The sequence below is a fragment of the Schistocerca serialis genome, chromosome 4, assembly GCF_023864345.2.
Source record: "Schistocerca serialis cubense isolate TAMUIC-IGC-003099 chromosome 4, iqSchSeri2.2, whole genome shotgun sequence".
Taxonomy (NCBI): domain Eukaryota; kingdom Metazoa; phylum Arthropoda; class Insecta; order Orthoptera; family Acrididae; genus Schistocerca; species Schistocerca serialis.
In genome coordinates this window covers 433500005-433621900 of record NC_064641.1, presented here as the reverse complement: position 1 = coordinate 433621900, position 121896 = coordinate 433500005, and the positions used below count along the sequence as shown (strand labels likewise).

The following is a 121896-nucleotide window of genomic DNA, read 5'->3' as shown; positions in this document are numbered from 1 at the left end:
AATTCTAACACACAACGAAAATTTCGATGATGAGTACATCCCAAGCATACGTAATAATACACCGCCAATTGTACGAGTACTTCCGCTGATTCTTTGATTTAGTGGTTTTGTCAAGACTTCTTCCTAATTGTTCCCGCTAGGATCTTCGACTATAATTGTTCCGACACACGACCAAACGGTTTCACCCACCGTTAACAGTTCGCCAGAAAGATTTTTTATCCATGTCACTTGGTATCACAAGGTGTCGGGAAACGGCTGCAGTGGTACGTTCTCGCGCCAGAAGTCCATGCGCTCGCCAAGCCTGTCGTGTGCGAGCGAGAAGTTGGCCTGCATCAGCAGGTAGCTGCGGCTGCTCAGGTCGTACGGCTCCCACACCACAGGGTCCGCCTCAGGGGTGGGGTTCCTATTCAGACACACAATAGATGCACGATAGCACATCCTCAGAAGTAAACGCAAATAAGACAAAAAATAATGTCCTCATAACATATTCAAGAGTGATTACATTAAGGTATATCTCTAATATGTTTAATCCAAAGATATTGAGCAGTATAATTATATACTATCCCATGCATAATCAAATTATGAGATATGACTTTGTATATTCATGTTTTTAAACAGGAAACACAAACTGAGCTCGCGTCAAGAGATGTGGGTGTTGCAATTCATATGTTAAGGTAAGAAAAGATATCTAAGCTCTGTAGCACACCGTAGAGCAGTGTCCAGTAACTGGAAGAAATCTCAGGTCGTAACCATTCCGAGCTGCACATTCGTTTGACGATTGTATGAACTGTTTATTGGCTCATTAAGACTTTTGACCAATTGTTAGCTATCGCACTGATCTTGCATAGGACTATTTGTAGACAGCGTTAGTGGAAAACTTACTCCCGAGATATACATATCACTGCAGTAACTTCCATACCTGTACACCTATGTGACACGTGTCCTCTCAGTCTGCTACTGTGACTCTTTAGCATGACTTTCTAATATACTTTGATGAGAATCGATCGTAAAATTAATATTAAACAATTCGTGATAAACACCAAGTTTTCTGCCTTGTGTTGATAAAATGTCTCAATGTCCATCTCTAGTCCGTACAGAATACATGAGCACACAAGTATTCACCATTTAAGTTGGGTTAGCCACTGCCGCTTAAGATTTCCTATGTACGTCATAAATAAAAGTATGCTGTTCCGTATTGAAAAACATTAATCCAGCAGCAAATAATTCTCGCAGTATTCGCGACAACGTTTCTGAGCTTCTACTCATACTTGTTCATTCCGTGAACTGATTCCGCGAATTGTCTACTTGCCCTAGTTGTAGGCGACAAAACTGCACCTCACTGCCTAGCCGAAAGGGCATCCCCGTGCCACCTATGATCTTGAGCCAGCAAAGATGGTAAGGTAAAATTCGATAGATCGTACGGGTATATACTCTTATACAGCATGCAAGATTGGTAGCAGAGGTGATCCGGAAAGCTTATGTCCGTTCTCATTTAGATCTACCTCTTACATAATCCTGGAACACATTCAGAGCTCAGACATAATGAGGTATATCAAACTCAATATATCAAACCAAATATCTGGCATTTAAAACACAATACCAGGATGTATAATACAACACGCAGATGCGGTGCCGCCTTCTTTTGTATTTTTACTCTGTCATAATTTTTGTATAAATTGATGCACAGGTGTTACTTCTAGTAATTATATCTTACAAATGTTTTACGTACATTTATAAAGTTCTTAGTGGCAGCGTGTATCCTGTTTACGATCTCTCATTCTTACCAGCAGCGGCGTGGCAGTGCCATCTAATGAGGTCATTCTGTATTAGGCGTCAGTACTAGCACACGACGCTGTGGTGCATTATGCTAACTACTTAAGCGCCATCTTATTCTATTATTTGCTCCTGTGAAGGTGTACACAGTATGCGGGTTTGGAGTCACTCACGTCCATCTAGAAAGGTAAGGCCTTATCAGAAGGCTTCAGCAATATGTTTACATTCTGAGTGTTCTGTCATTGATCAATTCTCTTATCCGTTTCTAAGATCTGTCTAAAAGATCGTCCTAAGAAATACCAAATTAAGGTATTTGCTCTTTCCGTATTTGATCTGTTTATACATGCTTTTAGGTTATCCAAGTCTGCACGACGAGACCGCGATCTTTAAATAGATGTATTTGTTCTCTGTTTTCTATGTATATAAGCCTGAAGATGTATAAATAGGGAGAAACTCGTAGCTGATAAATACAGGAAACTAAAATTGCAACGAAGACTGTTTTCAACTAATACTATTAAACACTGATTTACCAATTCATGCCACAGATGGATTGGAAGAATTTCTTTTGTCTCTGTAAGGTAAAAATACGATTTCTCCCATTCGAAACAAAAAAGAAAACTCAGAAAGTAATGAGGTACAATCAGACAGGATCAATATTACAACAGAAATTAGGTAAACATTTAAAGACGAAATTGATACCAGTAAACGAGTCAAATGAAACAAGGTACTGGAGCAACAGAGAAAAGACTAGTATTGACCAACTATAAAAGAGCGCACATGAAGAAACACTAGAACAAACAGCCCAAAAATGGAGGAAACGCAGATGTTAAAGAAACACTAGAACAACTCAGCCAACAAAGAAAATAAACATAAAATATAATCCCGCAAATCAAAATGCATATGAAAAATTACATCGAAAATTATACAATAAATTTGTATCAGTCTTTTAAGCACGTACATAAGGGGAGTTAACTACGAAGGATTTCTTTCAAAGAAGAAGAAGGGAAGGTAGGATTAAATAACAAGTGGTTGCGTGAAATGTTAGCTAATTTTCGACAAGTTCTTGTAAACTCTCCAGCTACAACAATTTAACTGAAACATCCTTCAACACCAAAAAAGCATGAGGAAGATTTTCCACCAACAGGGATAAAAACTCATTAAGCCATAAGAACACTCAAAGACAACAAATCACGCCGAGCGTAGTGGCCGCGCTGTTTGAGGCGTCATGTCACAATCGGCGCGGCCCCTCCCCCGTGGTTCAACTCCTCCCTCGGACATGGGTGTGTGTGTTGTTGTTAGCATAAGTTCGTTTAAGTTAGTTTACACAGTGTTTAAGTCTAGGGACCGATGACTAAAGCAGTTTGGTCCCCTAGGAATTTGCACACATTTGAACATTTTGAACAACAAAGCACGTGGAAAACTTCTTACAGCAGAATGACTGAAGTAGTCTGAAACAAGATTATAAATGTACTACACTTGTTTTTGAGAACAATTGCAAAATCAGAAAAAATGCCAGAAACTTGGAAAATAGCAGTGCTCCACCCGTTACTTAAAAAGGGAGACAGCCAAATTTCACCAGTTACAAAACTATGTCAGCTCTGCCAGTAATGTACAAAATACTATCAAAGAGATGAGATGAGCGTATGGTGTCGTTGGCCGGGAGGCCCCGTCCAGGGAAGTTCGGCAGCCAAGTGCAAGTCTTATTTCAGTCGACGCCACATTGGGTGACTTGCGAGCAGGTGATGAGGATGAAATGATGATGAGGACAACACAACACACAGTCTCCGAGCGGAGAAAATCTCCAACCCGGCCACGGGTCGAACATGGCCCGCTGCACAGAAGGCGAGCACGTTTCCAACCAGCCAAGCAGGCGGACAATATTACCAAAAATTACCCTGGACAGGAACTTAATACAAACAAGTGGGAGAAGATCAGGGTAATTTTAGAGACAAAGATGTAGCACAGGACAGCGTTTTTATTTAAAAGCAAACCTATAACAGTGTCATCTTTACTGAATTCTCGAAAATATTGGTTCAGTATACAGAGAATCAGTAAATTAAACCATTAGAAAATTTGGTGTTAAAGCAAAGTTAACGAACTAATACGTGAAACTCTAAGAAATACGACACTTAAAGTTAAATCTATGGGATAAGTATCTCAATCACTGGAACACAATTTAGTGATAGACAGTGGATGGCTTAACACCTTTAACATTCAACAGCGTTTTAGAAAAGCAAGGAGATCTGTAAAACATTGTACATAACGATCTGCAATTTGGGGCTAAAACTCACTGAAACTCAGCCAATAATTCTGGGAAGGAAAAAAATGTAATTAAAGTATACTACCTAGTTTTTGCAGACGATTTTGCTACACTTTCAGTTAATCTTCTTGAAAAAACGGCTAATAGAACTGGTCTCAAAATATCAGTGGGAACGATTCATAACACGCATAAAAAATCTAGGAAAGAACACGCACAGAGAAACAAGTAAAATAAAGCGATCTAGTTGATTTACGTATCTGGGAGGAATATTACAGTAGAACTGACTGGGAAAATTGTCAGTAGGGATGACAGTTAATAAAATGGAAAAAGCGTAAGGTCAGAAAAAAGATATCTCCAACAAGAAAGGCTTATTCAGAAAAAGAAAAGTAAAACACTGCACCTCTTCGGTATGACCAGAGTGTTTGTAATCGGGCTACCCCAGAAGGAATGGTCAATATCCAACTTTTTGGCAGGAACCTTCATTCGAAGCGAAAGAGTGTAGTAGACATGGACTCTGGAATACATAACTTAAAAATTATGAGCTCTTGTTCAGTTTGAAGAGGTGTGTTTCACAGTAGCGAAGGCGAACAAGTTCTCATAGCCCTGGATTTATGCACTCAAGAGACCATGTTTACTGGACACTTTTTCTTGTTTTGCTCTGTAATACAACCTCTCAAAACGTGGAAAGCAAAGAGCTTGCAGTAGGAGACATTTCTTTGTCAGTATCGAAGGTGAAGAAGTACCGATAGCTTTCAAGACATGTGTTTTAGAGCCAAAGTTTACTAGAATTTTTTGCTTCACATGATCGTTCCTGTCATATCCCTGAATATTGACCATTCATCATTGGACACCTCATAGATCGACAGTAGCACAGATAATGAAAGCACTGAAGAAAAACAATAAAGGCTCGGAAACAGCAGAAAGAAATTTTTAAAAATGAAGTACTGATTTTAAAAGACATTCAAGCCATTAGAAGTAAGCAGTAAGAGAACATGGGGACAACACGAAGGAGTACTGGAAAAACAGAAAACAGGGAAGACGACGAAATGAAGTTGTTACGTGATCCTAATTGGTCAGTAGGAAGATGTAAAAAAGTTCGTGTCCGAATGCTGCATTGAATGGTGACCAGACCTCTATCTACTTATGGAGACAAATTCTGAAAGCCAGAGATAATCTTGCCATAATCTGCAAGGTAGCAGTTCCTCAATGTGTAGCACCATCACTCTATAACTCCTTACCCAGGCTGTGCAACGAAGTTACTGTTACAGTAACATTAATTACTTGGTATTGATGCTTTTGCAAGTAGTAACTAACGACAGTATGTAGTTAATCTAGCAGAAAGGAATAATTTAATTATTGATTATGTGTTGCTGATTAACCGCATTTATAGTACCATCTAATCCCATTACTCAATATTGTAAGTCTCTGGTCGTCTCACACCAACTGACAGCTACTTGTGACGGTCTCACTGACACACCATTAACAGCTTTCATTTTCTAATTTACTTCTTCAATTAATTTTATAAATATTATGTAATTCGAAGTTACTAAACCTTTTTTTGCATTCTCTCTAGTTTTTAATAACCTGGCAGTACACATTACTTTCCTATATTTGTGCATTTACAGGGAATTATTTCTTAGGACGAGTCTTTACATGCTTTTTACAGAGTGTAACTACTTCACATGGCGGTTCTTCTCCTGTAATTTCTAAATTTTCAAGTTTGTCGTCCTCATAACTGTTCTGTGGCATTACCGTGGTTTTCCTATGCTCTTTGCCACTAGTTACCTGTTTAAAAATGCTTCTGTAATCTGTCGTTTTGCAACCAGAAGTATTTCCTTAATAACAGAGAAATTTTTGGGTATGTGATATAATAATGTCTTCGTAAAATTAGAATCGTTGTTATTTTTCATGGAGTAAAATACAAAATCATAAACTGGAGTGACTTCCTTCTAGTTTTAATACATGTTGCGTTTCTAAACTGTAAGGTATGTATTCAGGGGGACGTACAACTCGTTGAAAGTGTCAAAGATATAATTATCTTTAAATAATTATTCAACAAACCCGTATGTGACTGCATCTGTGAATGTGTTTTGTGCACTCCTCCATTTTGCCAGTAATGAAACATTTATTTGACTCAGCAATCAAGTGTAACAGAATAATGCCGTTTGTGCAATGGCATTAAGATGGTACTGAAAAATCTACTTTTGGCACTGAAGTTTACATAATGAAATTATATCTTGACTTGAATAATGCCAGTTGTGGAATGGTACAAAACATTTATTTGAAATAACTTTGCTCTGCTAACTTCAGTTATACCAAAATCGATTTCAAACAATGAACTGCACACATATATTGCTTAGAGGCCTCATTTTCTTTACGTTCTTTGTTTGGTGGGTAACTTAACTTTACTACTCATTTTCATATTCGATACAAGCAAAGCATGTGGATTATGATTGGTCCTGTTAGATTTAAACACAATGTTGATCTCAATATATATATATTGTTAAAATTTTAAGTTGTACACAAACCTACCATTTCCAACATTTTTGAAGCACTAATCACTCTTTCAAAAAATTTTACAAAATGCTTACTGCGTCAAACCTTGCACATACAAATCCTAACTCTGAACGTTATCTAACAAAAACCATTTTGAATTTAATATATAGCTTCTCCCATTAACCTGCTAAAATTTGCTCAGTGTAAGCTGCGCATTGCGAATCATACCTTAAAGCTGTGACCACACGTCGACTTCCTCCGGACACCTGGCTGCGACTCCTCTGTTTTCTACTGCACGCATTCGGCTCCCTTAACCATCAAAGATCCTCCTACACAAAGATATTATAATCATTCCACCTTTCGATTGGCAACTATCGACTTTATTTTCTGGATCTACCCTGACCAGACCTTAGCACATACGTTTCAACGTGAATGGCGTTTGTAAATATCTTTTGTTCCAAACTATTTGGTACAGTAACAAGTACCCTGCCAAGCAGCTGACGGAATAGCGTTACAATAAAGGACTTCTTTTTTACATTGTGCCACTTCTGAAGCTTTTGCTTTCCAAGCAATGTTCCCGACTTTTCTGTCCTCCATCTTTATTTTATTACTGCCAACGTGATTTTTGGGTACGAAGTTCCAGGTATCAAGTGAGTGCAAGCTGGGATGATGTTAATTTCTTGTCTAACATACAATCATCGTATTCCATCGGTGAAATGAGTCGATATGGGGGACAAATTCACAGCTCTGAACCATAGACTTGCTGCGTTCAGACTGGTGATGTTATTAAACTCAAATTCAGTTGCATCCTCCAATTCCGCCAGTATGTTATTGCTAGTGACTTAATTGTTGAAAAAAGTGCACTCTAATTACGCGATTTTAGTTTTGAGATTCCCAGTTTTAATCAACAAAAACACTTACCCATATTTTGCAAAGTTCGTCCAAACACGCAGTGTATTCCTGCGCACTTTGTCTTCTTCTGATTCAGGATCAAAGTTATAGTCTTTATCTTTTCTCATGAAAAGAAGAGCTAACTCTGCTCCGTGTGAAACTCCTGAAAAGAAGAAAAGAAAAATGACACAGAAAAGGTACGGTTATGTTCACATTGAAACTAGTGTATTGGATATGGCAGTATTCTGACATAGAATGAAAGAAACAAACATTAGACTTTCAAATTTTTCTCTCTCTTTCCACAGGAACAAATTAAAAATTTGTCCCCCATTATCTTACAAAAATGTTCAGGGGGTTACCATTGTTACAAGGAAACCCTTCGGCGTCATTCCTACCTCGCTGGAATTTGCTAATGAAGAAGCAGTCTCTACCTTGGGATGGATCACAAACAGACCATCCACAGCTTCGGTACTGAAAAACCTATCCCGCATCTTTTGTCTTTTTAAAAGTATTTTTCTTACAGAAGAGTTCTAATTGTGGGATTTCAGATAATTTTACTTAACGAGTAGAGTAATGACATACTCTGAGACAGAATTTAATGTACTTGCTTTAACCGAACTATTTTTAAGCTAAAGTAGAAGAAAATACGGTGGCCCCTATTCCACGTGGTATAAACAGGTGTTTTACCACTCTATGGAGAGGCTAGATTTCACTTGGGGAAACTAAAGAGGGTCCATTAATTACGTCATATACGAAAATACACCGACGAGAATGGACAGTGTAACACCGTGAAAATTTTATCTGTGTCGAACACTATCTTACTGAAATTCACGCATTTCGAAGTCTGTGGGACATGTTGATTAAAATTTGATCTTTGCACACGCTTATTTGCTTTTTTTCTATTTTTGGTACTGAAAAAAGCAATTTCTATCGATGGGGAAGAATGTGGGTACGTTATGGCTATTCTGTGTCTAACGTGCTTCCATTTTTATGTGAAAATAGCAATAGTGCTTGTACAGAGGACGGGATATGAAGCTTGTCGTCATGTTTCGGACTTCGAGAAGGATCAGTTCATTGCCATAAGTAACATGAAATGTATTATGCCAAAATGTACACGGCGTTCCTCACGATAAAGGGAAACAGATGTCACCCAACACTGTTCACCAATTATTGTTGTAGATGGAGGAACGGAAACTCCACCCTTCATCTACTGCAGTTTTGTACAACAGCTCGAAGTTAGTGGCATCCTGCTATGCTGAAACTCCGCGCCGACAAAGAATACAGAACGAACCAGCAGTTGACCGCTAAAAGAACGATCGTCGATCCCTATGTATTAATATTTGTATTAAGGATTAAAGATCCTCGAAGCCAAGTTCGCAAATAAATTTTACTTCGGTTACTTAGCTTCACACAGAGCCGTCTTCAGGCCTCGAGTATAGAACTGCACACAAGAATGTAGCAATGTACAACTGCTTACAGGAAACTAGATTACAGATCCTAAATAAAAAATTGTACATAAAATTTTAGCAGAGTTCAAAAATAAATACGAAATTGTAATTACCGGAAACATACTATAAAAATTACTATAGTAGTGCAATTGCTGTAATGGCATAACATATTCTTGGAATATTTTTATAAATGATACCATTTATATAGAATGTATACGTAAATTAGCTTTATATCGTTTGTAACCAGTCAAGTAGAACGGAGGTCTTAAAACTGAAAAATGTACTTTAAGTTAAGGAGGAAAACTTATTGACATAAATCAAAACAACCCATTAGAATGAATATGCATGTAAAAGGTATCGTGTTACCAAAGGCGTCAAGTCGTTAAAACTTAGTAACTGACACATTTTATTTAATATTCGTGTTATCTAATAACAGCTATCATCATAGGTACCTTATAACGAAGTGTTGTTGTTGTGGTCTTCAGTCCTGAGACTGGTTTGATGCAGCTCTCCATGCTACTCTATCCTGTACAAGCTTCTTCATCTCCCAGTACCTACTGCAACCTACATCCTTCTGAATCTGCTTAGTGTATTCATCTCTTGTCTCCCTCTACGATTTTTACCATCCACGCTGCCCTCCAATACTAAATTGGTGATCCCTTGATGCCTCAGAACATGTCCTACCAACCGATCACTTCTTCCAGTCAAGTTGTGCCACAAACTTCTCCCCAATCCTATTCAATACTTCCTCATTAGTTATGTGATCTACCCATCTAATATTCAGCATTCTTCTGTAGCATCACATTTAGAAAGCTTCTATTCTCCTCTTATCCAAACTATTTATCGTCCATGTTTCACTTCCATACATGGCTACACTCCATACAAATACTTTCAGAAACGACTTCCTGACACTTAAATCTATACTCGATGTTAACAAATTACTCTTCTTCTGAAATGCTTCCCTTTCCATTGCCAGTCTACATTTTATATCCTCTCTACTTCGACCATCATCAGTTATTTTGCTCCCCAAACAGCAAAACTCCTTTACTACTTTAAGTGTCTCATTTCCTAATCTAATTCCCTCAGCATCACTCAACTTAATTCGACTACATTCCATTATCCTCGTTGTGCTTTTGTTCATGTTCATCTTATATTCTCCCTTAAAGACATTCTCCATTCCGTTCAACTGCTCTTCCAAGTCCTTCGCTGTCTCTGACAGAATTACAATGTCATCGGCGAACCTCAAAGTTTTTATTTCTTCTCCAAGGATTTTAATATCTACTCCGAATTTTTCATTTGTTTCCTTCATTGCTTGCTCAATATACAGATTGAATAACATCGGGCAGAGGCTACATCCCTGTCTCACTCCCTTCCCAACCACTGCTTCACTTTCATACCCGTTGACTCTTATAACTGCCATCTGGTTTCTGTACAAATTGTAAATAGCCTTTCGCTCCCTGTATTTTACCCCTGCCACCTTCAGAATTTGAAAGAGAGTATTCCAGTCAACATTGTCAAAAGCTTTCTCCAAGTATACAAATGCTAGAAACGTGGGTTTGCCCTTCCTTAATCTAACTTCCAAGATAAGTCGTAGGTTCAGTATTGCCTCACGTGTTTCAACATTTCTATGGAATCCAAACTGATCTTCCCCGAGGTCGGCATCTACTAGTTTTTCCATTCGTCTGTAAAGAATTCGTGTTAGTATTTTGCAGCTGTGACTTATTAAGCTGATAGTTCGGTAATTTTGACATCTGTCAACACCTGCTTTCTTTGGGATTGGAATTATTATATTCTTCTTGAAGTCTGAGAGTATTTCGCCTGTTTCATACATCTTGCTCACCAGATGGTAGAGTTTTGTCAGGACTGGCTCTCCCAAGGCCGTCAGTAGTTCCAATGGAATGTTGTCTACTCCGGGGGCCTTGTTTCGACTCAGGTCTTTCAGTGCTCTGTCAAACTCTTCACGCAGTATCGTATCTCCCATTTCACCTTCATCTACATCCTCTTCCATTTCCATAATATTATCCTCAAGTACATCGCCCTTGTATAGACCCTCTATATACTCCTTCCACCTTTCTGCTTTCCCTTCTTTGCTCAGAACTGGGTTTCCTTCTGAGCTCTTGATGTTTATGCAAGTGGTTCTCTAATCTCCAAAGGTCTCTTTAATAATCCTGTAGGCAGTATCTATCTTACCCCTAGCGAGACAAGCCTCTACATCTTTACATTTGTCCTCTAGCCATCCCTGCTTAGCCATTTTGCACTTCCTGTCGATCTCATTTTTGAGACGTTTGTATTCCTTTTTGCCTGCTTCATTTACTGCATTATTATATTTTCTCCTTTCATCAATTAAATTCAATATTTCTTCTGTTACCCAAGGATTTCTACTAGCCCTCGTCTTTTTACCTACTTGATCCTCTGCTGCCTTCACTACTTCATCCCTCAAAGCTATCCATTCTTCTTCTACTGCATTTCTTTCCCCAATTCCTGTCAATTGTTTTCTTATGCTCTCCCTGAAACTCTGTACATCTGGTTCTTTCAGTTTATCTAGGTCCTACCTCCCTAAATTCCCACCTTTTTGCAGTTTCTTCAGTTTTAATCTACAGTTCATAACCAATAGATTGTGGTCAGAGTCCACATCTGCCCCCGGAAATGTCTTACAATTTAAAACCTGGTTCCTAAATCTGTGTCTTACCATTATATAATCTATCTGAAACCTGTCAGTATCTCCAGGCTTCTTCCATGTATACAGCCTTCTATTATGATTCTTGAACCAAGTGTTAGCTATGATTAAGTTGTGCTTCTGCAAAATTCTACCAAGCGGCTTCCTCTTTCATTTCTTAGCCCCAATCCTACTACGTTTCCTTCTCTCCCTTTTCCTACTACCGAATTCTAGTCACCCATGACTATTAAATTTTCGTCACCCTTCACTATCTGAATAATTTCTTTTATTTCATCATACATTTCTACAATTTCTTCGTCATCTGCAGAGCTAGTTGGCATATAAACTTGTACTACTGTAGTAGGTGTGGGCTTCGTATCTATCTTGGCCACAATAATGCGTTCACTATGCTGTTTGTAGTAGCTTACCCGCATTCCTATTTTCCTATTCATTATTAAACCTACTCCTGCATTACCCCTATTTGATTTTGTGTTTATAACCGTGTAGTCACCTGACCAGAAGTCTTGTTCCTCCTGCCACCGAACTTCACTAATTCCCACTAAATCTAATTTGAACCTATCTATCTCCATTTTTAAATTTTCTAACCTACCTGCCCGATTAAGGGATCTGGCATTCCAAGCTCCGATCCGTAGAACTCCAGTTTTCTTTCTCCTGATAATGACATACTCTTGAGTAGTCCCCACCCGGAGATCCGAATGAGGGACTATTTTATCTCCGGAATATTTTACCCAAGAGGACGCTATCATCATTTAATCATACAGTAAAGCTGCATGCCCTTGGGAAAAATTACGGCTGTAGTTTCCCCTTGCTTTCATCCGTTTGCAGTACCAGCACAGCCTGGCCGTTTTGGTTATTGTTACAAGGCCAGATCAGTCAATCATACAGACTGTTGCCCTTGCAACTACTGAAAAGGCTGCTGCCCCTCTTCAGGAACCACACCTTTGTCTGGCCTCTTAACAGATACCCCTCCGTTGTGGTTGCACCAACGGTACAGCTATCTGTATTGCTGAGGCACGCAAGCTTCCCCACCAATGGCAAGGTCCATGGTTCATGGGGGGAAGTGTATGAGGGAAGTATTGCTGTCACTAGTCAATACAACGATCAGGAAACACAGCATTTCAAATAGACAATGTGTAAGTGTTACGGCGTAAAGTCAGCACCGGCACGCCAGTCGGTAACCACAGGGAAAAGACGGCTGTGAGAAGAAGTCAGCCAACAGCCAATCATACGCTAACTGACCTCCCTTCCAGAACACAGCGGCACAGCAACGGCACCTAGGTGAAGAGGACATAAGCGCCGTGCCCGACTGGTGATGTCCCACTTAAGTAGGAGCGTCAACGATTGGCAATAGCAGCTTCAAGATTAGCCACTTGACTAGCAGCTTCAGTGCTAGGCAAATCGATAGCAGTGCCAATGACAGACACTTCGTTAGCTAGCTCTACGTATCACAGACTTGTATTTGTCTATTCTGAAGAAGAGAAATTATTTTGTTTGACGCCGTTTGCTTGCAACACATTGCTCAAAGTTAAGTATTGTAATTTTCCTATTTTAATAAAACTCATTAACAAAAGTTGTTTGATTGTTTGTCTAACGAAGCGAGTTGGCAGGATTCCTAGCCACAACAGTAAGCAAGTATGGCCACTACTGATCTGAAACGAAATTGACGACCACTACGTTCGATAAGTTACTTGAGGCGACGATAGCTAGACAGCACTGGCAGACAACTACATAACTTACGTAAAATCAAATAGTCTAACAGAATAGTGTAACATAATAGTCTAACAAAATTTAAAATAAATAGGGGCATAAATCTATTTACAACTGAGTGAATGACAACTTAATTCGATCTTTACGAATGCTAGTTGCTTTCAGGGATTTTTATTTCGTACTCTTTATATGTTTGTGGATGTTCAGAAATGTAAATAAGAGTAACAGTAATATAATTATTCTACGATTTATTATTCAATAACTCCCAATAACTCAGGTCTCGCTTCTTCACAACCAGCCATCTAAGAACCATTTTCTATAGTTTTTTTCAAATATGTATATATTACATACAATATGGAGAGACAGGGATATAGTATCATACTTTGTCTTAACCAGACATGTGAGCATATCATTTCCTGTGTTATACTCCTTTTAATCTAGGTTTCAGAAAACATTACCATATAGAATTACATGACTACAACGACTCATTATTGAGAACTACATTCTGCATAACATACATAACACATAATTACGTACTCTACTTGTTTTTGCTTTTAAGACCGATAGTGTGAACCTTCTGGTCGAGAGTGCTGTTGTAGGGAAGCAGCCTACACACGCCTTATAAAATTCACATCAGTCTTTCCATTGTGTGCCAGCCTAGTCCGCTGTAACTAGTTCTGACGTCATAAATATTGCACAATACTTTAAAATGAAGTAAATAACCTGAAACGTTTCTAACATATCAGAAGTAATACAAAATCAATATGTGTTGGATATCAGTTCAATAACTTTAATCATTTTCGAAATTTGGATGTTTTCTCTAAAAATCATTGGCGCAATAGAAAAGAGCTAGAAACTTAAAAATTTATATTTAGATTCCTTTTGCGTAATAATCTAGTACAAACAGTATTCTGGATCTCACAAATTAAAATTTTAGTTGAAATTCATGATTTTCTGGTTTTTGTCTTAGAAATTAATGAAACAAGATAAATTAAGTAGGCGAATAAATAAAGCTAGGATGTTTAAATTTAAGTAGAAGGGAGATCCGCTATAATCATAAAAATATGAGAAGTTTCAACAGAATAACTATAAAACTATAGCTATAGCGTATCTCAAAAGAGCAAGTTCAGAGCTCGTCTACTGCGTGTAGTGTAATTAAATTAATTCTCTCGCCCAAAATATTTGACTTAGCCACGTCAGACTTTTATTATGATTACTTACTTGTGTGCTGATTGCACAATTAAATTGAAAGCTTCATTGGCCATCAGCAAAGGAAGCAATGATTTATTCGATAACTTTAAGTGGTGCATTACTAACCCAGCGGCTAGTCGGGAGAGCAGATTTGATCAGGCATTCCCTTAGCCATCCGCACCGCGGCTTTATATGTAAGAACGCTGCGCGAGAAAAATGAAAGGTCTCAGTTCTCTCCTGATGCTGATTAGCGCACCACCTGTGCTGGGAGTCGCGTCGCATCAGTATCGCTGATATAAACAGCCTCGGATGCAGTAATAAGTTACTCAGGATACGCGTAACCATGAAATCATTTTCGAGTGAAGTGTTAATTTTGGGATGACGTTAATGATCTATCTTTAGTTTGCGTATGTCGTATTTTCACATGCCGCTGCAGGACAGACATTCTACCATTATTGAGCGTGGCATTTGATGAACATTACGATCAAATTATGGCGAGCATACCCTTAAACATTTAATTTGAACAGTTATAGTTGCATCAGTGCATTAGACTCTGAACTGCTTTGGTAGGTGGATTGTGTGGATTCTTTTTGGTCTGTGACTTTAAGAATATAGTGAACATTTTAGAGAGAATGGTTTTTGATTATGAATCCCAGACAATATCCTAATTCCTCAGAGCTATAAGGTGTAGCTGTAAATGTATTTCTCAGATGAAGTGGGCACTAGGAATTCTAATTACAGGCCTCACGTTTTGCTAATCACATTCTGGTTGCCAATATTGTAGTTAGAGAGCCAGTGTTGAGAACAGCAAACAACAGCATTAAATAAATAATAGGAATATTATCAATTATTCAACCTGCCGCCCCACATATGGTGCTTTGGCTGGGAAAGAAACTGTGTAAAAGTGAAAGTGATTTTTAAATATTCGGATTCGGGAGCGAAATGTGACATCCAACTCAGCAATGGAACAGTGATAGACAGTGTTACGTGTGCATGTGGACGATGCAATTGGGTTAACAATGCATCTGGATTGACGGAGCTGACGCTGAGTCTAGCTGCACTGCTGGCATTGCGAGAAGCCAGTTTCGCCTCACCGCAGTCGTCCACTGGAGCAAACGGAGCTGCGCCTGCAGTTGCGGGCCATGCGAATGTTAGCGTTGCACGAAGTAAAGTAAGAAAGTGCATTAAAGAGGGTGATTAAGAACTTGAGACGTGAGCAGAATGCAGATGACCAGCTGAAATTAGTGAAGAGCTATTTAGGAAATGCGAATATCCTAAGGTTTTGCAATACTATTGTCTGCATAAAGGTATTCTGTTTAGATGGAAAAATGTAGGAGTTTCAGAGTGGAAGCTGTGCTTTCCCTCACAACATGTAGACTTACTAATCGACTAATTACACCTGAGGTATGGGCACTACGGTGCAAAGAAGTGCATTGCCGAATTAAAAGAGAAGGTTGTATTTGACAACATGTACCACCGTGTTGTCAAGCGTCTAGCATCTTGTGTAGTGTGCCAGAAAGTCCGTGCTGCTAACACCAGAATACAAGGGGATATGCTTTCAGTAGAGCCAACTGAAACCCTAGAATTACTGGCTTGTGATTTGTTTGCCCCTCTTCCTGCTTCCAGAGGTGGGTAAACCCATGTTTTTGTTGTTGTGGATAGATTTAGTAAATATGTTAAGCTATACCCAATTAGAAGAGCAAATGCAAAAACGTTGGTAGAAAAGTTGGAAAAAGATTTCTTCGTGAACGTTGGCGTTCCGAAGAATTTGCTGTCAGACAATGGGCCTCAATTTACTTCTGATATATTTAAAGAATGTCTGGATAAAGCCGGAGTGAAACATCTGAAATTATCTGCGTATTTCCCCCAAGGAAATACGAGTGAACGTATTATGAGAGAATTGAATAGGCTTTTCTGGACTTATTGTGCTCGGAAACACTCAAGTTGGGCAGAGCACATGAAGTATTTTGAGAATGTAATTAACAACTTAAGGCATGATGCAACTGGTTTTGCGCCTTGCGAATTGATGTTTGGCCAAGAACCGCACAATGTGATTGCAGATATTGTAGAATTCCGTATTCTAACGCAAATATCCACAGACGAGAAGTTAAGGGCTAGGGCAAATATAAGGAAAAGAACATTAGAAAGAAAGAAGCGTCATGACGCAAAAGCTATACCCACCAGTTTTGAAATAGGTGAGTTAGTCCTTGTCAAAACCAAGGAAAAATCAAAGAAAATAAATGCAGAAACAAAGAAATTCATGTTCGTATACCAAGGACCTTTCAGGATCATAGGAAAACCACATACCAATGCATATAGGCTTGAGTACCCTAAGAGTAAAAAGCTATTCGGTCTCAGGAACGTGATCGACCTAAAGACGTTCATGGGTAGTGAATGAATTCTGTAGGGAGGAGGTTGTTCTGTAACCTCTACACAGTATGGTAACTGTGCAGTCCCAGCTGTGTGAGATCTTGTTTCCTTTTCAGGTCTCACTCATTCTTCATGTTTCCTATCCACCAAAATTTCGGCTCTTACTCTCAAATACTATGACTATCAAGGCAGCATTAAGCTAATGAATTCTGTAGGGAGGAGGTTGTTCTGTAACCTCTACACAGTGTGGCAGCTGTGCAGTCTCAGCTGGGTGAGATCTCCTTTCCCTTTTCAGGTCTCACTCTGTCTTCATCTTTCCTATCCACCAAAATTTCGACTCCTTCTTTGCAATACAAAAAATTTTCCGTCATGGCTAGCAAGCCATGAGTTCTGTAACCATTCTATGCACCGATTAGTGAAGAAAATACCTAATGTGACAAACCTAACAGTGACATAAACAACAGAGAAGTATGATGTAATTAAGATACAAATGTATTTGAGTGACAAGTAAGTATACAACCCTGGTAATATGGTAAGTACAAAGTGTTGTTTTATTGGAAATGTTCCCACAATAATATTAAAAAAGATATACAAGTTCGTTTATAAGCAGGATCTGAAGTGGCAATGAGACCTAGTGTATGCATTAGAGCTAACTAATAAATAGTAAGAGAGAGTGCTTAGTGTTATGAAAAATAGACAGGTAAGTTGTGAAATGAACTCACCTTGTGTAGCAAAGAATAGCAGTGTAATAGAACTGAGTAGAATTTGTGGTTGAGACGTGAAGGACACGTCCCTGAAGTATTTATAAGGTTGGAGCTGGCCATTATTTTGGTGTTGGGTGTGCGGTGACACACCTAAGTGTATTGAGGTTATGAGCTGGAGGCGTGAATGCGACCATAGGTACCCTTATGTTAGATGAGACAGAGCAGCTCATGGTGTCCTATAGGTTTAAGGAATTTAGCATTACGCTCGTCCATAATTACTTAATGCACTTTAGTGGTAGGTCGAGAGAGATTACCTGTGGTTTCAGCGTCCGATCGAGTGGAAATGGATTGCCACGTGAGCAAACTGATCAGCTGCAATACACTATAGATATGAAATAAATGTGCTATCCTATGGTTTAAATTTTAATGGAGTGAGTATTACTTAACTTCATACACTAGCAAACTAAGTAAGTACATAAATGCAGATGTGGAACTGACACAGCAGCAGAAGACCAATAATTGGATTTAGTAGTCAACTAAACGTAGTGTGTTTTGAACACTCAGAACTGTACTATTACCACAAGTTACTCACATGTACAAAGAGGCTGAGAAGACAACTGCTAATCAAATATACTCATACTATCTCTAAGAATAAGGTAATCGAAGATGAGTCAGCTAAGTAAATAAAATACAAATGTATCAAGAAATTACCGAGCATAGGTTCAGTGTTCTGGCCTAGAAATAATAAATTGAGATTAAATAGCATTCATGATTGTATGCTTTGAACATAAATTTTCTCTAGTATGTGACTAACGGCGTTATGAGCAATTTTTTTACCGATTTTATGACAGTTAAGTAACCATGAGAGTAAAATTGAAAAAGTTCTGTTAACTTTGTTCCAGTAACATACTGAAAGATAAAATGTATATATCCCCATTTCATTGTGACACAACCTTAGATATTAAGTGAACAGAGTCTGAGGCATTCTTTTTGTTTGTTCTACAGGACAAACTAGAAAATGGCAGCCTGGTAGCTGCATGAAAGTGTGGAGTGACTTGGACACAACTCAAAGTGACCTCTCCCCTTTCCCCATGTAATTTAGAGTGAACGTGAAGGACGCACACCATAGCAACTTCCCCTCCTCTACCCTTGTGAATGGAAGTGTAGAACGCCAGCCAAAGTGGCTATAACCACGTGTCTAAAAATGAAATTGTCATGATTTATGAAATTTTCTTTCAGCTTTAGAAAAGACTGCTAAGATATAATTATCTATTTATGTATCATGAATAACTGTGTTATTTTCTTTGAATTTGTGTATGTAAAAAAGTATTTACAGACAATTTAATGAATTTAAGATTCTCATAATTTTACATATTTTTATGTGTTTGTCTGTCTAAGGTAATATGTACGCCAAAGTGTTTCATTGATTTTTGCTTAAATTTTGAGTGATAATGTTGCTTAAGAGGCAGTGAACATCCCAGCAATTTAAATAAGTGAATTAGGTAATAATTTTTCTTTTAATATTTCAATATGTTTACATTTCAATTCTAATTTTTCATAGGGAGTTAAGCTGTACTCTTGCTTCCCTTTTTGTAATTACTTTTTTTTCCTTTACATTCAAAAAAATTTAGTAGAGGGTGATTTAGGAAAGCAGCCTACTCACGCCTTATAAAATTCACATCAGTCTTTCCATTGTGTGCCAGCCTAGTCCGCTGTAACTAGTGCTGACGTCATAAATATTGGGCAATACTTTAAAATGAAGTACACAACCTGAAACGTTTCTAGCATGTCAGGAGTAATACTAAATCAATATGTGTTGGATATCAGTTCAATAACTTTAACCATTTTCGAAATTTGGATGTTTTTATGTAAAAATCATTGGTGCAACAGAAAAGAGCTAGAAACTTAAAAATTTACATTTAGATTCCTTTTGCATAATAATTTAGTAGAAACAGTATTATGGATCTCACAAATTAAAATTTTAGTTGAAATTCATGATTTTCTGGTTTTCGTCTTAGAAATTAATGAAACAAGATAAATTAGGTAGGCGAATAAATAAAACTAGGATCTTTAAATTTAAGTAGAATGGAAATCCGCTATAATCATAAAAATGTGACAAGTTTCAACAGAATAACTATAAAACTATAGCTATAGCATATCTCCAAAGAGCAAGTTCAGAGCTCGTCTACTGCGTTTAGTGTAATTAAATTAATTCTCTCGCCCAAAATATTTGACTTAGCGACGTCAGAATTTTATTATGATTGCTAACTTGTGCGCTGATTGCAGAATTAAATTGAAAGCTTCATTGGTCATCAGCAAAGGAAGCAATGATTTATTCAATAACTTTAAGTTGTGCATTACTAGCCCAGCAGCTAGTCGGGAGAGCAGATTTGATCAGGCATTCCCTTAGCCATCCGCACCGCGGCTTTATATGTAAGAACGCTGCGTGAGAAAAACGAAAGGCCCCAGTTCTTTCCTGACGCTGATTAGCGCACCACCTGTGCCGGGGAGTCGCGTCGCGTCGGTGTCGTTGATATAAACAGCCTCGGACGCAGTAATAAGTTACTCAGGATACGCGTAACCATGAAATCATTTTCGAGTGAAGTGTTAATTCTGGGATGATGTTAATGATCTATCTTTAGTTTGTGTATGTCGTATTTTCACGTGCCCCCGCAGGACAGACATTCTACCATTATTTAGCGTGGCGTTTGAAGAACATTATCATCAAATTATGGCGAGCATTCACTTAAACATTTAATTTGGACAGTTATAGTTGCATCAGTGCATTAGGCTCTGAACTGCTCTGGTAGTTGGATTGTGTGGATTCTTTTTGGTCTGTGAGTTTCAGAATGTATTGAACATTTTAGAGAGAATGGTTTTTGATTATGAATCCCAGACAATCTCCTAATTCCTCAGAGCTATAAGCTGTAGCTATAAACGTATTTCTCAGATGAAGTGGGCACTAGGAATTCCAATTACAGGCTGACGATTTGCTAATCACTTTCTGGTTGCTAATATTGTAGTTAGAGAGCCAGTGTTGAGATCAGCAAACAACAGCATTAAATAAATGATAGGAACATTAACAATTATTCCACCCGCCGCCCCACTCTGTGATGCTGATTGCAGAAAAGTACATTGCAGTGGCTGGACGTAGGGTAATACGAAATCTACTAGCCCTGGGCTCAGTGTGGTGCAAACTTGTGAAGCGGACAACTAACCATGCCACCTGAGCAAGTTTGAAAGAAGTCAGACTGTGGTGTTCAGAATGGAGGAGTGGTCCTTTTGGAGAACTGTCATGCAAGTTGGAAGAGTTGCATCAGTGGTGCAACTATGCTAGTACCAGTGGTCACGTGAACATTCTCATACCCACAGGTGAAGTTCTGGACGTCCACGCAGCACAGACGGCAGTTGCAACATACATAAGACAGCTTTTGAGCCCACACATGTCAATACTTATCATTGCAAACTGGATATTAGCAGTGGGGCTACAGGCACGCACACCTGTAGCCTGTCTCACATTCACGCCGCAGCATCGACATGCATGGTTCGACTGGTGCCGTCAGAGGACAACTTATAAAATGGAATGGCGTGCCGTAGTCTTCATAAGTGAAAGTAGATTCAGTCTGCACGCGTATACCACAGACCACCTGAGCCCTGTCAAAGACACACAGTCCCCATCTCAGGTCTTATGGTCTGGGGTACCATAAGCTAAAACTCTCGCCAGCTTTAGAGTTTCTGGAGGGGATGCTAACCAGCATTCGGTATGTGCAGAAGTTGTTAGAAGGTTTGTAAGACGTTGTGGTCTCCTGACCTTCATTGCTTACGTAATCCGCCCTCACAATCATATTCCACACATCAAGACTCTTTATTCGAGCCCAAACTCGATAAGATAAAGTCAGTGTTGTATGAATTCATGTAATCGATATGTAATTAACAAATAAGATCACCGTGGTTGAAATACTCGAGGCTGGCATACACACATACATTCCAGACACGACAGTCACAGTAGCTTTTAGTTCGGGAGAGAGACCGCACAACGGGACGCCGGTTCCTTCAGAGGACGACCCAGCCTATGTTGGCTGGTGACCGCCTGTGTAGCAGACAGCGTGGGCCCGAGTGAAAGGGAGGAACAATCCCATGTTCAGTTTAAAAGCAAATTCCGCTACATTGTGTTGGAGCGGCCAGCCTACGCATTCTTTACACATAGCACGCAGTTTCAGAGGTTTTCACAGGGAGACAGCAAACGCCAAACGCCAATGCTACAGGGTTCCGGATTGGTCGCCTTAAACGAAACGTCATTCTCCCGTTTTAGAAGAGCAATGCTGATTGGTAGACGATATTTCTGACGCCTTGAGCTGAAGGAATAATGGAAGAGACCGAAAGATATACCCCTTCACGTCTGGCGTGGAGAGGCGCCGTTCCGTTGTCGCTCTTGGAGTGAGGAACAAGTCTCTCCTCAGTACTTTACTGGGAGAGCACCTCTGTCGAGAGCGAATCGAAGTGCTACTCTATATTGAGTCGTTGCAATTAAGTGTTGTTCACTGTGTTGGCCAACACACTTATTGTGCGGTGTGAATGGACAGAGTTATAGTTAAACGTCTGAAAGCAAATTTTTGAGTGGCATCGCGGCAGACTGGTTATCTGACCAGTGTACCACGCCAATAGTTAGACCAGGGGTGAATAGGAATCCTTGACTTCATCAAGGCATAGGGAGAGTGATTGGCGAAGGTCAATCCAGATAGAACGAGAGTTATCTTATTTGTCAGCAGCGAGTGGCGCAGACAACAGTCATAGCAGCTTATGGTATTGTGCGCTACAGCTATTGCGAGCTCCATATTTCCTCCACAACAGTACACTTCACTGCATTTCACACACGACAGCCTCAACCATGCCTAGCAACATTCTAAAGGATAATTATTCAAGTTGAGTAGGCGCGCCTCTCAGCCACTCTGCCAAGTCAACAACCATCTTAAACTTTGTACAGAAATTTGATTAGCAAATCCTATCCTTGAGAGGTAACTTCACATTCAGAAAAGAACCAGGATATAACTTTTTCAATTCATAAGTAAAAGTGCTATTGTGATTTCTCAGACTTTTTGCAAAATAAATAATAACTTTCGTTAGTTTCATGTTTTTCTTACACTAATTAGCACTACTCCAGTACCCAAGTATCCCACTAGTTACGTAAGAAATTTTGTGAATTTTTGTGTCATTTCCTTATAGCGGACGAGTCCAGAAGATATTTATTGCGGAAAGTTTTTCAGGGCTCTCTCTTTAGAACGTTAGGAGCGTCTGTCTGACTTCTGTAGTAGTGTGGGGATGGAAATTGCATCTTGCAGGAGCCACAGGGTAAAGGGTACATCTCAGATTAATCCATTGCGCAGAATAACAGATTAACCCCACACCTCAGAGGTTTTTCTATTGTTCTTGCAACAGGTGTTGTTTCCACAGAATAATGCTCTCCCATTGACGGTTCTCGAAACACAATGTGCTCTGAAAGACGTGCTGACGCTTTCCAATGCGCTGAAGCTTCCCTAGACAGCAAGATTCACCAGACCTGTCGCCAGTCGAGAACGTGTGGAATAAGGTGAGACTCATGAGTCTGTCCTTCGAATAACTCTTGCAGAACTACGTGAACAGGTCGCGTAGGTGTGACATAACGCATTCCAGGACAGTGTTCGTTATCTGTGCTATTATCTGGAGTCAGCGCCTGCATTTCCATCCTTGTTTCAGCACGAATCGATACCCAGTACCTCATAACCGCTTGTGCTATTGATACTATTGATGTTATTGAAGCTATTGATGTGGTAATTTCTTATACTCCATACGCACTGTTGCAACAATAAATATTGAACTATATCAAATTCCGTATATATATCCTTTTTAATAATTGACTAATCTCTTATTTCTTACTACCGCCATTATGATGAAAATCGTTTACCGTTAGTTAGACCTCAGTTATGGTATATAATGTTGTATGTAAACGATCTTTCTTGTGCTTCAGTTTGTTATGAAGATTTGTAGTTTACTTTCTTAAAAATAGTGAGATATCGGCTAAGGCCGACAAACCTTTGTAAATTTCCAGTTTGATAGAATTTTACGTGAAAATTGGATCCCTTCGCTTATATTTCAGTAGGCTCTTATTGTCATGTCATGTTTTTACCCGTTAAAGCCCTGTTCGTTCAGTTATAAGATGAACTTTACTGATGTTAATTATTTACTTATAAATACGTTTACTTTCTGTATTTCCTTTAAGTTTGATTAGAATGTTAATATTTTACATACGTTACATAGTCGACTGCTAGCGACATCTATCGATCGTGGCCTCAGGCACCTTATCAATCTTAGTGGCCGTCAGCCCTTCACTGCAGTACTGGCCACACATGTTTACGCAATGTGTATTTAAAATATTGTGTTTCTTGGTCGTTGTAATGGTCATCGACTGCAATACTATTCTCATACACCACACTGTAAAAAGATACCTGTGATGATCACTGTTGTGAGACAACGCAAATACTGGGAAGCTGTGTCACTCAACGCCTTTCGTAAGACGATACCATTTACATACATATTCATTCTAGTGGATCGTTTTCATTTATGTAAATATGGTTTCTCTGACCCACTATCATTTCCTCATGGTAATGTCCGTTTTTCAGTCATAGCACCTTCGTTCTACTTGACTGGCTACAAACGATGTAAAGCTATTTTACCTATATGTTCTGTATGGATATCGTCATTTCTAAAAAAAATATTTTAACTGTGTGTTAAGCCGTTGGGGCAGTTGCACTAATAAAGGATGTTTTATCGAATGTAACCTGTAATTACTTTTTGTATACTTTAGAACTTTTCTACGATTTTATGTACAGATTTGTATTTTGCATCTGTAATTTTGATTCCTGTAAGCTGTTGTACGTTGCCATATTCTAAAGTGTAATTATATATCCTACATCTGAAGATATTTAACTGAAACTAGTAAACACAGTAAATTTTTTTTTGCGATAAAGACTTGTACGATTTTCAGTTCTTAAAAATTACTACAGATAGCTTGTTCACAGCGTTGCAGTGTCAGTGAACATGAATTAATTGTTAATGAATACATCTTCTTCTGTTTTTATGTCGAATTTTAATGGATTCTGAGTTTTATTATGGTTTAGATCTTGGCGTTGTCGACTTGGTCCCTTCTTTCAGTCAGGTTGTATCGCAATTTCCTCTTCTCCTGAATTCTATTCAGTACCTCCTCATTACTTACGTGATCTACCCATCTAATCTTCATCATTCTTCTGTAGCACAACATTTCGAAGGCTTCAATTCTCTTCTTGTCTAAACTATTTACCGTCCACGTTTCACTTTATACTCGATGTAAGCAAATTTCTCTTCTTCAGAAACGCTTTACTTGCCATAGCCAGTCTACATTTTATCCTCTCTACTTCGACTATCATCAGTTAATTTGCTTCCAAAATAGCAAAACTCATGTACTAATTTAACTGTCTCGTTTCGAAATCTAATTCCGTCAGCATCATCCGACTAAATTCTTTCATTATACTCGTTTTGCTTTTGTTGATGTTCATCTTATATCCTCCTGTCAAGACACTGTCCATTCAGATCAATTGCTCTTCCAAGTCCTTTGCTGTCTCTGACAGAATTACAACGTCATCTGCGAACCTCAAACTTTTTAATTCTTCTCCATAGATTTTAATACCTACTCCGAATTTTTCTTTTGTTTCCTTTACTGCTTGCTCAATATACAGACTGAATAACATCGGGGATAGGCCACAACCCTGTCGCACTCCCTCCTCAACCACTGCTGCCATTTCATGCCCCTCGACTCTTATAACTGCCATATAGTTTCTGTATAAATTGTAAATAGCCTTTCGCTCCCTGTATTTTACCCCTTCCACCTTCAGAATTGGAAAGAGAGTATTCCAGTCAACATTGTCAAAAGCTTTCTCTAAGTCCACATATGGTAATAGCGTAGGTTTGCCTTTCCTTAATCAATCTCCTAAGATACGTCGTAGGGCCAGTATTGGCTCACGTGTTCCAACATTTCTACGGAATCCAAGCTGATCTTTCCCGAGGTCGGCTTCTGCCAGGTTTTCCATTCGTCTGTGAAGAATTCGTGTTAGTATTTTGCACCCATGACTCATTAAACTGTCAGTTCGGTTATTTTCACACCTATCGACACCAGCCCGTTGGACACTATGAACCGGCAGTATACCCGTGGACTGTTCGAGCAAAAACATAAGTGTCCGTCGAAGCTCTAACACTTGCCAAAAACTGAATTTCGGTATGTGCAACCGTTCACAAAATATAATGGGTGTTTACATCTGATGTGACTCACCTTGTATAGAGAGGCCCTGCAAGGGATATAACGTGTAACCAGAATTATGAAAACGGAAGAGAAGTACATAAAGTTGATGCGGGTGTTACGATTTTTTCTTCGAGTCATCATCAGTCTTCTGACTGGTTTGATGCGACCCACCACGAATTCCTCTCCCATACCAATTCCTTTCATCTCAGAGTAGCACTTACAACCTACGTCCTGAATGTTTTGCTGGATGTATTCCAGTGTCTGTCTTCCTCTACAGTTTTTGCTCTCTACAGCTCTCTCTAGTACCTGATGTCTGAACAGATCTCCTGCGAGTTGTGGTATTACTACAACACTGAAATAGCAAAGAGGAAACATGGCAACTGAAACATTTCCTTAGAATTAATAAAATTCTTGGGAGAGCCATCCATGACAGAATTATTTTACCTTATGTGCAAAGTATGTGAGACAGGGGAAATGTCCTTGGACCTTTGGATGAATAATATAATTCCAAGAAGACAGGTGCTGACAGGTGTGAATACTATCTATCTGTAATTCACGGTTGCAAAATGTTGATACAGTTATTTATTGCAAAATGGAAAAATTGGTAGAGGCTGACCTGAGAGAAGATGAGTTTGGGATCCGGAGAAATGTAGAAACGGCCGATATTCATTTGTAGTTGAAGAAAGGTTAACGAAAGTCAAACCTAAGTTTATAGCATTTGTGGATTTAGGGAACAGTTTTGACTATGTGGACTGGACTACAGTCTTTGAAATTTTAAAGGCAGCAGGGATAAAATATAGGGACAGAAAGGTTATTTGCACCTTATACAGAAACCATGTGTGTGAATTCCTAGGGGACTAAACTGCTGAGAGTATCGATCCCTAGACTTACAGACTACTTAAACTAACCTATGCTGAGGACAACACACACAACCATGCCCGAGGGAGGACTCGAACGTCTGGCGGGAGTGGTTGCGAAATCCGTGACATGGCGCACCCAACCGTGCGGCATAGAAACCATACTGCAAGTGTAAGAATCGAAAGAGATGAAAGGGAAGTAGTATTTGAGAAATGAGTGAGACAAGGGTTTAGCCTATCCTCGATGTTATCCAGACTGTACATTGAGCAAGCAGCAAGGAGAACCAAAGACATCTTTACGGAAGCAATTAATGTTCAAAGAGAAGAAACAAACGCTTTGATGTTTGCGAGTGACATAGTAATTCTGTTAGAGACAGCGAAGAACTTGGAAGAACAGTTAAACGGAATGAATAGTGCGTTAAAAAGTGTTTATAATAAGGAAGAAGAAGAGGGATTTCTTTATTTATAAGGTGACACGCCGGCGTTCAAAGTGCAGCGAAATTTTTTGTGTTTGATTCTTTGGAATTACATAAAGCAAATTAGTGCTTAAACTTTATTTGTGTGATACTCTAAAATTAGTACCAGATGACTATAATTAGAGTGCTGCTAGAACCAGATGTCCTCTTTTGGCTTTAAATATCATTTGACAGTAAAGTTTGGTAGATGTTCTAATGTGTTACTACAAAAACGACTTGCACTGAAAAAACAGTTCCAGTTGTGGCCACCAGGTGCAGATCTATTGCAGTGAATGCAAGAAACACGTAGAGCAATATTTGCATATTATGATGGACTAGGAATGGAACATGAACAGAAAAATGAAAACAAGAGAAAAGGCATAATGTTGACTTTACTATTAACTGACATTTACACAACTTGTTCAGTATGAGCACCAGAGATGTTGACTAAAGCTACTTCTGTAAAATTAGATTATTAACACTTGCTCCAGCAGTTCCTGTCAAATCTGAACAACATGTTGATGCATTCTTCTAGATATGTGAAAAGCCAAAAATTGCATGGATTGAGATTGTGCCATGTATCTGGAAAATATCTGGAGATAAATGTTCATAGAAGGTTACATTAAGCAGAGGGGGGAAGTTACATGAGGTTATCTACGTCTCATGTAATAATAGTGGCTTCCATACAGTTGCTGTCTTCCAAATCAGGAATCTCATGCAAGAAGAGGAGGCCTCGGTAACATGCTCACATCATAGCTCTCTTGTCAGACCGTCTGACGTATACTCTTCAAAGAAGAACAGAGTGAGAATAAAGATGGTTGTGAATCCATACCAACACAGTACCATACGACAACGGTGCTTCACACGCAACAGTACCCAGAACTGGCAATTCTGTGTGTTCACTACTCCGAATAGTATAAAATGCGCCTTGGTACTGCATAGAATATTGCTCAGCCACATGTCATGAACTTCGATTCATGGCAGAACCTGAAGAGAAAATTCAGAACATTGTTGCAAACTGTGACGTTTCTGTTGCTGCATCTTCTTGATCTTGTATGGGTAACAGTGTAAAATAGACAGCAAAACCTTCTGTGCTGTTGACTATGGGGTGGACAAGGCTCGTGACACTGCTTGTGCTGCATGGCTAGTCACAGCAGCACCTCTTCAGTAACTTAGAGCAGGACCGGATGCGTTCCTCTTCCAGGTGCCACACTAATCTCAACCACGTTTTCAAATTTATTATCGTCTCCTTTAAACCATTTAATGGCATTGGGGCTTTGTTCAGAACTTTCAGTTGGCGATACTCTCTCAATGCAGCACTCTAATTGCTGCCATTTAAATGAAACAGAGTCTCTAATGGAGCAAAGTATATCTTCTAGATGGCCATACTCTTCACTCACGTTATGGCTTGTCAGATGATAGCATGGATGTCACACCGTCATAGAAACAGTACACAACGCCAGATTTACATCTGGTGGCCAAAATTGGAACTAATTTGTTTTCCAGTGTTAATCAGTTCAACATTAATACATTAGCATATCTACAAAGTTTGGCTGTCATACGATAATTACGGCACACACTGCACATCCGTGAGTAGCAGAACATTAATTATAACCAACCAGTTTTCAAATATAATTATTACTCTATATTTATTTTTCAATTACTGATAAAGTTTCAGAACAATTAAAGCCTCCCTGTAGTCGCAAAGAATCCATAATTATCATATAAAATACAATCGGTAAAATTCAAATCCCAAGCGATGTGAAGCGGACTGAAGCAACATGTTAGAGCAATGGGTAACAAAGACCCAAAATTTTGTTACCCATGCTCTGAAAGAAAAACCACTACGTTAATTTCATTGATATCAGAAATGTTTAAGATTAAACTCCAATCTTGGTCATCATCAACCCATTTGACAGTATTTATACGTAACCAAATAAATAACAGCGATGTATGGGACGCGATGTGGCACAATTTTGTGTAACAATGTTAGTGTATAGCTTAATTTGTAACAATTTTGCTGTAACGTGGGGCAGTTTGTAACAGTTTACTGTAAGCTGTTGATCCATGTGGCAATTTGCTAAAATTTTGTTGTAAAATGAGGCAATATGATAAAATGTTACTGTAAATGTGGATAATTTCTTACGATTTTGATCTACCATTAGGCATTTTATTACTATTTTGCTGTCATCTGGGGCATTTCATTAAATGTTTCTTCAAAATTGAACAGTTGGTTACAATTTTGCTGTAAAGTGGGGCAGTTTGTTAACATTTTGCTGTAATATGTGACAAATTTGAGAAAATTTGCTGACCATAGGACACTTTGCTACAATTTTGTCGTATCACGAGCAATTTGCAATAGCTTTTCTATAACATGGTGATGTGTGTCAGAGCATCATGTAGTCACCGCTGTGTGATTGCACAGGTCAGCGTTATCAGTAAATGACAATAATCATTTTTGTAGCGCAAGATAAAGTTAGTAACATAGCATTGATCCCTGCTGTCATGAACTGACTCTGAATGCAAAGCAACCCTCGTGATTACCAATATGAATGTTTATTACTGCAGTCCCCCAAAGAACCATAGACCTTGCAGTTGGTGAGGAGGCTTGCGTACCCCAGCGATATAGATAGCCGCACCGTAGGTGCAACCACAACGGAGGGGTATCTGCTGAGAGGCCAGACAAACGTGTGGTACCTGGAGAGGGGCAGCAGCGTTTTCAGTAGTTACGGGGGAAACAGTCTGGATGATTGACGGATCTGGCCTTGTAACACTATCCAAAACGGCCTTGCTGTGCTGCTACTGCGAACGGCTGAAAGCAAGTGGAAACTACATCCGTAATTTCTCCCGAGGGCATGCAGCTTTACTGTACTGTTAAATGATGACGGCGTCCTCTTGGGTAAAATATTTCGGAGGTAAAACAGTCCACCATTCGGATCTCGGGGTTGGGGACTACCTAAGAGGACGTCCTTATCAGGATTAAGAAAACTGGCAATCTACGGATCGAACTGTGAATTGTCAGATCCCTTAATCGGACAGGTAGGTTAGAAAATTTAAAAAGGGAAATGGATAGGTTAAAGTTAGATATAGTGAGAATTAGCGAAGTTCGGTGGCAGGAGGAACAAGACTTTTGGTCAGGTGAATACAGGGTTATAAATACAAAATCAAATAGGGGTAATGCTGGAGTAGGTTTAATAATGAATAAAGAAATAGCAGTGCGGTTAAGCTACTACAAACAGCATAGCGAACGCATTATTGTGGCCAAGATAGACACGAAGCCCACGCCTACTACAGTAGTACAAGTTTATACGCCAACTATCTCTGCAAATTTACGAAGGAATTGATGAAATGTATGATAAGTTAAAAGAAATTATTCGGATAGTGAAGGGAGACGAAAACTTAATAGTCATGGGTGACTGGAATTCGATAGCGAGAAGAGGAAGAGAAGGTAACGTAGTAGGTGAATATGGATTGGGGGTAAGAAATGAAAGCGGAAGCCGAATAGTAGAATTTTGCACAGAGCATAACTTAAAATCATAGCTCACACTTGGCTCAAGAATCATAAAAGAAAGTTGTATTCATGGAAGAAGCCTGGAGATACTGACAGGTTTCAGATAGATTATATAATGAGAGCATAACTTAATCATGGCTCACACTTGGCTCAAGAATCATAAAAGAAAGTTGTATACATGGAAGAAGCCTGGAGATACTGACAGGTTTCAGATAGATTATATAATGGTAAGGCAGAGATTTAAGAATTAGGTTTTAAATTGAAAGACATTTCCAGAGGCAGATATGGACTTTGACCACAATCTATTGGGTATGAACTGTAGATTAAAACTGAAGCAACTGCAAAAAGGTGGGAATTTAAGGAGATAGGACCTGGATAAACTGACTAAACCAGAGGTTGTACAGAGTTTCAGGGAGAGCATAATGGAACAATTGACAAGAATGGGGGAAAGAATACAGTAGACGAAGAATGTGTAGTTTTGGGGGATGAAGTAGTGAAGGCAGGAGTGGATCAAGTAGGTAAAAAGACGAGGGCTAGTAGCAAACCTTGGGTGACAGAAGAAATATTGAATTTAATTGATGAAAGGAGAAAATATAAAAATGAAGCAGGCAAAAAGGAACACAAACGTCTCAAAAATTAGAACGACAGGACGTGCAAAATGGCTAAGCAGGCATGGCTAGAGGACAAATGTAAGGATGTTGGGGCTTATCTCACTAGAGGTAAGATAGATACTGCCTACAGGAAAATTAATGAGACCTTTGGAGAAAAGAGAACCACTTGAATATCAAGAGCTCAGATGGATAACCCAGTTCTAAGCAAATAAGGGAAAGCAGAAAAGTGGAAGGGGTATGTACAGGGTCTATAGAAGGGCGAGGAACTTGAGGGCAATATTATGAAAATGGAAGAGGATGCAGATGAAATGGGAGATATGATACTGCATGAAGAGTTTGACAGATCACTGTAAGACCTGATTCGAAACAAGGCCTCGGGAGTAGACAACATTCCATTAGAACTACTGACAGCCTTGGGTGAGCCATTCCTGACGAAACTCTATTATCTGGTGAGCAAGATGTATGAGACAGGCGAAATACCCTCAAACTTCAAGAAGAATATAATTATTCCAATCTCAAAGAAAGCAGATGTGGACAGATGTTAAAATTACCGAACTATCAGTTTAATAAGTCACAGCTGCAAAATACTAACGCGAATTCTTTACAGACGAATGGAAATATTGGTAGAAGCCGACCTCGGCGAAGATCAGTTTGGATTCCGCAGAAATGTTGGAACACGTGAGGGAATACTGACCCTACGACTTATCTTATAAAATACATTAAGGAAAGGCAAACCTACATTTCTAGCATATGTAGACTTAGAGAAAGCTTTTGACAATGTTGACTGGAATACTCTCTTTCAAATTCTAAAGGTGGCAGGGGTAAAATACAGGGAGCGAAAGGCTATTTACAATTTGTACAGAAACCAGATGGCAGTTATAAGAGTCGAGGAGCATGAAAGGGAAGCAGCGGTTGGGAAGGGAGTTAGACAGGGTTGTAGCCTGTCCCCGATGTTATTCAATCTGTATATTGAGCAAGCAGTGAAGGAAACAAAAGAAAAATTCGGAGTAGGTATTAAAGTCCATGGAGAAGAAATGAAAACGTTGAGGTTCGCTGATGACATTGTAATTCTGTCAGAGACAGCAAAGGACTTGGAAGAGCAGTTGAACGGAATGGACAGTGTCTTGAAAGGAGGATACAAGATGAACATCAACAAAAGCAAAACGAGGATCATGGAATGTAGTCGAATTATGTCGGGTGATGCTGAGGGAATCAGATTAGCAAATGAGACACTTAAAGTAGTAAAGGAGTTTTGCTATTTGGGGAGCAAAATAACTGAGGATGGTCGAAGTAGAGAGGATATAAAATGTAGACTGGCAATGGCAAGGAAAGCGTTTCTGAAGAAGAGAAATTTGTTAACATTGAGTATAGATTTGACAGGAAGTCGTTTCTGAGAGTATTTGTATGGAGTGTAGTCACGTATGGAAGTGAGACATGGACGATACATAGTTCGGACAAGAAGGGAATAGAAGCTTTCGTAATGCGGTCCTATAGAAGAATGCTGAAGATTAGATGGGTAGATCACATAACTAATGAGGAGGTATTGAATAGAATTGGGGACAAGAGGAGTTTGTGGCACACCTTGAATAAAGGATCGGTTGGTAGGACATGTTCTGAGCCATCAAGGGATCATCAATTTAGTATTAGAAGGCAGCGTGGAGGGTAAAAATCGTAGAGGGAGACCAAGTGATGAATACACTAAACAGATTCAGGAGGATGTAGGCTGCAGTACGTACAGGGAGATGAAGAAGCTTGCACAGGATAGAGTAGCCTGGAGAGCTGCATCAAACCAGTCTCATGACTGAAGGCCACAACAACAACAACAACAACAACAATATTACTGCAGTTCAGTGAAATGTCATGATGTCAACGCTGTGAAGTACCATACATTAGCACATTTTTTGTATGAGAATACTGAGCTGTTCTTTCACTAAGTTATAAGGGCCTTTACACATATGTATTACTTAATTCTGAAATGGTCAAGGCACTTAAGCAGAAGGCCTTCTCTTCAGCCAGCGTCCCACTTGATTGCAAGTCTGGAAATGGGAGCATAATATCTTTCTCAGATGTATGCAAGCTTGTGTGTGTTTGCTCGTATGTGTGTGTGTGTGTAAAATTTACTGAGGAAGCGAAATTTTAAGTGTTTACTTAATAGTAATAGTAATAAATTACTCCAATTACGTGTCTTTTGTGGTGTGTGCACACATGAGAGATGAAATTTTCTGACAATGCAGAATTTTAGATGCTTATTTGCATTTTTGCTATGGAAATACTCTGAGTTACCCCCAGTATATATTCTGACGCTGAGTGCACACATATGAGATAAAATTTATAGACCATGCTTAATGTTATAAACATTGTTGGACATAAGAATTTTTAGCCAAGTACAAGCTCTAAGTTACATCATCGTTGTCAGTTTATTACGTATCTCTAATAAAGAATCGAATAATTGAGGACTTGGCGAAAAATTCACATCATTCGCAAACTTCTGAACTTGGTCAAGGTGGTGGCTACATACTGATGGCCCTCGTAATACTAGGCTTTGATTGTTTTCTTCGTTTTAATGCTTGGTCAAATATTGTGCTCTATTTGGGGGGGGGGGGGAGGGAGGAGATGAGGGAAGAGGAGTGATTAAAGGGGCTATCAGGAGGGTTGGGTGTATTGTGACGTATATATCCAATGTCAATGATCGTATTCATGGCTGAATTAAATCCTGAGTCGCCATTGCATTCCTGTCAATGTTATTATTTACATAGATAACACCGGCAACAATGTAGATATGGCAGATTGGATTTTATGTCCCATCGTTAGCCACACAAGTCTTCATTTGAGTGGAGACGTTGAGAAATTATATCAGTTGTGTCCACTTCAATAGAACTGTTCCAACACTTGTGTTCATCAGTGTTATAAATCCAAGCCAGGATAGCCAATTAAGATTTCAGTGTGATAAAAGAGTCGTGAGAGTATGGAAGTTTAAGGTGTCTTGCCAGCTTGTGGAAACTAATAACGTAACTAAGACCTAATAACGTAACTAACGGAGAACTATATATGAGGAGGACAGCGAAACATTGTTTACATTTTGGTGTGCAGCTAAACAAAGATATTAGTAACCATGTGATTTCTGAAGGAAGTGAGAGGGGCAGGAGAAGCAGAAGTTCTGAGCAAAGCCGTCAACAGCCGACACTATTAGTCCATTTATACATAGATGATCTCTTAAACCATCCTTGAGTTGATTGTTGTAATCGATACATAGACGGCAACTTGAACGAATAGTAGTCTTCTGTGAGTGAAACGTGTACATAGGTAAAATTTGAAATTTTCCCCGCGAATCAACTGGTCAAAAAGATTTCGGGTTTGCAGCCTGTCGTCGTGAAGTTTACGACGACCGGCTGCAAACCCGAAATATTTTTGACCACGTGTACAGAGGATTGGCAAAACTATCTTCAGTGTTAAACAGTATTAGGAGTAAAAACCGACATCATCAATACAATAGGCAGTTACAGGTAACATTACTATTCGTTTACTTACCATATGGGTTAGTGAGCATGATGTCTCCTCTGTAGTCCACTACATAATAATAGACTGTCAGGTTGGAGACCTCGACGACTTTTCTAATGAAGGCATCATTGGGGTCGCAAAAGGAGAGGTCTTCGTTGAACTGCGACAATGAAACAGTCTTTTTATTTTCACATCGAAAAACACAAATAATCACGATGAATGAGCTGCGAATATTTTTCATAGCAGGACAGAAAAGATGATAAATAAATTTGAGAAAAAATATTTATGGAATTTGCTGATTGAAACCAAAGGATCATTACGGGTCTAGCGTCACTTTGCTTTTATTAATCAACGCAGTTCTTCCCAGTAGTAGTCTAAAATGTTGACCTGAGTCTGTTTGTCTCAATTACCTGTCCTGTAAAGTCAAAAATCATACACTGAAGTCTTTCACAGGTGGTTTTCTTAGCTAGTGAAAAATATTCCTAATTGTATTGTTATGGTCCACAAAAAGTATTTGTTGGTGATGTTTCGTCCAGAGTTGCTTTGGACATCCTCAGACCTGCTCGTGGAAACTTACTGATACGTAGAGAGTAGCTCTACAGAATCGACAGGTAAGATTCACCATTTCCAGACGACAATTCGAAAGGTTAATTTTACTTTTGACAAGAATTTGTTAGAACATGCAAACATCCAACATGCCCCTGTTTTACATTATTCTTGTTGCTCTTCGACGTCCGAAGAGTTAGTCGGCAAGAATTGTTGGAAGCAGGAGTACCTCATAAAATGTCCAACGCAGGTCTGGAGGAAACTTTAGCAACATAAATATTTCTTGGACCATGAAAATGCAACTCAGAAAACTCACCAGTAGCAAAAGTTAAACATTTCAATATTTTCATTCTGATGAATACCTGAGAAATGGATATAAAAAATGATACGTCATCTAGAAACGAACCTAATACTAATACATTGATAACGATCACCCCAGTCGAGATAAATTGCCAAGACTGGGTTTTGTATGATTCTATAAAAGTGCGAATTTTAAACTGTGCTTTTTCTTTGAAGACCGGTTTTATGCAGTTCTCCACGCTCGTCTATTCTGTGCAAGTCTCTTCATCTCAGAACAAATTCTGGAACCTACAAACCTTTCAAAAAGGCCTATTGTAGCCAAGCCTTGGTCACCCTCTATTGCTGTCACTAAACATAATTCCTTCCAGTACTATTGTTTTAGGCCTAAGGATGTGTTCTGTCGAGCGGTCCCTTCTTTTATTCACGTTGTGCTACATGTATCTTTTCCACAGCAATTCGATTCGTTACCTCTCAGATTTTGTTATATCTACTCATCTAGTCTTTAGAAGTCTCCTGTAGCATAAAATTTCTGTATAACTCACCCTCTTCTTGGCTAAACTTTACTCATAATAGTCTACGTTTCACGTCTGTACAAAACTGCACTCAAGATAAACTCTTCAGAAAAGACGTCCTGACACTTAAATTTATACTGAATTTTGAGGATGTTCTATTTTACAGAAATATTTTCCAGCTACTGCCGATATGCAATTTGTATCCTCTCTGCTTCAGTCCCTGTCTATTATTTTGCTGCCCGACCAGCAGTACTCATATGCTATCTAAGTGCCCCAGTTCCTAATCTAATTCGCTCTGCATCTTCTGATTTAATTCGACTGCATCACATTACCACTTATCTTATATATGTTCCTCCTTTCAAGGCACCATCATTATCGTTCAACTGCTATCCTTTGTCCTCTCTGTGAGAGCTACAGTTTTTTCTGTACGTGGTAGATTAATGGTGTTGATGTTCAGCCGAGATACTGATGCATTTTTACGCACTATATTTCGGCGACAGACCTAGTAATATTCTTCAGATAGTGCGAACTATGGTGACACACCTACTCGCTTTCTGAATACCAAACTGTGAAGTATGGTTAGTGTCGTGGCACTATTTATAGCCGAATTCGGCTCCAGTTACACGCTGGTTCTGGTGACCTTCAATTTTTTAAGACTGTAGACTGATTTCTGTAAAAGTTGTAGATAAACGTTCCCTCTCTGTAACTTACGGCTGCTACTTTCAGAATTTCAAAGGGTGTACTCCAGTCAACACTCTCAGAATCATGCTCGAAGCAGGAAAATGCTGTAAATGCATATACACCTTCCTTCAATCTACCTTCTAAGATTAATACCAACTCGTATTTAGCGTCCAAGTCTGTCTTCTAAGATAAGGCGTAGGGTCTACATTACCTCACGCTTTCCTGTATTGTTCTTGAAACCATACTGACCTTCCTCTAGGTTATTTTGTAAATAATTCTTGTACTGTGCTACCATGCGTTGTTAAACTAATAGTTCGGTAATATTTATCTCTTTTAGCTCCTACCTTCTTTGGAATCGAATTTATTCCACTCTTCTTGAATTGTGAAGGTATTTCTTCAGGTTCATATATGTTGAATATAGGTGGAAAACTTTTGTCTTGGGATATTCTGGCTAAATACCAGTAATTCCAGGGGAATGCCTATAACTCCAGCTACAGTGTTTAGACTTAAGTCGTTCAATGATATTTCAAACTCTTTTCGCAATACTATATTTCCTACACCCTCAACGTATACTTCTGTCATTTTCTAAAAATTGCCTTCAATTCTTTTGTATAACCATTTTATACATCCTACCACATGTTGGGTCTTCCCTTCTTTGCCTGGTACTTGGTTTCTACCTCTTGATAGTATCCTTCTCTTTTCTCAAAGGATCTCTTTTATACCTTATTAGTGGTACCTATCTCTGCCTTAGTCATGCATGCTATTCACTGATAAATAGCTTTGGATTTCACCTCTAGCCATTACTGCTTTGCCATTCTGCGCTTCCCATCAGTGTCATTTGTTGTGTTTTTATATTTTCTCATTTCACCAATTATTATCAACACGAGTATATCAATGTGCTTCTACTGTGCCTAGTCTCAATGAATAGATTCTCACTTGCTGCTTCAACTATACTGTCTAGAATTTTTAGTGTTTCTATTGTGTGGTTATGATCGAAAGATTTAGCACATAACACGTTGGAACTAGTAAGAAAACGCAATAAAAGATGCCATTTATCTCGTCAACAAATGTACTGAATATTAAAGTGTTAAATGCCTGATTGAGCATGGTAACAACTGGCCGCGGTGCCAACTACAAGCTGTTAGGCGGCGCCACTATCAAATTTATATTGGTGTACTAACTGCACATCAAACAATAAATCGCAAGCATGTGAAAAAGCAACACAAGAGTACATTAATTGATGTGAAACAGCGAGCACATTCACTCTCTATATTTAGTACATAAAAATATGAAGAGGTATTTAGCAGTAAAGTATTACATCTGTTTTCTCATTTTTCTGTTATAAAATACGCAGTGAAGTTCAATGATCACTATCTTTTACAGGGAATTCCCATCCCTTGTAGGGAATCAGGACAATGCTTTAATTCAAAGCTTTGGCTCAAGTTGGAACTTGTAATTTATCTGCGGTCTATGGTCGACATTGTTACTTGGAGAAACGTTCAAACTTTCGTGCACAATGTTTACAGCCAAGTTGACAATGATACCCCGTGCTATGTGATCGAATAGTATCAAGGTTCGAAAGTACTATGAGTAATCCATGGCCATGATCGACCAATCAAAGTGAAGAATAATATCCGGAGTAATTACTTGCTGAGCAAGTGGGCGATAAGAATTTCGTCATGATGCGAAGTTGAATGGAAAGTTTTCTTTCCCGTTGTGTGAGGACCCTCACGTCGACTTTCTTGTCGTAAATAGCATACTAAATCTACATCTATATTCATACTCTACAAGCCACCCAACGCTGTGTGGCGGAGGGCACTTAACGTGCCTCTGTCATTACCTCCCTTTCCTGTTCCAGTCGCGTATGGTTCGCGGGAAGAACGACTGCCGGAAAGCCTCCATGCGTGCTCGAATCTCTCTAGTTTTACATTCGTGATCTCCTCGAGATTTATAAGTTGAGGGAAGCAATATATTCGATATCTCATCCAGAAACTCACCCTCTCGAAAGCTACACCGCGATGCAGAGCGCCTCTCTTGCAGAATCTGCCACTTGAGTTTACTAAACATCTCCGTAACGCTATCACGCTTACCAAATAATCCTGTGACGAAACGCGCCGCTCTTATTTGGATTTTCTCTATTTCCTCTGTCAACCTGACCTGGTACGGATCCCACACTGATGAGCAGTACTCAAGTATAGGTCGCACGAGTGTTTTGTACGCCACCTCCTTTGTTGATGGACAACATTTTCTAAGGACTCTCCCAATGTATCTCAACCTGGCACCCGCCTTACCAACAGTTAATTTTATATGATCATTCCACTTCAAATCGTTGCGTACGCATACTCCCAGATATTTTACAGAAGTAACCGCTACCAGAGTTTGTTCCGCTTTCATATAATCATACAATAAAGGATCCTTGTTTCTATGTATGCGCAATACATTATATTTGTCTATGTTATGGGTCAGTTGCCACTCCTTGCACCAAGTGCCTATCCGCCGCAGATCTTCCTGCATTTCGCCGCAATTTTCTAATGCTGCAACTTCTCTGTATACTACAGCATCATCCACGAAAAGCGGCATGGAACTTCCGACACTCTCGACTGGGTCATTTATATATATTGTGAAAAACAATGGTTCAATAACACTCCCCTGTGGCATGCCAGAGGTTTTGAACTGTTCATTAGCTGGAAATGTTTATGTTTGGCTCTAGTTGGAGACCACCTGTAGCTATTCATGGACTTCGTCTTCCCAAAAAACGAAGGAATTGTCTCCAGGCTGCAGTTGTACTAGATAGGTTTGAAGAATATTCTGGAAAATCGAGCGAATGATATGGCTACCCAGATAGGCCAACATGAATCTCATCGAACTTTTATGGGAAAGAGTCGAGCGGTCAGTTGATGTACAAAATCTCGCACCGGGAAGGCATCCGCTATCATGACGGCTAAAGATGCAGCTTGGTTCAATGTGTCTGCAGGTGACTTACAAATACTTCTTGAGGGCATGCCACGTCGAGATGCTGCACTGCGCCGCGAACATTGTCTCTCTTATTCGGCTGTCACTTTTGGCCTGCGTGCAATGAATTTCTTTTATTGAAGATTAACTGTTACCTTCCGCAATCCTATAAGCACTAGTTTTGCAACCCTCCTCTATACTACAATATCCTCACCGCACAGCCTCACGGAAATTCAACATGTCCGTCAAATGAAATATATGTATATATAAATATATGAAGTGAAAATTAAGGTTCACATAACACTCCCTTAGTCTACGTCTGATGTTACTTTTAGACCTGACGGTTGTGCCCCTTTAAGAACAACGTGTTGACTACCGTATGGCAGAAATTTCTGTAACCGGTTACTAAGCTGCTCAGGTGTTCCGTAAGATAGTATTTTATTCACTAAGGCAGCGTGTAATCGTATGCAATATCTTCCAAACATCGTTGTTAATTGCCTTTCAGATTTCACCGACGAAAATAGCGAACACAGTTTTGCAAGATGGTTATTTGTGGAATCCAGGTATATCCGAACAGAAAAATTATCGATCTTCCAGAAGATCGTAACGCGGGATCATAAAATTCGTTCAATAATTCTACAGCAGACTGTCATTAGTGATTCTGGTTTACGCACACGGACATATCAGGCAAATAACCGTCCTTAGAGAACGAACCTCATTGTAATAGCTTGGTACAATCTATGTTCCAGCGAGGTAACCCACCTACTCCTAGAGGGGATACAACTTCTTTTTTCCTAGTCTACGTAGGTACTTGGACGTGTTCCATGACTTTACCTGCGTCATTTTGCATCTCAGTGAGTGACTTTATAGATGATTCTGATACATATGCTGTCTTTACGTGAGATGAAAACATCATATGGTTGTTCGACACATCGGTAGTAGGAATATGGCGTTTGATTTCACTCGGTGATTTTCGTATTGGAGTGCTTCAGTTCAGTTTGGTTTCATTGAGCTTTTGTTTGTCGACAACGTTTTGGCTTTCTGTAAATGTATGATGAAACTTTCTTTGATTATGTAGCCTTCCCTTAGACAGTCTGACTGGAAACACATCCATAGTGATGCGGCAGTTATATACTCAGAAGTCTAGCCTTACATCACAATGAGCGTATTGACATTTAATAGACAACTAAGATAACTAGAAAGCAGTGTTAGCAATAACCAGCTCACATAGACCAGAGGGTCAGGATTATCGGCTGAAATATTGTTGTTTCCGAAGTAAAAGCCCTTCAACTTGTAGGCGGCTTCTGTCTGCTGTTCCACAGTAGGCAGGTGCAGACTGGGACCCACCACGCCTTCAAAGTCTTCGTTTAGATTGGCGATGAGCTCCGAGTTCTCAAGTACGCCAGATCCTGTGACAGAACAATGAGCCATGAGTTAGAGCGAAAACCTCCAATGGGTGGTGTGTAGGATAGCACAGCGTATCAGATATATTTCAATGTTAAAGCAAATGAATCGCATTCTCTATCACAGAATCTGGAAGATATATTTTTACAAAGCACTTAGGGGGAGGAGGGTGTATTTATGAGAATCAAAATAATAAGCTGCAATATTTGCTATTAATTACGCTTGGCAGTGGGATATGGTACTAAAAATATGCAAGAAATTATGTTCTTTTAGTTACCTTTCAAAACGTTTTAATAATTTGCCCGCAGCAGATGTGAATATCCCCGGAAGCCCAGTCAATGCGCAAAAGAAAGCGACGGTAATAATCTTGTGGCATTAGTGGACTGCAGGTCTCTCGGTGTTGTTTAGCAGCGTAAAGGGAAATGACTTGTCCACTCTCTCGTGATATGTGACTTCTGTAGCTTAAGTTTATCTGTCTGCGGAACCGTTGTGATTCATTAAGTAGAAACGTAGTTGAAAATGATCGAGGATACTACTGTATTTTGGAGAACTTAAAGACAACTGGGCTATTTTGTGTGTAATAAAATGAGGCTTGGTGACGTCTCTAAGAATCACACTGGTGACACTGCATCTGTTTCATCTATAGAGACAAATGAAGACAAGTTATAGTCTAGTTATAGAATACTGGCCATTAAAATTGCTGCACCAAGAAGATATGCAGATGATAAACGGGTATCCATTGGACAAATATATTATACTAGAACTGACATGTGATTACATTTTCACGCAAATTGAGTGCATAGATCCTGAGAAATCAGTACCCAGAACAACCACCTCTGGCCGTAATAACGGCCTTGATAGGCCTGGACATTGAGTCAAACAGAGCTTGGATGGCGTGTACAGGTATAGTGCCCATGCAGCATCAACAAGATACCACAGTTCATCATGAGTAGTGACTGGCGTATTGTGACGAACCAGTTGCTCGGCCACCATTGATCAGGCGTTTTCAATTGGTGCGAGATCTGGAGAATGTGGTGGCCACGGCAGAAGTCGAACATTTTCTGTATCCAGAAACACCCGTACAGGACCTGCAACATGCGGTCGTGCATTATCCTGCTGAAATGTAGGGTTTCGCAGGGATCGAATGAAGGGTTGAGCCACGGGTCGTAACACATCTGAAATGTAACGTCCACTGTCCAAAGTGCCGTCAATGCGAACAAGAGGTGACCGAGACGTGTTACCAATGGCACCCCATACCATCACCCCGGGTGATACGCCAGTATGGCGATGAGGAATACACGCTTCCAATGTGCGTTCACCGCGATGTCGCCAAACACGGATGCGACCATCATGATGCAGTAAGCAGAACCAGGATTCATCCGAAAAAATAACGTTTCGCCATTCGTGCACCCAGATTCGTCTTTGAGCACACCATCGCAGGCGCTCCTGTCTGTGATGCAGCGTCAAGGGTAACCGCAGCCATGGTCTCCGAGCTGATAGTCCATGCTGCTGCAAACGTCGTCGAACTGTTCGTGCAGATGGTTGTCGTCTTGCAAACGTCCCCATCTGTTGACTCAGGGATCGAGATGTGGCTGCACGATCCGTTACAGTCATGCGGATAAGATGCCTGTTATCTCGACTGCTAGTGATATCCAGTGATATCCAGTGGATCCAGCACGGCGTTCCGTATTACCCTCCTGAACCCACCGATTCCATATTCTGCTAACAGTCATTGGATCTCGACCAACGCGAGCAGCAATGTCGCGATACGATAAACCGCAATCGCGATAGGCTACAATCCGACCTTATTCAAAGTGATAGTACGCGTTTCTCCTCCTTACACGAGGCATCACAACAACGTTTTACCAGGCAACGCCGGTCAACTTTTGTTTGTGTATGAGAAATCATTGGAAACTTTCCTCATGTCAGCACGTTGTAGGTGTCGCCACCGTCGCCAACCTTGTGTGAATGCTCTGAAAAGCTAATCATTTGCATATCACAGCATCTTCTTCCTGTCGGTTTAATTTCGCGTCTGTAGCACGTCATCTTCGTGATGTAGCAATTTTAATGGCCAGTAGTGTAGCTGCGGTGATGTGCATTCAATCTCTTTATATCTGTTTCACGTACTATCCAATATATATTTGATTATTGTGAATATATGGTGTATATTTTGAGCCCTTTGCTCTCAGGTGCATTGTGTATTTAAGTTGGCTTTTAGGAATGATGATCCAATTTCAGAAGGGAACTTTTAAGGAACGCTTAATACTGACCGAAAATTATTAAGTAGATTACATCGATCATCCTGCTATATTAAGGGGAAGATACTGTTGGTGACAACTGTATTATAATCCGTGGTTTATTTAGAACTAGTAAGTGTGTAAGCATTAATGTTTTAGGCCGATAAGTTTGCTGTAAGTCCCATAATACCTGGAATGATGCTGAGTCACCTCAAAAGACATTTAAGACTCGGTAGATTTTTCATGTCTCATAGTATAAAAATAATGTACTGCCTCTCCCGGCTACGCTTCCTACGTGAGTTTAATACTCGTACAACATTGATCAATAACGCACAGGTAGGGCAGCAGATGCTTTGTCAGCTAAAGCTGTTAAGATATATCATGCACAGAATACGTACCGGACTCCGCAGAAGTAGTGCCTGTCATGACGGGCACTTTGCTGAAACGGCCGTCGATGAGCATCTGGATAGGGGAGTCAGAGAGGAAAGCACCCTCCATGTCGGGCTCGATGTTTGGCGCCCAGAGAACGCTTATAATGTGTTTCTTCTCCTAAAACCGAAAACCAAATTGTAGTTCTCATTCAAAATCTTTGAGAATGAACTTTTGTTGAACACCACGACCAGTGCCAGTTACCTATCGGCATTCTATAAACTTAAGAGATTTGTCAAAGCTCTGCTTAGCAGCAAAAGTTACTTATCGTTACTCACGTGTTATTAAGACAATTTTGTCATGTAGAAACAATCAGTAGCGAGAATGCTCTTGTTTGATTATAGAGAGTGTTTATTGCATCTAATTATTCGGAAATACAAGGAATCTGGACGCTGGATAATGTTTTTCTCCATCAGGTCACTGGTTAACATTTGAGTTTACGCATGCATTTGGTTTTCCCTGCTGGCTGGGAACAACTTCATGTCATTGTTGCACAGATTATAAGTAGATCAAGAAAAATAAGTACTACGCAGTAGCAGATGTCAGGACACACTATGAGCTGTAAGGCATTAGTCATACGATTATGTTTAAGAAGCTGAGGAAACAGACTTGTCGTAGGTCAACTCTGTGTGTTAATAGGTGTTGTGACTCAAGAAATTACTCCACACTAGGTTACTGTCTTTGAAGAAATCATTTCGTCACATTTGAGTTCCTAGTGAGAAGTGTTACTGTTAACCGCCCTACGCCATCTAGCAACGACCGCTGCCCTTCACTAACTTTTCACTAAAAATTATGCTATTTGTTATATATTTTATTGAAACACTCTTATATATGACTTCATTTATATAATTTACGTCCGTTCCAATTTAATTTTCATTTTAATTACTTGCTGTTCTAACCAAAACATAAAATAAAATATGAGAAACAGGACGTTATACGTATTACCGAAGTGTAATCGTCTTCCGTCTTTATAAGACTAATTTTATAGCCACCACAATTTATTCAATTTTAGAATGATTTCTGTACTCAATTTATGTTCTTTGAACACTTGGTTAAATTCTGATCAGCTTCAGTCTGTCAGCAGACGAATACATTTTTCATTTGGTTAAACATTTCTAAAAATATTACTTTTCATACGATTAGAATATTTTTAAAAAAACTGTGCTTTTAAATGGAATTCATTTTAATTACTTTGTAAGATTATTTGTTCATTATGCATGAATCAAGAAAGTCTTGGATAGCTTTGCATCCCATATACAGGGTGTTACAGAAAGGTACGGCCAAACTTTCAGGAAACATTCCTCACACACAAATAAAGAAAATATGTTATGTGGACATGTGTCCGGAAACGCTTAATTTCCATGTTAGAGCTCATTTTAGTTTCGTCACCTACGCTTCCACCTACGCACAATGGAGCACGTTATCATGATTTCATACGGGATACTCTACCTGTGCTGCTAGAACATGTGTCTTTACAAGTACGACACAATATGTGGTTCATGCACGATGGAGCTCGTGTACATTTCAGTTGAAGTGTTCGTACCCTTCTCAACAACAGATTCGGTGACCGATGGATTGGTAGAGGCGTACCAATTCCATGGCCTCCACGCTCTCCTGACCTCAACCCTCTTGACTTTCATTTATGGGGGCATTTGAAAGCTCTTACCCCCGGTATCAAATGTAGAGACTCTTCGTGCTCGTATTGTGGACCGCTGTGATACAATACGCCATTCTCCAGGGCTGCATCAGTGCATCAGGGATTCCATGCGACGGAGGGTGGATGCATGTATCCTCGCTAACGGAGGACATTTTGAACATTTCCTTTAACAAAGTGTTTGAAGTCACGCTGGTACGTTCTGTTGTTGTGTGTTTCCATTCCATGACTAATGTGATTTGAAGAGAAGTAATAAAATGAGCTCTAACATGGAAAGTAAGCGTTTCCGGACACATGTCCACATAACATATTTTCTTTCTTTGTGTGTGAGGTATGTTTCCAGAAAGTTTGGCCGTACCTTTTTGTAACACCCTGTATAACTGGCTGAAGTACGCGTGGCAGATTTGAATCCTGCCATTTTTACATGTTACGACTTGTTACAGTGCAGCAGAATGAAAACTGTATCGTGTTTTTACTATAATCTCTTAGTGTAATAACTAGTAATGTATTTTATTTTCCTTCCGTTTCAGATTCTGAAGATGGCTATTGCACAGCCAAAACCGATAATTTTATTCCAAAATCAATACCATTAAATAGAAGAAGCGGCGATTCCACATACCTCATCTGTCTGGATGAGTGAATCGTCTACCAGAAGATCAGTAGAGTTCACAGATTGTAGGAAGTTGAGCAGATGTTGCGAATCATTCGTTGCGTAGCCGAGTGCGGCCCCTAGTCTAAGAGTATGAGTCCGAGCTTCTTCAATTGTGCGCGGACGTACGGTGATGAAGTTCCCACTCTGAATGATGGCTCGTGAGAATAGACCTGCAAAATGAAGAATTGCACTCTGAAATTTAGGGTCTACGCTGAGAAAGCACTGCAGTCAGAATAATGTGAGTTATTCACCTTCCTTCTGGCTTACAGAAAGTAGGCACGAAGTGACGCTACCCTTAAGACATTAGGAAATCCGACTATTGTATCTCACCACACTGCCACATCTTCGTCCCTACACGGCTTTTTATATGCTTCTAGTCTTCCTAAAGTGTAACGAATTCATGTTTTAGAAAAATACTGAGTATCCCATGCAAGGGGGATCCAGTTCACTCGAACCTGTACCACTAATGAATCGGGCTCTTGAACAGGTCGCTGTGTCAAATAAATAAAAGCTATGCAAAGCAAAATCAGACTCACAATGGTGGTGGGAATAGTGACACAGAAGGTCCGGGTCACCCATCATCTATCATTCCATTCCTGTTCTACATACTACAGTAGTTTCTCTGCCGTGATTTGCCTCTGATTCAGTGAATGATGTACACTTGGTTCCTAGGTATCATTTTGGAAGGTGAGGTTTTGTTTAGGAAACCAAAGGTTTGTCTGGTCAATATAGATGCAGTTGTGTTATATTTAAAAGAACAGCTCCCGTCACTGTAGCTGGTAAATGAAATGTTGGCCCCATAATACCCCACATGTTTCCGTTAATTAATAATCCACAACCTCTTAGCCCTAAGTATCTTCCTCGTGTGGGCTTCCCTCGTTCATACCAGTTCTCCGCCACAGTTACATTGTCATACAATGTGTACACCCAACGTAGAACTGCTCGCTGGAAGTATGGGTTCGGTTTCATCACCTCCTTTTGACATGGTTGACCCTCTGTTTTGCCCCTGAACATATGCATGGCAAATGCCCTTTCTCCCGTCTGGATCTCACGTGCAGAATATATGGTGACCACCCCACTTTGACACTGCTGTATCTCCCCCTCGGTGACTGGTGTATGCTGATTCCTATTTTCTGCTATCAGTAACAAACTCCTTCATTTGCATAAACTTTCCCACTAAATTTTAACCTTACAGAGATTGTGCTACATCTTACTATATGTCTACAATGCCGTTGGTTCTTAGGCCGAGGAATCGTCGTAAAGTAAATGAATCAGACTCTGTGTCCGTATGGTTTAAGGGTGCACTGAATTGTGCAAAGATTAAAGTTGTTGGTAATGTCATGCATTATTATAGAATGCATGTTTTTCCACCACTGGAAACTTTCATAACGTGCACAACTGGCTTCTTTCATGCTGCGTTCCACAGTTGCTCAATGACAGTAGAAAGTCACGTATTGACTGTTAGGCTCGGCTATGAACTGCAGTTGTGGCGGTAGTTCTTGCTGTACTTTCCTCAGTCTATCCAGATGTTGCTCAGGTGACAATTGGATAAGACCCAATTAACCATGAATTCTGTCACGATTAGCTTCTTGGAAGCCCTTTAACGCCACTCTTACATCTCAAATACTACGGTATTCCCTACTGACGGCGGAAGTAATGTTAAATTTATTCTCCAATCCACTGCTTGCATTAGTGTTTGGACGACCTCCAAATACTGGTTTAGAATTCTAGCTGTTGCTCTGCCATAGTCCATTACCACTCTAATTAGTTGTCGACGCATACATGTGTTATTCAGCATGCCGCTCTCCAAACTCACAATCTGCTCTCGCGCCTTCCACTGTCCTATTTAACTCACTTACGACATCTGCATCCGCTGCTCTGGCATCTATGCATCCCTTTCTCTCCCTCAGCAGTTCATGTGACGCTACCCCTTACTGCTGCATGCATTTGCTTTCTCAATCACGCATATGCCACGAGCCACTTCTTTTAACGATTTGACACATCATTAAGTGCTCCATTACTGCTCGTTAACTGTTTCAAACCCGAGAGTACCTCTTCTAAGCACTTTAATTTGTTTTGTAGTTCCCACAGACTAAATAGCGAACAATGTCCACTTGTGGCTAGATGATACCACAACATGCTGCCTGATAACGAAACTCCTCCATCCAGGTGATTGTTCCAGGAGAAGAGTTACAGCACTGCCAAAACTGGCATCCTCACTTCCTCACCCTCGCTGAATGTCGCTCTGAGGACTGGAACCATTACCATTCCCCTCCTCCTAGAAACATGTTGTCTCTGATCAGCATCTCTCACACAATAATTCAAGATAATCCTTACCATAACATGCACATATGATCCTATCCAAAACGATTTACACAATACGGTCGCAAGAATAATAATACAACCATTGACTGACTCCTAGGAATTATAGAACCGGTTATACCAAGTGTATGGTCTTCCTTTTCCTGTTGCTCACTTTCCTCTTTGTCTTTTACTCTCTTCTTTGGTCTTACCGACATTCCCCCTCAGATCTATTCTGGTGCACTCCTGAATGGCCATAAGGGTCAGACATGTACGATCGTTGACGTTATTGATAACTGTAGCTTCACATTCACAGGTGACGTGGTTTCAGTCTCTTGGCTGAAGCCCTGGTACTGTGTCAAAAGCTCTTTTCTTTTTCTCTGTTTCGGAGTATATGGATTCACAACAGCAGCCACGACTGACTCACATTATGTTGAGGTAAAGTTCATGTGCGCTTTGCTGCATTGTCCTGTATCTCCATTGCTTTGGTGTTTGTATTTTGGACTCCCTTCCAAACTCCTCTCACAGTTCTCGCAAACTCTCAGACCCACTCTCCACTCCGGCACCATTTCAGCTTAATCAGATCGTATGGCGATGGCACCGTTTTACTATAACCGCCTCGAATGGTGTGAACCCTGTGCTGGTACAACACTGTGCTTGACTGCACTTTCGACTTATAAGCACTCAGCACATAAGATAAACTCATATCCCAGTCCAAATGGGGGGAGTTGACATAATAACTAAGCGTCCTCCTGATCGATGAATCCGCTCCGTCCTTCTGTTTGACTGAGCATGAAGTACACAAGTCCTTCATCAGGTCTGACATGAAGTTCATTTCTTGATCAGTTATTATCTTGCTTCCCAAACTTCTCTTGATCCATTATTCTCGTCTCTTGCATCCCAAACTTCAATAACGATCTATTCACCAATGCTTGCATGACTGTGACTGCTTTCTGGTCCAAACTCGCCACTATCTCCACATAACGAGAAAAATAGTCTGTTGTACTCGGCACAAATCGATTCCTTGCTGGTGTCCGGTTAAACAGTTCTAACAATGGGGATGGTCTCCAAGTAGTCAGGCATAGCGATTTCCAGTCATTGATCGGTTTAGTTGGACCAGCGGACCCAGTCATTTCATATAATCACAGCCTATACCACCAGCTTTCACTGTGACTTGTTGACAACTTACATCCATGGTTTCGTGGGTCAGAGCCACTCTCGAATCCTACCATCAGCTCTTACCAACTGACATCGAGATTCAGCTGAGGTCACGGTTTTCCAGTCGCCTAGGGTCCATCCAATATGGTCACGAGACCAGGAAAGGCGCTGCAGCCCATGCCGTGCTTTTAACAAAGGCAATCGCGTCGGTCGTCTGCTGCCACGGCGCATTAAAGCCAAATTTTGCCACACTGTCCTCAGGTAAGTTCGTCTTAAGTCCCACATTCATTTCTACGGTTAGTTCACGCAGTGTTATTTGTCAAATGGTTCAAATGGCTCTGAGCACTGTGGGACTTAACTGCTGAGGTCATCAGTACCCTAGAACTTAGAACTACTTAAACCTAACTAACCAAAGGACATCACACACATCCATGCCCGAGGCAGGATTCGAACCTGCGACCATAGCGGTCGTTCGGTTCCAGACTGTAGCGCCTAGAACCGCATGGCCACTCCGGCCGGCCGTTATTTGTCCATTAGCACTGAAAACTCTATGCAAACGCCGCTTCTCTCGGTCGTTAAGTGAAGGCCACCGGCCACTGCGTTGTCCGGGGGGAGAGATAATGCCTGAAATTTGGTGTTGTAGGCATAGTCTTGAGACTGTGGATCTCGGAATACTGAGTTCCTCAACCATGTTCCGAAATTTGATCCCCCATTCGTCTAGCTCCAACTGCCATTCCATGTTCAGTGTCTGTTAATTCCTGTCGTGTGGCCATAACAACATCTCGTGATCATAAATGAGAGCTCCACCAATGCACCGCCGTTTTGTGCCTTGTGCACGCGGTACAACCAGCCATCTGCACATGTGCATATTGCTAGTCCATTACTTTAGTCACCTCAGTCAAATTAAAAGATTTATTTCAAGATTTTTGAGAAATGTACCGCTCATCGGATCATTACATGCTCCTTTTCTGTATTTTTTTTCTTGATTATTAGTGTTTCGGTGTTATTCTCCTGTCACATATTTGAAGTACTCACTTTTTACATCATATGCTGATTATGTACATTGAATAAAGCTAAACGGCTGTTGTTATATTCGACATCCTTCTTTGTGTTCTTAAGATGGAAATCGAATATGGCAAGAGCCGTTTGGCTTTATTCAGTGTACACAATGAGCGTCTGATGTAACAAGTGAACACCCATATTATATGATCATTTGCCTACAGTTATTATTTTGCTGTGTTTAAAATAGTTTGGTAATGATTAATTTAATTTTTAGGGTTCATTACACCTTCTGAAGACGAAAATTTTCGTATTGTTGAAACCTAGGTAAAAGGTTCCAATAAACCTTTATTTGCAACTAATTTAGCTGATGTTTTCAGTCTATCCAAAGATCGATAATAACGAATATTTGATATGCGCCTTCCTTATTTGTTGCCGGCCGCGGGGGCCGAATGGTTCTAGGCGCTACATTCCGGAACCGCGCGACTGCTACGGTCACAGGTTCGAATCCTGCCTCGTGCATGGATATGTGTGATGTCCTTAGGTTAGTTAGGTTTAAGTAGTTCTAAGTTCTAGGTGAGTGATGACCTCAGATGTTAAGTCCCATAGTGCTCAGAGCCATTTTAACCAATTGAACCTTATTGGTTTGTGTGACTGATAAAATTCTAACGCCAAGGCATAGTACAAAGCTGTGAGGTTACTAGCGAGAAACAACGATCTTAAAACCAATAACTTGAAAGAGAATGTGTTGTAGCACGCTGATAAACTTAAGTGATGCTGATATGATAATGAAAGTCACGTGTGTCGAACGTTTCGAAACGGAAATTTACGTGAAATACTCATGTGAACTGAACTGACTGCCAGGGAAGAGAAACTCGCTTCACAGCAATATTTCTACGAGTCGCGCATTTTGTTTATGGAACAAGAGTTCCGCTGCTTCCCAAAGCACAAGCTGCAGACAGTCCATTAGAGTCGCCACCTTTTGTTTCCTGTCTGTCACATTAAACAGGCTTCCGGCTCCCTCCACTACACGTTGCCACGGCTTCCACAGTTTTCCGAGGCCCTAAACAGAGAGAAACTACAGTAAACATAACATTTCTTTAGTGTCAACAGCAATATACAGCACTTGTAATATAGCGCTATGCCTGTTTACAGCGCAATGTGTTTTAGAGTTGCAACTTGTAGGCAGTTAGGTTGTTGTTGTACTTTGCATTTTTGTTAAATTTTACAAATAATTATCATCTTGAATGATGAGACTAGTGGTTTTGAGGAACCGATTTGTACAGTACTTGCTAGGAAGAGATGGCGATGACCACGCGTCGACTTACATAACGAAGTATCACCACAAAAATTACTTCCGGAACTGCGAAGTTGGTGCCAGTGAACTAGAGGAACAACTGTTTGATGTCATTTCACATGGTATTTCACAAGATGTCATTGACGTTTCCCCAAATATAACTTTTTAAACTCATGCTTCTGTGTCAGCAGATACAGTCGATATGGACAGCGACAGTAAAATATCAAATGTAAGTGCTACTAAAAGTCAAGATCATTAGACAATGTTCCAGAGGGATTTCTGTACAACGAGTCAAAATACGTTGGAAGTGTACAAAAATACATCTAATATTCCAATATGCAACGTGAAAAGATAACAAAGAGTTACAAATGAGCTATCAGTCAGGCCCAACTAAAATATAATACATCAATCAAAATTTCAGCAAGTTTACTAAGAAAACCAATCAAAAATTAGTTACATTCAAACCGGAAATCCATATAGAAATCTAAAAGTTAATTAATGAATGTGAACACAGCCAAAATCGGTAAATAGTGCAGCGCTTAAAGAATCGTCTAATGCTGAGCAGACATTAGAAGCTCATGAAATCAAGATAAAGTGTATGGCTTCCAATGGAGTTCAGTTAAACATAAACAAATTATTAAATTAATTATTAAAATGTGATTCTAGTCACAAGCTACTGGATTCTGAAACAGAGAATATAGTCAAAAGTCACATAAAGCTCTAAAGTAGTGCAACGGGAAACTAAATGCAACGAGGATGTGGGTGACATTCATCTCGAACTGAACGCTATTTGGGGCAAAACTGAAAGCAGAGTAGTTTGGGAATTAAAATCAATTAACAGTAAACTGATTTCATTCCACAGAAACAGTGACTAATTATGAAAAGCAGACGAAGGCAGAAATCAAGCATCGGCTTGAAGTTTGGTATGCACTGAGGGGACGATACGACAACTTAGAAAATTTTTGGAGTTATCTCAGAATTAGCAAACGTCATAGCTTCTCGATCAGAGGAACAGACATTGTTGCATTTACTAAACAATCTGATGGCAAACTACTACCTGAAGTATGTGATGACAAAAAGCGTACTGTCTATGTCACAGCAGATTACAAGGAGCTCTGTCGAGGGTGATGAGACTAGGGTCACAATGTACAACTTATGAAACCAAAATGAATACAGGTACAGCAACGTAAAAAACAGCAGCAGCTATGAAGAGTTTTTCCTAACTTATTTGTAATACAACCTGTACTTGCAAGACCTTCTTCAGGAAACCTATTTGATCTACATCATTATGATGACATTACGGGTAAAAAAAATTAACTGAAACGTGTAAAACTAATGTTAACATGAACACTGGATCAGTTAGATGGACTTGCTGGCAACAACAAGAACTTAGAAGTTTGGCATAATTTTTGAGTGAATACGGAAAGACGAAACGATCCTAAGGATAGCGGCGCGCAGAGAAAGTGTAACACGCCGTCACCAGACGGAAATGACGCGCCACCGACACAATATATCCGTCATCATTCTTGGGAAGACAGATCGCAGCATCATAATAACCAAGCAGCCGCGTAACTGTTGCTACAGTCCACTAACACCAAAATGAAGAGGTCATAAGAAACCGAGGAAATGTCAGGATCGCCGGCCGCGGTGGTCTCGCGGTTCTAGGCGCGCAGTCCGGAACTGTGCGACTGCTACGGTCGCAGGTTCGAATCCTGCCTCTGGCATGGATGTGTGTGATGTCCTTAGGTTAGTTAGGTTTAAGTAGTTCTAAGTTCTAGTGGACTAATGACCACAGCAGTTGAGTCCCATAGTGCTCAGAGCCATTTGAACCATTTGAAATGTCAGGATCATGGTGGTAGTGATGAGGAATAAAATTTAGATAAGTAGCCTCATGGTAGTAACAGCTCGTTTGTGGGTATGTAATTAGTAGTTATAGGGCCCGAACTACATTATTGTTTTTTGTGTTGTATATTTCCGCAGTAGAGTCCACTCTTCTACTTTCTAGAAATCAATCAAGAAACGCTTATTTATAGACCAATAGCAAGCGTCAGAGGATTTCAACGTACAAAACCCTATTATGTAGTGAAGGAAGCTACGGAGCCCAGCGAAGAGAATCAGATATAACTCCACATTACTTCTAAGATTATGCTACAGCAGTACCACATAATTTAAACAATAGCGTGACAGTAGTCATACGTTATCCAGAAGATTAACCCAACACAAGGTCATGGGGATTACGCATTGAGAAAACAAAACGATTTTGCTACAAGCTTAAAACCATTGTTGAGTACATCATTTCCAAGAAAGGAAGCTAACGTTTACCTATTGCTACTAGGAGGAACGAAGTATTATTTTCAAAGAACATTAACGAGAGATGTTACGTTAAAGTCGAAATAAAAGGAAACTTAAAGGTTGTTTACAATTTATTATCAAATTTTGCTAAGAAAAAGATTAAAAAGGTAAACAAACAGACCGTTAGTTTGTCAAACGGGTAACATCCAGCTGATTATCATGGCCAGACAATGCAGGCTGTACCATGGCACTCTAGATTCTGTTATACTTGCATACGTAGAATGGAGTGAGTGCCCTAACCTCTCCAGAGTTTATTCAGCATGCAGGGTGACTCCGTGACTATGTTATGATCTTTCAGGGATGATGAGAAGGGTAACTGTACCCATTTGCGATACGGGGCCCTCGTCCGGAAACGATCGAGTATAAAGTTATAAGCAAAAAGCGTTCGGATACCTCTGATGGTGGACCTCTTCAGCCGAAAGGTCTTTGCTCCATATTTTGGGAGGAGACAGTATGCACCAAAACTAGAAAAAATTGGTTGGTAAACTTGGGCTCTGAATACCATACTTTAAGTGCTACGAGCACTTATTCGGCAGAAATGTGTTTCACACTAGCGAAGATAAACAAACTCTCTATCCCTTCTTGTTGTCACCGTATTCCATGTGTTCCTCTCTTCCACGATTCTGTGAAGAACGTCATTTATTATGTTTTCAATCCACATCTCGGACGCTTCGATTCTCTATTTCCCGTATCTCACTGTCCATGATTTACTGCAATGTAATACTGTACTGCAAACACACAGCCTCAGAAATTTCTTCCTAAAATAAAGGCGTATATTTCATGTCAATAGACTCCTCTGGATCAGAAACACCCTCTTCGCCTGTGATAGTCAGCTTTTTATTTCCTCTTTGCTTCGTCCTCCATGGGTTATTTTGCTTCCTACGTAGCAGAATTCCATACCTCCATCTATTTCGTGATCATCAATTTTGATGTTAAGTTACTCGCTACTCTCATATCTGCTACATCTCAACACCTTTGTATGATTCCGCTTTATTGTCAGTCCACATTCTGTACTCATCACACAGCTAATTCTGTCCAACCTATCTTATAATTCTTCTTCACTTTCGGTGAAGATAGTAATGTCATCAGCGATACTTATTGATATCATTTAACGGAGAATATTTATTCCACTCCTGATCCTCTGTTTCATTTTCATCACTGCTTCTTTGACGAATAGGTAAAGTAGTAAGAGCGAAAGACTGCATCCCTGACTACATCACTGTTAATCCGAGCTCTTCGTTTTTTGTCTTCCAATCTTACTTTCCCCTCTGGGCTCTAGTACACATTGTTCATTGCCTGTCTTTCCCTAATGGCTTATTCCTATTTTTCTCAGTATTTCGAATATCTTGCTATATTTTACATTGTCGAATACTTTTTCCTGATAGACATATTCTGTGAAGGTGTCTCGATTATTCCTCAGCCTTACTGCTACTATCAAGCTCAATGTCAACACTACCTCTACGGTGACGTTAACTTTCCTAAAGCAAAACTCATTGTTATCTAACAGATCCTAAGTTTTCTTTTTCATCCTTCTCTATTTTATTCTTCTCAGCAGCCTGGATGGATGAGCAGTTATGCTGACTGTCAGATAAATCTCGCCTTACCTACCCTTTAGTTCTTCGGAATTGTGTGAATGACATTTTTCCAAAAGTTGGATGGTATATCGCCAGTCTCATAGATTCTACACACCAACCTGAATAGTTGTGTAGCTCACACTTCCCCCAAAGCTTTTAGAAATTCCGATGGAATGTAATCTGTCCCTTCTGATTTATTTGACATCAGTTCTTCCAAAGGTCTTTTTAATTCTGACTTTGGATCACCTATGTCTGCGATATTGACACCAACTTCTTCTTCTGTCACGTCATCAGACAAATTCTCCTCTCCGTAGAGGCCTTCACTGCATTGTTTCTACAGAACTCTTCTGCGGTTAACAGTGGAATTCCCATTGCACTCTTAACGCTATCGCTGGTTCTTTTAATTTCACCAAAGGCTGTTTCGTCTTTTCTGCATTCTGACCCAGTCTTCCCGAAGATGATTTCTTTTTAGATTTCTTCTCATCTTTCCTGTACCTATTTCGTCTTTGCTGTGTTGGCCCTCTATCTATTTCATTCCTAAATGACTTATATTGCTGTATTCTCCTCTTTCCATTAACATTTTTGAACTTCTTTCTTTTGTGTATCAGTGGAAATATTTCTTCTGTTACCGAAGCTTTCTTGGTAGTTATCTTCCTTGCACGCATGTCTGGCCAACATCCGTGACTGCCCTTTTCAGACGTCCCCTACTCTTCAAAAGAACTGTGAACTCTGGTATTTCTTATCGCAGTATTCACATCCTTAGCGAACTACAAACGTGTCCCATCAGTCGTCAGCACTCTTCCTTCCTCACTGATTCTTCCGGGTAACTCTCTTAAACCTTAGACTAATCTTCATCATTAGTAAATCGTGACCTGAATCTATATCTGCAACCGTGTACACCGTAGAATGCCGTATCTGATTTCGGAATCACTGTGTGACTACGATGTAATCTAGCTGGAATATTTCCCTGCCTCCGTTTCTTCTCCAAGTACACCTTCTCCCCTTGTGATTCTTGAACAGAGCAATCTCTATCAGATTCTGAAATTTATTGCAGAACTCAATTAGTCCTTCTACCCTATCATTACTACTGCCAAGCCCATAGCTGCCCGTAATTCTGTCTTCTGTTCCTTCCCTAGAATCGTGTTCCAATCCCCCCACAATTATTACAATTTCCGGTTACGTATTGAATTATCCATTTAATATCCTAATATACTTTTGGCATCGCTTCGTTTCTGCTTGCGACGTTGGCATGCATACCTGAACTATCGTTGTCGCCGTTGGTTTTGTTATGGAATCTGATGAGAACAGCCCTACCATTAAAATGTTCTCATAGCGAGTACTACTTCTGTTATACCACAATATGCCGTTATTGATATTATTCTATATTCGCCTGACCGGAAATCCTTATCCTCATTTCATTTCACTTCACTGATCCCCTATGTGTCTAGACTGAGCCTTTGCATTCCCCCTTGCCGGTTGTCTATATTTCCTTTTGCGTTCTAGGCGCTTCAGTCTGGAACCGCGCGACCGCAACGGTCGCAGGTTCGAATCCTGCCTCGGGCATGAATATGTGCGATGTCCTTAGGTCAGTTAGGTTTAAGTAGTTCTAAGTTCTAGGGTACTGATGACCTCAGATATTATGTCCCATAGTGCTCAAAGCCATTTGAACCTGTTGCGTTGAAGCTTCTGACATAGCATGCTCCAACTCGTAGGATGTTATTACGTCTTTGGTAGTTTTATCTTCTTCTGACGGTCGCCTCCCACTAGCAGAACCCTTCCACAGATCAGTGGGGGAGTCAACCGGAATATTTTGGTAAAGAGGTCATCAGGACACTTCTCAGTTTCAGGCGAGAAGCCCTGTGGATAGACTTTATGTGTCTTCAATTCAGTGATTTCCATTCTCTTCTGCACCCTAATGCTAGTAATCATTGCTGATTCCTGAAAGACAGTTTCGCTCACCAAGGCCAATAGAGTGAGCTGAAGGTCTGTATGGTGCTCCGCCTTCTTAGACAAGGCCGTTGGCACAACGAATGTGAATGGCTCGCTCTGAGCACTATGCGACTTAACTTCTGAGGTCATCAGTCGCCTAGAACTTAGAACTAATTAAACCTAACTAACCTAAGGACATCACACACATCCATGCACGAGGCAGGATTCGAACCTGCGACCGTAGCGGTCGCTGGGTTCCAGACTGTAGCGCCCAGAACCGCACGGTCACTCCGGCCAGCAAAGACGGTGATTTCTTGTGGCGGATGTCTTCAGCTGCTATTGGTGAAGATTATTTGATCCATACACCGAAATTTCACGGTCCTAAATCTACTAAGATACTCAGCAAGCCACAGCACGGTGCGTGGTGGAGGGTACTTTGTACTAATACTAGTCATTTTCTTTCCTTTACAATGCATGCGAAGTAGCAGTCACGATCAATTTCGTTAATTTGTCAATGAATTTGACATCAATGACATGCCTGGTGGGTGGAAGTTAGGGCTAGAGAACATGGTCATGATCCACGAGTTGAGCGGCTACAGGCGTTTTTTCGTTGTGGCGTTATCTTTCAACGAAATTTCAGTCCCCAAGCTACACAGGGGGAGATGACCATCGTAATAAAGTTAGCTATATTACTGACTTTATTAAGTCGTACACACTATAAACGTGATATTTGCAACTCCTATGTTCTGTTACCTAAGAGACTTCATATGTGACAAAGCATTTGGTTACTTTAAGTGAGTTCGAAAGTGAGGAGTGATCCTGGGAGAGAGGTAGAGCGTGCCCTTAGCACTTCGTGATGCGGCAAAAATGAGTTTAGTACTCTAGTCCTGTTATGTAGGACATGGCAGTTATGTTGGCTGAATAGCGAAGTAGCCAGTATACTGCTTGAGCTGTGACAGAAGCGAAAGTACGCGTTTCATGAGAAAATTCAAAATGACGAGTGTCTGCACTGCACGATTATTCCCCCCCACCCACCATGTAAATTGTTCTGCTTGGAATTCCCACAGTCTGGTTTGTGTCTTGGCCTCCATGGTTCCCTGCAAGCCTGAAGCAGCTCAAGCTTCGTGATCGTGAGTGTGTGCAATCAGGAGGTATTTTTCTCCAGATATGTTTCACGTAAGGTGAGAACGTTGTGGTGGAGAACGGTGCTTGTGTTCTCAAATGTCAGTGCACAAAAGATCTCGAATAAATTTACTGCTACGATCTACTTGTGACGGAAATTTAATTACTTGATTTGCTTTTGTCTTCATACATACATAGGTGTGGACCATGTCAGTCATTGTAATATGATCACCGATGTCACGTGGGGTGCTGGGATCCTTTGCTACTCGTCCGTGGGCCTGGACGCAAGGCTTATGGACACTGTGGCAAGCAGACATGTTGTCGCGATGGTTCCAGTGAAGTCCAGGAAGGGACTTATTTTTCTAGCACCTAGCATCTCCTTGAAGCTGTTAATGGGTGTGTATTTTATAGAGTCTGTTTGAGGTATTCATGCTAGACAGAGTGGAATTTGAAATGTTTAGGCCTTTGTTAGAGTTATTCCCACCATCAAACGGTTGCACTGTAACCAGGGCAGGACATCACGCCTGATATTTGTGGCAGTGGAAAGCTAATAATTCGTACAACCTCTTCCCTGTTGGCACAACTGCGCAAGTGGTTTCTATCTCCTGATGCTTTGTTTTTGGATTAGCACAACTTTTGGTCTGTGCTCCACATGAGCCAGCCCTGTGTGCGGGTAAGTCTCCCAACTTGTGCCCACAGGAAACCGACGTGTCCAGCGCGGCTGAGATTCCTGGTTTGTTTGCCCTGTGGTGCAAAGATGTGATTGGAAGGCTTTTTTTCGCCAGATATGGACAGTGGTGGGAGAGAAGGGTGCTTGTGTAAACACTAGCCAGTCCACATAAAAGCTCGGACGTATGACGAGTGTTTGTCCTGCAAATTGCATTATTTCGCACAATCAAACATTTTGATGAGATAGGTCCTGCCAAATATGCAAGCGATCAATCAAAAGGACCTCAATAGTTTTGGAAAACATTGGCATCAATACAGTTAGGATTCTGACATAACTGCACTACTATCAGAAGTAGGATGCGGGATGACATCATATTAGGGGAGGTACTGCAACTGAATTATTTCCTACCAGGGAGGAGCCTTATCTCCCACAAACTGAATATGGAGTAATATGCTATTGACAGTGATATGAATTTTCTGTCGTGAGATCCTTCCTCGCTAGCACAGACTGAGTCTTTTTGCATCAGTTTCCAGATGGAGTTTGGAGGGTGAAGTGAGGGAGGGGAGGGGATGGCTGTGGGATTTCCTAGGACTGGTGGCTCAGAACTGAACAAGTGCGCCTTTTCACAGAGTGACAGTGGGAGAGGAGTGGGAGAGGGAGGGGTGGGGGTACCTGAGGACCGATCGTCCCTAATGGATCATAACTTCACCTAGTAGGCTGATAGGTTAATGGGACTGAGAGATGGAGGGGTGGTTTGATTTATCAGTTTAATTAGTTAGCATATCAATCTGATATCACGAGTGCACCAGGATCGGCTTTACTCCATCCTCTCCTTATGGTCATAGATCATCATCATTTAATCTTTTACCAATTTGTCCATTTCAGTCCAGTTTTACTAAAAATTACTATCCCTCTAGACATTCATCAATTATGTCTTGTAAATCATCTAAGAAATCCCTCTCCTTATCAGGCACGTCGTCGATAGGGATGTACATCCCAAATTAATTCCAGTTTTCTTCAATGAATTTTTATTTTTAGACTTATTGTCGTTTCATTCATTCATTTCCAATTAACTATTCTTTGTTTCCATTTTCTTCTAATTAGAACTTTTTTCCACATCAATCCAAAGTAGAATATAATTACCAATTACTTCTTGTCCAGATCTTTTCTTTTTTCTTTTTGTCCTTACCAGGATATACATTTGCAGTACTTCCATTTCTTTAATGAATTTCTTAATTTCTTCTGCTAACCCCTGTTTATTCCATGTCCCACAAATCAGTCCTTGTTCTTAACCAGAATTGATGCCTTTTGATCTGTCAGGCTTTTTATTTTCTTTGGGAAACATAGCAAAAGCTGTTTATTCTGAGGTAGGATGTCAAACCCACGGCAAACCCACAACCTGGAGTACCGGGATTTTCCCTCAGTGCTTACTCCATTGGAGAGGCTGTTCCCCCTGTACTATGTTACCAGTTCAAGAAGGGAAAACATAGGGTTGGGTAAAGGGAAATACGAGACGTTGTGTGACACTCTTTGCCTGAATCCTCTGCAAGAGGCTTGTCTGGCATACGAGACCCTACCATAAGCTACGCTTCTACCAATATTCCTCTCTGCTTCATTGAATCATGCGAACCTTCTTGCCCGCAGGCAGAGTGCTACTTTAAGTCGATGTCTCCTCGAGAGAACATCGACAACACTCGCAATTATGGACGGCTATAGAGACAGCATCGCTCAATATTCCTGCAGTGGACTTTCTGCCATTTGTTCAGTCCGTACCTCATCGAGCTGCTGCAATACGCCAGGCAAAAGGACGTCCGACACAATATTAGGAGGCATTCCATGCCTTTTTCACGTGAGTATATTTCAGTACTGGCAATAAATAAGCCACATGTACTACAAACAATTTAAATGTGGAAATATTCAATTTGGAAGGCCTTTGCGATTGCGACATCTGGTACTACAATCAAACTTTAGTCATCAACACGTTCTGCTTATCTATAATTTTTGTCACTAAAACAATACAGAAGCCATGTGTATTTCTCGAAAACCTTATGGAGTAATTAATTTATGACAACAGTGCTACATGTGGTTTGAACTCAAAATTTTACATATTTTGGTTGCAAGCATATCTGATCGGTGCCTTGTTGCACCCTCATCTTCGGCTATGTTTAACCTCTGTCTTGTTCCATCACTGTCTTTTGTCGAGTTGTGATTAATGTACTTATTAAAAGAGGTCTCCTAGCGTATTACGAATCGATGCAGTTTAAGTGCTGTATCATAGTTAAAAGCACATCAAAACAACTCTATCTTCCTTCCTAAATTATTGTTTAGTCATTTCGTTTCGCTTTTGGCTACTTTGAATGTGCTTTTATTTTTATCTTTTTCTTACATTGAATATTTTGTTTAGATTTTGGTGTTATTTGGTAGAAAATGCAGTGTGTAAACGACTCAGAGAGTTCTGCACTGTTCTGCTGATTGGTAAATGTCGCAGAATACTTCAAATGTTCGATTTGTACATAACCTCTGTTACATTTACTTTAACTGCAAATAAAAGACAGTCTTATTGTGTTAAGAGCATCGCTTATATTTTCTACTGTATTACTCGCTAAGATGGTGTTCGCTAAGGTGTAGCATTACTCAAAATCTTGTAAAAACGCTGCGTGATATGATTTCCTTCTATGAACCACCAATTACCTACTCACATTTAAATGACACCCTTTGCATGTTTTGGACGTGCAGATACTATTGTCAGACTTGAAAAGCATCATAGAACCACTCAGATGTAGAAATATAGAATTTGAGGGTGCACTGTATCTTACATCATGTGCGAGCCTAAAAAGCTGAATTACTTAAATTGTTTTATTTAGGCATGAAAACAGCATTGGGCACATAATTTCAGAGCTACAATCATGTTATATGCTAAGTTTGACAGGTGTGTGTGTGTGTGTGTGTGTGTGTGTGTGTGTGTGTGTGGAAAATAACACTGTGGCGCTTAATGCAAGCAATGCCTTTGTTATGTATCTGACGTATTTTTTGAAACATTTTAAACTTGTAAAGAACATTGTGAAGTAAATCAAACTTTGCACATCCACTAGTGCTGCGTAACATGTACATATCTGGATTATTGTGTATGTGTATGTATGTGTGTGTGTGTGTGTGTGTGTGTGTGTAGCTAATGTATTTTAAATATGCAACGTTTATGTAAGATGTAAGTTCTTAGAAAATTAATTTTGAAGTTGGAGCAAAAAAAAAAAAAAAAAAAAAAAAAATAGACTGGCAGCTGCTTTGGATGGCTACGCTAGGGCTACATTTTGATTTAATTTTGATTTACAGTGAAATGCCGTAGGGTGATTGGTTGTTTAGTTTTAATACTATGGGAGAATAGATAAAGACGAGGTGGGAAGTGGGAGGCGGAGGGAGGGGGAGGGGAAGGTAAGATCTAGCTTTGTTATTTGATGATGGTGAAGTCATTGCTACACAATCTTGGATTGTGACGTCATTGTCCTACCTGTAGGAAACTCGCATTAACACTTACACTTAAAGTCAGTGGCATTTCTGTACCGCATATGAGGGCAAAGGGAGCCAGTAATCTCCTCCATAGATACACTACTGACACATAAAAGGACCTAGGATCACTCTCTGCTTTGCTATAAGGGACAAACTAATTTGCAAGATTCGACGAGAGTGGGAAAGCACTTGTGGCGTGTATCAGTGCTACATTCTGCACCACCCCATGTGAACTATTACATAAGAATCAAGGTGACAGCACTTTCAAGCCTTTGACAGTGGTAAGTTTGCAATGTGTGATCCGTAGTTGGCTGCTTGGTCTCTGGTCGTAGGACGTGTTGTGCTGGTGGGACGTCTTCGGGCATTTAAGGCAACGGGTATGGCTTTCCATTGCATTGTCACATGAATTCGGCCATAGACGTTCGACTGCTGAATGTTTCCGATTTCCTGGAATATTGTTCAGAATCATGAGACGAAGCTACGGGTTCTATGCTACTCCTATCCAATCACTCTTGGACTGTCGATAATCTTGCATTCCCGCCGGAGGTTCGAGTCCTCCCTCGGGCATGGGTGTGTGTGTTGTCCTTAGCATAAGTCAGTTTAAGCAGTGTGTAAGTCTATGGACCAATGACCTAAGCAGTTTAGTCCCTTATGAATTCACACACATTTGAACACACATTTAATCTCCTGACCTGCGGACATCGGTGAGACGAAGTGCAGAGAGATAGACATCCCACCGGCACTGTGTCCGAATATCGTGATCTGCTGTGGGTCGCCGCCAAAGCTGGCGATGTTTCTCTGTACCCAGGTCAGCGCCAGTCTCTGGTCCTTGAGGCCCGCGTTGCCAGGGGCGACAGCGTCTCCCGTGCTCAGGAAACCTGGAATCAGCCATGAGATTCATGACATGAGAACGTAATTCACAGCAGAAACCCACATTGCTGACTGATAGTTACTGACGCATGGAAATGTCCTTATTGCAGTTCTTTTGTTGATTATTCAATAACAATTCAGCCTCTAAGATCTGTTTCCAGTAATTACTTGAAATGTTGAAATGTAGTTGTCGTTTGCAGTGGATGGCAGTTCCGAGAAGAGAGGAAGGGGTTTTTCAGGTACGTGCGTTCAGGATGTGAGCGATCGTGTGATCGGGTGTCACAGAGAGAAAGAGAGAGAGGGAGAGGCGTAAGCCAGATGTACGAAAAGTTCGGCCTCATAGCTGGGGAAAACTCTGCTGAGTGCCAGAGGTCGCTCTTACTGCTGCATACAGGTTTCAGCAGTTGTTATTACATAATGTCTTCACGAGTTTGAGCATTTTGATCGATATTTCAAACAACAAAAGGTTAAAACAGGACTGTATAAAAATCTATTGTCTTCACTTGTAAATAATACACTTGCCTCTTGCATTTGGTGTCTATGACCATTTGCAGTGGTTTCAGTTATACAATACCAACATCTATGAATAATCTGAATAATCGTGAGAGAGACTGATGGAATTTAGGCAGGGATGTCTACTTTCCCATCGATGACAGGATTGTCGCAGTCTAAGATCTGTGATGTTGTCCAAAAGTACTTGAACTATTCATGCACCATACACAAAGCAAGATCAAGCAAGAAATATCGTCGCAGAATGCAACATTCCGAAAAATAATTAGAATACAATATTTCATAATATAAAATGAAAAGCCTGGTGTATCCAACACGGTAGTCGAATGACAAGAATAGAGAAACATATACGTAAACATGGAAAACAAGTTCTGATCGGCTGGCAGTGTTGTGAGATCCCTAAAAAAAATCTTAACAAGCACTAGAAGGCGGTTCGTTACCAAATCACCTTAACAAATAAAATGTAGAGATCCATGTAGCGGATGTGTTTTATATGTAAAAGTATATTTCTATAGCACAGGCATCAATATGATGTTTTTGAAACTTGGTGTGAATATTAAGGTAAAATATTTGATCAAGATATTCCTATGTAACACGGAGTGCCGAAAAATGACGTTTAATCCCAGTTATAATGCAACACTTTTTTCTGGAAGCAGGCCAGTTTTATTTAGAATTCAAATACATTATACCACTCCACATATTTTCGGCTACAAAACACTATTTTCAAATAAAATCTTCGTTCAATGCGACAGCCTGACGCCACCTCACTGGATGGCCGGTATACTGCATAGTACCACTCTACTTGTCGAAATCTGGGGCAATGTTTCGCCTCATGAGTAATCATCCACGTGCTACTTCCCACGGACTAATTAGGCCAGACAGATGAAAGTCGGAAGGTGGAACAACCAAGTGGGAAAACACCTTTGGGTACCCCAACTGGTGGACGAGTGTGTCTATCGATAAAGAAGTCCAGTTGCGGAGCGAGGTGTTTGACTAAGATCCGTGGATCACCTTGAATGAGTATGTCCGCACTTTCCAACATTGCACCACTCACAGCTGTATGGGGCCAAGCAGCACGCGGGTGATCGGACAGGTTTGCGCGACTTTGTTGGGATGATACCAGGTGCATCTCCCAACGGTTCACTAGGTTTTTGTTCACTGTAAGGTCCCCGTAGACGTTCTGCAACAGCATATGAATATTTACGACGTTCTGGTTTTCCACCAAACGAAAGCCAGTGACTACTTTCTGCTTGGAACGCATCTCCGCTGCAGAAACCATTGTGAAGGCTACGTATAGCGCCGCCACCTATCGGAATTTCATGAAATTATAGGGGCTGAAGTGAGAATATTCCACGACACTCCACAAGCAATTCCGTATTACTCAACCGTAACTGGCCAATAAAAATATTATGTTGCATTAATTATTAAACGTTCCTCGTAATTCCTCATTCTTATGACATTTCTTGAAGCGAAGCACCACTTTATTTACGCAGTTAAGGCTGTTGGAGAAAAACAATGAAAAGTCTCAATGACAGCAGTATAATGCATAAGGATGGTCTGAGCTTCTGTCTTTTTGGTGTCTGTATGTTGTACTTCCTAGTTCATTTACACTGCCAAGTTTCCAGCTGTTTTCAAAAGAAAAGAAAATAACTACCGAGTATTGAGTGTGGTGATATGGTGGCTTGCTAAGGGAAGAAAATACCGTTTATGAGTTTCTGGGAGCGTTAGGCACGTATGAAACATGTAAGTATTACATAAAAATTACGAATTAAGGACGTGGTTGAGACCAAATGTACGTTACTCGGTGCGGACTCGTCATCCACAATCTGTACAGATACTGCGCTGTTTGTCAGGAAACCTACACTTGCTGTTGACGGAATTTACTGTATTATCGCCAGATCACCTAAGATACTTGAAGATGATCTAACAGTGAGACTGTTTTCATTAGTTCTATTGGCTGTCACAAGCATACGTTATGAAATGCTTTTCCACCCTACTACCTTTACAATCATCATATCCATATGTCCTTTACTTGGCATGATTGCCGTTGTTTGTCTTCTTCTCGTCTTGACTGGCACCACTCGTTTCGCAAGCGTTGCCTGTCCGTTAGTGGCAGCAGTGTCGGTAATCGATATGTAATAACTGATGCCCTATCTTTGGGGCGACGTCGTTTTTTTTACGAGTGTGGCAGTTCGGTTGGGGACTCAGGAGGAGCCAGGTCCGCGCAGTGCGAGAACACGCCGGCACCGATGGCGGCGCGTATGGACTGCGGGATGGAAGGGATGTGGTCACGAGGGCGCGCGACGTAGTCGTAAACCAGATCCTGCAGGCTTTAAGATGAGTGCATTTCAGTTCAAGTAGAGAAACCTCCACCATTGTGATATCCCGCGCTTCTCCAGTGACTTGGGTTCGTGTTGCTGCTCGTAGTGTCGCCGACGCGAAGAGCAGCGACTGGAGTGCTTGGGGAAGGCGGATCTGATTAACCTTCCTCGATTTTATTACTATTTACTGTGTTCAGCTTGTTAGGCTTTGTTAAGTTCAACCAGCGATGTTTTTTTCTGCCTGGTGGCCGCTAACGCCACTGTTACCTGCCCTGGGTGTTAATGTATGTAACGGCGGTGTACGTTTCCTCGCCTTGCCACCGCTGTCCGGTAAGGCGCGTAGTTTTCATAGCTTTCTTGATTGTAGCCCGTTTGTGATTCTTATAGTCTGGTGGTAATGATCCCTTTCCCGTTCCGGGCGCTCTAAGCACAGTATTCTGGGGAGTAGTGCAGTCCGCCGGTTCCGGCTTTGGCGTGTTGTTCCATTCCTGCATTTGATGTATTGGACGTCAGGTAGCTTCACCAAGATTGTCATTAGTCATTCGTTAGACTGCCACTAATCTGAGTTACCATCTTGTGAAGTGAATGCCACTCTTGGCTGCCTGTCTCATCGCTCGGAAAAGTGTTTGTTGCCGGACCTTCTCAATGGTTGATTCCTGGAGCATCGTCTGTGACTGGTCCCTGTGTTTTAATATTATATTATTTATTACCATACCTTGTAATGCCTACATTAAAGGTTATGTACGTCTAGTTAATAGTTCCGGCCGCCTTCTGGAATCAATCTAGTAGTGTAAGGGTTATGTTACAAGGTAACCACCATCTTATTTCACCGTTTTGTGGTCAGTTGCTTGTTTCTTTTAAATAACCTCTGCTTGTATTTGCTGTTTTACAGCAGGTGTCAAATTTTTTTATTTAATTGCCGTTTCTGGTGTGTAAGGCCTTCAGCCGTGATTGTGGTCATTTGCATTGAAAAAAATAATTTGATATTTGTATTTTAGCAGTAAGTCTTAAAACCGTATTTACAACCATTCCTGACGTCTGGTACCTTCTGCTGTGTTTGTGGCCACTTACTTTTTTATATTTTAATACCTGTAAGTTGTAATTGCTGCGATTTCTTAAACATTCTTAATTTATGGTAATTCTCGGCGTGTAAGGCCTTCAGCCGTGATCACAGTGGCTTGTTTTTTTTTTTTTTTAAAACATTGTCTGTATCTGTATTTTATGGTGATTTGCTAAATTGCATCCCACTGACAACACTATTATTTACACAGTTGTTTATTTCTTCATTACTAAGGTGTGGTATTTTTTGTTTATTGACGAATCTGGAATTACTGTTTTAAAAATAAATGTGTGTAGCTGTAGAAGGCAACCAGTAGTAAATGATTACGGCCCTGTCCACAATCGTAACCGAATCCTGCCTTCCCTTGACTATAAGGTCGCAAAACGGTAGAGTTTACCTCAAATGACATTAAAGTGAACCTAGACGTGATGTCTTCATGTACTGGATGATAGACTAGCGACCCTAGACCAAGCACTATGGAAATCTTATGCAACTTGTTTCATCAATGCTTAACTTATTGCGCGCTACGACCATTTAAATCTATTTCTGTATTGTATATATCAGGTTTCATCTCCCTTTACACACAGAGTTTCCCATTCACTTCCCTAACATGCTCTACGTTCTCCATCTTCTGCTTGACACTAGGCAAGCGACTTTCAATTAAAATTTCTTCCATGTACAGGATCATATGTAATAGATGTACGAGGAATATTCGTAATGGATGTACGTGTACGGGTTGGTTAATTGGTTGATTTGGGTTTGGGGGGGGGGGGGGGTGGAGAGCAAACAGCGAGGCCATCGCTCCCATCGAATTAGGAAAGGACGGGGAAGCAATTCACCGCACCCTTTCACTGGAATCATCCCAGCATTTGTCTGAAGTGATTTAGGGAAATCACGAAAAACCTTCATGAAGATGGCCGGACGGGTGTTTGAACCGTCATCCTCCCGAATACGAGTCCAGTGTGCTAACCGCTGAGACACCTCGCTCGGTTTATGGGTTGTAAACGCATGGTTGACGATATGTGGAAGTTTAAGTCTGGTCGTGAGACGCGCTTGGGTACTCTAATGGTTGGGCGACTGCTCGCGATAAGTGAGGGGGGTTCGAGTCCTGGTTTGGTACAAATTTTCATTATCGTTGTTCAATTACACACCTCATGGTTGTCCATATTCGTGACTACGAAAGAATTTCATGTCTGCTTGTGACGCCGGCGTGTATGCATGACATATAATTGTCGTTCCTGTTTGGTTGTTACTCTTGTGGGAACAGCCCTATCAATGAAGAGAATTAGTCTTTCTTCGAATTAGTTTATTGTTACGTAAAACATTTAAAGGATACTATCGTCATTTTTACGTAACTTATTTATTTATAAATTCCGCAACTTCACTTCCATGTTAGGACAATTATAGGTGGAATAGATCGAAAATTTCATAGCGAAACTTTATTGGAACATTAATTTCTCCCTTTTTCCTACATGAATATGGCTACCAGTTGTAAATGAAATTGTGGATTTTATAAATGAACAAGCTAAGAAAGGCGATGAGAATATCTTTTTAAATAATATTACTTAGCTCAGCACAGTGACTCACTCTTTGCTGACCTTCCTATTCTTAACATATGCTGTTACCATTTCACCATTTTCAGCTTGCGCTTGTATTCCACTTTCATCTCAGCGAAAACCCTTACCTTCTTTACAGTTCAATTCACAGACACCTTCCACAACTAGATTCAACTATTTCATATCAGTTTCAGATTTGAAAGCTTCCCTGCCACATTCAGACTTCTGGCGTTCCACACTCCGACTAGTCGAAGTTTTGTTGGCTTGTCAGTCTTTGTGCCAAGATCATCTCACTCTCTGCAGTCTCGTCTGAGAGATCCAAATAGAGGACTAACCCGGAAATTTTTGACAATGGAGAGTTTGTCATGGCGATTTGTAAGTTAGTGACCATAAATCCTACAGATACAAATTACATGTTATGATTCTTCAAATTGTCCTGGTGTAAGTCATGACAAAGTAGACAACGGGTGACTGGCTGAAAAGGCGTTCACATCCTCAGCCCACCTGAAGATGGCATTGGGTTCCCGTTGGCCAATGACGTCCGGCCTTCCTCACGTGAATTATTTTGCCTAATTATTTCGTTAAATTAAGTCCATAATGCAGTGGTTTCAATCGGCTTCACCACTCTCTTATTGTCGATTTTTCAATCATTAGTGGCAGTTCACCTCCAACCCCCTTACCCCCCCCCCCCCCCTCCCAAGAGCAGCTGAGGCCCTAAAATTCCATCCATTGCTTTTCCCTCTTTGATAAGGCCGTTCAGAGAGTAAAGGTAACTCTTATAAGCAGTTACCCTCGGCCTCAATTGTTGATGACTTTATACGATGTGTAAGCAGTGGCTGCACTCAAAGCTGGGATCATTGGCAGCAACTAATGCAGAATATCAGGAAACAATACTTACCAAGTTGTCCTAGGCGATAATTAATAGTGACGAGTATGACACCGTAGGAGACGAGGAAGTCTGGGCCGTATTCCTCGTCAGAACCACTGCCACCTCTGAACCCACCGCCGTACACCCAGAACATGACAGGCAGCTGCGCGCCCTCCTCCGGAACACCAGGTACGTACACGTTCAGGTAGAGGCAGTCCTCGGAGCCGGTGCCGTCAGGTTGGATACAGTCACTGCCATACTGGGTGGCATTACGCACTCCTTCCCAGTTTTCAGCCGGCTGTGGAGCCTGCAAAGCAGTAATTTTTAATTCGTTAGTGGAGCTTGAAACGTCCCCTTTAAAAAATTACTGAGTGACAGTGCAGGAAAACTCTTACGTTATTTGATACAGAAACAGCTGAGTAATACACAACATACTCAGACAGTTCTCTCTTTACTTATTCTGATTATCACTAAACTGACACACAAAATTTTTAGCTCAACGCAATCTGACATTCAATAATCCCTACAAAAAAATGGCCCTAACTAACAATAACCTATACCTTTCATGAATCACGTACCTCACAAAAATCTTTGTTACTCGAATAACTGCAATACAACGAGCGCCAATACTGCCAGCTAAATAAAAGATTCTAACTACTGAAGGCACTAACTACTGATAGACATAGTAAGCAAATGAAAGATTTTGATAGAGAACAAAAAATGCATTTACCTTAAGAATGTTTAAAAGTCATCATATATATATCCATCAATTCATAACATCCATTTTTAAAAATTTCCTTTCTCTGGCGCACACACGTCCAAATCGTCCGTTTATATTATCCTCTCAAAACTCTGTCATCTCTGTCTCTACATCCACCACTGCTGGCGGCTTACCTCCAACTGCACAACGCTACGTGCTGTTCACTTCCAACTGCCCAACACTACACAAAGGAGTATTCCAACAACGAGTCCTACCAGCCACAGACTGCACACAGCGCAGTCAGCAATTTTCATACACAGCACCACATGGCGTTACCAACATAAAACCCTCAACAGCCTACTTACAAACTTAAGCTTTACGTAATGAAATGTTTCAGGGAAGCGGAACTGCAACGACTGGCATAAAAATATTGAAGAGACGATAGATCTCTATTTCCTTTCGTTGTTTAAGCTTGTCAGGTCATTTTCACAGAAGAGAATGCATTTTTGTTAAGTCCTAATAGAATAAAAGACAATGCGGAAGCTCTGTTAGATTTATTTCATTTGTCAAATAACTCAAATACACTATCTGGTTAAAAGTATGCTGACACCCTTTGTAATGCGAAATTGTGCAGTAGTTGTGAAGAGAGGGGGACCAACCGATATAAAAGGAAGCGAGGAGTGTTGTGTTGTCAGTAGAGAAGCAGCAACAGCAGAATTGGTTATTCGGTAGAGATCAGTAGCTTCAGACGTGGACCAGTCACCGTGTGTCACCTGAGTAACCAATCCATCAGGGACCTTCCAAAGCGGAAACGCGAAGGATTAAACACAGATAAATCAAGGCCAGGTAGACCTCATTTACTGCCGGATAGGGACTGTCGAACATTGCGGAGGGTAGTTGCAAAAAACCTCTTGACATCGGCGAAAGGGATCACTTCTGCTTTCCAATGTCCAACCAACAGTCCAACTAGCACAATGCTGTGCGTAGGAAGTTGAAAGGAAGGGAGTGCAATGCTCGTGCCGCTCCTCATAAACCACACATTTGTACAGGCAGCTCTGAGGGGTGCTTAAGGTACTGAAAGGAGTGACACCGCTGGACGAATGATGACTAGAGGCGAGTGACTTAGAATGATGACTTACGCTATGCCCTGTGGAAATCTGATAGAAGATTTTGGGCTCGGTGAGTTTCTGGAGAACACTACTTGCCATCATGTGTTACTTGCAGTAACGTACAGAAGATGTAGCGTTACAGTGTACGGGTGGTTTTCGTTGTTAGGATATGGACCCCATATTTTGCTTCAGAAAACGCTAAATGAGGATACATACGAACACATTTTACAGCAGTTTATTGCGTACATTTGAGAAACAATTCAGAGACGATGACTGTGTAGGCACGACATGATTGTTCAAGGCAATGGACTGTGAATAATAACATTCCTTAAATGGAACGGCGTGGCTAGAGTCCCAAACTGAATCCATTTGGAAATCTTTGGCCACTAATATCATTTACAGCTTTTCATAGTATAATGTTCACCGTTTTAGGACGCCCTCCCCCTGCTACGAGAAACGAACTAACAATTGGCGATGGCGTGGACATGTCAAGTGGCATGAATACATAATGCAATTGCCGACTCCACTGGACGAGAACGATGTTCTATTCCCCTCATCCTTGCCGTAGCAAACCCTCCGCTTGTCCTGTATCCAAGAAAAGGTTATGAGGTCTTAATATACATCTGAGAAATGAGAATGAATAGTAAATTACTGAACTGTTAGCACAGTTCTAAATGTATAAGCTAATTAGCTTAGATGCTCTCCGATTGGCATACGTGCAATAAATGGAGAAGCGGGGGCTTTTGTAAGGTAACTGAGCTGCTGCTGGTTTAGCTAAGTCATTGTGTCGGGTAATAATCACTGACTGGCTTACTTCCAAAAATTGGGAACGCATGGTCTACGAAAAAGAGGATGTAGCTTAGAAAGTGGAGTGAGAGGCGGCGGGATGGATTGGTGGATGGGGACGGGGGTAGGATGCGGAAGATGGGTGTTTAGGAAGAGGGCAAGGATTAGAAGATGGCTATGGCCAAGAGAAGTCTACTAATATCAAATACCGGCCTTAATTTGAGGAAGAAATTTCTGAGGATGTACGTCTGGAGTACAGCATTGTATGGTAGTGAAACATGGACTGTGGGAAAACCGGAACAGAAGAGAATCGAAGCATTTGAGATGTGGTGCTATAGACGAATGTTGAAAATTAGGTGGACTGATAAGGTAAGGAATGAGGAGGTTCTACGCAGAATCGGAGAGGAAAGGAATATGTGGAAAACACTGATAAGGAGAAGGGACAGGATGATAGGACATCTGCTAAGACATGAGGGAATGACTTCCATGGTACTAGAGGGAGCTGTAGAGGGCAAAAACTGTAGAGGAAGACAGAGATTGGAATACGTCAAGCAAATAATTGAGGACGTAGGTTGCAAGTGCTACTCTGAGATGAAGGGGTTAGCACGGGAAAGGAATTCGTGGCGGGCCGCATCAAACCAAAAAAAAAAAAAAAAAAAATAAATAAATAAATAAAAAAAAATGGCATGAAGCTATGAGTTTGCTCCTGCCCCTGGGTGTAGGCAATGGTGATAAAACAATTTTTGCCGTTTATTTAAGTACTATACGATTACGCGCCATCAGCGTGGTACTATATACATATTTGCTTCCTTTTTCTTAGCACCTGCAGTCTAAATTGTTTGTTACTCGGAGTCCGATTAATCTTGCTGCGCACCGCGACATACTTCATGCCATTGTGCTATATTTTAACACGATCAACCATCACTCAACTTGTCACTCTCATACAGCGATCTCAACCCTTAGTTTCAGAACAACGGTAAGAACAATAGTAAACTGTCCAGAGTCAGTTACAACGGGAACTTGTTAAGATTATATCTTATATGAAAGCTGAACAGACTTCCACTGCAGCCGTTGTGATTTTCCCCACGTGACAACAATATTATTCTGAGGCAGAATGAAGTTTACCATTGTTCTGACTACATATAATATTTTTATGGGGAAATATCACACAACTTGATGGTCAGTGATTAAAAACGATGCAATGTCGCTTCGTATTCCTACTTGCTTTGTGTTGTTTACTGCTTGCTCAATGTGTAGACTGAATATATCGGGGCAGTCGTATTAACCATGAATTTTCTCAGAAAATAAATAACCTGCTGCTGTCACAACTTTTCACCACTGACAATAAAAACAGAAATATATTGTGCATGACATAATTACTTATTAAAAAAAGGTTTAGAGCCTTGAAAGCACTAAGTATACTAAAAACTGTGGAATAAGTAAACCTGTGAAAATATACAACACTGTATTCACGTATATAGGCACCACCTCAAATGTCAGTTATTAACTAAGAGAGAAGGTTTATGTAGAAAACTGCTTGTTAAAGTTCCAGGAGTAAGGATTTTCGTAGAGATTTATTCTACATTCGTCATTCAGTTTATGAAGTATTTCAAGGTCAGGATTTGTTAAAATGGGTATCGATGACAGGCTGTGTGTGGCACCGAGACTGAAGTAATTTATGTGTTTATTACACCATGTCCTGAAGGTTGTCGCTGTCTACGCTTCGTAGAATGGCTTCCTGTTGAAACATGTTATTTCGATAACATCAGAGTACGTATATTTGCTCATATGAGTTGTTTTTCTGTGCACTTGCCTTTACTTAATAGGGAAATTCTTATGTTGTGGATGTGAACAGGTTTACCAATACCTGTAACAAATGACCATGTGGAAGCAGCTACGTTCCTGTTTCTGCAACTTCTATAGCAGCTGTAACACCTTTCTTTATTACCAGTGAAGTTAATACCGTAACCACCTCATCTACATGCATTTTTGTTTATGTTTTGTTGCATAGGTAGCTTAATTTTGTTAAGTACAGGCGAGTATGCTGGGCGATCATTGTTCAGTAGGATGCATTCTTCTGTGCTGAGTAACTTGAAATGTGAATGGGGCTATGACAGCTGTGTTTTATTTCATTTAATTTCTTTTATTTTAGAAATTCGTGTGTTTTGTGTCTTGGGCTACTTTTATATTTAGTGCTTAAAAGAATTGATTTTTGTCATTTTTTCTCTGTCTACAATGAAATATTAGCGATAATGTAACTAACTTAACGAATATCTCTGTCATATTAATAACTACATTTTTATCACCACCGAACTGGAACAATGTACAACTTGTTTGAAAAAAGTACTTTGCACACCGCCTTTCAATAGTATCGTACATCACAGAACGTACAGAAATGTGCAGGATAGTCGCTCTTCGTACTGATATTACTTGTACTGTGCCAAACTGACGAACCCGATTTGATATGTTTGAAATATTTTCTAATGTATAACACGAATTCCTTGTATGAAATTGTGTTTTTGAAATTTCATTTTCACTAATTCGCTACGACGTAGCCAAGTTTCACAACTTGTCTACCTTTGTTATTTGACTATCGCTATTTACGTTAAGATTCCGTGATATATTGAGACCGATGTAGTTTCGATAAACATCCATCTGTGCTGCCCGTGACCTGAACAGTTACCTGGAACCGCAGTCTCCCTAACGGCGGAGTGGCGTACGGGATGCCCAGAAACGCAGTGTAGGAGGTGTTGTAGACGCTCGTGGCTGTGGTACCTCGTAGATTGCCCTGCTCGACTGTCACCAACACTTCCTGTGGCTGAAACAAAGGTGGAATTTAATAGAATCCATGCGAGAGACAATAAAGGGAAGATGATTACTCTTTAAAACTTGGCCACCTTGTAAAATTTTGCGTCATCAAAAGACTTCGATAAAATAAAAAATCTCTTTCCCCAAACTACTATCTTTCCGAAGCATTTTACCTCCGCAGTTCTTGGTTCTCTTCGTTGGATGCGAACAAATAATTTCAGTATCCTCATCAGTAGAAAAACAAATTTGCCTTCATATCTCATGTGCATCTTTCCGAAGCATTTTACCTCCGCAGTTCTTGCTTTACTTCGTTGAATGCGAACAAATAATTTCAGTATTCTCATCAGTAGAACAACAAATTTGCCTTCTTATCTCATGTGCATTTTTAAAAGTAACCTGCCTGAGATTTGAAATTATTGTTTTTTGAGGTTATGATAAATTTAAAAGAATATTTTAGAAGTTATAGAGGATTTAAAATTATGATTTATATTTCAGTTACACTAATTCAGTTTTATGCGTTTGGATTACAGCTACATGTGTAAATCATGATCTTTTCGCCTCCAACATCAACTGAATATTTTTCTTTCTTCTATTATTTCATTGAATATGAATATTACACAATGACTTCTGTGGTTCATATGCGATATAGTTTTGGAATTATCGAAATGAATTGCCTCCCCCGATGAAACCCATTACACTAAAATGGTCTTTAGTTGCTATGAAGACTCAATTCATGGTAGTATAGTGTGGGGTAATGCATTAAAGTGGTTTCAGCATTCGAGAAAAACGGATGCCTTAGAGGAATCTATAACACAATTTCTGAAGGATAGTACTGCATCAGTGGAGTTACCAAGCGATGAGTAATACTGAACTATTGTCACATGCATGTTTTATGTAAAGAGAAATGGAATTCGAGTGATGTAAATTTATAGTTAGGGTCAATAAGACAGTTGTTTTTTGTCGTGAATGGCTTTGCATCGATAGTCAATTATGAGATACTGTCGTCAATACTATCGGGTGGAATATGTAGGTTATTTTGAAACCAGTAGTACAAGACACGGTGCTGGACGTTTATGATTCCTTTAAGAACGCCGCTGTTATTGGTTTAACAGTATCGTCGCAGTTCAGTGGTGCGACTGGCAGTGGGATGCTAAACTACAGTAGGTACAAGTAGTTGATATACGTCATTAATCATAGACTACTGCAGCAGCTAAGCTGCACTGGTACTATTGTTGAATGAATGAGGTGGTCAGTGAAGTAGCAGTGATCACGTTGCATAGATTTTTGAACAATTTAAAGATTTGCTTCGTCAAATGATTTTTGCTTTATGCTGATTATCAATCACACTAGGCTCAAGTTCATTAAAGAAAACTGTTGGTCGACACATCCAGTACATTACCTTCGCAGGACCATGATGACGGGGATAAGCAATGGGCAGATTTTACCTGGCATACTCGATAATTACAGCTAGAATGCAGTCTGGTCGATATTATTATTGGATATATCAAGGACCTTGTCCATCTCTCTCTGTACGCCTGCCTAGTCGTTCCTTCTTGAAATGCTTCCTTTAAACCACAGAAGAAAATTGAAGTTATCTCAACTAATGACTGTTAAGGCTTGACTTCACAAAATGTTTGTTTATACTGTTACGTGTAACCCTTGCAAACAGTTTAACATCGTTGAGACGATATGCGAAAGTAGCAAAATTTGAAAAACGTTGTTAAGCATTCTCGAAAATGAAAGTGAACCGATCTCTTGCGAAACAAAAGTATCATACTATCGATGTTGAATCTTATGAACAACATAACCTTATTAATGAAGGTTGGTCAATGACCAACCGGTTTCGACTACGATGCCCATCTTCAGATGGATATTTTTCTGTTACGTATACGTTTTTATCAGTAGCATGTTATCTGCTCCCACACTGCAGAAGAATATCTGAGCATTTAGAGCCACTTTATAAGTTGTTTCATTAATAATAATACGCTGATGTGCTTGCATTTATTTAAATATAAAGCAATATAGTTATGTACACGTGCATAAGTGACACAGACCACAACAAAACAGATCGCCATCTACTGAAACTTATGTAGCTGAACACAACTGTTTCACATCATATCTAAATAAATGCAATCATTTTAAAGTATTTATATTAATGAACCAAGTTATATAGTAGCAATGAATACTCAAATAATCTTGTGTAGTGTGGGAGCAGACGACATGCTGTTGATCGAAACATGTATGTAACTGAAAATAACAGACATATGAAGATGGGTATGACAGTCTGAAACCCCTTATGGCACTAAAATAAACCACTCAAAAAATATTTGTGCCTGGTTGAATCATTCACCATCTAAAACAAAACTGTTTTCAGTTTCATTGACATGCTCTATGTTTGTAACAGTACGAAGAATATACCAATATATTCCTAAAACAAAACCCGTCTTCTCACTATTTTTTGTTATTCAGCTTCTGCACGAACATCTAATCAAACACTCCTAGAAGTCCATATAAAATGAAAACATCCCATAGTTGACTTTGTGAACTGATAGTCGTTGCCACTTGACAAATAGAGATACTGGTGTTTTACCTTGACAAGTACTGCTAAAGTAAGGAACATTAACGATATGCACGACAGACGGCTCGGCTCCATGGCTGTATGAGCTCCCCACGGATGAGGACAGCAGCCGTTGCAAAACTGGGTATTGTCAGGGGGCGATCAGTGAAGTCGCTCAGTGACAGCACCTCTTATATGGACATCGGCTTGAAGTGGCTGTAACGTGATTAGATAGCCTGCCGGCCTGTGTTATTTATCTGATACGTGACACGCTACTGAGCTGAGAAAGGACAGTACGAATAGGAAAACGTAATGTCTTTTAATAAACACCAGATGCTGACAGAAGACTCAAGAGATACCTCATACAGGCGCCAATCTTAACTTTTATAAGATTTCTTAGAAATTTTTATCCCATTCTTTCTACGGTGCGCAAAATTTCCATTTTTTTTCTCTTTTAGTAAATATGTGTCACGTGATTTTTTTTCCTGTTTTTATGATACTATATCACCAGTCGAATAGAAAACATCTTCGAAAAGCTTTGACGCGGAAAGAAAATCGAGACTGTTTTGTACACTCAATTAAGGTAAGGGCTCTCTGTATTTTCGCGTTAAGTAAAACAACGGTATAACACCTTTTGAGTTGTGAGAGGCTCTCTTTGGGTGTTTAGATATGCCTACATTATTGACGCTAGTCATTTTGCAGAGCTACAAGTATATTAGCCTCCAGCTGTTGCATGAAATATGTAAAATTTACTGCTTTAAAAACGGAAATGGCATTACTTACTTACTGCAAAAGTACAGATCAACATGCTACTTTTGACGCAGGCTACCTGCTGTAAATTTTTGTTAGGACACAGATCATACCCTTCAAATACCGAAAAAAACGAATAAGTTGAATGTTTCCTACGCCGCTGTATACGTGTGCGGAATAGGGGTTCCGTAGAAGAAAGCACACATATGTTCACCCGGCGGAAGGTGTTTTCTGCGTTCTCTGTCATATTAATAGACATTGTCTTTGGCATATCGATGTTTGTGTACAGCTTTAGCCACAATGTGCTACTGACAAATATTCGGAAACATTTGCGTATTCACCGAAACTGTACACCACTGTCAACTATACCATGAGGAAATTTCCATTTTGCTCTGCAGACCAAGAAAGTGTCTACTAGTGATTTCGTTTCTTGCGTAGGGACGCTGTGCTGTTTTTAGACAGGAACAATTTGAGTTGTCCATTTTCAGTGACTACTGAAGAACTTAGGCAATTCCATACACTAAATTTAGTGCCCATTGTTCTGTACAGAGAAAATGGTCCAAACCCTAGGCTGGAGGGCTGTCTTAGTTCTGATGGACTGATGTTGCAGAGATATGGCTTATCCACAGTACAAGCAGCGATCTATTTTCTGTAAGCACAAAGCTCAGTGTTACGACAAGAACAAGAACAGTCTTCCATCGAGATATAAACATGTGTCACTTATAAAATTTGAATTTAGATGGTTGGTTGGATTACATCACTTTTCTGTTTCACAAACTGTGTTGAACATGACCAAGAAACAGAACTGTACAATTAATCCTGTAAGTCAGTTAAAGAGGTGATTCGTTTTACTAGATAGTTAATTTCGGCACTTGCTCAGAGACTTGATTTCCAGGAGTGAAGTCATTCGATAAGTTAAAATTATTGTAGTTTCCACAATATCGCCATCCTTGTGCAGAAGTAGAAGTGAAAACTGATTCAAAAATAAATTAAATGCTTCGCTAACTCGGCATGACAATCGCATTGTCGCCCTTGTCCCAATAAGTTGCGCCCCTCCTCCAGGAGCTGACACTAGTTTTAATAATGATAATTTTCCTTGTCCAGCGATAGTTCACTGCGTAGGAGCAGAGCACTGAGGCCTATTTTTAGACTACTTCGCAAATTATAAAAATAAACAATGATTCAAATTTATCATTAAGTTAATTTAAAATATCCAAGTAAAAGGATGGGACGTCAGATATAAATATGCGCATCTTTCAACGCTCATCACTAGTCTAAAATGTAAGTGGCAAGTTCTTCGGAGATAATTAAGACCCACGAAACATACACAAAACTTTTCCATGTTAATATAAACAGTATGTGTAACTCTGACGTTTCCTATCGCTCTTTATGACGTCCACCAATTTCATAACCTGCCGTATAATTTTTAGTACGTCTATCTGAATCAACTCACTTCAGTTCACAAACTGTACGTTAGCACTATCCATTCTGCCATGCAAAATGATAATAGTTATATCTATATTAATATGCTGAAAACCATTGTGAAGCGCAAGACAGACGGTACTTTGTAACAACTACATGTGAAGATATCTCCCCGTTCCTACCGCGTATGCATAGCGTGAAAAACAGTTGATTTAATCCTCCCTAACTAATCTAATCTTACTTTTGCGGTTTCTGCTAGACTACTATGTATATTTTTCACTTAATAGTTGTTCTTGGACTTTGTAAGTAGGCTTTTGTGTTTGTGTTTACGACAAGCACTTCTCGTATCAAGTATAAACGTACTGTAATGAGATATTGCGATTGATAGCAGTTGTTTTTACTGAAGTCTTAGAAACACAAGCTTTATTGACGTGAAAGTTTAGTCGCTAATAGTCATCATATTTAATTTGTGACATTGTAAAGCTCTGTAGCTAGATGTGTTTGTAATTGAGGTTTTTATGACCTGTGGAAACGGGAAATCTTGCTGTGATGTTACTCTGTTAATAACTTTTGCACACACTGTCACAAAAATTCACTGAAGTTTCATTCTAAGGACGCGTAAAATGATGTACCTGGATATTCTGTAGCTGTATTACAGCTCGTGAAAACTGATACTGCACTGAAATCAATGTATTTGTATAGGAACTGTCACAAGCGACTCTTTCCAAACGGGCCTTGCGTTCTTCATGCATCTGCCTGGGCCATAAGGTTTGCTGCAGCTTTCTTCTTTGCCCGCGAAATTCGTCTTCCAAGACTAGTAGATGCCATGCACTGTTCTCCTCCCTTCATGTTAGGTTCTCAAGATAATCGCTGCCCCTCGAAGTCTCACAGATTCAGCTTTGACAGATAGTCCTCATTTGTAATATATAGTGGCATATCTTTGTAAACTGTTTATTTTTTGGTAATAAACATCTTGACAACTGTCTTCTACGAAGGAATTTCTGTCTAGATACTCATAATGGATGCCTCGTTTAGTTTCTCTGATTTCGGCGGCAGGGAGGGCGGCTGAAAACTGAATGACTTCGGGGAAGCACTTCGAAACGCTGCAGAGTGACCCTAATTATGGCAAGGGGTGGGGCTTCGTCCTGTTACTGCATGGTAGAAGGTGGAATTGTCCTGTTCTTTGACTGCTTTCAGCGTAATAGCAGCGGTTCTCAACCTTCTTAGCTCCGCCACCGTGAAATTCTTCAAACTGAGCGTTTGATAAGTGTCCTCCACTATGTACTTCAAGAGATGTGAAACTTTGTAGGCTTCTGTGATAATGGTTTCACTGGGTAACGCAGTGGCAACCCATTCTACGCATGCGACTGTGTCGTCTCCCACTGGCGTTGGGCTCTTTCAACTGCCCTTCACTATACGACGTGCTGCTCGTCGAAAAGAACATGGAAATTTAGTCACAGGATTATTGAAAACATTGAAACCCTTCCCCACGTCTTATCTCCGTGAAAAAAGGTTTTTTGTCTACGGGTGCTCTATGAACTAATTACAGGAATCGTCTTTTACCATTCGAAAACAATTTGCTTTTGTATGTTTTCAACGTAGATCCACTTATAGCAAAGCTTTTAAATGAGAAACAACTGCAAGCATCAAATTAATTTAGGTTCGTAATATGTCTCCTTTTAATCACAATGTTTATAATAAATTAAGTTTCTTACAAAATGATTTCATTATTGTTTAGGCTATTTTGCGACTCCATCTAACATCACCTGCGTGGGGTTGCGAATACCAGTTTGAGAAATGATGCTTTTTAGTAACGGCATCCACAATTTTTCCCCAGATCATGAGCGTTTCGTCATTCTCAAACCGCTGCTCACCAGTAACGTCTAAGGAAAAGTAGGCATATCATGTCATTGACCTGTCACATTTCGAATATTTTCAGTCACTTCACTTAATAACGGACAGCGTCATCCATAAAAAGTAGTACGTGCATGATGTCCATCCGACTCAACAATGCTTTAATATGGGGTGCTTGTCGTTTAGGGGCACTCAGTGGCGGGGTTGTCAGCCGCTAACTTGTTCATTGGCACCGGGAGAGTGCGGGCAGAGAGGAAGACCTTTTTGCGTTCACGTAACTGCCATAGAAGTCCACGGGTTTGCTAAGTTATATTGAAGCCACGACAGTGTCAATATCTGAGATAATTGCTTTCTTTGCGTACATTCCTGAATAGAGTATCAGTACACAAGCAGGTTCGATAACACGAACTAAGATTTGACACTGAAAGCGCATCTATGGAGCACACATGAGAGTAGAGGCTGATTACCTCAGTGGAGAACGCTTCTTTTTATGCGTACATTGTAGCTCCATCAAATTATAACATTTTATAGATAAGTATCAAAACTCACTGACGGAGAAAAATCGGAACACCAAGGAGTTGTACAACATTAACGAAAGCAGGTAGACGTGTTTCTACATCTGAAAGAAAATGTCTATTCAAATTTCTCGCCAGTCGTGCAAGAGTGGCGTTAGTAAGACCACAGTGTGGATGGAAATCAGGTTTCCCTTAAATACACGTTCCAATGGTCATGAGCGTTAATTATCTTTGAGTCTGGACGTGTGACCTGTTGTTAGTCAAGAATGCCTTTAAGGCGACAAAGACGCCATCATCAACAACACGCTGGGACTGAACGAGGTCGTGTGAGTGGGTTCGGAGAAGCTGTATTTTCTTTATGCGGTATTGTAGAAAGACTTGGCAGTACAAAGCCACTGTACGTTACTGCTGGCACTTGTGGTCACGAGAATGTACGGTCGCTAGAAGACTGGACTCCATACGGCCACTTCGCACAACTGAGAGCGCAGACTATCATGTTCGACATATGGCTCTGACGCATCATACTGCATGTGCAGCAGCATTTTGAGGACCAGTCGTCACCACATTGATCCAAAAAACTCTCACAAATCACTTATTTAAAGGACAGCTCCGAGTCAAACACCCTGTAGCGTGTATTCCATTGACCCCAAACCACCGCCGTTTGCGACTTCAACGGTGCCAAGCGAGAGCTAACTGGTGATCAGGGGGAGGTCTGTTGTATTTTACGGTGAAATCTTGATCTACTTTGGTGCCAGTGATTGCCCTGTGTTGGTTAGAAGGAAGCGGCCAGTTGACGGCCTGCACACAATCTATCTGCGTGCTAGACACACTGCAGCTATACATGGGGTCCAATTTCATATACAGCAAAAGCACTTTCGTAGTGATCCTATCCATCCAGACTCCAGATTCGTACCTCAGTCTGATGATTCGACCTCTTGCGCTATCATTCATGAAGAGCATTCCAGGGGGAACATGATTCAGATAAAAATTTCGTTACCGAATATAGCTAATCTTTATCTTAGTCTTGTAAATAAATACTGTAAAAGAATTGTTATTGTAATTACAGAGCAAATAAATATAAAAACTAACGCATCTGACTTTCTGATAAAACTGTTTGAAAGTTCACAATAAAGCACTTTACTGAAACTTTGTACTGGTACTATCTGAACTGACTGAAATTATTCTTACAAATACACTCTGACAATCCCCGTGCCTTACAATTGACATGATCTTTTTTTGTTAAATTTATTATCATACCTGTCCGCACGGAACACTCGTCTGTCCTGCAACCGGTTGCTATTAGGAATAATAATGTAACTGTTAAAAATTAGGTTTCCTTTGCCGTACTTCCGATGTGCAATGCAAGACGGTATCTTACCAATTTTCACCAAAACTCTTTTCAATGAAGAACTCGCGATGTGTAATGCGAGTACGGAAATACGGTCATGAAACCAAATGACTGATAAAATGAGAACATTATCCAAGTTTAAATATCCTTAATGAAGCCATGACAACACTACTTGCAGTACACTTCAGCCATACGCAGTGTTCTAATAATAAGAAGTTATATAGTTATAAAAATATAAAAATACTGGAAAACCTTAAAATTGGCCTTCTAACATTCTCCATTAAAATAACCTCAATTTGTTTCCTCAAAACACAGTAGCATAAGATCCTTTTTAAAGAATGCTGCTTCTACTACACGGTAGGCCAACTTCCATCCCTTCCAAAACAAGTACGGATCCTCACTGAATAGCATGCACTACTACTCTCTTTGAAAGAAGTAACCTCTCTGACCAAAGAATATGAGATTTTAGAGGTTGAGTGTATTTATCAAATCCACAATTTTGTCACATTTCTGGCTACGACTACCTACAAATCTACAGGGCAAATATTATAGCTATCTTTCATTACTTCTCTTCTATTAAACAAGAATTTTGCAAAGTGGTTTCTGCTGATACAATAGTATGAGTCCCTCAAAAGAGTCCCCACAACAACAATCATAAGAGCATGGTACAAAATATGTTGTTATAAACACCTGGGGTTGGTGACGATATATACGAGGGCGGTTCAGAAAGTAACCTCCGATTGGTCACAGTGCGAGTTGTGGGGGGAGTAGCGACGCCATCTGTGCGGTCACGCACTCAACAGCTCAGTCGGCATCAAGCCGTGGTCGAGTAAACGTCGTACCTGCGCTAGTTTAGTTTTTGTGGCAGTTTGAAATGTGTGCTGCAATAGAAAACCCCGCCAAATGTGAAGTGCGTGCTGTCATAAGGTTTTTTACAGCCAAAGGATATTCTGCAGCAGCTATTCATCGTGAGCTTTGTGCCGTGTACGGGCCAAGAGTTATGAGTGAAGGAGTTGTCCGTGAATGGGTACGTTTATTTAAAAGTGGACGAGAAAACGTTCATGATGAAGAGAGGAGTGGTAGACCATCATTGGTGACTGACGAACTCGTTCAGACAGTTGACGCAAAAGTTCGTGAAAATCGACGTTTCTCAATGTCGGAGTTGTCTACTGGTTTTCCACAGATTTCTAAGACACTCTTGTACGAGATAGTGACAGCAAGATTGGGTTACCGTAAGTTCTGTGCACGATGGGTGCCCAAAATTCTTACCGACCACCACAAAACTCAGAGAATGGCCTCTGCGTTAGACTTTCTGTCACGTTATGAGGACGAAGGAGAACCATTGTTAAACAGAATCGTGACCGGTGACGAAACATGGATTAAGTACGTGAACCCTGAGACAAAAGAACAATCAAAGATTTGGGTACATTCAAATTCGCCTACCAAACCAAGAAAAGCCTCGCAAGATTTTTCTGCCAGAAAAGTGATGGCAACGGTGTTTTGGGATGCCAAAGGGGTGTTGTTGGTTGAATTCATGGAACGTGGTACTACCATTAATCAAGACGTATACTGTGAAACAATAAAAAAGTTACGACGGGCTATACAGAACAAACGCCGTGGTATGCTGACTTCCGGTATCGTTTTTTTGCACGATAACGCCCGTCCTCACTCTGCTCGCAGAACAACGGCCCTTCTTGAGTCCTTCAAGTGGGACGTTATCAACCATCCACCTTACAACCCAGACCTGGCGCCAAGTGATTATCACCTCTTCATGCATTTGAAGAAATGGCTCGGGTCACAGCGGTTTGATGACGACGAAGAGCTCAAAGATGCGGTCACAGGCTGGCTCCAGGCACAAGCGTGTGATTTTTATGCAGAAGGAATTTCAAAGCTTGTGAAGAGATACGATAAGTGCCTCAATCGCTATGGAGACTATGTAGAAAAATAGTGCAAAGATGTAGTTGTAAGATGATTATATTAAAATATTTTTATTTAACTTGGTGTATTTTTTTAAATCAGCCGGTGGTTACTTTCTGAACGGCCCTCGTACAAGATATTAGTGAACAGTGACAATGTGATACCTACACTATGTGATAAAAAGTATCTGGACACCTGGCCGGAAATGACTTACAAGTTCATGGCGCCCTCCATCGGTAATGCTGGTATTCGGTATGGTCTTGGCCCACCCTCATAAGCTTTCAATCAGGTACTGGAAGGTTTCTTGGGAAATGGCAGCCCATTCTTCACGCAGTGCTGCACTGATGAGACGTGTCGATGTCGGTCGATGAGGCCTGGCGCAAAGTCGGCATTCCAAAACATCCCAAAGGTGTTCTACAAGATTCAGGCGAGTCCAGTACAGGGATGTTATTCGTATGTAACTATTCTGCCACAGGCCGTGCATTATGAACAGGTGCTCGATCGTGTTGAATGATGCAATAGCCATCCCCGAATTGATCTTCAACAGTGGGAAGCAAGAAGGCCTGATCTGTGATAAGAAACACGCAAAACAACAAGGGGTGCAAGCCCCTTCACGAAAAACACGACCGCACCGTAACACCACCGCCTCCGAGTTTTACTGTTGGTTCAAATGGTTCAAAAGGCTCTGAGCACTATGGGACTTCTGAAATCATCAGTCCCCTAGAACTTAGAACTACTTAAGCCTAACTAACCTAAGGACATCACACACATCCATGCCCGAGGCAGGATTCGAACCTGCGATCGTAGCCGTCGCGCGGTTCCAGACTGTAGCGCCTAGAACCGCTCGGCCACTCTGGTCGGCTTTACTGTTGGCACTAGACACGCTGGCAGATGAGGTTCAATCGGTATTCACCTCACACACACCCTGCCATCGGATCGCCACATTGTGTGGCGTGATTTGTCACTCCACAAACCGTTTTTCCACTGTTCAGTCGTCCAATGTTTACCTTCCTTACACCAAACGAGGCGTCGTAAGGCATTTACCGGCGTGATGTTTGGCTTATGAGCAGCCGCTCGGGCATGAAATCCAAGTTTTCTTACCTCTCGCCTAATTTTCATCCTACTTGCAGTGGATCCTGATGCAGTTTGGAAATCCTGTGTGATCGTCTGGATAGACGTCTCCTTATTACACTCAACGACCCTCTTCAACTGTCGGCAGCCTTTGTCAGTCAACAGACGAGGTCGGTCTGGACGCTTTCGTGCTGTACGTGTCCCTTCACGTTTCCACTTCACTATTACATCGGAAACAGTGGAAATATCGGGTTCAGACGTGTGACACAAGTGACACCCAGTCACCAGACCACGTTCGAAGTCCGTGAGTTCCGCGGAGCGCCCCATTCTGCTCTCTCACGATGTTTAATAACTACTGAGGTCGCTGATATGGAGTACTTGGAAGTAGGTGGCAGCACAATGCACCTAATATGAAAAATGTATGTTTTTGGAGGTGTCCGGATACTTTTGATGACATAGTGTATGTGGTATGTAAGTTGAAATACAAGTAACTGTACATACATGCACATAAGTGCAAAAAGCTGTCAGCAGTAAGTCATTTTACATATTCGTCATTATACAGAAGACATTGCATAATAATATGCTCCCTATTGTAAATTAGTGATCCAGTTAACTGAAATACATTGCTATAAACACGTGCAGTTTTACAATAACGTACGAAGAATTACAAAGTCATTTCAATTAGCTGTGCAAATGTTGAGAAGAATCCAATAAGGGCAAGTAAGAATTTCTGTCAATTCAAATTAAACTACACATTTCATGCGACCGGGTACGTAACTATACAACGCAGTTACTAATGTCTGATGAAATGTTGAAGAAAATGTTATGAAACAACTACAAATTCTTGTCAGTTCAACTTAAGCAAGATACACACATTTATAGTATAATACAAAAATGCTTACAGTTGTCTTTTGAAAGTTATTGATAAAACCTATAAGGACAATGTCATGGAACGGGAGAGAAAAAAAAGTCACAGAAAATGTAAAGCGCATTACTGTTTTGTTGCAAATACACTTATCAAAGCTGCGCAATTGGGGTAGCATGAGTATATTCCTGTGACAGACTCATAGAGCACAGTATTTTGATTTTAGTTTCTCTACCGACAACCAATAGAAATCTAATCAAGTATGTTATCCAGACAGACACAGAGAGGATGAAGTGTCATGTCACAATCACCACAGACAACCCCAAATATGAAGAGCTACAATCATTGTTGTAGGATTGCCATAATGAACACTGTTTCCATTGGTCCATCTTTCACAATCTGAGATATGGTTTGATACTGAACTTAGTGCCACAATAAATTGCATGAGTCCATCCAGCATAATCCTTTATGAAGCTTTGTGTGTGCGTGTTAGCCAAGATCATCTCCCATGCGCGTCCAGAATACATGAAACAAATTTAAAAAGAAATTATGCAATTAGTTATATATATTTTAGTGCCAAAATGAATTAGTCAGAAAAACATGTAATTCCATGGACATGTGCCTTACACAAAATACTTATCTAAAGTATATAATAGAATTGATTATCTTATAACCTGGGTATCATATGAATCGTATATAAGACCACTCAGTAAAATTCTGACGTCATTTCAACCACATTACTTAAACTACTGTATAGATGATCATCAATCTGGCATTAAATGTCAGTCTTGAATACATACCTCCATTTTTAAAGTACTTCACAAAAATGAAAAGACTTGGATCCAGCTTCTTAATTTAATACATTTATATATCTGGCCAGAATGGTAACTACCACATACCATATGTACTGTAACATCCGGAACAAGTATGGTGATCTATAAAATTGCTAATTATTGTATACACACTCTTAGAACAGGAAAGCTCATTAGAGCATAACCAATGCCAGGCATATATCAGTTATTATCTTATACTGTTGCAGCAAAAGTCTTAGGTGTAACATCATCTTAGCATTTGTCAAATTCACTGGTATCATTCCGATTACAAAAGTTTTTATTTCATTTTCGATGACAAAAGGGTAACATGTTAATTATATTTTCATTAACAAGCGGCAAATTCCTGAAAATTCAGAGATCATGTGTCAACCACAAAGTAGCTCAATTATCCTTTTAGTTAATTTTCATAAAGACATGCATACAGAGAACAGATCTGAAAGAAAATGTTCATGTCAAATATATTAAATGTATTTTAGTTCTTGATTCCACTGCTACACAGTGTACATGTAACGTTAATATTAAACCATATACAAATCATTAGTGAATCATAATACCTCCTTTACTCCTCATTAGCTGCCTGAAATTGTAATTCACAAAAACATTCACATACATCATCGCTTTTGACGTAACAATATCTTCTACTTTTCATTGGGTTTCTGAAATACTTATTCTTAAAAACATCTCTTCACCTAAATACACGTTACAATTCAGTAAATATTATTCCTTCATTACTGTTCAGCATAAGTACCATTTATATTGCTGCATGATAACCACGTCTTATTTCATCAGGACTTCATTTCGTACTTTTGGACACTATTTTTTACCCTTTCTCTGTCACTCTTTGCACTCTGTCCAGTTTCTCATAATACACATATTCAGCTGAAATTGTTAATTTATGTCTCTGTACAACATGTAGTCAATAGAAGAGGATTGTTAGCTTCATGCAACTATTTTCAGACATCAGAAAACGGCATCAATGGGGTCGATACAGCAGATTTCTGGAATATTATTCACAAATTACCAAACGTTCAAACGTTCGTAGCAAACTGCTTCAGCACGTCGTTCAAGACTAAAATTTGTATGATCGTGCCTCTCCTGATTAGTTCTTTCTTAATATCTGTTAAGGTCACGCGATCCATCTTGCGTTTGGCTGTAATGATAGTCACGTGATGGAAATTAGTGTTCATAATTTCTAGAGTTCAATTAAGTTTCGTCTTTCACGGCAGTTACTGTTATTTCCTTTATTATACTAAAGTCTGTTGGAATCACTACTATCCCAGTAACTTCTTTGCTTCCTAAAGACACGACCTCTGTTCCTGCCTCTCAAATTACCACTACTGTTCGACTGATATCTCGAATGCGAGTTGTTTGAACGTTTGTGATCACGGCAATTAAAAAATTGTTTATTATGTTCGTAACTGTTGTTGCGATTTGCAGAATATCCTTTATCTGATCTGTTACGTTGACATTGGAGATGTTGTCTGTTACTGTCTCTGTAGCTATTTCGCGAATAAAATTCCTCACTGTCAATTTCAAGTTCTTGAAGTAAATTTCGAAATACCTCATTGTCATCTTTACAGTATCTTGTCAGAATAATGTGTCGCAAGCTTGTCTGTGGTTTTAGTCAAAGAAGTTGTTATTAATTCATAGGGACTGAATGGATTCGATAAGAAGTGGCTCTTGCGTATCATCTGCTGAAAATAGTCTGCAGAGCTGTAAAAGTCTGATTGTTCAACATTCTTTAGCGTAATAATACTGTTCTTGTGTCTGTATTGTGTTGCTTCAGACCAATATGCCCACAAGAATGAGTGATGAGATTCGTCTTCCATTTGGCATTCTCGTGCGATAGCTCTCATTCATATGGCTGGTTCAGATTCTGAATATAAACGCATTCATTCAAGTAGTATTCAAAGAACTGTGCCTGACGCCCGAACAACAGGGAACTAACATGCATCGAGTTTACAGTGCATTGGTAATGGCAAGGCACTAGCCGAAATTTGGATTTGCGTAATAAAACCTGAAAAAAATTAAATAAAGTACGACTGGTTGCTGCTCTCTATCATTTATAAATTACATAACAGTCGCTTGGTGCACCCACTTTCCTAATGGAAAGTAACCTGACATACATTCAAGTTTATGACCAATTGTCCATGAAGGTGGAAAACAATACTGGAATTGTTGGAGCCACTCTCTGGCATGCATGTCACTGAGAGAATTTCAGAAAACTTTAAACTTTCGAACAGTGAGGAAATATTTATAACAAAATAAATCATTCTGATGAAAGGACAAATTATTTTTCGCGGTATGTTAGGTACCCACTCCGATTGCTGCGTTCGTGTATCAGTTAAACTACATGCCACGAATCAGAAATTTCGTCAGAAGTGTTAAAACACAAAGATTGACTACTGGCGTCATCCTCCTCGGGACAGATTTTTCGTTCAATGGGATATAATCGATCGTTAAGTTTCTCCAGATCAGACATGTGATGTTAATTAATGTTCATCTATCTCTGTTTAAGACGATGAAAAAGCTATTCTTCCGAATTACCAAGCACAACAGGCTGTGTAACATCTTAATTGATATCAGTATTGCTGGGCAGTTGGGGTACGGTTAGAGAAAGTTTGACTACTTGGTCACACAGTAACTGCCGTGAAAGACGAAACTTTAATTGAACTCTAGAAATTATGAACACTAATTTCACATCACGTGTCTATCATTACAGCCAAACGCAAGATGGTTCGCGTGACCTTAACAGATATTAAGAAAGAACTAATCAGGAGAGGCACGATGATGCAAATTTTAGTCTTGAACGACGTGCTGAAGCAGTTTGCTACGAACGTTTGAACGTTTGGTAAAAGACACAAAATAGTACCAACCATAAAAATTCACTGTCTGACTAACCACATAACAGTTACATCAGCTGCAGCTCTGGAATTTCATTTAGCTCTAGTAGATTTTGACAGTTTAATGCAATTATAGTAAAGCAGCAAACAAAAACCCAAGGCAGTCACACACGGCAGCAAAGGCTGCCTCTTTAGCCTTAAGCGATGCACACTGTTCCTCAAGACTTGGTATCTGGGTTTCAATCTGACTATCCTGCTCTTTGAACTGTGAAAAATCGGCCGTTTCACTGTGTTCAGACTTGACTTTCGATTATTTATTACAGGGTTGAACTCTTCACATACACCTTGCCTAATCAGTTTCAACTCATCCTTGAATCGCTCCTCATACAATCTTTAATCTCTTCTTTAAGGCTTTTATTGTCTTTCTTAACGCTTTTGAACGCCGATAATAATATTTGCAAAAGATCGTTGTCTTTATCTTTAGCGCTACCAACGGAAGAAGTAGAGACTGACTTAGTTCGATCAATAGCTGTGGATGCAAAGCCTGAATCTTTAACTACAGAACATGACTGTTGTGATAAATTACATCCTAGACTCTCAGTTTACACAGCAGAATCCCCAACAGTACTTTATCGTTGCATGTCTGATACTGAAAACTTACTCTGATCAATCCTGTCAGGCGCTGTCCTACGTATCTCAGTTAAATCAGTGTTTTGAGAGGTTCCCTGTTCAGTTCTCTCTTCTCTGTCTACAGAATTACCAAAAGTTACATCAGCTGCAGCTCTGGAATTTCATTTAGCTCTAGTAGATTTTGACAGTTTAATGCAATTATAGTAAAGCAGCAAACAAAAACACAAGGCACTCACACACGGAACATCAACTGTACATAGACATCAATAAAAACTTCCGGGCCAAGTTGCCGTGGTCGATCTGTAGAACTTCTTCTCCCTGACGTTTCGTTCTCAACTATGGAGAACATTTTCCGAGGTGAGTCGACTCACTTCGGAAGATGTTCTCCGTAGTTGAGAACGAAGCGTCAGGGAGAAGAAGTTCTACAGATCGACCACGGCAACTTAGCCCGGAAGTTTTTACTGGTGAAGACGCCGGCCGTGAAAGCCTACATGGGATGATTAGTACATAGACCACTACTGAAACCACTTATTACAAATCCTAACGTAATCAGAAAAATATTTAAGCTACCGCTAACAAAATTCACTGAACAAATGTAAATCACTGTACAATGAAATACCTAATCTTCAGTAAAAGACACAAAATAGTACCAACCATAAAAATTCACTGTCTGACTAACCACATAACACGTCAACATTTATTAAAAAACACTGGGAGTGTATCATTAGCAATACAAAAGAACAATAGTAAAAATCACTTGTTCTAATCACAATGTAACACTACAAACGCATAAGAAGGAATCTCACTTGCACTAGTTTGTGAAGCACTTGTGACAAATAAGTGTTCAAAATAGCAAATAGTACAAAAAAGTTCTATTCCTGCACAAGTAAACAATAACTGTTCTCCAGAAAATTGGTCTATCTTATTCACTGGCAATAAATAAGCAAGACAAACTGTAATGGTGTAAAGGAATACAATATATAATTACTTCAATCGTTGCTTCACAAATCTTGAAAGTAACTGCTAAGTCAGAGCCCATAACTGCAATTTTAATTTGCAGTTTCAGAACAAATTTTTATCTGACAGCAAAAATCAGCAGACTAGCAAATCAATATGTATCGTGGCAGAAAGATCGATGAGTAAAAGTTTATTGTTATAGTTCTGACCTCTGTTTGTGTCAGGTTTGTATTTGGGAAATGTATAAAACTTATTTTGATATCGAACTGCGTAAACTTTGGTGCAGAGCAACAGAATTATGTGCTGATTTAATTTTGAACGAAAATATGTACACGATGCGAAATCAAAACTAGCTGGTACATCAAACAATTTGTCTACGAGAAGGTAATCTGTTTCAATGAAATTTACATATACCAACTGACTACAAAATTAAATGATTGAGATAAATTTGTCGGCCTTGGATATAGCTGATCTTTATCTTAGTCTTGTAAATAAAAACAGTAAACCAATTACATTGTACTTACAGAGCAAATGAATATAATAACTAACGCATCTGACATTATGTTAAGGCTGTTTGGGAATTCAGAAGATAGCAATTTACTGAAACCTTTTACTGCTATTAATTCTGTGCACGGATACTGATATTTCTATCACAAATACACTTTGACAATACCTGTGTTTTACAATGAATATGAGCTTTGATTTAAATTAAACATATTGGCATACTTGTGTACACGGAACGCTCGTCTGTTCTGCAAATCTGTTGCTGTTAGGAACAATGATGTAAGTGTCAAAAATGGAATTTCCTTTGCCGTATTCCTGATGTGCAGTGCAAGACGGTATCTTGCCAATTTCCACAGAAAGCTTTACTTTAAAGTATTTGCGATGTTAAATGCGAGTATGCAAATACAGTCACGAAAGTAAATGAAAACGGGGAACTAATCTTAACGACTGATGAAACGAGAATAAGACTCCACGTTGAAATATGCTTAATTAAACCACGACAGTAATACCCCTTTTCATGAAGAAAAATACTGGTAATTTCCCGAGAATAAAAAGAAAATGGCTCTGAGCACTATGGGACTTAACATCTGTGGTCATCAGTCCCCTATAACTTAGAACTACTTAAACCTAACTAACCTAAGGACATCACACACATCCATGCCCGAGGCAGGATTCGAACCTGCGACCGTAGCAGTCGCGCGGTTCCGGACTGCGCGCCTAGAACCGGTAGACCACCGCGGCCGGCTTTCCAAGAATAATTGCCTATCGAAGTTGCGGGGTCCATACGATACATATCGAACGTGAGGTCGTAAATCGATCATGCGACTCTGGTGGCAGGAATTGTGACCAATATTTGTGATCGTCATTTTTATGTTTTTTCCGTCATTCCTTTAGTTGTTCTATTACGTACCTCTGCGAATTATTTGTGAGTTGCTCGGGAATCCCAGACGATTTATGTCGTTAGTGAGTGGGATGTCTTGGGCGAATTCTCTCACATGGAAAAATCTAATTCCATGTTTATCCAGCGTAGAAAATTAATCGATTTTTTGTCTCTAATATGGATTCTCACCGGATGAGGAAAGAAGCAACCATGTGCATTGTTCTGGTGCGAAGTGTGTAAAACTTCGTGAGGACAGTTTCTATACTGAAATACCGTTTACAATTTCATTGCGGACAGTGTGGAAAACGAATGAGTATCGGGAAAAATATATGGTTCGACTCTTCCAAATTATCCATCCAGACCACCGTAATAGACTTTCACATGATGACAACACCGACGACGAGTAAGGTAAGTCGTCTCCTTTGCAATTATAAATATTTTTGTAACGGTATTCTTTTGTCGTTGCTGTAGCGACCAATGTAAACTTACTCATAACGCCCGCCACCGGGTTTCCATGATCGATTGACGATGGCACGTTCGATATGTATCGTATGAACGCCGCGACTTCGATAGGCAATCATTTTTGGAAATTACCAAAATTCTAAATAAGTAAATAAGTAAAATACTAAATAGTAAGGAAAAGTATTTCTTAATAATTTTCCTATGTACAATTACTTTCCTTTACATTTGTTTCAACTATATGACCAAAAAAATGTGTTGCATTATGAGATTTCTATAGTTGACTTCAACCATAGTTAATGTTCTAACAATAAGAAGTTATACAGTTACCAAAATACAAAAAAACTGAATTACCTTAAAATTGGTCTTTTAACATTCTCCATGAACATTATCTCATTTTCCGTCCTCATAACATAGTAGGATATAATCCTTTTTAAATAATACTTCCTCCATTACACGGTGGGCCACTTTTCATACTTTTCAAACCTGGTACACAGCCAGACTGTCGAACACACACTATTACTCTCTTCAAACGAATGAACCTCTCTGACCAATGAATATATTACAGAGGATGAGTACTTTTATCAAATTCGTAACTTCTTTCAAATTTCTGGCAAAACTACCCGAAAATTGATATGGCAAACGGAACAACTAGCATTTCGAAGTGTCTTATATTGAGCGAACAAGTGCCGCAGTGATGGAACTCCATCCCGCAAACTGACATTCGCCATATGTACAACACAGTGTGCGGAGGTTTGATTTCTTGCATTCAACACTTTGGCGGCTACACCGGTTATTAATGTACCTGCATTTCACATTTGCAATAGCTTATCTCGCTCTTACATTAACCTGTATTCTTGAAATTTTAATCGTTTTAATGTGTTGCCTAGACAAATGTAATCCCGAAATTTCATTAGTGTACATTAAAATTTTTAGTTATTGCGTTTTTCTCCTGCAGTATATTAAAACTAAACTAAGTGTAGAAGACGGGACTAAAAACCAATGAGCAGTAAATCTGTAGCCAGTTAATACTACATCAAAACGGATGGCGGACAACGAGTGGCAATTTTAATATGTTTTTATTATGTATCCACCCACTTTCGAACCATAGATCTTGCCAAAATGGAGCGGCTTGCCTGCCTCAACGATACAGACAAACCGTAGGTGCAACCATAGCACCCGTGGAATATCAGTGGAGAGCCTAGAAAGACGTGTGGTTCCTGAAGAGCGGAAACAGCCAATTCGGTGGTTGCAGGGCAACAATCTGGATGATCGACTTACCAGACCTTACAACATTTAATCAACAAAGCCTTACAATGTTGGAACTGCGACTGCTTGAAACCAAGACGAAATTACAGCCATTGTTTTTCCGACGTAATGTTGCGTACTGTATGACTTAATGATGGTGGCATTTTCTTGGATAAAATATTCTGGAGATAAAATAATCATCCTTTCCAACATCCGTGCAGGGATGACTCAAGAGTATGTCATCATCTGGAAAAACAAAACTGATTTTCTTTGAATCGGAAATGAAATGTGGCATCCCTTTACCAGGCGGATAGGCTGTCGTGTTGCTGTGGTGTTGGTTTCAGTGAAAGGCTGAATTGGTGCTTCTCTCCCTGCTAATCTGTCCTGAGCAAGCCACTTCATCTCTGCATATCTACTGCCATTCACCAACTTACATCTCTTTGAACCGACTTGTTTATTCGAATCTTGATGTCCCTCCACTCTTCATCCCTTGATATTTCTTTACAGTGCTAACTAAAAGACTCCTTGATGCCTCAGGATATTTCCTATCAATCTATAGCTTCCTTTAGTCAATTTGCTCCACAAATTCCTGTTTTCCACAGTTCGATTTAGTGCCTCGTCAATAGCTGTTTTATTAGTAATGGAATTTTTAATATTCTTTTGTAACACCACATTTCAAAAGTTTCTACGCTCTTCTTCCTGAACTTCTGATCTTCCGTATTTCACTTCGTTACAGCTCTTTGCTCCACACAAAGACATTCGCAAAAGACTTCCGAGCACCACAATTTACAATCTATATTAAAAAGAGTCCTTTTTCCATTGCCAGTCTGCATTTTACATTCTCTCTATTTCTGTCACTGTCAGTTTATTTTGCAGCCCAAATGAATCCCATCAGCCGCTTTCAGTGTCTCATTTGGTAATCTAATTCTATCAGCATCATCTGATTATTCAATCACAAAACATTATCCGTGCTACACTATCGTTGATTTTCAGCTTATAATATATTTTCAAAACATTATACATTCCGTTCAGCTGATCTTCTAAGTTCTTTACCGCCTCAGACAGAACTGTAGCGTCATCGACAAAACGCAGACTTTTTATGTCTATTTCTTGATCTCCAATTCTATTTCCTAATTTTTTCTTCGTTTCTTTTACTGCTTGCTCAATGTACAGACTGATTATTATCCAGGAGTGACTACTATCCTGTATCCTTTTTCTACAATACAGTAGAAATACAGTAGAAAAATACAGTAGAAGAAGAATTAGTAACTTTGAAAGATGAACTAATGAAGGCAGCAGAGAATCAAATAGACAATCAAATAGGTCCCAGTAGAAATTGTAGAGCAGCACGTGAAATATTTAATTTAAAGGTCCATTCTCCTCAATCACTGCACGATTTTGCAGTGCCTGAGTTACGCGGAGTTAAGACGCTATGTTGCTACGCACACGCATGCGACGACTGCAGCCGTCATGAAATACACGAAATGTATTCGAAGTTGCGAATATAGACAACCATCAGTTTTATAACGGAATGACTGCAAGCAAATTTGTCCCGGATTTCCCGCTTATGCCAAGCGGTCGCCTTACCCTTTGGTTATGGTAAGTAATAAGAAAAATATTTCATCCTGCAGAGCAAAATACACCCACAAAATGGCCAAGAGCTTTCAAGGTCACCGCTTTGGTAGTGCATTGGTTGTGTCAACTGTCATTTTACGGATGACTACTTTTGTTTCTAATCATGTGCATAAATGAGATTGACATGGAAGCTGAGAAGCGGTAGTTATATTTTATTATTGAAATCTGTTGTTGAGAGTGCTTCACTTTGTCACAAAAAGGTATGAACCATGACAGGAAGACAATACCTTCGTGAAATTTCCCTTGAAAGAAGAATTAATGAAGTTTTAGATTAACCTGAAGCATTAGATTTCTATACCAGTGAAATGGAAGATAACACAGAGGAAGTGTGTTTTGACTTTGAAACAAAGTCGGAAATGACAGCCATTTCTACATCAAATACTGAAAATAGTGGCAAACGTACAACAAACCTCGTCGTGTACATGTTGCATAATGACCTACACCCTTCCTAACACAAAATATTCTTAGGGAGAAGATGAAGCTTCGCGAAAAGTGAAAAATATAAGCTATCAGAGAAACGGAAGAGTTAGTCGTTACTCTACAGAAAATGAATCTCCTAAGAGTTCAGTTCATTGAGGAAGCCTCTCATTTATAGACAAGGAAGGAACGGATGAAAATGAGTGGTTTGTTAATGTTGGCTTAATGCTACTCATGGAATCAAAGCACCAGTTCATGGCTCGTGGAGCCTATAGAATGTCGATGTGTGGTATCACAGGTGCAGTATTTTATTGCTGATCCTCAAACTACCGTTGCGGAAAATTTTTTGTGCGTGTCAGTGAAACAGTTATTTTAAAGTATTTATCAAATAATAACCTAGGATTGATGTGATTCTGATAAGAATGTTAACAGATTCTGAGCGACACGTTATAAGCTGGATGTGTCAAACGATCTAGTGATGAATGCGGGCAGGCGAAATTAATGAAGGGACTGATGAAAAAGAATTTGTGATGAGACATGACCAGTACCACACACCACAAGATGGACTTCCATCCAGCACTGGTTGGAACTTTCAGACCAAACAGACGACATTACGGATGAGCAGTAAACAATAGGTGGAAGAAATCTGCATTCTTTCTTCTTTGACTCCTCCTATCCAGAGACTCGGTGACTGCGTTATTCTTAAATTGACTATTTTGAGAAAGAAATCAAGAAGACGGCGTTTGGTGTTCTGTATGCAGCTTCAGAGAGTGTTGTCAACAATTATGAAAAGAAGTAAACTGAAATTAGTCTGTATTACAGTTCGCCGTGTGGTAGAGCTGACACAGCAAACCGAATGACAAGGCGATACTCTACAGAAAAGGGAACAAGATGACCGTCATTGGCTCTTTTCTACAGCTTCATCGATATAGCAGCTGCACACATGTTTACGGTATTTCTTCTTAATTTTCCAACTCGAAAAGAATAATTACTAAATTCTCCTAGAACGTTTCTGTTCAATTTAGGTCTGCAATCTATTATACCTTATCTTGGCAGCCGGCATGACAATTTACTTGGACTGTAGAAGTCAACCTTTATGCAGTCACGTCCATTTTAGGACGAAAACACAACTGTGCTCTGTTGGTTCTCGGTCAGTAATTTAATCACAAAGATAAACGTGAAAGGTTCCATATCAGCTCTAGTTAAACTGCACCAAATAAAAATTTAAGTAAAACACGTATCCTTAGTCAACCATCAAAATTTCCTAACACAACAAGCGTGTGGGTAATGATAGTTTCGTATGAATAAATGGCGGAGTGCGTCTTTCAATTCAACGACACATTAGTGTCTCTAGTCGTCCAACCGTGACAGGGGACCTACAGTCTGACGTGGAATTCGAATCACTTGTCATTCCTGGCGACTCTTCACATCGTCGAGAGGTGAAGGCTACATGCAAAACAGACCAAAGTTTCCGTGATCCGACCGGGAATGGATATCGTGCCCTATCAGTTTCGGGGCGTGCGTTTTAGTACCATGGCCAACAATAAAATGTGTGTAAAAAGCCACTCAAGTTGTATACTGACTGCGTACTTTTTGTAAGTACTCAACATTTTCATTCGTTTATAGTCTCAAGAGACAAATTACTAAGTACAGATGTAACATGAAAATAATTTAATAATGATTATAATAATTCTGGATAGCTCTTTAGATGCAGATTATATATTTACCTCTTTTCTAATATATCGCTTTTTCATATTATGCATTGTCCTAAATTAGTTAATTTAATCTATTATTATTACAAAAATATCTTCAGTGGCCAATATGAGGAAACGCTCATCTATCCTCAGCTCCCCGTCCATTTGTTAAGAAGTGTTTGTAAATTCAAGTGAGTAGTGTGCCTTGAATACCAAGGTATTGTATTTACTCTCTTCAGATTAAGTAAGATCAAAGAAGTCTGTATGCAGCTGATTCTGAGTGAAAAAATTATATCTACTTTTGTAGTAATATCTGTGCAAGATGCTTAAAATAAAGCAACACCTTAGCGTTTCCTAAGTGTCTTTCAGGTTATCTTTATATAAAAGGCAATATGCAGTACACAAATGGAAAGAAGTAGGTTGTCGTAATTATTTACTACTTAAGTGTAAATTTCAGGATCAAATCGCACATTTACTTGTCTGCTTGTGATAAACCTGGATACTTCAAACTCGTAATCACCAACCAAATCACAAAATACTTGAAAACAGCGAGAGTCAACTAAACGGAATTTTTGAAAGAAAATAACACGTTCATTAAGATAAACGTTTTGAAACTTGCTTATTTCCCCTAAATTCACATCTGTTTTGTCCTATATAACGCTCAAGCGGTGATGGTTGAAATGTTCACGGCGTTCTCTGTATGTGATAAGCCCCAGGTGCGCCTCTCGCTTCCTGTTAAATGACTAGCTCCTCAGGTACTTCCACATTCACTGCCTGTGTTCGAGTTAGGAGAACCGTGCTCTCTTGAGCTGGGATCTGGTGAGTACCACCAGTCCTTTACAACGGTAAGTTTTGGTATGTTTTGGCAACCATCGTGAAGCGCGTTGGTTGAACGCTGTGTGTCACAGGGAATGAGAATCTTGGATTAACCGGCATTTAAAATTTTTAATCTGTGACATGGCCAGTATTTGGCTCACAAAATAATTTAATTTTATGTAAGTATCACAATTTCTTTAATATTCAATCATTAGACAGATAATGCATTTTAGTGAATAATATATGTCCGTATGTGGTTTAATTTATAGGTTCTGAAGAAGATTCCATTACTGGAATTGAAACCTAGGTAAACGAGTAAAATTACCTTGCAACTGAAGGCTGAAAAAAATTGTTTATTTGCTGTACATTTCACAGTTGCTGACACGATGCAATATGTTAAAGATTTGATAAAAATTTGTGCCAATCTCGGACTGGAACCCGGTTTTCCCTCTCATCGCGAGCCATCGCCTTAAAAGCTTCGGGTATCAGTGCACCCTCCCTGGAGCGATCCAGACCTCCATATGACACTGTGTCCCCGTCCCATAATGCTCACACATTGTGTGATGCCCGTAACAGGAAGATACAATTTTGTTATCGTCGTTTTCCGCCAGTCAGGATATGTAATAAATACGAGGGAAAATCGCAAAGTAATGGACAACACTATTATTATCAAAGTGTTCAACAGGCAACAATAAAAATCTTTTACCTCTTTTCCACATAGTCACTAACGTTCTCAATACCTTTCTCCTACTGTGTTACTGTGGTACCTTTTTCAATATGTCCTGTTCGCAGAAGTGGTTGTAGTATAGCCATCTGTGGACTGCTGATTGCATTTTCGCATCTGTCGCAAAGCTTTGGCCAGTCAGGACTTTCTTCATTGGCCCAAACAGTTGAAAATCCGACGGTGCAACGTCCGGACTGTATGATGGAGCAACTCCTCCCCACATCTGGTGACGTTTCAGGAACAGAGGCAGAAAAATGGGAGTGAGCATCGTCATTAAAGAGATCGGTACTGTCAGCACAAATCTTATGGCATTTGTCATGAAAGGCAGGACGCAGCTTAACCAGTCTTTCAATGTAGGCTGCACCATTCACAAGTAGTGCAAAGCGGGAACGACGACAATTTATGTCAAATGATGATGGGAGATGAAGAAATGTCTTACTATTTGCGCCACGGCTGGGACTCGAATCTGGGTCTCCTTGCTTACTAGGCAGGAATACTGACCATTACAACGCCACAGCACTACAACCAACATTGCTGCACGAACTAGCCAAGTCCTGTGTCCTCCCCAACACAAACTTCGGTTGATATCTTCAGCTTATTTTTCCCCTAAAGCGCCACTCTTGCCGGAGATCTCCGGCATTGGAAGAGCACCTAAGCATTGGACGTAATGGAGAAGCCCTGTACCTAATATAATGTTATTGATCGTAAAATTAAGTTGTGGCGATTTAGGGGGAAAATACGCTGAAGATATGAATTGAAATTTGTGTTGGCCAGGATACTGGAGTTGGGTTGTCCGAGCAGCAATGTTTGCTATCAGGGGCGTCGATTTATAAAAAATACGGGGGGGCCCGCACTGGAGGTCTTGCCCCGGGAAATTTTCTAAATTTTAGTTGAAAAATAGTGAGTTTCAAAGTTTTTTTAAGCATTTTAGAGTCATATGATTAACATTAAAGCCCCGAAAACCGGACTCTCGATAACTCGACACACCGGGAAACTAGGCAAGCCTGACATATTTTTTGGCTTTGAAGGAAGAAACAAAACATAAGCACGCACGGTATTTTCGTAAAAAGCTAATTTAATTTAGAGTAATAGTCATGCTTACAATCTGTTATGCAGCAGTGAATATATAGCTCTGAAAACACTGAAATTATGATTAAATAAATCCTAAAATATCATTAAAAGAATGAAACATACAATAGTAATAGCACTTTGATCAATAAGTGAAACAGCTAATTTAAGCTTACCTTGAATATGGCTCAGAGTTCATTAAATAAAAACAATATCTCGAAGTCAATGCTTTAATACAGTTAATACTGTTAATACAGTATGCCTAATACTTTCAGTCAAAATGTATGTAAATAGCGGGTTTTAATTGGGTCTTACACCCTAAAAATATTGAAGTATTTGAAAATAACTAATACATTACTACAGTAATATAGTAATAGAGTACTAAACTAGTATTAATATTTAGAAACTGAAAATTTAATGCTACAGTCGTAGGCTCGAATCCTGCATCGGGCATGGATGTGTGTGCTGTCCTTAGGTTAGTTAAGTTTAAGTAGTTATAAGTTCTAGGGGACTGATGACCTTAGAAGTTAAGTCCCATAGCGCTCAGAGCCATTTTTTTAAAAAATTCAACACTATGTATGTATTTAATTCTCTATTTTATGAAGATATTTAGTATTGTTATAAATGCCATCATTAGGTCTAGAGTGTCTTTAGAAAGGCACAAATGTAGACCATCTGACTTAATTACTGAATATGAAGTCGTTGATAACTGGTCGGATATCCAATTCATCCAAAACATCTCGGTGGGCATGAAGAACACCCAAGTTGTCCAATCGCTTCTGTCCCATTTTTTATTCGAGATATGACTTCGTTGTTTTCATTCTTCTCTGGTATGCTTAGATTCCGAGGAAGCGAAGAATCATCAACTTGTGAAGGTTTGTCTTTTAAAGACTGTCTACAACTGCCAAGTCTAAACTGTGAGCAGTGCAGTGCACATACGTGCTTTTGGTTGTATATCCAAAACTAACTTTCATAGCCCTTTGAATTTAACTCTCATATTCGAGGTGCCATCATAGCACTGTCCTCTTAAGTTATCCATTGACAAATCAAGACGAGCAAAAACGTCTTTTAAAATACTAACAAGAAATTGTGATTCATTGTTGGGGGTCTCGTATAATCCAAGAAAGTCTTCGTTGATGATTAACGAATCATCGACAGTACGAATACACAATGACACTTGTTCGTGAATAGAAGAATCACTTGTTTCGTCAACTATAATAGAAAAATGTTCGGCCTTCTTTATTGAAGCCAATACCTTTCTCGACACAGACTTTTCTGTTAGATCAATTATCCCGTCTGGGATATAGTGGGACGTCCACATATACCCCGAACGCCCTAACAAATCTTTAAACTCAGATATATCATTCTTTCGGAGTTTCAACAATTGAAAGAAATTAGAGTCTATATCTTCGAGCCCCCTAATTGCTGGTCCTTGTCGGCATTGAAATTTTAAGGTAGTAGAAATTGTCTCAAGAGCTAAACGGCCTTTCTTCGTATCACTATGTAACTGTTCATTCAATTTCGAGGCCACACTTCGGTTAGTGATAGAATTTAGTTTCCGAACAGCTTTTTGCGTAAACGTATTTTAACGAATACGAAATTTTTCCAAAGCCTTTTTCCAGTTATAAAACTACACGGAGGTAAAAGTATCTTCTTTTGAAGACTTCTAGCATCTGCCTCTTTGCAGGTTTTATGAACAACTTTTTCGGTGGATGCTTCATATTCTAGCATGAACCAAGACTTCTGAAAGGATCTTCCCTTATCGGATTGTCCATGTTTCGGCTGTGAACGCTTCTTGTCAGAAGACGACGACGCAATTGACAACACAATAATGGTTGGAGGTTGACTTGCAGTGTCATTAACTTTCAAGCGCCCCTTTTTGGTAACAAATTCATCCATTGCAAACTTAATTCACAATACAGTAAGATACTAAAGTAAACGAACAAAATATAGTCATATAAAATAGTCCTCTACACATTAAAGTCGGAACACTGAACACGCCTGCAGCATGCACTGAACGAAACTATGCACACTGAATGACTGCGACACCAGGGTGGGCTTCATATAGCCGCGGCGTTGTAACGTCTCGAAGCATCAAGTTAACACGAGGCATATGGTGCCAGGCGCTTCTGCTCCAGTCCTTTGGATGTCGCTGCGGCCGCAGCGCTGGCCCGTCGGCGCCAGACTTTACCCGAAGGTTCGCGTACTGGGACAAATTCTAAGTGTGCCCGCAGTACCGTAACACTATCATGACTCACACCACTCGTTTTCAGTTGATCTGCTTAGTATCGTAATAATTATTGGTTTTAGCTAATTACTGAATTTATTTTAAAAGGTTTCTAGCATCAAACAAGGAAAATAAAAAAATTGCTACATAATTTTTTGATTTTACAAAACATAATATAACTAATAAATTTTCCGCTCCCCAAACAAATTTTTGAGGAGACTCGGGACCAGTCAGGCGCTATGGAGTCGGCGCCTGTGTTGGTTATAGTGCTGTGGTGGTGTAATGGTCAGCATTCATTCCTAGTAAACAAGGAGACCCGAGTTCAAGTCCCTGACGTGGTGCAAAGTTTAATTCATTTCTTCAGCTTCCGTCATTATTGAAACTAAAGATGAGACTCAAATGACTCATGGAAAATTTAATTATAAGATTTATGTCAAACTGATATCAACTTAATTATGCAAATTAATTAAGTTGTTCAATTAATTACCTCTACTCCCTGATGATGTCATCGGTTTTCCCCATCTGGCATATGGGCCCTCACCCTTACATCACTCCTCCCCCTCCTCTCTCTCACCACCCCTCCAGTTAAAAATGTCTGGATACGTAGTATGTGCTGAGCTGCCAGACTGAGTACAGAAATGCAGTACTTATTTAAACAACTTCATCCTGTTTATTAATTTATTTGAACAATGGAAACAACTTCACACTATGTATTTAAACAATTTGAGAAATGTATTTCGCATTCACTACTGAGTATCGCTAGAATGTTTTTGTGCACTTATAATACCGATATTTATTTAAACAATTTGCAAGAATATTCTTTATTAAACAGTATGAAGTAGTGTCAGTGCATTTTGTTTTTGTGGGTTGCATGCACTGAGGGACAAGCATACCATCAGGGGCAAACTTGATTCACATGATACCCTCATCCTCCTCTAAACCTGTTGTTACGCTAATTGACTTATGGTGGTTGATTTATGACCCCCTGGGAACAATCAGTCTTTATGAGAAACCCGATACACCTCCCCCTTCCCCTCCTCCCCTTCTAACTGCATGGGAAATCTCCAATCTCTACCCCTTGCCAATCCAGGTGCACTTTTGATATCAAATTATTTGAATAATTAATTAAGTAGATAAATGAATCACACCCTTCCCCTCTTGTGAAATCCCTCATAGCTGCCATTCCCTCCCAAGCTTCCCCCCTCCCAAGCCAGAAAAACTGGTGGAAAAATCACTCAGTCTGTTCAGAGCTATTGGTATGGAAGATGCATGTATTAATGTATCCAGTAATTACATGTCCTAATTATACAATTACACTGAGCAAATTGGGGTTCTTGTCTTGTGGGAAAGCTTTTGTGTGTCTGGTCACCTTGATGTGCAGGCATCACCTGACCAAGTGCACAGTGCAACCATTACAAGATATCCCACACCCCCACCCATCGCCTCCTCCCACCCTACTCCTCCCAGAAAAATTGGCAGGAAAAAGACTCAATCTGTGCTGGAGAGGAAGGATCTCACGACATGAAATTCAATTCATTGTCAATAATACGTTGCTGGATATTATTTATTTAATCAGTTTGCTGGACACAGGGCTCCCCGCATACTGGCTAGTTCACCATTCGGCTATATAGAGGGCGCCAGGAGGCTGCCACTGGGACTGGTCTCTTCTGCGGCTGTAGTTAAGACCTGACTAGCCATTTGCTGTATGCACCCCCCCCCCCCCCCCCACCTCCAACACTCAGGAGAGCCTTAAACAATGACTCACGACTGCATCACTGCATCCCCACTCACCCTTCCTTTGATGTAATATGTGTAAACATTGAGAAATGAAGTTAAGTGCGCTATAGTAGCAACAGTTGCGTTTGCCCCACGCATGTGTCAGTGGTCTGGGCGTCACATCGGAGGTCAAAAGCCAGCCATTGTCCTAATTACGAATCACAATACTAAATACCACTGAAACAGATGACAGCCTCCTTTGATCTCGCAGCCCCAAACAAAGCATTAGCTTCCGGCATTCTCTTGATCAGGCTCTCTCTGTATGAAGTGGCTACTTCCCCTTTGTGTGTGAAGTAACATCTCACGGCGCACAGACAGAGGTTTTCATCTCCCCTCAGAATATTGTATTCTTATTGGCTAATGTGGGGACAAAGGGAGGACTGAAGCAATTTCGATATAAAAAATAGAGAGCTATAGTCCATTTGCACTACCCCATACAATTAATTGTTTAACAATTTACAATGGCCAAACAGCATCGTTTAACATACCCACCACCACCTTACTATGATCGTTCTTTGGAATGAAATGTGTTTTAATAGTTTGAATATCAGACACAAACTTTATGATGATGGTGTTTGGTTTTGTTGGGCGCTCAACTGCGCAGTCGTCAGCGCCCAGAAAACTTTATGCAAATCAAATAATAAAATATCCACAAGCAAGAGATTGCAGCGTACATTATCTCTGCAGTCTTGCATTAACTGACATTTTAGAACACAACCACTCTCCTCCACTACCACAGTTTCACTAAACATACCGGCAGGATAAAATATTGTGATCAACATCGTAAAGCTTGTGCATCTGCCATCGAGAGTCACATGGACTGCACCACACGCTGTCCCCACGCGGCTCACAACCTCACTTCACCACGGAGAAATAGTTGTGCCACAGACATTCACTGCAATGACAGCTACGCACCAATCTCCCAGTATTCCCATGCCTGAAATACCAGAAGCTCAGGGTCTGGAGAGAACACACCAATCAATTGATGTGAGGGGTAATAATTGTCCATCACAAACACTCACTATATTGAACCTTCTCACGATGCAACACACACATCTGCTTCTGTCGCTGCCCTACCTGCATACTGGCTAGTCCACTATTCGGCTATATCGAGGGCGCCAGAAGGCTGCCACTGGACTGGTCTCTGTGGATGTGGTCAAGAGCTGACAAGCCATTAGCTGTAATCTTTTCTTTGTACCCCATACTCACGAGAGCGTTAAACAATGACATCCAGTGACCGACCATTCGTCATCACCCCAGCCGTCCCCACCCGGCTCACAACCTCACTTCACCACGGAGAAATAGTTGTGCCACAGACATTCACTGCAATGACAGTTACGCACCAATCTCCCAGTATTCGCATGACTGAAATACAAGAAGCTCAGGGGCTGGAGAGAACACACCAATCAATTGATGTGAGGGGTAATAATTGTCCATCACAAACACTCACTATATTGAACCATCTCACGATGCAACACACACATCTGCTTCTGTCGCTGCCCTACCTGCATACTGGCTAGTTCACTATTCGGCTATATCGAGGGCGCCAGGAGGCTGCCACTGGACTGGTCTCTGTGGGTGTGGTCAAGAGCTGACTAGCCATTAGCTGTAATCTTTTCTTTGTACCCCCTACTCACGAGAGCGTTAAACAATGACATCCACTGACCGACCATTCGTGTTCACCCCAGCTGTCCCCGCCCGGCTCACAACCTCACTTCACCACGGATATATAGTTGTGCAAAAGACAATCACTGCAATGACAGTACGCACCAATCTCCCAGTATTCGCATGCCTGAAATACCAGAAGCTCAGGGCTGGAGAGAACACACCAATCAATTGATGTGAGGGGGAATAATTGTCCATCACAAACACTCACTATATTGAACCTTCTCACGATGCAACACACACATCTGCTTCTGTCGCTGCCCTACCTGCATACTGGCTAGTTCACTATTCGGCTATATCGAGGGCGCCAGGAGGCTGCCACTGGACTGGTCTCTGTGGATGTGGTCAAGAGCTGACTAGCCATTAGCTGTAATCTTTTCATTGTACCCCCTACACACGAGAGCGATAAACAATGACATCCAGTGACCGACCATTCGTGATCACCCCAGCCGTCCCCACCCGGCTCACAACCTCACATCACCACAGAGAAATAGTTGTGCCACAGACATTCACTGCAATGACAGTTACGCATCAATCTCCCAGTATTCGCATGCCTGAAATACCAGAAGCTCAGGGCAGGAGAGAACACACCAGTCAATTGATGTGAGGGGTAATAATTGTCCTTCACAAACACTCACTATATTGAACACTTCTCACGATGCAACACACACATCTGCTTCTGTCGCTACCCTACCTGCATACTGGCTAGTTAACTATTCGGCTATATCGAGGGCACCAGGAGGCTGCCACTGGACTGGTCTCTGTGGATGTGGTCAAGAGCTGACTAGCCATTAGCTGTAATCTTTTCTTTGTACCCCCTACTCACGAGAGCGTTAAACAATGACATCCAGTGACCTACCATTCGTCATCACCCCAGCCGTCCCCACCCGGCTCACAACCTCACTTCACCACGGAGAATTAGTTGTGCCACCGACATTCACTGCAATGACAGTTACGCACCAATCTCCCAGTATTCGCATGCCTGAAATACCAGAAGCTCAGGGCTGGAGAGAACACACCAATCAATTGATGTGAGGGGTAATAATTGTCCATCACAAACACTCACTATATTGAACCTTCTCACGATGCAACACACACATCTGCTTCTGTCGCTGCCCTACCTGCATACTGGCTAGTTCACTATTCGGCTATATCGAGGGCGCCAGGAGGCTGCCACTGGACTGGTCTCTGTGGATGTGGTCAAGAGCTGACTAGCCATTAGCTGTAATCTTTTCTTTGTACCCCCTACTCACGAGAGCGTTAAACAATGATATCCAGTGACCGACCATTCGTGATCACCCCAGCTGTCCCCACCCGGCTCACAACCTCACTTCACCACGGAGAAATATTTGTGCCACAGACATTCACTGCAATGACAGTTACGCACCAATCTCCCAGTATTCGCATGCCTGAAATACCAGAAGCTCAGGGCTGGAGAGAACACACCAATCAATTGATGTGAGGGGTAATAATTGTCCATCACAAACACTCACTATATTGAACCTTCTCACGATGCAACACACACATCTGCTTCTGTCGCTGCCCTACCTGCATACTAGCTAGTTCACTATTCGGCTATATCGAGGGCGCCAGGAGGCTGCCACTGGACTGGTCTCTGTGGATGTGGTCAAGAGCTGACTAGCCATTAGCTGTAATCTTTTCTTTGTACCCCCTACTCACGAGAGCGTTAAACAATGATATCCAGTGACCGAACATTCGTGATCACCCCAGCTGTCCCCACCCGGCTCACAACCTCACTTCACCACGGAGAAATAGTTGTGCCACAGACATTCACTGCAATGACAGTTACACACCAATCTCCCAGTATTTGCATGCCTGAAATACCAGAAGCTCAGGGCTGGAGAGAACACACCAATCAATTGATGTGAGGGGTAATAATTGTCCATCACAAACACTCACTATATTGAACCTTCTCACAATGCAACACACACATCTGCTTCTGTCGCTGCCCTACCTGCATACTGGCTAGTTCACTATTCGGCTATATCGAGGGCGCCAGGAGGCTGCCACTGGACTGGTCTCTGTGGATGTGGTCAAGAGCTGACTAGCCATTAGCTGTAATCTTTTCTTTGTACCCCCTACTCACGAGAGCGTTAAACAATGACATCCAGTGACCGACCATTCGTCATCACCCCAGCCGTCCCCACCCGGCTCACAACCTCACTTCACCACGGAGAAATAGTTGTGCCACAGACATTCACTGCAATGACAGTTACGCACCAATCTCCCAGTATTCGCATGCCTGAAATACCAGAAGCTCAGGAGCTGGAGAGAACACACCAATCAATTGATGTGAGGGGTAATAATTGTCCATCACGAACACTCACTATATTGAACCTTCTCACGATGCAACACACACATCTGCTTCTGTCGCTGCCCTACCTGCATACTGGCTAGTTCACTATTCGGCTATATCGAGGGCGCCAGGAGGCTGCCACTGGACTGGTCTCTGTGGATGTGGTCAAGAGCTGACTAGCCATTAGCTGTAATCTTTTCTTTGTACCCCCTACTCACGAGAGCGATAAACAATGACATCCAGTGACCGACCATTCGTGATCACCCCAGCTGTCCCCACCCGGCTCACAACCTCACTTCACCACAGAGAAATAGTTGTGCCACAGACATTCACTGCAATGACAGTTACGTATCAATCTCCCAGTATTCGCATGCCTGAAATACCAGAAGCTCAGGGCTGGAGAGAACACACCAATCAATTGATGTGAGGGGTAATAATTGTCCATCACAAACACTCACTATATTGAACCTTCTCACGATGCAACACACACATCTGCTTCTGTCGCTGCCCTACCTGCATACTGGCTAGTTCACTATTCGGCTATATCGAGGGCGCCAGGAGGCTGCCACTGGACTGGTCTCTGTGGATGTGGTCAAGAGCTGACAAGCCATTAGCTGTAATCTTTTCTTTGTACCCCATACTCACGAGAGCGTTAAACAATGACATCCAGTGACCGACCATTCGTCATCACCCCAGCCGTCCCCACCCGGCTCACAACCTCACTTCACCACGGAGAAATAGTTGTGCCACAGACATTCACTGCAATGACAGTAACGCACCAATCTCCCAGTATTCGCATGACTGAAATACCAGAAGCTCAGGAGCTGGAGAGAACACACCAATCAATTGATGTGAGGGGTAATAATTGTCCATCACAAACACTCACTATATTGAACCATCTCACGATGCAACACACACATCTGCTTCTGTCGCTGCCCTACCTGCATACTGGCTAGTTCACTATTCGGCTATATCGAGGGCGCCAGGAGGCTGCCACTGGACTGGTCTCGGTGGGTGTGGTCAAGAGCTGACTAGCCATTAGCTGTAATCTTTTCTTTGTACCCCCTACTCACGAGAGCGTTAAACAATGACATCCAGTGACCGACCATTCGTGATCACCCCACCTGTCCCCACCCGGCTCACAACCTCACTTCACCACGGAGATATAGTTGTGCCACAGACAATCACTGCAATGACAGTTACGCACCAATCTCCCAGTATTCGCATGCCTGAAATACCAGAAGCTCAGGAGCTGGAGAGAACACACCAATCAATTGATGTGAGGGGTAATAATTGTCCATCACAAACACTCACTATATTGAACCTTCTCACGATGCAACACACACATCTGCTTCTGTCGCTGCCCTACCTGCATACTGGCTAGTTCACTATTCGGCTATATCGAGGGCGCCAGGAGGCTGCCACTGGACTGGTCTCTGTGGATGTGGTCAAGAGCTGACTAGCCATTAGCTGTAATCTTTTCTTTGTACCCCCTACTCACGAGAGCGATAAACAATGACATCCAGTGACCGACCATTCGTGATCACCCCAGCCGTCCCCACCCGGCTCACAACCTCACATCACCACGGAGAAATAGTTGTGCCACAGACATTCACTGCAATGACAGTTACGCATCAATCTCCCAGTATTCGCATGCCTGAAATACCAGAAGCTCAGGGCTGGAGAGAACACACCAGTCAATTGATGTGAGGGGTAATAATTGTCCTTCACAAACACTCACTATATTGAACACTTCTCACGATGCAACACACGCATCTGCTTCTGTCGCTGCCCTACCTGCATACTGGCTAGTTAACTATTCGGCTATATCGAGGGCGCCAGGAGGCTGCCACTGGACTGGTCTCTGTGGATGTGGTCAAGAGCTGACTAGCCATTAGCTGTAATCTTTTCTTTGTACCCCCTACTCACGAGAGCGTTAAACAATGACATGCAGTGACCGACCATTCGTCATCACCCCAGCCGTCCCCACCCGGCTCACAACCTCACTTCACCACGGAGAATTAGTTGTGCCACAGACATTCACTGCAATGACAGTTACGCACCAATCTCCCAGTATTCGCATGCCTGAAATACCAGAAGCTCAGGGCTGGAGAGAACACACCAATCAATTGATGTGAGGGGTAATAATTGTCCATCACAAACACTCACTATATTGAACCTTCTCACGATGCAACACACACATCTGCTTCTGTCGCTGCCCTACCTGCATACTGGCTAGTTCACTATTCGGCTATATCGAGGGCGCCAGGAGGCTGCCACTGGACTGGTCTCTGTGGATGTGGTCAAGAGCTGACTAGCCATTAGCTGTAATCTTTTCTTTGTACCCCCTACTCACGAGAGCGTTAAACAATGATATCCAGTGACCGACCATTCGTGATCACCTCAGCTGTCCCCACCCGGCTCACAACCTCACTTCATCACGGAGAAATAGTTGTGCCACAGACATTCACTGCAATGACAGTTACGCACCAATCTCCCAGTATTCGCATGCCTGAAATACCAGAAGCTCAGGGCTGGAGAGAACACACCAATCAATTGATGTGAGGGGTAATAATTGTCCATCACAAACACTCACTATATTGAACCTTCTCACGATGGAACACACACATCTGCTTCTGTCGCTGCCCTACCTGCATACTGGCTAGTTCACTATTCGGCTATATCGAGGGCGCCAGGAGGCTGCCACTGGACTGGTCTCTGTGGATGTGGTCAAGAGCTGACTAGCCATTAGCTGTAATCTTTTCTTTGTACCCCCTACTCACGAGAGCGTTAAACAATGATATCCAGTGACCGACCATTCGTGATCACCCCAGCTGTCCCCACCCGGCTCACAACCTCACTTCACCACGGAGAAATAGTTGTGCCACAGACATTCTCTGCAATGACAGTTACGCACCAATCTCCCAGTATTCGCATGCCTGAAATACCAGAAGCTCAGGGCTGGAGAGAACACACCAATCAATTGATGTGAGGGGTAATAATTGTCCATCACAAACACTCACTATATTGAACCTTCTCACGATGCAACACACACATCTGCTTCTGTCGCTGCCCTACCTGCATACTGGCTAGTTCACTATTCGGCTATATCGAGGGCGCCAGGAGGCTGCCACTGGACTGGTCTCTGTGGATGTGGTCAAGAGCTGACTAGCCATTAGCTGTAATCTTTTCTTTGTACCCCCTACTCACGAGAGCGTTAAACAATGACATCCAGTGACCGACCATTCGTCATCACCCCAGCCGTCCCCACCCGGCTCACAACCTCACTTCACCACGGAGAAATAGTTGTGCCACAGACATTCACTGCAATGACAGTTACGCACCAATCTCCCAGTATTCGCATGCCTGAAATACCAGATGCTCAGGGCTGGAGAGAACACACCAATCAATTGATGTGAGGGGTAATAACTGTCCATCACAAACACTCACTATATTGAACCTTCTCACGATGCAACACACACATCTGCTTCTGTCGCTGCCCTACCTGCATACTGGCTAGTTCACTATTCGGCTATATCGAGGGCGCCAGGAGGCTGCCACTGGACTGGTCTCTGTGGATGTGGTCAAGAGCTGACTAGCCATTAGCTGTAATCTTTTCTTTGTACCCCCTACTCACGAGAGCGTTAAACAATGATATCCAGTGACCGACCATTCGTGATCACCCCAGCTGTCCCCACCCGGCTCACAACCTCACTTCATCACGGAGAAATAGTTGTGCCACAGACATTCACTGCAATGACAGTTACGCACCAATCTCCCAGTATTCGCATGCCTGAAATACCAGAAGCTCAGGGCTGGAGAGAACACATCAATCAATTGATGTGAGGGGTAATAATTGTCCATCACAAACACTCACTATATTGAACCTTCTCACGATGCAACACACACATCTGCTTCTGTCGCTGCCCTACCTGCATACTGGCTAGTTCACTATTCGGCTATATCGAGGGCGCCAGGAGGCTGCCACTGGACTGGTCTCTGTGGATGTGGTCAAGAGCTGACTAGCCATTAGCTGTAATCTTTTCTTTGTACCCCCTACTCACGAGAGCGTTAAACAATGATATCCAGTGACCGACCATTCGTGATCACCCCAGCTGTCCCCACCCGGCTCACAACCTCACTTCACCACGGAGAAATAGTTGTGCCACAGACATTCTCTGCAATGACAGTTACGCACCAATCTCCCAGTATTCGCATGCTTGAAATACCAGAAGCTCAGGGCTGGAGAGAACACACCAATCAATTGATGTGAGGGGTAATAATTGTCCATCACAAACACTCACTATATTGAACCTTCTCACGATGCAACACACACATCTGCTTCTGTCGCTGCCCTACCTGCATACTGGCTAGTTCACTATTCGGCTATATCGAGGGCGCCAGGAGGCTGCCACTGGACTGGTCTCTGTGGATGTGGTCAAGAGCTGACTAGCCATTAGCTGTAATCTTTTCTTTGTACCCCCTACTCACGAGAGCGTTAAACAATGACATCCAGTGACCGACCATTCGTCATCACCCCAGCCGTCCCCACCCGGCTCACAACCTCACTTCACCACGGAGAAATAGTTGTGCCACAGACATTCACTGCAATGACAGTTACGCACCAATCTCCCAGTATTCGCATGCCTGAAATACCAGAAGCTCAGGGCTGGAGAGAACACACCAATCAATTGATGTGAGGTGTAATAATTGTCCATCACAAACACTCACTATATTGAACCTTCTCACGATGCAACACACACATCTGCTTTTGTCGCTGCCCTACCTGCATACTGGCTAGTTCACTATTCGGCTATATCGAGGGCGCCAGGAGGCTGCCACTGGACTGGTCTCTGTGGATGTGGTCAAGAGCTTACTAGCCATTAGCTGTAATCTTCTCTTTGTACCCCCTACTCACGAGAGCGTTAAACAATGATATCCAGTGACCGACCATTCGTGATCACCCCAGCTGTCCCCACCCGGCTCACAACCTCACTTCACCACGGAGAAATAGTTGTGCCACAGACATTCTCTGCAATGACAGTTACGCACCAATCTCCCAGTATTCGCATGCCTGAAATACCAGAAGCTCAGGGCTGGAGAGAACACACCAATCAATTGATGTGAGGGGTAATAATTGTCCATCACAAACACTCACTATATTGAACCTTCTCACGATGCAACACACACATCTGCTTCTGTCGCTGCCCTACCTGCATACTGGCTAGTTCACTATTCGGCTATATCGAGGGCGCCAGGAGGCTGCCACTGGACTGGTCTCTGTGGATGTGGTCAAGAGCTGACTAGCCATTAGCTGTAATCTTTTCTTTGTACCCCCTACTCACGAGAGCGTTAAACAATGACATCCAGTGACCGACCATTCGTCATCACCCCAGCCCTCCCCACCCGGCTCACAACCTCACTTCACCACGGAGAAATAGTTGTGCCACAGACATTCACTGCAATGACAGTTACGCACCAATCTCCCAGTATTCGCATGCCTGAAATACCAGAAGCTCAGGAGCTGGAGAGAACACACCAATCAACTGATGTGAGGGGTAATAATTGTCCATCACAAACACTCACTATATTGAACCTTCTCACGATGCAACACACACATCTGCTTCTGTCGCTGCCCTACCTGCATACTGACTAGTTCACTATTCGGCTATATCGAGGGCGCCAGGAGGCTGCCACTGGACTGGTCTCTGTGGATGTGGTCAAGAGCTGACTAGCCATTAGCTGTAATCTTTTCTTTGTACCCCCTACTCACGAGAGCGATAAACAATGACATCCAGTGACCGACCATTCGTGATCACCCCAGCTGTCCCCACCCGGCTCACAACCTCACTTCACCACAGAGAAATAGTTGTGCCACAGACATTCACTGCAATGACAGTTACGTATCAATCTCCCAGTATTCGCATGCCTGAAATACCAGAAGCTCAGGGCTGGAGAGAACACACCAATCAATTGATGTGAGGGGTAATAATTGTCCATCACAAACACTCACTATATTGAACCTTCTCACGATGCAACACACACATCTGCTTCTGTCGCTGCCCTACCTGCATACTGGCTAGTTCACTATTCGGCTATATCGAGGGCGCCAGGAGGCTGCCACTGGACTGGTCTCTGTGGATGTGGTCAAGAGCTGACTAGCCATTAGCTGTAATCTTTTCTTTGTACCCCCTACTCACGAGAGCGTTAAACAATGATATCCAGTGACCGACCATTCGTTATCACCCCAGCTGTCCCCACCCGGCTCACAACCTCACTTCACCACGGAGAAATAGTTGTGCCACAGACATTCACTGCAATGACAGTTACGCACCAATCTCCCAGTATTCGCATACCTGAAATACCAGAAGCTCAGGGCTGGAGAGAACACACCAATCAATTGATGTGAGGGGTAATAATTGTCCATCACAAACACTCACTATATTGAACCTTCTCACGATGCAACACACACATCTGCTTCTGTCGCTGCCCTACCTGCATACTGGCTAGTTAACTATTCGGCTATATCGAGGGCGCCAGGAGGCTTCCAGCAGCTTAGAAATCGGGTGGTTGGTGGTACTGACAGTGTGAGGTAAGGGGCGAATTGTGGCATCCTGAAAGTATTCAAAGTTCGAAGTTGGCATGGCCGCAGGGGCCGCTCGGCGGGTGAGGGCCGCTCAGCAGGCTGATCACGTGGTGCCGGACATTGGCCATTGCAATAGGAGTCCAGCCCAAACGCGTGGCTGGGAATTCCATGTTGACGCTGTGACGAGGACTGTGCTTTGTATTGATGAAGGAGCTGTCTATGCTGGGAGTGCTTAAGATGGCGGACTTTGTGAAACCATAATAGCAGACATTTCACAGTTCGTATAGAAATTAATAGTAGCCAGATGAATCATGATACCTCAAAAAGAAACATGTACATTACTATTATTTGCACGACGATTCTGATGGTGTAATCAGATTTTCAATATCTTTATTAGTTTAAATGTTAGTATCTGATGGTCTGGAGCCGAGCGACCGCTACGGTCGCAGGTTCCAATTCTGCTCGGGCGTGGATGTGTGTGATGTCCTTAGGTTAGTTAGGTTTAATTAGATCTAAGTTCTAGGCAACTGATGACATCAGAAGTTAAGTCGCATAGTGCTCAGAGTCATTTGAACCATTTTAGTATCTGATGATAAATTATACAAGTAACACCCAGCAACGAACATCCAAAAATTTAAACGCTTCATCCAATTTCGTCGATGTGTCTTTAGAAAGCTATTAGTGTAAACCTAAGTTGGTATAAGTTACAGACATGTAACTTGAATACTACATGACGTATTGGAGTTCAAAGTGGCTGATTACTATCGATCGCCTCAGGCCATTAGTACTCCTCAGTTACACGAAAAAACGGTAGCAGCATGCTTATTAATATATTTTTTCGTCTATGTCTTTGTTTATATCCGATGTATACCATTCATGATGAAATTGGTTGAATATTTTCTGTGTTTTAGAAAGCACAGAGACATTAGTCTATGGGCCTACCTTTTGTTCTACTCCTTTGATATATGTTTAATTAATTTATTTATGTATCTAATAATGTGCGTTAGAGCGTGTTTATGGTCCAGCTGTTGGAATATTTATTTAATTTCAAGTTATTTAAACGTAAATCCAGTATTTCGTATGTGTTTCAATATGTCTGTGAGTGTACTTTGGCTTGAAGACATGAAGGGAGTGCTCTAGCCAATCACAGCTCCTGTTACTAATAGAGACGTATGGAGGTTGGGAGCAGGATCGTTCCTGGAGAGGACACGAGGAGTTCCGAGCAGTTCGGCATGGGGGACAGTCGCTCAGGACACCGAGAGTCTTGGACAGGACGGGACAGGACACGGAGAGTGCTGGACGTGACGGCGCGCGGTCGCGACAGTCGCTGGAAAGACTTGGACAGTGGAGCAGTTTGCTCGTGGTCGCGAGATATGGAAATACTTCGGAGTGCCATCTTGTGAACTTGTGAGATTTCCCAGGTTTCTACAGTGAGGACGTAGTATGCATTTAGAAATGAATAGCTCGGGAGCTATGTTGTTGTTCGTAATTAATTACATGCAGTAGTAAGCTATTGTTTCCCTGTAATTCAACTTATGTTGTATTTAATTGCAGGACCATCGACACAAGTATGTTTTGCAGAAATATACCACATTCTCAAAAGTACTTCTGTTATCGGACTCATCATTTAAAGTCATTAAAATAGTATACGCAGATTTTATTTAATTGCAATTTTCATTTATAAATTTCTATATTAATTCGCAATTGCGACTCATGGGAACCTACGACCATTCGATTCATGTGTGTTTTCATATTGTAGTCCGTAGACTCAGCAGTATTTGGCTTGTAATGCGGCAACCACGTAGCCCAGCCCCTAGACAACGAAACCAGCAAAAACTTTTAATATTTCAACTCTGAGTCAGAGGGTGTGTAGTTGAGGGCCACATCACACCACATCATTTAATGATTTTGAAAGCCCGCAATGGTCAGTTTTGTCCCCGACTTCCAAGACGACCTGTCATTAATGAACATAAGCAGCTCCGTAGACACCTAATACGTACCACTGACACAGACGATGGCGCACATCTGGCGACGCAAAATGACATAGTATTTTCCATCGTTGACCATTATATCCTTTTATACTGTAAAGAAGAATATAGCAGGACTGCCCTACAAGATGTTACTAACGAGCTCTTTTGGGACGCCCAGCCAAGAGATGAAGGGTATACTAGTGGACCAAATTAACAAGGATGAAGTGTAGAAGCTGTAGGCTGGACGGAATACCCTTGGAGTTCTATCGGACCTTTCAATGTCTGGTGGCCCCCTGTTGGATGCTTATACATGGGAGCGAGTATGTTACAGCAAGAGGAATATGAGAAAATTTTTACATTTAAGGAGCAGGATCAAGGGAAAGAGTCATTTTTCGTTGACAGAAATAACACGGCTGGAGCAAAATGTTTGACATTAATGACCACCAAATTTAGAGTAATAAATCTATATATGTCACATCTCAAGCCTAAGTGTAATCTCAAAGTTATCGGCAACCACCTTACAGATTTTTATAAAGAATCCTTAGTTATAGAGCATTGCATTACCAGCTTTAGGAGTGCAATAAACAACTACAGAATGGATCGCATGTTTGACCCTGTGTAAGACTGTTTGTGTGCTTTAAACTCTAACAGATAGTATTTACAAGTATTTACAATGAGCTTCTCTGTAGTCACTCCCAAGCACAATAATGCAGTGCCAGCTAACAAATACTTTACAGAACAATTGCTGCGTGGCATTTAACAACATTTTTCTGTGTGTCTGTTGAGGTAATACGGATACATACGAGTTGACTGGAAAGGAAAGTCATCTGCCTCTAAATTGGAAGCGTCTGCGTAAAAGATGATAGTAATTAGTCTGAGTATTCGGTTGAAAGGAATCGTAATGAGGTAAAATATAATGGTAGACTGATGATGAATTCTAGAGAAAGACATGCTGGAGCAGGTCATTTATAACACATTTCCCTTGTTCTATCGGGGCGTACTAGTTGTGTGGTACAACCGGCATATACAACTGCATTATCTGTGTGTGCTTTAGAACGGTATCGACCTGTGATCGTTAACATCAAATCTCTCCAGACCACAGTCAGCAGAGGTCTTCCAACGCTATGTGACGAATCATCTCCACCAAACCGATGGGAAATTATTTTTGGCTCCGTCTGCTAGATGAACGAAGACATATACAAAGGACTCCATTCTCTTGCTGCATCTTGGACATAAATAGAGTTTTAAGTTTCATAACTGCAGTGATTCTAATGCAGCGACAGGAATTTGTGAGGTCCTGAAATCCCTGTATATCCATTTCCTTGACAGGTGTCGTGTGTGGAAGTGACTGTGCTCTGTTCACAGAAATAGAGCAGAGTTGTGTGTAATTTCACATGTCAATCACCGCTGTTATGCTATTGTGCATTTCCTTACAGGATGTCGTTGTTTCATGCATTTCCCGTTGCTGACGATCATTTTATATGACTGATGTGACCGTACCACAATTTCTGAACCATAATAGGACGCAAACAGTAGGTGCTCTGTACCACCAGATAGCTATATAGTCCATGGACCACAAAGGATATCTTTTTCCCTTTATTGTAGCAAGTAGTAATTTCATCATCTTAATGTTTCTCCCTTAGTTAGTGCGATAGATATCTTGTAGGGTGAATGTATGTCATGTGTTGGAAATAAATTTCCTGCATTGAAGTATTAACATCGTTTCATTCCGTATGACTAATATATCAGAAATCACGCTACTTTCAAGTTACAGCACGCTTCAATGCAGACCTGTGTAGCGTTAGGCGTGTCTGTGTATGTTTTATAGTCATTTCTCTCATCCCAGTACCTTCTTGATATGGAATCCAAACACTACAACTATTCTACAGAATTGATAGTACAAGTAATTAACGTAAAATGTTTTAAATTTCCTCTGTATGGAGCTCCATTATGTATAAATTACACATTTCATCTTCTTCTTAATCGTGTGCTACATCATCACAATACCTTGAAATCTATCGGAATCGTATGTACTATAACCAATAAGGACTGCTCAACTCCCCAGTATGGAACAGAATGGAGAACCGATACAGGTACTCCAGGTGGCTTGGGGAGTATGGGTGTAGATGTAGATCTGGAAAGATTGTGTGTAACTGGGCAGGCGACAGTAGACTTGTGTGGAACAGTCTTTGTAGAATGGCAGTTACAGAACTGGACTAAGAATACAGGACTATATCAGTAGCGTTGATCTGCACAGGTTTGGAAAACGTGCTATACTCTTTGCAAAAGCATAATATTGAGTTTATTGATTATGCATGGCTCTGATCCTTCTGTTTCTTGACAAGCCGTCGAATGTAGCGGTAATAGTATCCTCCTACTTCTGATCAGTTCCAAATTAAAAAGGAAACAACGTTGCAGGGAGGGTTGGTTGTAGATAGAGGAGGACTTACGAGATGTGTGGAGAAAGGTCATTTGGAGTTTTACTCAGAGTCCTTAGTCGAAAGGTTCAACGAAGTGGTAGCTCATTTTGAAACAGATGGTAGAGTACTGGATCTTTGAATCTCTGACTTTATGATACTTTGTGACTCCCAGCCACACAGGGAGAGATGGCAAATCGTAATAAATACTTATCGAATTAAGAAAGTGTTTCGGCTAAGGAATGTAGATGTAGCACCACCCCTCAGCTGATGGGAATTTACTACACTAAGAAACAATATTTTTGTCATGTGG

The 121896-nt window shown here is 40.8% G+C and overlaps 1 protein-coding gene across 1 annotated transcript; it reads right to left on the bottom strand.

Moving 5' to 3' along the window:
- Window positions 1-234: 234 nt before the first annotated feature.
- LOC126474521 (cholinesterase-like) lies at window positions 235-78271 on the bottom strand. The gene is made up of 10 exons (XM_050101993.1): window positions 78209-78271; window positions 75494-75628; window positions 70246-70522; window positions 63723-63908; window positions 46092-46294; window positions 43788-43938; window positions 40976-41157; window positions 34788-34917; window positions 7451-7583; window positions 235-403 (listed from the first exon to the last, which is right to left on the bottom strand). Exons 1-10 carry the CDS (start codon window positions 78269-78271, stop codon window positions 235-237), a joined length of 1629 nt encoding a protein of 542 aa, XP_049957950.1.
- Window positions 78272-121896: the final 43625 nt, after the last annotated feature.

Coding starts and splice junctions, on each gene's coding strand:
- LOC126474521 (XM_050101993.1), bottom strand. CDS start 78,271: ATGGAGCCGAGCCGTCTGTCGTGCATATCGTTAATGTTCCTTACTTTA. Junction 46,295..63,722: donor CGTCTCACCGATGTCCGCAG/GTCAGGAGATTA, acceptor TTCATTTTGCAG/GTCTATTCTCACGAGCCATC. Junction 34,918..40,975: donor ATCCTGACCCTCTGGTCTAT/GTGAGCTGGTTA, acceptor TCATTGTCGCAG/TTCAACGAAGACCTCTCCTT.